The sequence below is a fragment of the Lates calcarifer genome, linkage group LG23 (genome assembly GCF_001640805.2).
Source record: "Lates calcarifer isolate ASB-BC8 linkage group LG23, TLL_Latcal_v3, whole genome shotgun sequence".
Taxonomy (NCBI): Eukaryota; Metazoa; Chordata; class Actinopteri; family Centropomidae; genus Lates; species Lates calcarifer.
The window spans coordinates 683,853-824,696 of NC_066855.1; the positions used below are offsets into that span (position 1 = coordinate 683,853).

Here is a 140,844-nt window from a genome sequence, read left to right on the forward strand (position 1 = left end):
AGGAGTTTAGGCAGACATGTCGCTGCTAAGACTCCTGAGTGTGTGTTTGTGTGTGTTTTCCTGCAGACGATCCTGGTCGGGGACAGTGGAGTGGGAAAGACGTCTCTGTTGGTGCAGTTCGACCAGGGCAAGTTCATCCCTGGCTCCTTCTCTGCCACAGTGGGCATCGGATTCACGGTGTGTGTCTTCTTTACACACATGTACACTTCATGTCCGAGTGATGTGTTTGTCACTTCAACAAAACATATTTTTCATTTATATCTCATGGTATTTAACCATGCAGTCAGTTTGTGGCACTCACAGAATTAAAAATCCTCTGAGAGGCAGTTTCTCTGTTACCCTGGACAACACACACCTCTGACTTCCACAAGCAGGAAACAGAAGGAGAGAGAAAGAGCCTGCACTTTGAGTCTGTATGTGTTAACAGAGGGGGAGAGTGTGACCCTGGTCTCTGCTGCACTTTTGAGGAAGTTCCTATTTGTTCTTTCTGAGTCTGTTCTACTTCCCTGGTCTGGGGGGAACAGGTTTGACTCACCCGTAGACTGCAGACTGGACTATTAAACCACCACACAACACAACACCCCCCTACAAGTCTGATGATATACTCAGGTTTTACTTTAGAAGTAAAATCACAGGTGGTTCATCTACACAGACTCATTCAGCAGCCAGTAAGTAAGTAAGTAACACTAGCTTAACCAGAAAGACCCTCGCACAGTCACAACAGACATAATTAAACATTAATACGTCCATAGAGGTTGAATAAAATGGTGACGCACAAATCTAATAAGCTACTAATAGCTTCCTCCATTAATGACTCACCAGCCTTTTGTTCCCTCAGTGCTGTTAGGAATGAATGTAGAGAGTACATATGCACCTTCACATAAGTTGGACTATATGAAAGATTTGCAAGGATTTAGCTGCAGGCTAATTCACTGAAATGAATTAATTTTGCTGCCATTTTAAAGGTTTACTGGGATCTGTTGGCAGAAATGGAATATAATATACACATGTATATTTTTATTAGGGAATAATCACCTAAATCTAATAACTGTGGTTTTGTTCAATTAGAATGAGCCATTTCTGTCTACATAGGGAGCGGGTCCTCTTTCATGGAGTCCGCCATGTTTCTACAGTAGCCCAGAACGGACAAACCAAACCAAACATGGCCTCTCTTGTTTTTACACTGATGCCACCAAAGTAAAGGAATTAGTACATGTCAGTTATTACCTAAAGTTTTACAGACTAATTAAATACAATATCGAAATGTAGCTTTATAAACAAACCTCTTCACTTGACTGACCGTAGAGACTCTGACATTTTTGGAAAGGGAGGAATGAGGGGCGGTCAGTGGCTGCAATCTGCACTCTCACCACTAGATGCCACTAAATCCTAAACACCGGTCCTTTAACTGCTGATGTGACTGGACCTTTAATCCACCAAATGAAGACTCTAAAGTGGCTCCAAGGAAAATAGTTGAGAGGACAAATTAAGTGGAAAAACAGTCTGCATGGAAAGATACCACTGAAAGTAACTGAGAGGATGTTTTTGTTTTATTTTTTAATCTGGCTATTCACACAATTTAACATCTGTCTCTGCTTCTCTCAGAACAAAGTGGTAACTGTGGATCGATGTAAAGGTCAAACTACAGGTCAGTAACTCAGCTGCAGTGAAAAAGCTTGATGTGCTTTCATTATAACAGCCTATTTTTAGAGCGCAGGCTGGTTTCCGTTTGGGCACCAGTGTTGCAACTGACAATTATAGTTAGCCAAGTGAAACCAGGCCAGATCACCAAGTATAGCTGTTGTTTTTTTCCTTTTCTGTTACAGATTTGGGACACAGCGGGACAGGAAAGGTTCAGGAGTGTGACACATGCATATTACAGAGATGCACATGGTGAGCCAAAATCACCGTCATCTACATGTCTGAGTCACAGAGTTGAAGCGTTATGTCCTAATGTTTATTCCTCATTTTTGTTGGTTTTGTTTCCAAAGCTTTGCTCCTCCTGTATGACATCACCAGCAAATCATCCTTTGACAACATTAGGGTAAGTCTGGGATGTGTCTACAGCCTGGAAAGAGATGGGTGGGTTAGGAAGGGGAAATGACCTTTAACAAAAACTAATAAAGCCACAGAGAGCTCATAGAGACTGATCTATTGTCAAGTGTGTGTATGTTGTCATAATTAACCTCCCCTCTGAGTTTCAGTCTTATGTAACCTCATGTTCTGACTGTGTATGTATGTGTCTGTCTGTTTGCTATTTCAGGCATGGCTAACAGAGATCCATGAGTATGCACAGAGCGATGTAGTCATCATGTTGCTGGGCAACAAGGTGAGAGGGAATACCTTGAGAGGCTCAGGAACTGAAGGGCAGAGAGTTAAGGAGATAGTAAATGAAGTGGTCTTTGGTGAAAATTGAAAAATGAAATTCATGACAGGAGATAAACAATAGATGTCGCTGCTGAATGAGGTTCAGAATATTAACTGAATATCCACAAAGAAAGCTACTGGATAATACAAATAAAGGAAGTAGAACTGATTAGCAGAGCAGCTGAGTGTTTTGATGTTTTTGATGAAAAAAAAAATCAGCTTCAAGGATACACAGAGTGAAACCATAACTCCTTTTACTCACTGCATATTTGGATACTGCTGATTCTGCAGTTGGAAAACGTTTCAGACCTTTTTTGGTAACAAGCAGTTTTGTTTTGAGAATCTTAGATCGAAAGAGAGAACACATTTTTAGGATTCTTGTTTTGGCACCAAGTTTTTCCGAGCACTTCTTACAGTACCACACATTAATAGGATTTGACTGTAAGTAATGTTGTGAATGTCTGTGTCAGGCTGACATGAGCAGTGACAGAGCGATCAGGAGAGATGAAGGAGAGAGGCTGGCCAGAGTGAGTATTTCATCCACTCCAGTTCAACTGTAACTGATGTGCAACATTAATCACAAACATTTTCTACATCAGACTCTGGAGGATTGTTCACTGTTGTTTTCTCTTCTTCATGTTTTCAGGAGTATTCAGTTCCCTTTATGGAGACAAGTGCCAAGACTGGAGTCAATGTAGAGCTGGCTTTCACTGCTGTGGCCAAGTATGAAACACATGATGATTTCTACATCTCCTGTATCTGTTTGTCCTCCACACGAAGCTGGCATCTAATTATTCTTTGAATTTGCATTTGTCCCTAAAATGACCTTAATGTTTCAATAATTAAATAGAATCACTCGGTGCCTGTAGAGCTGTTTTTTTATAACTAGTTTAAATCCTTTTTTTTCATATTAGTGATAATGTATCTTATATGTGTACTGAATAGGAATCCCTTTAAATATTATTCATTGTCTCCTGAAAATATTTATCATGATTCAATGAACTTCAGTCATAACACAGCACCAATGATCACATTGATTCCAATCATTCTTTAAATAAAACATCATATTCCATTGATTTATATGATTAATGTGATTAATATGAGGAATATTAGAAACCACAGACCTCCTCTCCTTCTCTAAACTCTGCTCTGCATGGCAGAACATATTTGTTGCTACAGATTTTTTTTCCTTGCCACAATGTAAAGATGGTATTAAATGAATGTTTTGGTCAGCAGCTCTTTGAAGCAGAAGCTTGCACAGCAGACTTTACAGACAGTGGAGCGAAACTGCCCCGCACCACATAATTTACTTTCAAATGCAAATAACACTGAAAACGTCAGCTGGCTGTGGTCAGACAGGAACCTTCATTTCATCAGAGGAGAGGTGGACAACACACACTGAGCTTCACCCAAACCCTAGCACACACATTACGCAAGTTATTTCTTGATATGTCCAGTAGATTCATTATGGTTTGTGTCGTTTTCTAAACTGTCTGATGTCTGGTTCTGTTCCTCAGAGAACTGAAGCACCGAGCCGTCCAGCACCCCAACGAACCCAAGTTCCAAATCCACGAATACATCGAAGCACAGAAGGAGAAGTCAGGCTGCTGCAGCTACTTTTAAATCCCATCTCCTGAGTCCTCCTCCCACCACTCTGGGTGAACAGACTGTCAGAGATGCACTGAGAGCTACAGAGTGGGAGGAGGATCTATTAACTCACTGCTGCTCCCAAAATATGATGCTGCCATTCATTCAAGACGAAGAGCCAAAAGTAGACCAGTGGAATCAGAGGAGGATAAACCGAGATACAAACTCATGAAGCCCACATGTTTCTGAGCTGAGGGCAGCTTCCTCAAATCCTATGAGAAAATAACCCGACAGTTGCTGTTTGCTTTCTTTATGAGAGTAAGATGAGAAGATCAATACCACTTGTGTGTGTGGGTAAAGAACAGAGCTTTTGTAAGGATGTGATTAGACCAGATTAGCATGTGGACTGAAGGTAGGAGGACACATCCAGCCTAGATACCACATCATCACTGTGCTGAAGAGAGAAAGAAAACTACAAACAGATGTAAATAGATAAATGATCATGTTCATAATAACAATGCTAACATGCATGCTAAGCAGATATAAAGGTTACCATGTTTACCATCTTAGTTTAGCGTGGTAGCATGCTAACATTTGCTGATTACCACTGAACACAAACTACAGCTGAAGCTGTTCAGGGTTCATCCTCTGGTGACCATGAATGTCTGAATCAATCCAAGTGGCATTCGAGACATTTCAGTAGAAAACAGAGATGTCTGTCTCATGATGGCGCCAGAGCAAAAATTAGTCAAATCACCCAAATCAGCAGGTTTCATTCTCTGGTGACCACGAATCTCTGCACAACTTTTCATGTCAATCAGTCCAGTGGTTGCCGAGATGTGTCAACCTGACAGAGATTGCCATCCATAGAGCCATGCTGCTAACGCTGCTAAAAATACGGCTAGAAACATTAGTCTGCTTCAGAGGTGACTCAGTGTCTTGAAATGCAAAAACAACAATGCATATTTTTTATGTGGTGGAACTATTTCTGTCTGTGTGCAGTCACTGCACCCAGCTGTTGTTTGCCAAGAAGTTCCAGCAAGAAATGACCTTGAAAATCAGAAATTGTCTTTCTTATATGTTTTGTTTAGAAGAAGATAAAAGATGTTGTTTAGCTGTATTATTTTCCTTCCTTCCTTCCTTCCTTCCTTCCTTCCTTAACTAGTTGCTTGTTAGCAGGCATACTGGCTCTTTATTAGTCCTTGTAATGTGCTTATTAACACTTTATGTTCTTTTTTTACACAACAAAACACAAAACTAGTTAGTTTTTAGTTAGTTATGATCATTTTAGAGAACACATTCTGAGTCAGAGAGACTTATTTGAACAGTATTAACACTGGTAGTTTTGTTATGTGAGAATAGACCGTATTTGTCAGGTGTTATTCAGGGAGAATTACTGTTGTTGTGTTACCTTATAAGGTCCATACTGAGCAGAGCTTATTGAGATCAGAATTCATGTACAATGACTTCCTTCCTTACCATCAATCAGCAGTAACTAGGAGGTTACTGAGGGAAAACTCTTAGTTAACGGCCTAGTAGCTGTAGAATATGATCATACAGAATAAGGGATTAATAAATTATTTATAATGACTAAAAAAGAGCGAAGTATGCATGTTAATAAGCAACTAGTTACTGGTGTATAGGTGTACCCTAATATAAAGTGTTACTAAAGATAATATCAATCTTCTCATCTAGTGCTCAGCAAGAAAGCAAACAGCCTTTTTCCCCAAAATGTCTTATGTTTTACAGCAAGGTGATTTTCATTTTCCTTAAAAAACTCAGTGAGCTTTTAATTTAGCAAAAACATCACTGCTGACAAACAATGAAACACATCATTTTGCCAAAGTGGAAAAAAAACTGTCGAGCACCCCCACACACACACCCACTCTGCTGAAGCAACCTGAGGCCAAACTGATACAAGTTTAGATCCTATTTGATAAAAAAAACAACATTGCTGCAACCTTGTGTATCATGCAATCTACCAACAGATCCAGACAAAGGCCATACACTGTGTCATGGATGCAATTCAAAGCCAAGTACATGGACAAAAGCCCCGTCTGTCTGTGACTGAGTCAGACCGGTGACGGCTGCTGCTGAAGACTCACTGAGAAAAGCTGATGTTCTCTGAGGAAGTCGACTGTATTTCTGCAGAGGGATGTGTCAGTGATGGAAAACAGTGTCTAGAGGAGGATTTACTGGATAAGAACAAACAGAATTTGAGCTATTTGACATTATCTGTGGCTGGATTTCTCATTTTGTCCGACATATTATCAAACACCTGTGAACATAGTGTATTTGTGAGCGAGTGAACAGATTTCTGACTATTGTTTTTGATATATTGGCTGCATTATTTTCCTCCTCAACATGTATATTTTGCTTTAATGGCCTGATTAATGAACTTCAGTTTAAAGCTCAGTTGCATGTTTGCTGGATTGCATGTACCGAGTCTGTGTGCAGAGCCTCCAGAACATATGAAACTCTATTTATATTTACATCAACATTAACATAGAAATTTGAACAACAAATTAGCATATCTAATCAAATTTTAACTCAATGCTCAGGGTTAAATTTTGTTTTGAAATGTAACAGTATATAACAAGTCCATATCAACATATTAAAGCTGCATTAATTGATTTGGCTCTTTCACCTTCTACATCTTTATTTGATCTATTGGAAACAGAAATATTGATTAATGCAGCTTTAAAGCACAAATGATGTCACAACGAAGGCTTCATGTTCAGGTTTCACTGTCACATGAGCAAGTTTATGAACTTCTGTTTGACAACAGTATGCAATGCTTTCATATTGATCCGTTATTGTATGCTCTGAGTCAGCTTGGACAGCTCAGGTCTAACAGTTTCTAATCGAATATGATTCAGACTGTGGCAATTAGACTTTGTATACACTCAACAGCTGTTTGTTATCAGATCTCTCTGCCAAAAGTTGTCTTTGATGTGTTGTATGCTGCATAAAGAATAAACTATTTTTAACTGAACAGACTTTATATTAAGAGCAGTTTCTGCAGCGCTCACACACCATGAAGCCTCAAATGACCACAAACCCACTGACAAACAACACATGTCTGATAAAACTACAGGCGTGTTGATGTAGATGAGAGGAAGTCCTGTTAACTTTAGGAGGATTCCCATGAAATTAAATGCCCCCCCAAACTTAAACTGATAAATATGTTGCACCAACATCACTGCAGTTTTGTCTAATTTTATCCTTTATACTTCATGAACTTACTGTTCTTTTTAGTGAAGCTATTATTATAAAAGCTACAGATACAGAGACACAACTTCCTATTTGAAGGTCTAGCTTTCAAAATAAAAGCATAAGTATGACGTTGTAGTATGCAGAGTCAAAATAATTCGTCCTCACTGTTGTCAACCTTTTTCCATCTGTTGCATCTCAGCGTTTTTATGGTGCAGTTCACCTCATTTTGTGGAGACCATGTAATAACGTGTGGTATCATTATTTGTTAGATACTGTTTGTGTTCCTATGTTGGGACGTTGTGTGAAGGTGTGACATTTCTTGTGCAACAAAAAAAGTTCAATAACTCACTGATCTAGAAAGACCTGACAGCACTGAACAGCTACACCAACACAGTAACTAAACAACAGAAGCTCCATTAATGGTGTCAGACTGTGACACTGGTGCTCTGATCAAACTCAACACTTCCTGTTCATCACGTCCAGGAGACGACTTTAGATCCAGACCTCAGAGAAGACCCCTGAGCTCACTGCTCATATTTTACATTTGGACGTTATAGTGGAATAATCACAGGAATAAACTGTGACATGTGGTTTAGTTACAGAAATTGAGAAAAGGAGGATGTGATGATTCTTCCCATTGCTCCATCACTGGCGAAATCAGACCAGCTGAGCGGTCTTGGCTTTTATTTTGAAAATCTGGTGACAGGTGTTGATCTTATTGTGTTAACTTGACGGTGGTACCTCCGCTGAGGACGGGACGGTGACGGATTGGATGTGAAATAGAAGATTGCAACATAGCAGTCGGTAAGGGAGGATCTGTGAACCAACCAGCAGGAGAGAAAAGTCAGCATTAAAGTTTACTGTGACTCAGTTCAGCGGAAGTGAGCTCTGGTACAGTGTTACTGCGGTGAACAGGTATCACTTTTTTACATGGTTCTTGTGTGACTCCTTAATTTGAAGTGGTTTGGACAGCGGGGATAAAAGTTTTTTCTTGTAAGAAGAGCAACAACATGTCAAGCCTCCGACCCAGACTGTGTGTGCTGGAGAAAGGACCCAACGGGTACGGGTTCCACCTGCACGGAGAGAAGGGCAAGACCGGGCAGTTCATCCGGCTCGTAGAGCCCGACACCCCCGCCTTCAGAGCCGGGCTTCTAGCCGGCGACCGACTGGTGTTCGTGAACGGGGAGACCGTGGAGGGCGAGAGCCACCAGCAAGTGGTGGCCAGGATACGGGCCACCGTCGGGGCTTTAGAGCTTATCGTGGTGGACGCCGAGACGACCGAGCTGCTGAAGAAACACAATCTGCAGTGCCGGAAAGAGTTCGTCACGGAGGGGATTCCCGTTCCCGGCGGCGAGGACAGCGACTCGGACCGCGGGGACACACAGAGCAACGGCACCCCGAGGGAGTCCAGCCCTGGCCCGCGCGAGAACGGGGATACTTCCTCGGAGAGGTCAGAGAGGCTGAGTGTCAGCTCCAGCACTAAGGTACACTCACTCTGCACGACTTACTACAATATAATAAAGAATTAATACCATACAATGTGCATGCTCTGAAGCCTGAGTTCACGCGCCTAATTTTCTCATGTTCCTAGTTTCTCTCAGAGCTTTTAGGCTTTGATAAATCCTTCTCTAAGCTGGACCTTGATAAACCTCAGGTCAAAAGGTCAGCTGTTCACCTCTTGCCATGTGAACAGGAGTTGTCTATGTCTGTACCTAAAATCCTCTACCATTGGGTGATAAATATGTATTATAACACTGTTTTTTCTGGCCTTTAGCTCAGCATGTGTTACAAATCACCTTCCCACTCAAGTCCAGTTACATTTACAGAAGGTTACATCACTTAAATTTACTTTATCCATGGTTGAGAATCAGTTTATTGACAAATCTTCAGACAGAACCTGGTCTGATCTGCAAAGGTTAGGTAGGGAATAGGTCCCCCACAGAGTAACACTTCCACTGCCAGTGAAAGGCTATAAGCTAAGACAGGGGGGGTGACACAGCACCGTGAAATGTTCCAGGCCTCTACTCATTCCTGCTGAACAGAGTCTTTGTCATATAAATGTCTGTCAGTCTTTCCGGTTCCCATCTTGAATTCCCCAACAAGTTTGGCCCGTTGGTTTGGATGCTTTGTCAAACTGATGCACGTCAACGAGACGTCTCTTTTTAGCCCTATACACTATCTGAGAGGATTATAGGAGATATAATGGAACTGATGTAACAGAACAAAAATAGTACTTTCATTGGTCATGATCAGTGTGTCTGGAAATGTACTGTTGGATGAAGGAGTGTCAACAGTTTGATCAGCTTGATTAGTAACAATTCCAATCGTCTGACTTCCTGTCTGGAACTGAGCCCATGCATCATATTAGAATATTAAAATTTGAAATACTTTCATAAACTTTTCTTGCTTTTGTTCTCTGTAATCCTGCCTCTTTGAAAGACAAAGCTTTTGTTGTTGGTTATGAAACAATTTTATAACATTATTCCTTGGAAAGGTTGTAACCATAGAAGGTTTTGCAGGCTGTATAACTGTTTTAGCCAGAGCAAAGTCTGGGATCTGATTTAAATGTTGTGTAATGGCAATGCAAAATAGTCTCATTGTGGAGGTGTTTAGCTGTGTGGAACTCTGAGAATTGGAAGTGTTTTCTGTTCAGGATTTAGAAAAATAATGGGATACTTGGTTAATTTTAGACTCGACCGTCTCAGAAGGATCAGCTACAAAACAACATGAAGGACCTGTTAGTGATTCTGTATCTTGCATAGATTACATTTTAAAAACCAAAATATCTGTTGGTAAGCGTCAGGGTTAGAACTAATCATTATATTTTTTATTGATTAATCAAACATGCAAGAGAAATCAGAACAGAACAGGTGAAAAATGCACATCACAAGTTCTTAGCCAAAGGTGACAAAGTTATCTGTAGCTTGTTTTATCGGACCAAGAGTCCAAAACTCAAAGGTGATCACTTCAAGGCTGAAACATGCTTCGTCAGGCTGCAGGTAACCGTACGTATATGGGCATCACATTCACATGACTCAACAGCCAGCCAGCCATAGTAGTTTCCCTACTAGCCCTGCAAGTATCTACTTTATTACCAACTATTCAACATGGAGATAAGGATGAACGTTAGTGTGGTTCAACAACAGTAACATTGGACTTCTCTTACTGCTCACCATGAATCAATAGCCAAGTTTGCATCCAAATTCAGTAAATGAATTTCCAGAAAATCGTCAAAAGAAAATGCAGATGGACGTATTTCCATCCAATAATGTTCCGTGAATGTTAGAGTCGCACACATCGAGATAAGACAAGGTGACGCAATTAGAAGAGCACAAATCAACCCTAAAGTGAAACGTTTGAGAAGCGTGATGGAAATATTCCATTTATGTTTGTTTCATGTATTCATTTTAGGAATCTTCTTATCAGACCCCCACTAAGTGAAAAGCTCAGGCTGGCTGTGTTGCTGCAAACCTCCTGCTTCCCTCCTCTCTGATGGGAGTCTTGACAGAGGCTGACTAATAGTCTGATACCAGCCTCCCAGTGGGAAACGCTTGAGTGGGCTGGCTAACGATGACGTGAAACTAACCCTGCTGAGAATAATCATGGTTTAACAATTGTTTCTTTCACGTCTTTGCCTTGGGTTAAGCTTGGCATTGCAGTTCAGGGCTCCGTCACCAAACTTTCTTCACACTAAATTAACCAGAATCCTCACGGTGATGGTTTTGGCAAAGAGCTGCATATCTAATTCTGCAGAGTTGCTTTATTCTTGGGAGATAAAAGCATGAGCTGAGTGAGCATGTCATCATATTATGGTAACATCCTGGCCTCCCGCGACTCGGTCCTCCACCACACCGAGAACTGTCAGCTGGTCACCATAGAGACTCCCAACAGCAGAAAGAGAGGAGGCTTTGTCCAGTGTTTGCATGAGGAGAAAGACTTCTGGGCCAGGGAGGAAAAGGAGAGAGGACTCTCACGCCTCAACAAGGAGGCCACACTGACCCTGAAATACCTACACCCTCACTTAGTCAAGAGGGCTGGAGTGAAGTGAGAATATGTATGAGTGGGCAAGAGGGTGGGCCCCTGTATTAAACAGCAATTTGTTCTGTTCTTGTAGATGTGAAAATGTCAAACAAATGATTGAATATCGGGATCCTAAGGGAACTGGTGTTCAAAGTGTGGAGGCAGGGTTTAATAATAATGAGATTCTTGACTGGAAATGAAAAGTTGGTGCCATTGCACTCCTGTAAAATAACTGCACTGCTACTTTTCTTGCAGTGGAAATGAAATTGCTGGTCAGCTTTTAATGGACAGTCCATCAGTTACTCATTTGGAGAAGACACTGACTTATCGTCTTAGAAGGACACTCTTCACCCTGGGTGATCCTGGCTTGAACTGAACTTAACACTTTGATCCCAACAGTCAGAGCGAAGGCCTTGAGGCAGCACTCATCTTTCCAAAGGGTCATTTCTTTAGTGTTTCACAACGTCTCTTATCACTCTGCTCATATAAGCCTGTGAAGGAACAATTCATCTGTGGCTTTATTGATTCCGGACCAGTGAATGCTGTAAATCAAGATTACTGTGACATTACTCAATAATGGAGAATGTTTCCATAGATATCAACATTTCAAAGAGAACCACTAAAATTTGTTGTGTTCTTAGTGGCACTAAACCTGAGAATGTTCTGTCAGATATTTCTAAGTTACCTCTAACTGTCTATGACATTTTTGTACTACAGCCAACACACAGTATATTAATACCAATATATTTGTGACAGGCAGTATCACACAATAAATCAACTCCTCAATTTATCTTATTTATTTATAATTAAAGTAACTATTAGTTACAGCCTTCAGATGATTTTCAGACTTAAATGTATTCCTTGGTGCAAACTGACATATGAAGGTAAAAAAGTTCAACATTTGCTGCTGCATGTGTGACTTTATCAGCCTTGAGGTGAGGACTCACACATTCAAATATCTATGACATACAGTAGACTGGGCTTACATTAAGATATTTACTCTCTATTGCTGAAGCTGCACCTGGTAAATGAACTCTTCTGCTGACTGGATGTTGGTGAGCATTGTTCAGACCTCTCAGCAGTGATCACATAATTACCATTATTACCACGTATGTGCTGAGAGGCTGTTAGATGTGTTTGTACGATGCAGGCAGAGTCAACTGCTTGGTCAAAATCTAAATCATTATGTTGTGTTTGTGTCTGAGGGTGAATGAAATGCTGTTTAAATTAACTGACACATTTCACACATCAGCTGACACCTGACTGGGCAGTGCTTCCTGTTAATCTCACCATCAGTGTGAGGCCAACCACATACTGAACTCTACAGTGAACTGTCCTCTAAAAATATGACCCTGTAGGTCCTGACTCATGTTTACGTTTTAATGTTAGACAGTGTGACTGAAACACAGGACTCTGACACAGTGAGACCGCCGTTCATTTCACTTCTGAAACTGACCATTGTGTTTTCTGACCATACCTGTTCCAGGATCTTTATCTGAACCTAACCAAGTTCTTTTGGTTCCTTATCCTAACCAAACCATGACCGTTCCGTAAGATTAACAGCGTATTTATTATCGTGGCCATGACAACAAAGGTCTGGTACACCTGTAGCTATTTCAGGCGACGCTCTGAACATATCAGAGGTTTGAGACAAACAACCTGCATGGTCGTACGGGCTGGTGGACATGTTGATTGCAGTTGATAAACCTAGCCTATTTATAGTCACGTTACAACCTTTACTTCAAGACCGTCGTACCAAACTACTTGTTTTTTAGTAGTAGATAGCACTGATTATTGTGTGCTCTGTCAGAAACTCAGCAGAAGGGTGTAATGATATTACTGGTTATCGAAAAAAATCAGAACGTTTTGTGACTGAGATCAAATCTTACTGACGTTGCCTGGGGGAGTAGTTTGTCATCAGATGGTTCTTTCTATGGGCTGCCGTCCAAAAAAAACACTTAAAGTCCTGTTGGTGCCATCTGACCAGGATCCTCACTGCCTCCCTGTTTTCTTAGTGACATACTCTTACAGAACAGCCTGTTGGTCATCTAAGCTTTCCTCCCAGGTCTTTATTATTAGCATTAAAGAACATGGGGACGTTCATTCATTTATGATTCATCTGGCGCTAATTGTGGACACGCTCCCATCACTCATCACTCCTGTGATCAGTTAAGCCGTCTACTGAAAGTCTGCAGATCCATCGAGATTTAATCAGGGTCTTTGGCATGACAGGGATTATAATTACATTTGGACCAAGTAATTAGCCGAGTGTCTTTGAAGTCTCTCCTACTCTCACACTGTGAATGAACTGATAGTATATTACATATGGGGCTGTGTCCTCGGGCTTTGGGCTCAGCCTGCTTCCTTCTCTAATCGGTCAGCAGCTGCTAAAGTGAGAATCCAGTGTGACCAAACAGATTGAGATGTTCAGATACAAAGAGACCAGAGGGACAGAGTGTGGGAATATAAAAATGTTTTAATATTTTCTGAAATATAGGCACTACAGATACTAATGCCTAATAAATTAAAAGCTTATCTGACTTATTTATGCTACTTGCTAATGTCAAGCTAACGATAGTATCAGCAGACATTTCAGCAGAATGTCTGTTAGGGTTTTTTTTTTTTTTTTGCCACAACATCCTTTGTGGCTGACTCTTGTAAATTTGTTTGGGTGGTTTTCCCTGTTGCCTATTCCTGCCACCTCCTGCTTGTACTTATTGTAAATGATCCTTGAAACGAGGCTCAGATGAGAGTGGTTAAAACATAAAGTATAAAAGCAGCATGAAGGCCGGACTCAGGGGTGTTAGAGAAGTAGGTTAAAGAGTAGTGTTTGATCTTAAACTCATTTCCGTTGCAGATTTTGTGTGCAGGGGCCAGCTCTACAACCACACACACATGCAGCAATGCAAACATGGGTGACACACACACACACACACACACACACAGCAGGTTCCTCTGTCTGCACACGAGCTGATAGCTGTTGGGGTGGAACCTGTGAAAAAACCACTTCCTGTCCTCATAGCTTGTTGCTATAGTGCTGAAGCTAGATTGTTTGTTTTTGTCTCAGCCAGTTAATGATAACCACGATGCTACACATAGTGGCAGGTCTGTGTAGTTTGTGTTTATTATGTAAGATAATAACTTCCCCAGGCAATAAACTTAAAGCTGAATCTTATCCTGTTGAGCACACAAAGGCAGTCTGTATGTGGCTGAATAGTTTGGACATCACACACTAAAATACAACTGTTTTCCTCACTGTAGGCATCATGTGTGGCAGAACTCAGACAAACCCGTTTGGGTGGTTCTACAGAATTATTCAGTCCATAGACATGCGGCAGTCATCCCATATTTGTAGAAGTTTTACAGCGTGTTTGGGGTGTAGTGATCGTGCCCAGAGATACTCATAGTTTTCACATCACACACGGTTTAGTGTTTCATCCTCAGTCCAAGGTCCTCTCAACAAGTCTGCCCTCATTATACCAGGCTGGAGCACAGGATCTGATGTTTAACTACACTGAGCTGTAAAACCATTAACCTTTGATATCCAACAAGCTTAGGGGATGTTTACAGTGGCTGCCTGCGGCCTCTGGTGCCGTCACACTAAAACTAGGGCTAATCCTGCAGTCACACTGTGGCTGTGCGTCGCATGTCGCACACCAGATGTTATTTCTTTGGTGGAGCCTGCAGCCAGGTCTTTGGTATCTGACAGAGCCCTGTGTTACACTTATTACAGCCCCCTGTGGCAGAGGTTCTAACTCTGTACAGTGACCTTAAAGATTTTCTTTTGACTGAGCAGAAACTGTGTAAAACAACTGCTGATAATTTCAAAGTGAAGAAATGAATGACATCCCTGGACAGTCAGAGCACGTCTCCATCAGAGCTGCTGAAATGTCTGTGAGTTACAGTCAGCATTTCTTAATAAGTGACAAGTCTGCTCTATATGACACTTCCTGTCAGCAGCTGCAAGCATTATTCAGGCACAGTAGGTGATGTGTATCTATGTATGTAGATAGATAGAGAGAATAGAGAAAGGGTTTTCACACTGTGAGGTGCAGAGGGACAGATGTATGTCAGGAGGTTAGCTACTGTAGTTTGGTCACTTATCAACACAGACTGCAGCTGCTGCAGCATCAACACTCAGCTCATAGAGGAAATAAACTTAAAGCAGAACCCAGCTGTAATTAATTTGCATCAAAAATCGTTGCTGGTCATTTACAAGCAGCTGCATCGCTACATGTGCTACACACCACTGGGTTGAGCACCAATGAGCATTGAAATACTGGCAGAAAAAGTAGTTTGTTGCAGTGGAACAACAGCATAAACTTTGCATACCACCAGTCAACATGGCGCACCAGGAAGAGTCAGCATGTGCAGCTGAATTCTGCTTCACTACAGTTTCATCAGGGGTCATCAGGGTGTCATATTATTACTGTGGTCCAGTCACAGTGTGTCACATGTTGTAGAAATATTCAGATTAAGTGTAGAAATATAGCAACAAACACTGTGTTGAACAGACTCTGCTGGACTTTCACCCAGTGGTGTCTCTGCACTGTTCTGCTGTGGCTCTGCTGATACTGTGGTTTTCCTGTGTGTACTGAAAATCACTAAGTATTCAAATGTCACTCATAAAGCCTGTTGAGCTGCTGTGGAAACAGCTTCATGACAAAGACTGAATACTCATTTTGTTTGTTAATACTTTTCCATGACTGTTGCAGAGTTTATTGCTCAGGTTTCAGCCTCAGTAAAAAGCTCCACAGTCTTTTCACATTGAGGCCAAATGCAGAGAGAACAGGGCACAGGCAGAGAGACACCTGCTGGCCACCTTATTAAAGAGTGTGGTGAATGATAATATTTCAGGTCTGACAGTGACTTTACTTGAGTTTCAAGGCAGAAACTGTCAACAGTTGTGGAATCTGATCAGAGGGAAACTTACCCTGGCATCCTTCTTGGATCCTGGCTTGTCTTCGTTCCTCCATTATCCCTCCTCCACCTCCCTGCTGGGTGCTGTCACTACGCCCAGGCCTCCGTCCTTTAGGCCTCTCTGAGCCCAGGTCGACAAAAACAACAGACTTTATCCTGTGGGGAGAGAGTGAGATCAGACCGGGGGACACATGTTAGCATGAAGCCAGAGATAGAGATTCACCTGAGCACGTCAGAGGGATGGAGTGATGCTGGTGCTGTGATAGAGGGAGATATGGAGATAGAAATCACGAGACATCTGTACTTGTGTTCTCGGGGTGTAGATGTGTGACAGACAGAGAGCTGATAGTCGGTCTCTGGTCACCTCCTGAGCCACGAGCTGATTCTCTGCTCCCCTGCTGCGCAGTAAAAGGATTATATGGTGCTTGTTCACCAACATGACAGCTTCAGATACCTGTCAGCAGCCAAGAAGTGCCGTTCTGAACCCTCGTTTTTATTTTGATTTCTGGAATTGAGGGCAGGACTGGCTGGATTGTAAACAGCTTGAAATCTCAGCGCCGGCTGAAGCAGCAGTGGCTGCTGTATACATTCATTTAAAATGTACTTTAGTGTGTTTGCCACGTTTGTGTGTATGAGTCACCAGTGTTCCCTCCACAGAGCTTGTGGTTTCTGAAAGGAAAGCGAGGGAAGGAACTTTTAATCCCTGACTTTATCCTTAAAGCTGCATTAATTGATATTTTTGGTCGCATGCGGCAGCGGATCAACTGTCAAACACGACACTGACATAATGTCACATCTGCACGTTCAGCAGACACAGCAACACTGGAAGTCATGTGGAGTCGTGTTTCTGGTCAGAGTGTGGAGTTTTAGGTGCAGATGAGCTTCAGTGTTAACCAGCTGCTAACTTTGTCCTGCTGCTGCTGCAGGAAATGAGGCTGTTTAGAGCAGTGAGGGCGAAGCAAAAACACTTAAAGTTGCGGTTGGACTGTTAAATGTCCTGTATGTGTGCCTCAGATATTTGTGGCGTGCAGCAGTCCAGTGCACTTTGCACCTCAGCTGTTATATCATCCTTATCATCTTCATTAACAGCCATTGGTTATGTGGGTTTTGTCATAAATGTGTGATTCCTAACCAAAGGTTCAACCAGACTATCACCTCCCAAGGTCACACTGCCTCACCCAGGAATGTTTCAGCAATCATCAACCACTCTGATTTCATATTAACCACCAGATCAATTCATAGTCCACTCTGTGAGTGAATGCTGAGGTTGCAGTGGCTGATCTTAAATTGTCACCTGGCAGAGAATCATTTACAGATAGCTGCTGATAGCTGAGGATGCAGCAGAGATAGCTGTGGTTTTATCAGGTGATGGAGGTACAGCAGGTGGGTGGAGGACATGGTTTATCAGAGCTTCAGGTGCTCGCTGTTCTGTTACTGACTCATGCACATGTTCACCATCAAAGGCTTTAGAGGCTGCTTATCATTTTCACCTGAAATTAATTCTAATAATTCTAATTAATAATCAGAAACTCTTCGCGTAAATAATGAGATGTTAAGCAGCTGAACCTGCTCGACTTCAGATGTCCTCAGTTAACGACAGTATTGTGAAAGAGACTAATTATCCTCCCTGCGTGGTTAAAGTGTGGTTGGCAGCTACGCCACTCGGAAAAATTTTGCAACCGAGGCGCTGGAAAATGACAACACCCTTATGGAGCTGAGCCATTTTGTAATAGGAGCCCATGCAACAATCATTTCCAGCAGTCCTGTAATACAGATGCAGGCTCATGACGCTAAATGAACACGCAGGTTCTTCACCCACACGTGGTGTTACAGACGTTTAAACAGGAATCAGCCACAGCAGGAGGCTCTGCACACAGCTGGGACAGAGTCAGCTACAGGACGTGTCCTATTATTACAGTTTTAGTAAGACTTGATATGGTCTGTCCAAATAATTACCACGTACACTGTATGTAAAGTGAATATGTCATTCTCTGGAATGGTGACAATAAAATAAACATAAGCAACAATAAAAAGCTCAGCAGAGACAGAGACAGTAAACCTGTTCACACCTGAAAATGAACGGTCATGCTGATCATTCTCTCCTGTGTGTGTGTGTGTGTGTGTGTGTGTGTGTGCAGGATGAGAGAGGCGGGCTGCGGCCTCGTCTCTACCACCTGAAGAAGGGAACCAGCGGCTACGGCTTCAACCTGCACAGCGAGAAGTCGAGACCGGGCCAGTTCATCCGAGCTGTGGACGAAGACTCTCCGGCTCAGAGAGCTGGACTCAGACCACAGGACAAGATCGTCCAGGTACACAACACACACTTTTTCTGCAGCGAGAGTTCTGCTTGATCCTGCGTCTGCCGAGTGTGTGTTATCGTGTTTGTCTGTGTATCAGCTGTAATCCTATTACACTGGTGGGCAAATGGAAAACTGAAATCCCAGGAAGTGTTAGATGGAGAGTGTATGTGACTGTTCTGTGCATATGTTTTGTGTGTGTGTGTGGATGTGTTATATGTCTGTGTGTGTGATTTGTGTGTGAGCACCTGTGTGTGTGTGTGACCACCAGGCTGTTTGGCCATGTTGAACATGGCAGGGTCAGAGTTAATCCACTTACTGCGTCTGTGGGCTGAATTACAGGCTGCTCAAACAGTCTGCAGGGCCTCACATGCAGGAGAGAAGAGGGGGGAGGAAGAATGATGGAAATGAGGTGATACCACAACTGTACCACACAGTGTTCCCACTAAGATGGCGGACACTGTGGAGACTTCAGAGGTGAACTGGGGAAAGAGAACGCTGAGAATGTGATGATATTTTTTGAAGAGGTCAGGGGTCACCTGAGAGAAACACAGCACAGTGTTTCTGTACCACCTGTTGACATTCACAGCCAGTGTGGGAGCTGGTGAGACGGAGAGATTCCTGACAGTATTCCCGACTCGGCTCGTCCTCCCACAGGAATTCCTCAGTTACTTATCTCCCTGGATGCTTGATTAGTTCCAACTCTGGGAGTATTGCTTCACACCACGCCCTGTAATAACAGTGTTACCACACACTTTCCACCATGGTACCATTACTCTTCTGCTGTCGCTGAGGCACAGCATTACATTTCATACTTTCACCTCTCTTATCTTTTAATATCAGAATTCATTTACTTTGCCCTAGGGTTGCAAAGAGGTGGAAAATTTTAGGTAAATTTCTTAAAACTTTCCAGAAACATTCCATTGGAAAGGTTAAACTGGGGAATTAAAGATTGAATTAGAAATTATGAGCAGACGTTTTAAATTTATATTTTTGACTTTGCTTTCTTTCTGAGTTGAACTTAACTTTCACTGAACAACGAAAAAACATGAATGTGGAATAAAATAACCAAATAAACATGATGTTAGCTAGCTTATATCTGATTTAGCAGCTAGCTGCTGTTTAGACACATGTTATTTTGTGCTTGTTAAACTTCAGTACCATTGATCAAATATATTTACCACAGTAATATCATCTCAGTTTAGTTGACTGGACGTCGTCTGTGGGCTCAGATGCAGCAGTAGAAATGATTTGGTTTTAACCAAGCTTTTTGCTGACACAGGTTCATTTTTTCCACTTCATTTAGTTCCCTGTTACAGGCTAACCTGCAGATTTGCAGATTTGCAGTTTATTCACGTTAATTCCCACAGAAAGTTTCCAGCGTTGAAACCTACTTTGCCCACTGTCCTCTGAGGGAATGATCAGTCAACTGGAATGTCTTAGATTGAAGGTAATAGAGTATAGTATGCTGACGTGGTCACTGGTGAGAAACCATCAGGTTGACCTGGCAGCCTTCACCTGCTCCACAGTCACTGCACTAAAGGGCAAAAAAGAAAGTTTCCTCTCAGGGATCAATAAAGTATCAGGTCAGACTGGAGCTGCTGGTTTCCTCACAGCTGCAGCTGTGAGCATTAATCCATGGAAACATTAAGGACAAACACGAGCCTGGTGTTTGACAGCAGTAAACAGGCTGTAACAGAGTCTCTGGTCTGAGCAGGTCCACACTCATGCTGGGTGTGTCCATCCTGATGTGGGTGTGATATAAATATTCCACCCACAGGGTTCAGCTGTGTCTGCTGGAGCAGCAACTGAGATGGACTGGCAGTCCAATCTGTTCAGTGTTATCTAAAGAAAGCGTCTGGACACTCCCTATAATACAGATATATCTAACATATGTCACATATGTCACAGTCAGAAAGGAAATATCATAAGACCACTGCTGAGCAGCTACAGAACATATGTCAACATATGATAAATGAGAGCTGGGTGATGTGGAAACAAATCGGTATATATCACAATGTAAATCAAATCACTGTTCCTGTTCCTGAAGATTTCATCAGGTGAATGTTTGTGTAGTAAGACATGGAGCTGGAGAAAGTGACGCTGTGGTCTGTTGTTGTTTTGGGACTGGTTGTTTTAGGGGGACCAGCAGAACCTGCTCAGGTGTTAACAGATGAGTGGTGTTACCTGTCTGTGCGGGAACATGCTACTTCTTCTTTAAACAGCCAAAATATCTTGGACTCCTCTTTTCAACGGTCGCCTCGTCTTTTGAGCCTCGGCCTGTGTCCGTCGCAGCGTCTTCTTCTTCGCTAACATTTCCTGTCGCCATTTTCTCTTTAATCCCGCTCCCGCTCCTGACGCGCTGTGTGCGTCAACCTAACATGACGTAACTCAGTTCCGGCCATGTGATTGGTTCGGATGTTGTCTGGATGGAACGAGTTATATCAACGTCGTATCGATCATCTTGTTTTTCTGTCGAGGGAGAGTTATTTTCCGATAATTATCTTATTTTATTATCATTTTTGTCACTCAGCCGTAACTGTGGAGTAATATTATTTATAGAAAATATTACACTGATGCTAAAAATCACTATAAGTACTATAAAGCCCCTAAAACAAACGAGCGTTAAACAGTTAAAGGAGAGATTGTGTTTTTGGATGGGTGACGTAGCAGGAGTTTAAAGATGGCGATAAGGACTCAACCAAGTATAAAACCATGGGGGAGTTCACCTGAGATGAAGAGGAAGAATTCCCCACTGAAACAAAAAAAGAGTCAGTTATGTAATTATTTCATATTTATCTGATCTTTATCTTTATTGTTGTTTACAAATATTACTCTGTAATTAATTGAGTATTAATTGAAAGACAGTTTATTGTCTTCTGTGGTTTAGTTTCTGCCAGAATCTCAGAAGAAACTTTGTTTTTATTTTTACTGTCCACATTCCGACTGATGTGTTTTCCTTCTTCCTCTGCTGTCGTCTCTCAGGTTAACGGTGTGTCAGTGATCGGGATGCTGCACTCAGAGGTGGTCGCAGCCATCAAGGCCGGAGGAGACCAGACCAGACTTCTGGTGGTCGACACCGAGACTGACGACTTCTTCAAGAGATGCAACGTCCTGCCCACTGAGGAACACATCACCGGTAACACACACAAACACACCACCGTCTGCAGACAGAATGACTGTGACTGATGAGAAATCTATTAACGATGATTGTATAATGAGGGTGATTTTATGTGTTCTTACCTGACTGTAGGACCTCTTCCTGAACCAGCATCGGAGAGAGCATCAGAGGGTGAAGAGGTGAGAACTTCACTTCACACACACACACACACACACTTCCTCACTGATAGCGGCCTGGAAAAGCCCAGCTGATCCTCTCTGGACATTCCTGGTAGCAGATTAGGATTTCTGGACAGTGTTGTGTGAAGCACACTGGCTGTCATCATGTGCTTCCTGTCAGGACCAGACTGTAAAACTCAGTCTGACTCATAATGTTTTAGATTCTCTATTTTCCTCTCTCTCTGTTTTTACTCTAGAATGTTGTATTTATTTGTTTAACACATCATTAAAAGTAAAAAATACAAAAGGTTAGATTCTGTACTGTGTCAGTGCACAGGCCTGAGAACTGGTGAGATGTTTCTTAAACAAAACCACACCATGAGCACGTCATCACAATTGATCACCACTGAAATCTGATATTACAGATGATGATAGTGAAATATTGAGCAGCTGGCAGCCTGGTATAGGTTCAAAAGCGACAGGAGACAGATAATAATGACTGAATGTTATCAGGTTAGAATTTACACCAATATTTCCCATAATGCAGCTCACTAGCTCCTTTTGTTTAGACCCTCGTTGCTTTGTAAACACCCACGTATACAGTTACACTTTCTGATCCGAGAGAGGCAGACTCCATGATCTCCATGTGTAAAAGCAGTGAAATGCTCCTTTAATTAGCGGCTGGTGTGAGCTCACTGTGTTGGTGAGACGTTCACAGGCACAGCAGAGGGTGAGTTTATCAAAAGTAAACACACTCCTGTAGGAAGAAACAGCAACACACACACACACACACACACAACACACACACACAACACACACACACACACACACACACTGACAACATGGGAAAAGTGGATTGGCCCCTCTGGTGACATTGTGGCTGACCCTTCACCATGGCAACAAGAGCTCAGCACTGTGTGTTTCCCCCCTCTCCCTCTCCCTCTCCTCTCTCTCTCTCTCTCTCTCTTCTGTGTCCTGGAGGATCATGGGATTGAAGTGGCTTTAACTCTCAAGGCGAGTTGGGGATTATGCTAATGAGATGACTAACGAGCGCTGTTCACATACTCACACAGATTCTACTCCACCGCAGCAGAAACAATCACTCATTCACCAGCAATTACATAACACAGCGCTCGGCATAAACATTCATGACGACCTCTGAACTTAAATGTGTGTGTGTGTGTGTGTGCTCTGTTTTAAGATGGGTCTGATTAACACACACATACAGCAGCGCAGTAACATCAGCAGCTGATTAAACTGAGCTGAACTGAGCTTTAAAAAACTTTAAAAACAGCCTGTTCTGCCTCCTCACAGAGAATCTTTCAGTCACATGTGAACTCCTGAAAACAGACAGGAAATATCAGCAAATAGCTTCTGAGGTCCGACCACTTAAATCAAACACTCCTGACCAAATAGAGTCGATATCAAGAGGTTTTGAAGCTGCATTTGTGAAAATATAAAGCCCATTAAAAAGACGAGTGTCTGAGTGAAAAAGCAGTTGTTGTGGTTAAAGTGTGTGCATGTGTTAAAAGCCTCTCCAGGCCTCTAGAAAACATCACCGCAGGGCTCTGGTGTTGTGAGTTTATTTTTAGCGGAGCAGCTGCTTATGAATTGGATGCCAGTTTTATTCATACATGAGGTGAATCACACAGAGACATGTTCTGTGGAGCTTCCAGCTGAAGAATGTGAACATGAGCGAGGACGTCTTTTTAATATTTCAACCAGTTTTCCATCCTGCAGACAGATTAGTGCTGACACTGAGCCTCAGCTTTAATAAGTGAGTGATCTGCGTTACTGACAGGAGGAGTCTGCTGCCCCCTGCTGGTCACCATCAGGCAGTAAACTGCACAGCCTCACTTCACACAAACTGATTTGCAGACAAACTAACAGTAAAAGTGTCCAGTGTCTGATCGAGTGGTCGCACACGTGAACAGTGTGTTTGGTGTGTGTTTGACAGGCGTCAGCAGAGATGAAGCCTCATGTGTCGGTGAGCTCGTCAGCCTCCAGCGCCTCCTCCAACGCCTCCCTGCCAGCAGCAGCTCCCAGCTCCCCTCCTGCAGAGGTACTGTCTGCAGCCACACCGCAACAACACGGAAGCACTGTTACTTTCTGTTTCCCTCAGCAAAACGTTCGGTTTCTGAACAGCAGACGTGGTGAAAGATGAGCATACTTCTGTGAATTTCTTCTAAGTAACCCTGGTTTCATGTAATGGAACATAATGTGAGATTTCAAGAGCAAAGCTGAGATTCTTTGAAATAAAAACACAATGTTACGTAATATTTCAAGAGAAGCTTTAAGAAATAATACAACTTTTTAAAAGCTAAAATATTCAGATTGTTTTCTCAGATTGTTTGTATGTAAGTAAATCTGAACATCAGACTCTTAAGTCTGACTCACACTAAAAGATTTTTAAAAATGTGAGAGAGCACACACACGACGACAGATAACGACAGATTTCACACCACACACTAACAGATTCACCAACAACCAGAGTCTGGACTCTCAAAACTCCAAAACTTGCGCAGTCAAATGCGACTTTAGAGTAAACAAACATGGCGGACGACGGCGTCACTTGTTTGTTGGGATTTTCTCCGATCGTCTTCAGAGCAGATCAGGGGAGGTAAACTCAGTCTGAACACACCTCACACCACAGGACAATCTGACCAGATCATCTTTACAACCATCAGATAATCAGGCATCTTTGATCGCGGGGGGTTTATTATTATCTTTATTGATTATTATTAAGTCCTCAGGCCCAGATTAATGCACAGTCTGTGTTTGTGTGTCCAGGTTGAGCAGGGAGCCGGCTCCAGCAGCTGACAGCCTGGGTCTGGGTCTGTCACTGGCTCAGGCCAGAGAACGAGCCCATAAGAAACGAGCCGCCAAGAAAGCTCCGCCCATGGACTGGAGCAAGAGGAACGAACTGTTCAGCAACTTGTAAACATCATCATCATCATCATCATCATCATCATCATCAGTTGTGTCTCGTCCAGACTCGTCTGTCCCGCCCTCCAGTGGAGGACCCACAGAGATAATCAGCCTCTGCTCTCCTCGTGTCTGGATTCGGTTTTTAACTTTATCACACTGCGAATGAAAGACACCGTGTTCATCTAGAATGTTTTAAACTCCCATGTTAAACAGTATTATTATGATTTTATTGTTTTAATTTAGGGTTTTGCCACTTATGAGATGTCAGTGTCACACACAGGAATGAATGTTAATATGTGAAGAGAGAGGAGGAATAGTAATGTACAGTTTCTCATATGAAAAGGACCACGTCAGGAATAATGGGACACAGGGAAAAATAAATTATTGACAGATTTTGAGCGAAAGATTTTAAAGCTACAGTTTAATGAATGTCACACGTCGGTGTCTGCAATCAGTGACTAGAATGAAAGAATATATATTTTCTTTACTCGGTATCTGTGAATGAGCTGCGCTGAGAAACTGCTGAGCCCTCACTGCCAAGAGAAGCATTCCTCGACAATCTGTTTTCCTGTCAGAGCAGTGTTAGAACAGCAACAGTATGTTAAAGTCGAACGACGGCTGAAGGGACCGTGTAGTTTTTTAGGATCATGAAAGCTCGGGTAGCCTTGGAAACAACCCTCCATGTTTCTGTCATCACAATGTTTGATTCAATAAAATTATTTTTTCATGTCGCTCTTAGATTTGTACATACATGAATAAATGATTTAAGAGAAAATTTATTTTGACTGACTCGAGAGAAGTGAAGCTCCTCAGTATGTTGAATTGATTCTGCTGAAATTTCTGGAATTTAAAGCTGCATCATCCACACCTGAGACAGGCAGGTGTGCTGGTGTTGATGCTCTGCTGTAGAATGTACTGATGAGCACTGACAAATATAACATCTGGATCAAACTGAACTGAGTCTGTTTTGTCGTACCTGAGACCTGTGACTTTGTTATTGTTTCCTGTGACAGCAGGCAGCTGTTAGCTGTGTGCACATCAACAATGCATGACTGATGAAAGACACACTCACCAGGAACAGTGAGCAGTGAGCGCACAATGACTGTCCTTGGCTCACAAACACACACTACAAACAGGAAGCTGCAGCCATGGATGTTTCTGCAGAAAACTGATCTCAGGACTCACACCACCCCCTCATCTCTCTGTGTATTAATATGGAGTCAGAAATCTTTGGGACAGATGCAAAGTTTCTACATTTTCACCTAAAGTTGCTTCACTCAGGTCAAATTCTGCAGAAAGTCAGTGACGCCAAAGACACAAGAAAAAACTTCGCTCACATTCGTCCATTTGACTGAATGTAATCACGCTGCATCTGAAACACTCTGCTTTCAGTGAACAAACACAACACGTCCTCAGTATAAATGCTCCTTTTAATGATTTCCAGGATGATACAGAACTCAGTGGAAATATTAATAGAAGTAACAGGCATCCATCAAAACTGAACAGAGGAACAAATAGTGCTAAAACTCAAAGGGTTTGATGGCAAAATGTAAAATGTTAAGAACGTGCCAACTCCCTGAATATTTTACAGTACACTTAAATCTTCTTTTAGACAAAGTTCAGGAGGAAATTTCTGAGTGCTGTTTAAAAAACACAGGGAGTGGAAAGGATTAATGGAGGGGAGGGTCAAAGGTTATGGCTTTTTTTACTGGCCTCACTGAGTGAGGATGGCTCACAAACAAGCATTCAACCACAGAGTTAGTGTACGGCGTTGAGTCTGTGACTTATAGTGGAGTCAGAGGAATTAACAATAAAAGCATCTTTTTGTGCAGTGAAGACTCTGTAAGGTGCATAAAGAAGAGAGGGATAGATAAATGAAAGTGAAACAGGATATCAGTTCAGTGATTCAACTATAATCCTGTGTCAGAGTCAGTTATATGCACATTGACCCTGAATTTTTCTCTGTAAAACAAATCTGCGTCCCTGTATGGAGTCTGAAGTGTGCCAAATATTTAAATAAAATATCACAAAATAAATAAATAAACAGATTATTACATTTGCCAAGTTAGTAATTCTGATGTCTCTATTCTGTCTCTGATGTTTTAATAATCAATTCCATCTTAAGACTCTACGGTTTCCTGCTTTAACATTACAGTTTCATTTACAGTTTCCATGGAGTCACTTTTAATTTAAAGATGATTCTTTTATTTTATAAAAACAACTTCTGGACCAACATGCAAGTTCACATTCCCTCAAGGAATATCTGCACTGCTGTGACTCTGAATCACACAAACCTTTGACTTGACAACACCAGATTAAGTTATGTTTTGGAGAATATTTAAACTTAAAAATATTGGAAAATATTTCCACACTATCTTTAATACAATAGATTCATTAGTAAATGTAAGAAAAAGTCACATTTCCTTTTTAAAATTGATGTTATTTTATATTTATTAAATTATTAAAGATGGTTTTTTAGTTCTCTAATGAGTAACTGTAATTTTAATTCATCAATTTAGTTTTTTAAATATATCAAAATAAAAACTGATTATTTTAGTGGCACACTGCAGACTCCATACTCCTGCATTGTCAAATCTACAGAACCACCGTCAGTGTTCAGTCACTTTTAAATGTTCTTTCTTTGCTTTGTAACAGCACAGTTACAGTAAATTCACTTCATAGCACCCTGAGGCCGCGACACCTTCCAAACTGTCGGTGGGAGAAGAGCCGAGCTCCACAGACTCTAAATAACTTCTTCAGTCCACAGCAGTCAGAGCTGATGAAGGTTAACAGTGCTTTAAAGAATGGATGTTTCCTAACGTGGTGCTGACAGAAACCTCTTAATGTGCCTGCTGAAGAGGAGGAAAGACTTTGGTACAAACACGGAAAATTAAATCTAATACATACGTATGGAATACGCTGCTTTTAATACAGTAAACAATATTTCCCCTTGTTATAGACAATAAGCAGCAATATACATATATAAAGTTTATATAACACAGTAATGCTAATACACTCTGGAGTGATTTAAACAGTGGATCAGTCAAGAGGAACTCCATTTGTTAAAAAACAAACATATAGAAGTATAAATATACTCAGTATAAAGATATCTGACTACACACATACACAGTGCCACCATGGACTACAGTATCTATACATTTACAGGTAATGTGAAGAAAATGGACCCTCATTCCCTTTAGTGATAAAGTATTGAACACACACACAAACATCTTTCAGCCGCTCTTTGTTTTAGCTCCAATAACATTCCCAGGTGTGTGTCCTAAGGCGAAGTGCTCGCGTTGAAAAACTGTGCTGTGGGAAAATCCTCAAATGTGCACTTGATGAGTCGGAGTCCTGCAGAGGTCCTGAGCTCCACAGACTCTGTTCTTACCAGCATCAGACAGTGAACTGCTCCTGCTCGCTGGTTTACATCTGTCCGTCGCTCCCTGGAGAAAAGCAGCGGGGAGGTCACTCCAACATGGCGTCCAGCTGGTCGGCCAGATCATCAAACATGTTGCTGATGTCGTCCAGAATGTTTCCTGCAGCCTTCACCGTGCTGCTGTCACTGAGGAGCAGACAGGACAACGTTACCTCAACCGTTCAGGAAGTAGAGACAACTTGTTCTAACAAGTACTAAAAAAACTGTCCTTACCCGTCCACACTGCTCCCCTGTGCCAGTTTGTTCTCCACCACTTTGAGAGCAGCCTCCAGTGACGTGCTGGTTTGCTCCAGCCTCTTCTGAGCCAGGACCTCCAGACCTGCCAACTCCGGCCTGGGCCGCTCCAGCTTTCCCCATCGGGCCCGGCAGTGCAGAGGTGGAGTATGAAGGGGGATGCACTGGAGAGGACGGAGCGGCGAATGTAACACTCTGGACCATGCTGACGTTCGGTCCTGAGAGGGATGAAACGCTGGTTTAGATTTTCAGTCAGAGAACTAGTTTAACGTCTTTGGAGAAGATTAAATCAGGATTACCTGGTGCTGATGCAGAGGCCGTGCTGAGCTGAGGGAGTCTGGATGCAGCAGCAGCTCTCTGTGGACTCTCAGGCTTGGACATCGGCGTCTGCGGGTGTCTGACAGCTTTAGGACTGGGTAGACATGTCTGCGTGTGGATGCTGCCGCCCAGCTTCGGTGAGACGGTGTGAATCTGTACGCTGGTTAGTTTAGGAATGGCTGTCTGCGCGCTGCCTTGTGCTGAGCAGACTGTTTTCTGTGGGGTCGTCGGTCTGCTGAGAGGACTGGAGGGTTTTGAGGACACCGGAGGCTTCGGGCCTTTTCCCATGGAGCCCACCCTCTGGAAAACATTTCTCTGAGCCTCGTCTTCGCTCTGTGTCCTGACATCAATGTGTGTGCTTCCGTTGTGGTTTGTGATTTGTGGGCGGTTGTCGTCTTTGCTGGGTGTAGACGGCTCCTCTGGGGTGGACGCATCTTTGTCTTTGGGTTTGTGTCGTCTTTTCACTGTGTCAGACTCTTTCAGGTTGAACTCTGGCAGCTCCAGGTTGTTTGGGGTCTGGACTGGATCCTCTGGAGGAGTCTTAACTTCAGCGTCGGCCCGGGTGACGACTGCAACCCTGGGCCGCTGTTTGATGGTGAGGTTACCCTCCTCTGCAAAGGGAAGATGGTCGCTGGAGCTGTGCTTTGGAGACGCAGCAGCACTCTTTGACGTTCTCTCACTTCTTCTTGCTTTCTCTCTCTCCTCAGATGTCCCGTCTGTACCTCCACCTCTCTGTCTCTCAGCGTCTCCTTCTGTCCTCTCACTTCCTGTCCTTCTTAAGCCACCAAGGCCCAAGGCGGGGACAGGTTTACTGTGCATTAGAATGATGTGAGAAGGAATTCCATGTGGAATCGGGGAGGACACCGGACTAAAGACAGGTGATTGAGGGATGTGAGTTGGTGGAATATCAATCCTCCTGGATGGACTGCTGCTGCTGCTGCTTCCCTCCAGTCTGGCTGCGATGCTCCTCACGCTGCCGGCGCTTTCCACCTCCACTCCTGCCTTCACCTCCGGCTCCGTCACTTTCCCGTTTCCCGGTTGCCGTGTCGGGCTGCCGCTTACCGAGCTCATCCTCTTAGGTGGCGGTGGGGGCGGGCCTTTGCGTCGGGAGCGCACAGCGAAGGAGTGGCTGCGGTTGATGTGGCGCTGGGCCCCTGTGGCGCTGGTGTGCCCACGTCCCGGCCTGCGCGACAAGGTGGCGTAGGAGGGCATCGCCGCGGAGGAAGCCGAGGTGCAGCGGGGAGCGAGGTCGTCGTCTTCGTCCGGCTCCCCGTCAGACAGGGCGTAGCGAGTCAGGCTTTGGGCGCGCTTCTTCTGCAGGCACCTCTGGGTGTCGTCAGCTGGGGCCTGGCCGGGCTGGGGTCCCAGCACGGGGACAGCTCCAGGCAGAGGCTTGGAGAGCACCCGAGGAGCCCCGTTGATGCCTCCTGTCTGAGCGTGGAGGTAGCTGAAGTTCTTCTGTGTGGGGGAGGGCTGTGGAGACGGAGAGGAAGGGGAGGAGGGTGGGTGGTGCTGAGGCTGATGGAGGCGGTTTGGGGACTGGAAGTGTTTGGCCTTGGGCGGGACAGCTGGGTAGGCGAAGCGAGGCATTTTGCTCGGGGTGAGCGGAGGAGTGAGGGGGGAGAAGGGGAGCTTGTTGGGGGTCACAGACCGACTCTGGTGCTCCCACATCTCCGTGGGTCTCTGCCTACTCCTGCCTCCAGGACTACCTCCTCCACTGCCCAGACTCTCCTCAGACCGGCTGGCACGTTCTGGCAGACGACGGTGTGGCCTGGTGCTCCTGAGAATATCCTGAATTTGAATGTCCAGAATTCCCAGAATTCCCTGAGCCACGTGACCTCATACTGATGCTCTCCTGACTGACTGACATGGCGGATATAGCTGCCGCAGAGGTCACGCCCCTGATACCAAACGCCTCTGTGGCTCCGCCTCCAGCCCTGCCCATCATGGCGCTCTGCAGCTCGGCGCTCAGCTCGCTGTCCTGGAAGGAGAGGAGGGCCCTGGGCGTGCGAGGGGAGGGGCAGCAGTTGTCAGACGGAGCGTCAGAGTGTGTGTGAGCGTGCGCGTTGTGTGTTGGCGTGTGTTCGATAGCCACCAGCTCCAGAGCGGCGGGAGGCTTCCGTCTGAGAGTCCCGCCTCCACTTCTGTCGGCATGGTTCCGAGCGCGCTGAAGGTCAGAGAGTCTTTTCACTGCTAACATTAGCTTCTTCTGATGACCTGAAACACAGAAAACAATCATTACAGGATAACGACACAGTGACTCACCTGATTCCTCAAGACTCAGGTAGTTTTTGCTATCGCTACATAGCCAGAGTTAGCATTAGCCGAGAGCTTCAGCCACTGTCGCATTTACAAGAGGTTCGAAAACGCCTTCTGGGCAGTGCTACTTTTTCATCGCAAAGAACATTCACAGTAAGTTCCAGAGAACTCTGGCCTAATCCCACACCTAGTTTGGTGATGCCGATCTCCTGCAGGTCCTCCCAGGTGATGTCTTTGACAATAGTGATGGAGTCATAGCCGTTGTCACACAATCTCTTCTGGTACTGAGGAAGTCCAATCACACTCAGCCACTCCCCGAGGTCCGACTGCAGGCAACAAAGACCAACAGAGACAGAAATCAGTAACCGATGGATTTACACTGAAAGTGTGTCCATGATGGCACAGGGTTCGACAAAGACGCTCTCTCACAGGAATGTAATCAGGCAGCCACTCAGGGATGCTGAGCTTGCCGATCTCCATTGAGATCTTCTTCCTGTGGCCAGGTTTGGTGACTCCGATGGCCGTCAGGTCCTGAAGAACAAAACCCATGGAGACAGTCAGTGAACGAGTAAAACAAAACAAAGGATCAACTCCTGAGAGGAAACTTTACTCTCTGTCTGCTTGGTCTTATTTTTAATGGTAATAACTGTTGATTCAAACGTATTTACAAGCTAGACATGCTAACACACACCTCAGGCGTCATCCTGCTGATGGTGGGTACATCATATCCTGCGTTGATGAAGTTGGATGTGTACTGCTCCAACTGGAACTCACACAACCACTGGTAGATGGCCTCAGCGTCCTGACAGCAGAGAGGAGGATTTATGAGGCTTCCCTCTTAAACACACACACACACACACACACCTACAGTGACTGAACTCACCTTGCCCTCCAGAAGCTGTTCAGGCCTAATGAAGCCTTTCTGAGGAGTGCCGTTGACCTGCCGCCGCGAACCACCTAGAAAACACACACGATCAATCGTACACGGCGACGGGCGCTTTGTTGTGAGTGAGTGCAGGGACACAGGGAAACAAGACGACACTGTTTGACAGAACAGAGACTAACAGTTACCAGTGGAAAACAAAGAGTCCGTTTTCCACTCTCTCCAGGTGAAGTTGTTGTTATCTACCTGTTCTGACAGCTCACTGAACACACTCATAATTCATCTCTCTTACAGTCGTGACACATCACCACAGATCTCTGAGGAATGCACCTCTCCTCCTCTTTTCCTTCTCTCTTGCCCGGGGCAAACGTTTTGATCACACCGTCCTCTCTTTAATTAGCACAGTTTACAGTAAGCTTTGTTTGTAAAGCCCCTCTGTGAACACACACAGATATCAGATTAGTGTTGTTTGTAGCATCTCAGCTCTTCATTTCTTACTTCCTCTGCTACTTTGTGCAAAAATATCAGCTCTGGTGTGTTTGGTCTGATCCCTCCGTTACACGCTGTGGTTATTGTTTGTTGTTTTAACAGTTCTGTAGCTCGTGCAGGTCAAACAGCGTCTAGTGAAGAGGAATTTGGCCTCAGGCTGAGAGACAAAACTTCATCAAGTGTTGTGTTGAGAGGTACTCTGCTCCTCAGAGAGCCCAACAGGAGGAGAAACAACAAACTGTGTACCCTTCAATGTCAAAATTATATAAGAATGGAATAAAATCATTAAGAGAACTTCAACAGGTCCTATTAAACATCCCCTGACAAAAACATCACTCGTCATCAGATCAGCACATGACTTCTTACCCTTCAGGAGTGAAAACAGAGGCAGAGCTCCTGATGTTTGGCACTTCATCCTGCCCTCTGCCTATCTCACACACACTGGTCTGGTCGACTGATCTGTTCTGTTTCTCCGTCTTTCTTCTTCATTTAACAGATATGTTTTGCTCCTTCTTCTTTTGTTCCTGTCTCCTCCCTCTGACCCCTCCCTCCCACTCCTCATTTCTCTTCTCCGTCACTTTAAGCCTCCTTCCTTTTCACCCTCAGGTCAACAGCGACCCTTGGCTCCACTGAGCAAAATGTCAATCCTTAATATCTGCAAAGCCCTGAAAATGTGCAGTTCTGCACCTGTCGATCAGCTCTGCCAGCGTTTCTTCAGAGAGGTGGTCGAGTGTTTTTACAGGCTGTGAGATTGAGAGAAACTGGTGGTTTTATTGGTTTCTGTGGTGAGGTAAGTCCGTTCTCTCTCCCTCCATCTCATTTCCTCTCAGACTGACGCCAGCAACAGAACAAACGCACCACTGCTACATTTGTCTTTAACTGAATTCCTCAGGTAAAGTGATGTTAAAGACTTGGCTTTGATGCCGTTTACCATGATGTACATTTTGGATGCCACTCCTTAAAATCATCTCAGTCTCAAGAACCAAAGTGGTTTGATTTAAGTTCTCCTTCTTTTCTTTACTGGAAATAAAAATGAAACCACTGTGAGAGTAAAATATCTCAGATTTCAAGAGCAGAAACTAAAAGAAGAAAGAAAACAGAGCAGGAGAAAATAATGAGTAATACTTTGAGAATAAAGGATGAGGATGACGTGAAGTGAGAGAAGAAATGAAACCGATAACATGATGTAGTGTGTTGGAGCAGCGAGCCGAGCACAGTAGAGACTGTTATCCAGAGAGGCTGCAGAGATCAAAACAGCTCAGGCTTTAAGACTCTGTGGAAAGAGCCAAAATAAACAGAACCACTGTCTCTGCATGAGAGAGATGTGTGCTGCTCTGACAGTTTTCATTTATGTAGCTCCAAATCCTAACAGAGCAGGTCTATACTGGGCTCACTTACAGAGAGACAACATTCACCAATGAGCGAACACCTGGCGACAGGTGGAGGCAGGAAGGTTAACCAGACATATATACACAATTTAAACCAGACAAAAAAACATCCTGAGAGTTATTATCCACAGAGGAAGAAGGTGGGTTATGTTCCACTCCCTGACGAACCTGAGGATCCATCGACCTGTTTGCTGCGGTCAGCTCCTGCACTGTGGAGATGGTCTCCGGATTCACCAGCAGAGGGCGCCGGCTGCACACAGAAAACATGGAGGGCAATGACATGAAGGTGCAATAAGGACAATATCCATCTGAGCAAGTCAGTTCTTCCAGTAATATAATCCTACATACAGTTATTGACAGTAAATGATCTAACCTTGCCAGTGTCAGTGTTGTGGCGATTCTGAGTCCCGTTCTGTTTGTGGCTGCTTTCAGAGCTCTGGCCGCTGCCGGCGCTGCGACTGCTGCCCACACTGCCGGCACTGCCAACACTGTTCCTGTCACCTGACAGAGGGAGAACGAGAAACAGAAAACAGAGAGGTAAAATGAGACCTGCAGAGAATCTGACAGCTGGGAAAAAGAGAAAGAGACTAAGATTATAGGGTGTATGTCGCACATATACAGTAAGTCTCTGGGCTGAGTGCACTGCAAAAAATAAAAAACTATTTTAACAAGTCAGTGTGCAACTAAGGCAGGGAGGCTATTAGCTTAGCTTAGCATAAAGACTGGCAGGAGCAAGCAGCTAGCCTGGCTCTCAACTCTAAAATCTAATGGTTGTGTATCATTTGTTCAACCTCTACAGCAACAGAAATATAAGCTGGAGTTACATGGTGTGACTTTTTCATGACACACAAAAGTTAATCCACACGAGCAAGAAACAACGAGCGCATGTAACATGCATGTAACTGCCCCTAAAGCCACTAACTGCCATTTTCACATTCTTGTTTGTGCACAGATTGAGTATGCAACACACTGTGTGTTAAGTGTGTTTAAGTCTCTTTGTTTAGTAAAAGAAATTGTTTTAATAGTGTTTTATATTTTTGCTGCACAGGGTGGAAGGAAGGCAAGCTGCAAAAAAAAAAAAAAACTGAGACAGTGGAGTCAGAGAAAAAGCTGTTCACTTACCATTATGTCCTGCTGTGAGAAAACAGTTATGGTTACTGGATTATTGGGGTGTGGGTGGAGAGGGGGTGGGGGTTTGTGATGGGGGGGGATTTGCAGGACGGCATCGTAAGGTCAAACCTTCGGGATATGAAAGGATAAAGACGGGAATAAGCTTCCTTAAAGAGGCCCAGTTAATCAGAGTGGTGGGGACTGGGAGCTGGTCTACAGGTTCACACAGGGTCAGGGGTTTGGGGCCACACACTCTTACCAGTGGGGGATCTCCTGAGGACCCAAATGTCCTGAGTGGGACTAGCAGGACTAGCTGGGGCTGAGAGCTGACTGCCTGGTGGAGCACCTAACAAACACACACACACTTTAGATCCACACACTGAAGAGCTGGGAGTGGATCTACCAAGCTCACCACAGGACTGGTCAGGAGACCGGGACTGAGCTGTTTGGACGGGAAATGTGAAACCTGGGAGGGCGTGATGTGACATGGGAAGAGGTGTGTGTGTGAGAGTGTGGTGTACCTGCGGGATCATAGCCAAGCGTGTATGAGTCGTCGGTCTGAGGGGCGGGGCCGTGGCTTGAGGGAGGAGCTCTGGATGCAAAGTGTTGTCGGTGGCAGGGCATGGAGGCTTGGCGGGAGAGAGTGCCCCCTAGGGTCAGGGAGACAGGTCCGGGTTGAGATGGACATGCATGAGTGAGGGAACGTTCATGTGTGCAGTCAGTCTGGATTGCATGCACAGGTATGAGAACATGCTGTGAGCCTGCAATGGAAACCAACCGTTCTGAAGTGTGAGCTTTATCATCTGTTCTTGTTCATTGAATACATGGAACAGATAAAAAGGCAAATTCACTGTGAATCCCCTGTGGTGTTACATAAGGAGCTGCTGAAAGGGAGAGAGGGCTTACTGCTCCTTTATCTGTTGTTGGTCCACGGCTGCTGACACCACTGACACTATCACAGAGCTCAGGCACACACACACACACACACACACACACATATACACTGCTGAGTTTGCCTCATAAGCAAAGAGCCTGTCACCGACTTTAAGTCAAACTCTCTTCCTCTTGTCTCTTCTCCCTCAAAGCGTGAGCACACACACACACAGCACATAATATCCCATCGTAGACTGTGAGGGCTTTAGCACTGAGCTGACACTCGGCAATCTGGCCATACTAATCCTATTAATGTGTGTGAGTCTGTGTGTGTGAGTGTGAGTGTGTAGCCTGGCTTGTTGAGGACCTAGAACTCAAGTGTCTCCTCATGTGTGTGCATCTATGCCTGTTGTTGTTGTTGTTGTTGTTGTTGTTGTTGGACTCCTTCTTGCGCTCGTCCTGCTGTTTGAATGTCAGTGGCTTTACAGCTGCAAAACAAGCAGAGGGCTCGTATTCCTTCCATTCACAGATTAAATCTGATGATTTACAAGCACGCTGAACCCTCCAGTGATCACACATGCCAACATGAAGGATCCTGCTTGTGTCCAAGTGGCGAGATATATTCTTAGCCCAGATATAACCATCGCCCCGGGTCAAGTTAGCCCTTTTAACACCACTCTGTCAGCTCAGCCCCCCAGTGAACCGAGTGTAATGTGTCTCTGAGTTGCTATAGTCAGCATATGATGTGATAGTTAACGTTTATTCCTCAAGCTCAGTCATTCTTTTGCATTGTGTGCAGCGTGAGCTGGAAGTATCTCAGCTTGTTCATGAGGGAGGGTAAAATGAAGGTGGACTGGTGCATCGTCATGAACCAGCGGATACAAGTGGTCAAAATGAGAGTGCTCAGTTAGATAAGGTAAGGAGCTCAGACATCTGGAGGAAGCTCAGAGTAGAGCTGCTGCTTCTTCACGTCAAACTGAGCCGGTCGAGGTGGTTCAGGCTCCTTCTCCTTGAGGATTTCCAGGCCTGTTAAACTGGTGGGAGACCTCAGGGAAGACCCAGAACACGACGGAGACACCGCACATCTTATCTAGCCTGGAACACACCGCTGGGGAGAGAGACGTCTGAACTACCTCGCCTGATCTACGACCACTCTGGATAAGCAGGATATCACTGTGTTATCACGTAAGCAGAATTTTAACGTCGAATCTGTTTGAGGCTGAGAAAATGTTAAATACCTCAAAAACTGCGTTACGTTTCACCACGGAGTGTCGTAACGTTTGTGCAGGTGTTGTGCGAGCTGCTTGTTTGCGTACCTGCTTTTCTGCTGAGGACCTCCACCACTGACGGGGGGAAGAAGCCCACTCGATCCGTGCCCCGCTGAGTATCGTGGATGTGACCCTTCCACCGGCCGTCTGAGTGCTGCTCCAGGACCTGACGCCAACAAAATCATCAACCCTGATTTCCTTTTAACTTTGTGGGGATAAAAAGACAGCTTTCCAAACATTGTCTCCTATCAGCTGTACATCAGCTCTCAAGTATGCATGTCATGTGTGTGACTCCTCCAGGCATGCTTTTAAGACCATAATGAGAGAGCCAATGAGCTGGAAATACACAGTCTATTCATTTTGAGTGTTAACAAAATGCCTGGAGAGGACAAAAAAAAACACCTCTGCCCTCTCACAAGATGCACAACAGCACAGGAGTTCATACAGGAGTCAGAGAAGTCAGAATCACTTCTATACAGATATCAAAATACACATCGGTAAGCACATAAACACACGCAAATGCACACAGATGAAATAGTACAAACACTGCGTGTGGGGGAATGAGCAAACAAGCTGGTAATGAGAGAGTGACAGCAACAAGTTTGTGCCTGTTTCTGAGCTGTGGTCTCCTACTCAGGGTACACCAAATTACCCTGCAACATCCCACACAAATCCTAACAACAACACTTCACTCACAAAAGTCTTCATCATATAATCTTTACACTGCCAACGAGCGAAGCCACTGATCTCACAGCAGCTGAGAAACATAACATAGAACACCTGTATAAGACCAGCGTTACAGTTCCTGTATTTTAACTAACATTAGCAAAAGGTGAACATGTGATCAATGACAATCCACACCGGCATCTTTTCCATATCTGTCACTTCCGTCTCATGAAAGAGATACGACTTTAGTTTCTACAAAAGTATCAGTTGACAATGACTCAGACAAAAACACAAACCACAAGCCTGTCAAGAAGTAACAGTGCAGTGTTTCCTCCTTTTAAGATGGTGATCAAAGAGTCACAAGCTCGTGGCCGACAGACACGACAGCTCACACGTTAGACCCTGATGAATTACAGCTCTCACAACCTGTGTGATGTGCAGAGGTGACTGGTGGGTGGAGGTGCTGCTCACCAATAACTCTGGTGTTTTCTTTTTAAGCCACAATGTGTAGAATTTGATCTTCACCAACCTCAGCTGTTGTAACAGAAAACTGTGGCAGACCGCACTGCGAGCTACTACACCCTGCTCCTTCACCCAGCGGAGGGAGGTGAGAGGAAAACTCACTTTTATAAGGAAGAAAACATAAAACTCAAAAAGACAAAGACAACAAGAACCTTAAGGATGAAATGTGACGTCTCAAAACTCAACGAGCAGAAACAGAGTGAACCTACAACTTATTGCAGTAGACAGATAATACACAGAGACGAGTACCATAATGAGGTCTCCTGCCCGGAGGTTAAGGGCGGTGGGGTCGTGGAGGTTCCAGTAATCCTTCACCGCCCTGACCTGGAGAGAACTTGATGCCTCTGCACAGAGACAGAAACATACCGAGTCATTATCCAAAGGCACAAACCTGTTTCCCAGTTTTCACTAAAAATCCAAATTTCATAAAAGCACCAATGAATTATTTTATCAGAAATGTTGCCTGAGCTCTACCAACCTCTGAGCAGCTGTTTGATTTCCCTGCTGGCTGTAGAAGTGGTGAACTGGTTGACAATGTCCAGAGCTGTCTGGTTGTAGGTGTTGCGTATGTTCACGTTGATGCCCGCCTAAAAACACACACACACACACACACACACGATGGGGTTAGTGTGGGTGAGGTGCACTTTTAAAACAAACCCTCCCTCCTTTATTAAAGAATAACACTGGGACTGTTGTGTGAAGTTTTCTATCTGCACTCCAATACAAAACTATCACGTCCTGTAAATCCTGAAATGTTATTTGTGTCATCTTTGCTTACATCAAGCAGCAGCCGCACTACTTCAGTCTTGCCGTAGAGGGCAGCTTCATGCAGAGACGTTCCCGCTTTGGTGGTTCTGTTGATGTCAATACCAGCTTTGAGCAGCAACCTAGGAAATCAAATCAGAAACACACATGTAGAGCCGCGGGCAGTGCTCAGAAACAGATTCATCCATTCAACTGTTACAGACATCTGCAACATCTCATTAAGCCATATACCCCCCACTTATCCACCCACACACATACACAAGCTAACAGATATCTCTCTGGGCCTGTCAGAGGTCCAGATGCAGGAATGCTGATGGCACTGTATCCAGAGAATGGTGCACGAGGAGGAGGAGGAGGAGGAGGAGGAGGAGGCTCGCTATGTGAAGGTTGAGTCAGGTTTTAAAGATGTAAACAACACTGAGACAGTGCTGTAGGATATTATCCAGCTTCATGTGCAGGGTGTTTTCTGAATGTTTACTGCGAGCACATTCTTGCCAGTGGATGCTACACTTCTGCATCCAGCACGTCTCCGACTGTCAAACATGTTAGAGACAAAATGCGAGACAGTCTGCAGTATCTAAAGTCAAATACAGGATATTCAGCAACAAGGAGCATGGAGGTAACTGTGCTTCACATCAGTAAATGATGGAGACAGACAGATCCTTCACAGGAAGAGTTAAAACTCAGAGGTAGTTTTCAGGTGTCGTGAAGTGAGACTGGACAGAGTATTGAAGAGGTCATGATCTGAGAATAACATTTATCTAAAAATTAGTTAGAACAACTTTATTTCATTATGTTGTGACTTTTTCAACATTATAAGACCCAACATCACAATTTACAAAAATTAAAAATATATGATTATTATAATTACAACTTCATCTGAAAAAAACAACGTGTGTTGGAGAGATGGGAGGAATATTAAACCATGATGCAGTGAACCTGTTGTAACCTGCACCTTCGTCTTTTACTCACCAGCAACAGTTTTAATCCTGTTGGTGTGAAACCATGAGAAGGCTGAATGTCTGAAAACTGTCATAAAGCTTAGACTCCTTCGTCTCTGTCCTGCAGATAAGCAGTTGGTTTCCTCTCACAGAAACTACACTGCATGTATACATCAAGTATAGACCATGCTAGGGAATTCACACACACAAAACTAACAACATCAACAACAACATGTTCCCTTCTGTGTGCACGTTTGCAGCTCCAGTTCCAACCAGACCTAGAAAACCTCACCAGCTACACAAAAAGTAGGTACTGCAAGACGCCTGCTGCATAAGTATGGCACTCTTTGAAGAGACATAAATCCCTCTGTGGGAGATCACAGGCAAATTCTGCTGAGTAAACTCTGAATAAACTTGTCTGCTAATGCAGTGAATATTTTTTTTCTTTTTTTGTGTTAGAGCCTCGACTTCTCTCCTGCACGTCTGCTATTCAACATTCCAGTTCAGGAGAAGAACCGAGGATGGAGAGGGTGTTGCAAAAGAGATCTGATGGTGCAGAGGATGGTAATCGTTAGCAGCATGTCTGAGAGGCAGGGTGGAGTTACTTGGCTGAGTACACACATATTTACTCAGATATACTGAGCCACTGCAGGTTGTCTGAAAAGTGTGAAGTCAGTGGGACTAACGACGAGTGTCACTGGGTTTGTTTCTGAAGCTAGCTGAGGTTTATCACCTGTATTACACACGGTATCCTCTGTAGTATCAGTGATAGTAGCAGTACTAACATATTTAGAGTAGTGTTGTAGTAGTAATAGCACTGACAGACACTCGTTAGCAACCGCCTTTTTTAAGACACGTAAAAGCTTCAAACATCAGGAGTGGGGGATTTACTGACCCATTTTATGTCGGAGAATCAAACCAGAAAATGTCTTGAGCTTGTGTTAAAACCACAGACCTCATTAGCAGCAGCAGAAGCTGCAGCAGATACAATAATAATGGTAGTAGCACTGATAGCCCCAGTAGGGGTAACAGTAGCACTAGCTGTAGTGGTAGTAACACCACCAGCAGTAGCAGAGGTGTAGGAGCAGCTGTGGTTAAAGTAGAGAGAAGGTGTCAGAAAGAACCAGCCGTCACATTTCAACCCTGCTCCTCGCTGCGTCCTTACTTGATGATGTCCTTGTGTCCATTCCTGGCTGCCAGGTGGAGCGGTGTGGTCGTCGGAGAGTCCAGGCCGTCGTGCCCTCCCTCGCCTTCCAGCAGCGCTGCCACCATGTTACTGCTCAGCAGCAGCTGAGCCACCTGAGGGAGAAATGAAACACACCAAAATGAAGATGAAGCGTTGGCTGCGAGAACAGAAGAGTGGCAGAATCAGGACAAGAATTACAGCATTAGAGACACAGAAATATATATATATATATGCAAAGGCACACTACTTGAGGTTGTGTGGTAGAAATACACAAACTAAAATATATATACTGTATATGGTGACTAATATGTAGGGTCAAGCTAGCACACAGAAGCTTATCCACTACTCAGCAGCTGTCTAAAGATACTATAGCCTCCAGTCACACACAAAGTCTGTGTCACAAAAACAGCCTGAAGCTTTCTATTCTTTCACAGCTAAACTGCAAACTCAGAGCAGATGAGAGAACATTTTAACAGGCGCTGGAAGTGTGTGTGTGTGTGTGTGTGTGTGTGTCTAATTCTGAAGTACGGGGCCAGTTATACATCTCACAGCCAGGCTTATCCACCGATGTGACAGACAAGCAGTAAAACACACTGCAATGTGCAATCCCTTTAACGTTACAGTGTGTGTCCAAGAAATGCCACTGAAGCCCATTTCCCTTTCACTCAAACAAGCCTAATCTATCTGGGTCACTTCATCAGAGCCATAGTTCATGTCTGACATAGGCCGTTCCATCAAGAAAGGACTAAATAAGAGTCTTTTCACATGCAAATAATTGGATTAGAAAAACTACATGAATGAAGCAAATCATTACACGGAGGTTTAGTCTCAGTTTCTCACTGAAAAGAGCAGAAAATCTCCGAGGACCAGAGCAGTGGTCCTTACAAACGTCAGACTGCTCTCTATATGTAGAAATACCTCAAACATATCTGAGGTAACTTAGAAACAGGTTTATTCTTTAAATATAAAATCTTCTGCAGAGTATAAATTTTGGTCACAGTGCTAAAAAACTGATTGACGATCAGTTTTAATTTGTTTATGATCAAAGAGCTGCTAAACTAATGAGATTCACAGCCTCAGCTGTTTTAATTAACAAGCTGCTAAGACGGTGAACTGTGTGTTAGCATGCTGCCATTAGCATTTAGCTAATTTAGAACCTCACTAGCACGGCTGCACACTTTTAACTCAAACATCGATATCGACCTTAAAAATCCTGTGTGTGTTCCTTTAGTGTCAATATCAAAACCAGGGTTTACAACAGAGGATAAAATGGAAGTGCAGACTGTAAATTATTTGGTCTATCTCTTTATTTTTAACATTTATTTCACTATTTCAGCTTCTTCTTTTATGAGAACCAGTCTATATGTGGGGAACAGGATCTGCATCAACACAGATACACAAACGTCGTCGTACCTTCAGCCTCCCAAACTCACAGGCCAGATCTAACGGCGTCTTCTTCGCCTTGTTCATCAGGCAGGGGTTCGACTGGTGCTGCAGCAACATCTCAGACTGAGAGTGAAAGGATAACGTAAGTGATATCACCTCATGTATTATGCACACGCCAATCATCCCGACACGTCCTCTGTGTGTGTGTTGATTTTTATTCTTTGAACAGAAGCAGAGGAACATGTGATAGCTCTGCTCCAGCCTGTGTTCAGGATTGTCAGCTTTGTGTTTGTTGGACTAAAGAGGTCACGGCCCGGTGCGCCTTACATGGCAGGTTGAGGTGTGTGTTCATGATATGTGTATCTGTCCATTAAGACATTCCAGGAGCCAAACGGATGAGGTTGAGGTAAAGGAATGTGTGTGTTCAGGGCCTGTAGACTCTGTACCTGTGGCATTAATGGTATTACTTGTATTGTTGGTGGACAATACAGGCTGAGACACAAAGGGAGTAGATTTCAGTGAAATGCGAGGACTGGTAATACCTTGAAACTTTGCCGTTGGCGGCTGAGGTGTGTGTGTGTGTACTCACCACGTCGTAATGTCCATACTGAGCAGAGAGATGTAACGGTATCTGTCCATCGTGGGACGGCGAGTTGACTGAAGCACCAGCTCTCAGCAACAATAAGACAGAGTCAGCTTTACCCTGCCACGCTGCGTAGTGGACGGGACGCATGCCTGGAGACAGGAACAAGAACCGAGAGCGAGGGATGAGACGAGACGACGAGAGAGAAGCAGCGAGGTGTCAGGACTCGTCTGCTTTACATTTAGCAGAGTTTTAGGCTACAATCACAGTCAGCCAATCAGAAGAGGGGCTCAGACGCCGACACAAGATGCTGTTCTTGCTAGAGCTGCAAAGAGAAGATGTCAAACCACAAATACATCTACTTTTACTTTAACTAACTAGTCACAGGAGCCTTTGAAAACAGTTGCATGATGTCTCCTGTGGCGAGATGAGATAAAATACATGACGTCATCAGGGTTATCAGGTTATCTCAGCTTCGGCTCAGGAGATTACATATTTTTAACAAAAGCCACTGTTACAAAGTTAAAGCATGGAGTTTGAAAGGCATCATTGTTCAACAAGTAGGCTAAGACACGCTGCATTATGGGAAATGTAGGATCCAGTGTTTTTGAGTCAGGAGATCTCTGCCTCTGCTGCTTCAGTTTCAACCTTTCTCTCGTTAGTCCGCCACAGAAGTGCTGCTTCACAATTCCTCCTTGGATCCAAGGCGATATGATGAAACTACCATCTTTCACAATGAGAAAAATAAACAAAGTCACCTGGACGGTTCACATTTCATTGTGCTGCTGATTAACGACAGATGAAACGTACAATGTCGTCTGCTGCAGTGAGTCTGATAAATCTCCAAACATCTCGTCTCGTGATCGAGTAGTTGCTCATGAAATCACAGCCTTTGCTGCAGAACTCAGCTCTCTCTCTCCCTGAGGGTTGATGTTGTATTTCATAAATGTTAGCTAAGGGGATTTTTATTTTAATAGTCTGCTGCTGCTGTAACAGGCTGACCCTCGAGTCTAAAATCTGACAAGTCGGCGGGAAGCGGTAAAATTTAAATTCAACCTGTAAAATGAAACTTCAGAATCTATAACGGACCTCACAGGCGTCGCTACACGCCGCTGGTCTCAGCAGCCGAGATGCCACTCCTGCACAAATTCTACTAAATCTGTTCCACTCGAGGTTTGAAGATATTTGTCGTTGCACTGCTGTCAAGGCATGGCAGACAAACTTCAAAGTGAATCACACTTATTCATATGGGTCAAACTTATTTGCAGCTCAGAGTGTCAGAAAGTTTCAGTCAGTTTAACCCCAGTTGACTTCCCCAGCCATGAACCGAGTTATGGGTTTGTCTGGTGACACGGGTTCAGCTGGGAAAGCTGTTCTGCCGTCACAATACCGTTGATGTCCTTGATATCCACGGTGGCCTGGGCCTCCAGCAGCAGAGACAGCAGCTCCGTGGTGCCCGTCAGAGCGGCGTGGTGCAGTGCGGAGAAGCTGTGAGCGAGACAGACAGACAGAGAGAGAGAGGAGATGAGTGGGGTTATAAATCATACTGATGAGTTTACAGCAGGTGAGCCCTCTTCAAAAGCCCAGACTGAGATGATGTGTGTGTGTGTGTGGGATAATTCAGACAAACTGTATCATATACAAACATGTTGTTTTGTCAGAAGCAGACATGCTGCAAACTAATACACATTTTTGATTTTGATTAATATGTGAGTAAAACTTTAAACAATTCTTTCATTGAGTGATGTTAGCTAGCCTATATTTAGCATACAGCATGATTTAGCAGCTAGCTAGCTGCTGCATAAACACATTTTGATTTATTTTGTGCTCGTTAAACTTTAATACCACAGATCAAATATGAGTAGGTCGAATGTAATGAGTGGGTCAAAGCTTCAGAGATGAAATGTGTGTGTGTCAGTTGCAGTATGTTCCACAGAGGGAGAAATTAAAAGCATAAATTCTTGGCGATGAGTTTTTTCTTTGCTTGGGGCGACACAGACACCGTCAGTGTTCCAGGAGCCTCTGAGGGAGCACATGAGCAGAGCTGGAACTCACTCCCCTCGTGTGAGGATAAAATAACAACTACAGCACAGAGGGCTTTCAGGTGTTTTCACACAGCCTCAGGCAGCCAGAGTGGACGTCCTGAGCTTCAGGGCAGTGACGGTGATAAACAGCTCGGCCACATTCAGAGAGAGAAACTTATTGTAGCCGTCTCAATAAAAGTCAGGGCATCTTCAAAGGGCACGCTGTGAAATTTTCACAGCCAAAGAAACATCCATCATATGTTAAGGTGAACTGTCATACCTCATGCTGTAACCTAAGGTACTGTGAAACAGCATGAGGACAATGAGTGTGTGCTGGGTTGTTTTTAAAGGAATACTTAATTATGCATACAGCTATTCTCTGAGAGTTAGATGAGAATATTGTTACCATTCTTATGGTTATACAGCTGTTATATGTGTTTAGTACAGAGCTGGAGTTGGAGCGAGATTAGCCTAGCGTAGCCTAAAGAATGGAAGCTTCTAACTTGACTAATTAACGTGTTCTATCTCCTTTGTTTAGGTGTAAAAACGTGTGTGTGGTGTTGGAGGTTTGTGACAGCAGGAAGCCCACAGACAGTCTGACTGAGGAGAACTGACTCTGATGCCAGGCGAGTTACAGATTCTGATATAAAATCTCCAGACAGTGAGGTGGCTTATCTTATCAGTCTCATTGTTTAAGCCTCGATGTTCCTCAGCCACACACACACACACACACACACCTTATCCCTCTATCTCCTCTTCCAGCAGACCGTACCTCGTCCATGAACGACCTGTTAGAGACACAGTCTGAATCTCTCAGGGATGGTACTGACTCAGTGACAACTGACTGTTTGCTCACCTTCCCTTCTCCTCCTCATTCCCTTTGTCTCATATATCACAGGTAACCCCCCCGTATGACTCACACACACACACATTTAATTTCAACACCCCTATTGTGTATCACCTCCCACATGCTGCATGTAGACACATGCACACACTGCACATACGCCCACACAAATACGCTAACAGCTAGCACAGGGGGCTTCTCTGCGTGTCTGATGGCCGACTTTGATAGATCTCGAAAAATAAATTTGATGGATAAGAAGAAGAGACTAAACACCTTGAATAAAGTGTCTTTGAAAGTAAAAAGAACATATCAGTCTCACATGGATTCATGGATTTCTAAATATCAGCAGGTGAGGATCTTTTTCACATCCACCTTTTATCATGATATGATGTAGGTTCCCATCAGTCCTTACTAACCCTTTCACATGGTTCTTGGAACTAAAATGACTCAGTTGAACAAAGGAAGTCTTTAAAATTTTATTGCTCGATAATGAATAATGATCTCGTGCTACGAGATCTTGCGATATTAAAATGTGACGATGTTTCCCGTCAGGTGAAAAGCTGTCTCGTCCAGCTGCAACTAGCATGTCCGACGAAAGTCGCGGTGCGTTCCAGCTGAACTTGGAAGTCGGGATTTCTGAGTTCCTAGTCTGAGGTTTCAACTGGAAGCCCCCCTTCAACTCAGAAAGTCGGAGAAATGCCACCAAGTTCAGTTAGAAGGTTGTCACACAGCGTCAGGTAGAAGTTAGAAACATCTCTTTGACTTTTAGTCAAATAAAAGAATCTTTCCAGTTACGTCACTGAAGTTTTCTTAGAGTTAAAATCTCGTCTGGTCTCGTTCTTTGAACCCAGTATCTTGTTTCTATCATTGTCACATATTAAAAGCAAATTCTTGCTTTCTGACTAAACAAACTGGACTGACTTTTACATTAGATAATAGCCCTATGTGTCAGTACATGTGTGCATATGTGTGTGATTGGCTTATGAGTCACACTGTGAAGACTGAAGACAGCCACAATCTTCATGTCAATCAAAGAACCTGTGACTCTTGCGCTGCATTCTTTTGACTCAGCTTATCTCTCCGGCTGACACACACCAGCACGTCCACACATACACTCGTCTTACCCGTCTGAATCTTGGTAGTTGATGTTGAGCCTCTTGGTGGAACCCAGCAACTCTGGAAAAAGAGATGGAGAGAGGAGAGGGGTTGAAAGACAGCCATTAGTATCAGTGACATATTTGTCTTTTCATCAGAGCCTCTCAGAAATCCCTCCATCCCTGCAGGACCCTGTGTGTTTTCACAGTATTTTTTTTTCCGTGCACTTCTCCCCGTCATCACTCCTTCCTTCAAACAACCTGACAGCCCTGACAGGACAGAAAGCTTTCCTCACCTCCTGCTGCCTCACCCTTCCTTCTCTCTGACACCTTCATGGCAGCCAAATGATTCATAAACAAATGATTCTGCCTCGCAGAAATGTACCATTCCACCTCATTTACACTGCTATCTTATCACGAGTCTTTGCAATTGAGAGTGACAACCGTAAAGCACGAGCGTGCCAGGACAAAACGTATACATCTTCCTTTTTCCACAGAAGCACTCGGTGCTAAAATGGCATAAGTCAGTTAGCAAGACTGAACAAGTTGTTTTACACTCACCTTGGAACCGACAGACTGCTACTTGTCCCATGTCTTACTCATTCATTCTGTACTCCAAAAGGAAACGTACTGCAGCCTACTCATCTGTTCTCGTTCACTAGTCCTGCTCTGCATGTGTTGCCACAATAACCACCATTTATTAAAATGTGGCCAAGAATAAAAGTGACTAATTTCTGTTCTGTTCTCCAGTTGCCTAAACTGGTTTAAAAACAGGTCCAGCGATTACATAATGGAAATATTTCTCTGAAGAACCTCAAGCGTCAGCGACAAAGCGGTCGACGGTTTGCAGCAGCATCAAGAAATCAAACTTTTATTGTGACAACACTAACTCCTCTACATGCATAATCCTCTTTTCTCTAAGTATCCACCTCCAATCAAATCTGGCCATCTTCCCAAGGCTCTACTCATCCCTGAAATCCTCCTTTAAAATCACATCAAACTTCCAGACCTCAAATATCATGCATCTATGTCCGTCTCATACATTCACACGTTCCAGCCCCTGAGGAGGACTGGAAACTCTCCTCACAGCTAAATATCCTTGGACATCCTACAGCAGAGATCCACTGTAAAAGCCCTACTGTCCACCAAGACCCACACAGGAGCCACACTGCCAAACTCTCTAAATACAGAGCCATTCATTACAGTCAATCTCCCTCACTGTTTTCTCCCACATAGGTGGAGAAAATCACAGAGATGTGTGTGTGTGTGTGTGTGTGTGTGGCTAAAAAGTGAACTGGGGACGTCTTGTCCAAGTGGGTAAGAAAGCTGTATTTTAGGACAGTAGCTTAGGTCAGCCTGTGTGTGGTGGGGGGGTCAGAGAGAGAATGAGGAGGGAGTTAGCAGTAGGCTACAATAGGAACAGTGAAGAGAATGATTTACAAGCAATGCTAAGCTAATGAGCTAACTGCTAGCAGGCTTGTTAGCTCAGGGAGCTTTGTTCTCCCTTTTCAATTACTTTTTATTGTATGAAATTACATACAACAGAGCAGTGCAGAGGAAACAGAGAGAAACTCCCAGCTGCCACTCAGATCTCATATATTAACTTATTATCCACAGGAATGATGACCACAACGTAATGTAATAAACTGGAATGATCTTCCAGTAGAAATGTGTGAATTTCTATGAATAAATCTCATGTGACATCATCATCTAAGGAATGCTAACACTAGACTCATGGTGAGTACGCTGTGTAGAAACTCTCTGAATAAATATTCCAAATAAAAAAAACAAGAAGTATAGAGGAATATAAAGCAATTTGTGAATTCATTGCATATAATTGGGTTCCCACTGGAGCCCTGATAAAATATTCAGTTCTTTCTGGTTTATTGATCTTATTTTTCAGCTCACAAAGGTTGTAGAGGGAAAAATATTCTGATGCATTTGGGTTTTTTGTATAAAAACATACGAAACCTTTAATAAAAGCACAGTTTGTTTTTTTTTACTGACCCTAGGTGGATAAAACTTTACAATATTCAAGGAACTTGATGCAAGATGTCAACAATTTCTCCTGGAGCTCAGTGGAAAAAGAGTGTGTTCTCACTTCCATGGTTTGGATATCAGTTCCCACTGGAGCCTCCCCTGTCAGAGATGCAGAAATTCACAGCTCTGCAGGAGGTTTCTGGAGGAAATTCTCCACCAAATAGCAACATTAATGTGCACAACCTGATTTAAATCAACAGCAGTCAAGTGAAGTTTACTAACAGAGCTGGTAGAGCTGTTGCTACTGAAGAATCAAATACATAAAAACGAGAGCCTGAAGGCACAAAAAGGCACATTGATGATGAGACAGATAGAGGGGCTGGGCGTTGGGCTGCGAGCCAAAACGGGGTCTAAACTGTCCCAGTGGTATGGAAAGAACAGGGCCTTTCAGGAGTTCTAGTTACAACATGAGCAGACATTCCTCACATAGCACACCCACCATGCTATCCTACTCGCTCGCTGTCTCTCTGACTATGTATCTACAAAACTGTCAACTACCTTTTCTCTGCTCTGCTTCCTCTTCCCTCCCTCCTTCCCTCTCTGCACAAAAGTAGCAGGGGGCTCCTTCTGACATCAGAATCCATTAAATTACCAGCATGCTGGCTCTAAGTGTGTGTCCCTTCACCCCTCACCCCCCAGGAGCTGGTGCAAACAGATGTGTAGTAAATCTCAAGCATTGTGTTTTCTTGCAGAGACAGGAAAATTACAGGGTTTGCTCCCTGCGGAAAGCTGACATCCCTGCAAACAAGAATTATTGAATGTGAAGAGTCGTCAGCGTGGAAGCCCTCTATTGTTTCTATGATTGCAACTAACAAAGCAAAGAAACCACGTGATGCTGTGTTTTGATAGCCTTATCAGATGCATAAGCAATGCTCTGAACTACTGTTGTTGTGCACCCCCTTTCTCATAACAGCTGAAGCGTCCTTGGACAGAAGAAAGGGATCTTGGTGCTTTGATGTGGAGAGCGTAGTTCACAGAGGAGCAAAGGAACGCTCAAAAGAGGACGGAAATAAAGAGAGGAGGAGGAGAAGTTAGGGAGAGAGAAAGAGGAATCTGAGGTTCAGGTGAGACGAGGGGGAATGTGTGTCAGGTGCACAAACAGAAAACATGCAAAGTACTTGCACACTCAGATGAGTGTGCAAACAGCGCTTCAGAGGAAGAAGAAAGAGCGGGGGAAAAAGCTGGAAGATAAAAAAGAAAAGCAGACAAAAAAAGATGCCTTGCTTGTGTTTGTCTCAGACACAGACTGCAGCTGGCAGAGACGTCTGTTGCTTTGGTTTTCACGGCTGCAAAACTCATTTTAAAATGTCTTTGATCGTGGTCCATGCCCAAAAAAACTGCACAGAAAAGGCATAAAAATAAGGAAAAAGAATCATAGAACCAAAACATTCAGGCTGCAAAACCAAAACAGTGTGCTCAAAGACGATAAACATGACATGAAGCTCAGAGGAACTGCAGGCTCTGGTTGGTTTTTATTGTTATATATACACTTTGTACATGACGCAGTAATTTCACCCACTGTTAAAAATGGATTAGTAAAAGATGGAATAAGTTAACATGGGATGGGACTTCTCTCCTGCAGCAACACTTTGTGACTCGGGCTGATATGATGAGTGTATTTTAACATGAAAGTCCGGTCTGGTGCATCCTCAGTGATGCTCGGTGCTTCTCATGTACTGACAGTAAATTAAGTCTTCGTTTGCTGAGAGCAGCGTTCAGACATTTGCCCTTTTCTTTTACTATCTGAGAATATCTGAGATGCTTTGTTTTACAGCATCTTGTCTTGGAAATACCAGCCAACCTAAAAAAGAAAGATGTTAGTGTCAAGACTGACTTTTGTACATCTGTGTTTTAAAAAAAAGAGAGACTGCTGTCCTGACAGAAAGATTTAACAGGGCTCAGATGCAAACTTTGTTCTTTGGCATTTTGTTTAAGTTTTCTCTCTATAACTGGAAAATATTCTTTGCAGTTAAACCACAGGGAATTCAAACCCACTTCCACCCACACCAGCTTCTCATTAACAAAAGCAGAGAAGGACACTTGATTCAGGAAGTTGTGGGTTGGGACAAACCCCCGCACCACAAAGAGCACAAGGTGGCCAGCTTCATACAAACAGCAAAGCCGCAGAAGCCTGAAGCGACCAGGCCAGACCAGACCAAAATACAGGGGAGTGAGGAAAGGGGGTAATTTAAGGTCATCATCTGTCTCTGCCGATAAATGGTTTGTGGTCAGGTAAGGACCTCATCAAGGGAAACACTTATCTAAGGAACACATCCATCTAACTGCACTGATTACTGAGAGGGTAAACACAGTGCCTCAAACCAAACCACCAAGGCAGAGCGGGGACTCGGCTTCACTCCAGCTGTCCCACAGAATTCCTAATAAGGCTCCAAAAACACGATTAGGAATGTACACGTTCCTGCATTCAACAATGTTGTTGTTTATCATAACCAGGACTACAGTGAGGATTTCAAGTCAAGGAAAACAGAAAGAAACTCAAGCTCATAACCCAAGACGGTGTCTGCAACCAATCCCTGTAAGAAGTGTGTATGAGTGTAAAACATCATCCACCTCTCCAGCTTCAAAAGTGACTCACTAAAGAGGTAACACAAGCAGCTGATAAACAGTTAGAATGTGTGAGATTATCAGGGCACTGAATGCTTTATTCTTGAAATGCATTGTAAAAATATGGCCCTGTTCTGTTTGAGCCCAACAAATATGTTGATGCTGAATAGATGCAACAGACTGAACCAGTTCTGAAGCATCATCCAAGCAACTGTCCACAGCTGCTACTCTGAGAAAGTAAAGCTCTTTCCAAACTTATTTTAATGGAACAAATGATTGGACTGCCACAGAATATAAAAAATGATGTCCTCAAAAAGTTGAATTTGGACACTGTCTGTCAGAAATGCTTAGGAGAGGCACCTCGGTGTCAGGTGTAATCAGCTGTAATCCTGCTAAGTCATGGGCTCACAGCCTGATATGAAAGGCATGTTAATGCAGCTGCCTGCACAGATAACAGAGCCCTGAACCAAGATCATCATCAGTCTTTAAAGAAGTGAGTGAACAGCAGTCAAATGGGGTTTCCTACCTGCAGCAGAGCACCTTTTGTTTTACCTCTGGTTGTACATAGACTGCGAATGGAAACATAACTGGTTGTGTTTACACGTGTGTGTTTACGACGAGTGTGTTCACGTAAACAGTGATAAAAAGGCAGCGTAGGCTGTTGGATGTTACGATCACAGTTTCCTTAAACTACAGAGGAAAGAAAGGACAGCATGAACACTGCACACCACACACCCGAGGGCATGCACATATACCAAATTTGCAAAGTGACACACTTAAGCTTCATCAATTCTTCATCAATTGCTTCATTGCTGCATCGTTTCCTATAAGAATAAACGCTGGAACTAGGTCTCGAGAAAAACCCTTAACATCAAAACAGCTCCGGGATGTTTCATCCAATAATTTTGCTCCATTGTTAAAAATGTAGAGAATAATCTCCCGTGGTGCCGCTGGCAACTAGGTCAGACACACTGAATATTCGCTGACAATGAGGCAGAGTGGAAAGGAAACAGATGATCTAGTGATGTGTTCTGTGTATTAATGTGTGCACGTGAACCAGTGCTGCGACTTCTGTATATTTCCTATTAAACGCCAGAAGCTCAGAAATGTAAACACACCTGCGGGTTTCATATTACATAACATGTCTCAACCCTGCACCTTAGGGACGAAACACTTTACATACCATTCAAATCATCTGTTTACTCTACTTACCCAACTCACTGCACAGCCCCTCCTTTATTTCCATGCAAGCTTTCTATTAGACACCAGACTCTGGGTTTGACTGGTTCACTACCTCGAAATATTGGCCTTGGAGGTAAAAAAACTGCACTGGTTATATTTAACATACACCTATAATATGACAGTATATGGGGATATGGGATTTTAATATAATTTATGGGGTAATTAACCAAACTAACTGACCATCTGTGAAATCAAGTTTTAATACTGGACTGGATTTGAATCAAAGCAGCTGAGCAGATCACTAATTCTGCCTCTGTACGTCACATTTCCATCCTGAGCAGCACATGAAAACACATTAGAATGAGTAGTGAAAGCAGGGAAAAAACTATGTTGGGCAACTATGCAAAGTTCTTTCAAAGAGGTTATAAACGTCCTGCAGACGACCTTGACAGCTATACAATCTGTGCAGCCAGAGAGGTGCTCACTAAAAATAGACATGAAGGGTGACTACATGTCTGTGCTGAAATGTTGAGATGATGGGAGCAATTTTCAGCCAGTAGCACACTAACAGAAGTTTGTGAACATCAAAGGCAGGACTGCAAGCTCATGATTATTTTCAGTAGCTTATATTTTCAATGAACTGTTTAATCTGTAAAATATCAGCAACAGAAGAAGGCCTGAGCCCGAGGTTAGCTCTTCAAAGTGTTTGACCCACAGAGCAAAACCTAATTTACAAATCAGCAAATCGTTAAATTTCAGAGGCTGAAACCATCAAATGTTTATCATTTTTGCTTGAGAATTATTTAAATGATTGATCTGCTCTAATCTAATCTAAACTAATTGTTTTAGCACTTTAGTATCAGTGTGTCACTCAGTCTGATAGCAGGCTAAAATTCTGTTTTCTGTTCAGTCTAATTAGACATTCCCTCCCCTTTTCTTTTTCTCTGCTGTGTGTCTAACAACAAGGCAGCTGAGAAATGAAGCAAACAAATCTCTGTTTCCTGAATCACAGCTATTACTGAAGAGGACGGGGGTGTAATGAGAGGAAATATGACACAGGTTCATGAAGAGTTCACCTGCCTGGAAAACTTTTGTGTATTTACTGAAAAGCTTACGCTGGCTCACCGGTGTCTGCTGTACAGTGTCTGCTGTGTGCAGCACTTTACAACATCACTTTCTTTTTCAATACCATTTTCCACACAAAGCACAGTCTTCTCCGGTTCACTCACGGCGGTGGTTTCTGTGCCGTGTGATTTGTTTTGTTCTGCACAATCTCAAAAATGAGGTCACACTAAACTCAGTCACTTGTCGTGTCTTTGCTGATCATCTAAAAATGCGACGTGTGTCGACCTCTGAAGACTTCTGTAATGTTCACAGCAGCTGAGCCTTGAGGTCTCTCCTGATTATTCTGCTAAGGTCAAAAAAAAAAAAACTAAACAAAACAAAACAATCAATTTCACACAGGCTACTCTTCTCAGTGACCCACTGCAGCTAGTTAGTGAACGGTCATGTGATTATTGGACGGAAGCCAAACACCAGCATGAGGTCACACACTCCTACATGGATGGAAAAGTCATTACATTTCTCATTTAGCCTAAGAGGCATGGATCAATATGCTTTTGTGCCATATGTACATACACATGTTACTTAAATGTTCCTTTAGGACAACAGCTTCTACCTCATGGACTGAGAGCGTAGGCTGCTGCTCCTTCATGTGTAAAATGGTGGAATGCCCCTTTAAATATGACCTGAATTACATCTGTAAGCGTGGAGGCACCCTGACTCAACTCCAGCCAGAAACACAAGCCCACTTCATCAGGGCCCACATTAACATCTGCGCTGTGAATTCATGCATTATTGTGATAATAACAAACAGTTGAGGAGATGCAGATGAGCAAAAAGAAAGCTGCTTTGGTCGGTGGAGAAGCAAAAACAAATCTGAATACATACTTGTTCATTACATGTCACACTGATCTGTTAGGCGAAGCATCATCCAAGACTCTGTCACACACACTTCTCACTGCAATGAACAGTGTCTTATTCTAAGGTACAGTAGATAGGAACAGTCACCACAACCAGTGATGTCTATTTGCATCCAATTCAGGGAAAGAGACGAGAAGAACAGGTGAATAAAACGAAGGTGAAGAAGAGTGAGATAACGTACAAGATCAAAGCCACAACAGCAGCCTCTCCTGCTGATTCTCATTACTGCTGGAAGATACTGACACAGCCCAATCCCCAGTCTGGAGCCTCACTCCTTATACACATACACAAGTTCATGTAAGAACACACACAAACGAAACCTCCCTGTCAGACAATTACATTATCCTTGTCTGCACAAGCACGAAAACAGTTCCACAAAGTCAGGGTACTCCGCCTACAGATATGTTTTGTTGTTGTTGGGGTTTTTTCTTTCTTATCACGGAGCCAAATCCAAACACATGAATACAGTTGCAGGGCATGTAGAGGCAGGGCAAACCTCAGTGACACCCTGCCTTACAGTGTGAACGCTACATTCATGCACCTGCCTGACTGACGGCTTGTTTTTTAGCAACACAGGGAAATAATGGAGCGACATGAAGATGTGCCAGACTTAACTATGCACAGCCTGGAGCAAGTAATAAAAGGCTACACTAAATAACACTGTCTACTGGAACCACACACACACACACACACACACACACACACACACAGCTTAATTCCTTTGGTAATTTCCTCAGCAATCCTAGACAGGCTACTCCATCTGTCAGATGAGGAAAGGGGTCAGGATTAATGTGTGTGTGACTGTGTGTGTGTGTGTGTGTGTGTGTGTGTGTGTGTGTGTGTGTGTGTGCACATCTGATACAGTGCGAGAGTAGCCGTTCACACTACTTGGCTGCTGCCCAACTGTCTGGCTAATAAAGTAGAAGGCTGATTAGCCCAGTTAGCTGGTTAGCTATTAGGCTAACTATATCACCCTGCTTCAAAACGCTACAAAAAAAGACGAGATAAAAGCTACAGAGCTGAAGGAGAGGCAGCTATGGATGTGTTTGGACATGTGCAGTATATATGCACACAGACAACATACACGTGCACACACATGCACAAGTATCTCTTCTTGGGTGCTCTTAAGACTCAGAGACTTCTAATCTGACACCAAGCCAGATGGGTTATCCCTAATTCACGGTACAAGAATGAAGGCAGGGAGGAGCTAAGATAAAGGATGGGGGGGGGCTTTAAAAAATAGTTCAACATTTTGACAGATATGCTTATTAGCTTTTTTCCCCAGGGTAAGACGAGAGGATCGATTTCAGCCACTTGTCTGTGCATTAAGTTGGAACCAGGTGATGGTCTAGCATGGCATTAAAACTGGAAGCAGGCAGAAACAGCTTGAAAAAGGCCAGAGTGGTCTTAGGTGGAGTTATATGCTTTGACAATTTGAAGACAAACACCATGAGCATAAGCTGCCAGTGTTGGTGTCGGTGTGTGAGCGAGTGAAATGGCCATATCTGATTCATGGCAGACTTGTTGGCAAACAGTAGCTTATTTACACAGTTAGAGTAGTGAACCAAAACAGTGAAGCTGTGAGCCAGACAGCTAAACAATGAGCTGGTGATGAAGGAGAGAAACAATAACTGAATCTTTAAGTTTTAAAGTTTTATCTGATGTTGAATGAGATCATCATCCAGCAGAGCTTTAAATGAGACTGTAGCAATATGGCTGCATAACAAAGACAATTCAAAAGTTATTATTGTAGAGTAGAAGTCATTAATGATTAATCACTGAGAATAAGCTGCCAGTGTGGGATGTGAATTTCTGCTTTTGAAGTGTGAACAGAATTCGTGAGCGAGTATCCAGCGGCAGTTTACAGTGGTGCTGAAGCTGATGTGAGAGCTCTTCGTCTTTAGAGGACAAACATGTGGTCTCATATCAAAATATGATCATAACAAATCTCAGCGGACTTCCTACGCACCTGACCGTAACTCCAATACTCGACTGATCGATTAGTTTATCAGCAGAAAAATGTGGCAGTGTTGGAGTTTTAAAGTGTTGCCAGATAAAACAAGAAATTTAAATACTAGTTGGATGGTCCACCACTTTGTTCCTAGAATGAAATATCTCAGCAGAGAGTGGACAGACGGCCGTGGAAAGGCTGTTCATGGTCTCCTGATGACTCTCTACAACCATCAGCCTACCCATGAGAGGCTGATAAAATGGTGTTGATGTGTGAACTAAAACCTGATTAATCTAAGAGTTTGTGATCCATTGTGCCTCACATGATTGATCACCATCATGAGCAGCAGTGATGGATTATGGTTGGGAGTTGGTTTGGAGAGGTTTGTGAGTCATCAATTTACTGTGTATGGATAAAATGTCTGACACAATAGATGTTCAAATATGATCTTTTGCCTTTGTATCGCGGCTGTTTGTCCATCTGTCCACAGAGAATACAAGGCCATGTGTTCACCCGTGACAGAAGAGAGAGGGTTGGGCCATGAGTCAAGATGAAAGAAAAGCATGTGTTGCAACAAAAGACGTTGTAATCACGAAGGCCTTTGAAGAACCTCGAGTCTCTAATGGTCCCCATTCAGGGAGGGGCAAACACCACCCACTTCAGTCAGCTCCCAGTAGCAGAGTACATGAGAGGGGGACACTTTAGGTGAGATGACTTTATGAGAAAAGCCGTCGCTCTAAATGCATCAGAATGTGAGAAGCTGGACGGAGGCTGCAGCCTTCTGTCCAACCACTGTATCTATAAACCTTTCCACCTGACTTGTCAGCTTGCAACAGCTAAGCAAAATAAGGGAGACTGTGTTAAGTCCACTTAAATTGACTGAACACCCGAGCCTGATGTCAGCAGATGGCTGATCGGAGAAGAAACCTCCCATCTCAGCTCCCTGTCCATCAGCCAGTCTCGGTGCCACTGCTAATCCCCTCAGGACACTACGAGTCTCCTCTGCCACCTCCCAGCCAGCTTTACAATCAGCTTCTTGAACCTCGCAGATTTACTGCTGCATTTAACGCCTGATGCTGGTTTTACTATGATATTTTTCTTACTGATAATGGATTGAAAAGACAAGGCAAATATGGGAGTCGGGGGATCAAAGTTTCATCCACTGAGGAACATGAATGTGTGGAAGAAATTTCACAACAATCCATCCAGTGGTTCTCAAGATATTTCAACAAAAACAACAAAAAACACATCCTTGTGTTGCTGCTAGAGGGAAAGTCAGGGGATTGCTAACGTCATCAGAACAATGTCTGGCAACAGTGAATATCTGAGAGTCATCAAGAAGGTGTTGATAGATTTTGCTGACAGAGTGAGAACTGACCTGGTGTTAGCACTAGAGGAAAAGTCAGGGGATCAACAAAAACTCTACGATGACGATGAATACTTTTTTGTTAAATGGTGAATTTAGAATCAAAACAACATGACATTTCAGGCTTTAGAGACTACTACCACTCCCACACCGCACTGGGATGAATCTTTTGATCAGAAACCTGAAATACTGGAACAAATAAACCAAAGGAAGGAACAGGAAGCAGCGTTTAACAACACATCAAACCAGGCGAATCCTGGCTGTTGGACCATTTCCTCAACTTTGAATAGATACTTAACGTTAAATCCATTTGCAACAAAGTTGTGCGAGGATCTGTTATGTAATCCTTCACCTAGTGTGTCAGTTTTCTATAACATAACGTTCCTGTGCAGCCGACAACATGAGCACACACAGTCAGTCAGATCAGATGATCAAACTCCCCCTCTAACAGCACTCTGTGTTTTTGACTTGTCCTCCACATGCTTGGTCTCTCCCTGACCCCAAGACCCACCACCACCACCACTCCCTCCAGCTGCAGAGTATAGTCCACGTGCCTCCCTCCTCCATCTGCACCCTGCCCCAGCCCCAGGCTTAGCCGACACCACCATGCCAGCTTAAAAAGCACCTGACCTCTCCAGAGGATTTACACTTATGGATAAGTTTTGTTTGTTGTAAGAGTGTCAATCAAACTTACTAACAGGTCAAGGTTTTATCGTGAGCAATCGAATTCTTTGTGTTCCACAGGAGACTTCACGTTTAAATCACTAGAGGATGTAAAGTGCATTTTACCTTCCAGGACATCGGTCTGACAGTTAGATTATCAAATATCTTGTATTTAAACCTGACATTTTGTTCCGAGTGTGGTGCCAGAGAGATGCTCGGTGGGTTTATCCTCTGTGGAGCATGACTGTGTTTCAGGTACATTTAATCATTTTGGATGTTTGTTGCACACAGCAACAGTTCTCAAAGAAATCATATAATAAACAGCTGAAAAGTAAAAAAGGAAAATGCTAAATTCAAACGTTAAGTTCATGAAACAATTCAAGTACATAAAAAGTGAGTAATAAAATTAATTTATCATTAACATTTTACAGCTCTATTTTGGGGGCAGCTGGTAGTCAAATCTTTCAAAGCAGGTCACTACCAACCAGTCAATCGTCTCTTATTGACGAGGCAGTTCTGTAAACGGGAGACAGTGGAGGTCATCTGCAGAGGCCTCACTGCCAGCTGCAGCATCTGCTGTGCTGCTGTCAGACACTGCAGGCTCTGACAAACGACTAACCCATTGACGACGCTGTGCGACAGTCCTCAAGGATCAGAGGTGCTGAAAGCAGCGTGTGCACATGTGTGTGAGTGAGTGTGACCAAGGGAAATTAAGAGAGAAATACACAGGAACACTACATTTCTGTCCATTTGTGCAACAAACTGACACTTTCTTAAATGCTCTTGGTTTGTAGGCGCATAAATGCAGAGTGTATACTACAACTTTCACTTAAACCTGAACTTGCACTTGCACCTATTTCAGCTTCTTTCAGTGTATTTAGACTGCCCCTTCACCTGCAGCGGTTTCACTATTAATTTAAATGTTATTGTTGATTTAAATATTTTAGCATTTATCTATTTATTTTTTATGAAGAAGTCATTTTTCATCCTCCATAATTCTCACTTGGAAGCTGCGCAGCACAGCCACGATGCTGAATTTGGCTACTACTGTGCAACTCTTCCAAAATAGATGAAGTGCCTTGCTCAAGGGCACCTTTATAAAACAGTAGAGGACGTTACTCGTTCACTGCTCCCAGCCACATTCTCCCAGCCGGTTTGGCTCATTCGTAGCTCCCTAACCAAAGTACACATACACAGCAGTACAAAAACAGACAATATCACTTTTAATATTCTCTGCCAAGCGGCGCTCGCTGTCTGTGTCAGTGTGTAGAGTGTGTAACAGGCTTTTTCCTGACAGCCACAGCTTTGTTCTCAGAGCTTGTCATTGAGCAGCCAGCCATACTGATGAAAGCCCAGAACAGATAACACCACAAAGAGAGGCTTCAACTTCACAGCCTGCTTGGCCTTAACTTTCCCCAGGCTTGGATAAGGGAGTACCCTGTCATTTTCAACAATGCTACTGTAAAGAGAGCTCGCTTGTCGCCTGACTTGAAATCTACACAGATAAGGAACTCTGAGAGAAGAAAGAAGCCCCTAAAACCCACACAGCAAGACGCACAAGCTGCAGGGGTCTGCATTTAGGAGATTAGCCCGTGTTGTGCCACAGTTTGAATCCACTTAGTTTCAAATTGTCCCTGACCTGACTGCCGGAGGGGGCTGCGTTTTGTGGTCGACAGCTGAACCTGATCCTGTGGTTATCGCACAGAAACTGCACTTGGTTAAGAAATAACAACAACAACATCGCCACCGGCAATAGCTCTGCTATCTAAGTTCTACTTCACAGTGGAAACAATCACACTCCCAGGCCCAGAGCGCAGAACAAAAACAACACTGCTTAGAAATAATACAAAACCAACAACCCACCCCCCCTCATCTGTTAGCTCCATACTTACTGGTTTTGCTGCACTTGACTTTGGAGAGAAGCTTGTGAGCCAGAAGAAGATCCCCACTCTTCACTGCCACCAGCAGATCCTGCTCCTTCCCCATGATTACAGACCTGACACAGACACGCAGTCGATGGTCAACCTTTTTTTTTTTTTGTCTTTTCAATGCTCCTTCAGGCGGACAGTTTCAGCAAACATTGGTCAGGAAGTTAACAGGTAGCTGCTGAATCCCAGCCATGACAGGACGGTGTGAACAGAGGGGCTTAGCAGCATCTAGAGAGAAGGAGCGTCAGGTAAACTGGTCCAGGAGGTCTCCTTCTTCATGCTGTTGGAGTTTGGGCCCATTATCTCTGATGACGGTGATCTTCGGATTTGGAGTTGTGGTGGTAAAACTAAGCTGAAGGTTTAGTTGCTTGCAGGCCTGAGTGTATGTTCATCAGTGTGTATCTGTTGACCTAGGAGGCAGCAGCAGCCCAACCTGCCATTACACTGCAGAGAGCGCTGGAGAAAGAGACAGAGAGAAATCAGTTTACATCTATGATTCAGTGAGAAGAGTAGCCTCTTTACTCTCCATAATAATAGGTATCAAACCTTAATATTTCTGTATTACTGACCAAAATCAAGTTGACCAAAAGTTTGTAGCACAGTGTCAATAACTGCCAAGAAACAGGCACTGAACTCTTCCTCAAATTTGTACTTTTCTTTCCTTATTCTTTGATGAGACCGTTTAATTTAAATCATAATTTGGCTGCTTGTGTTTGGACATTATTGTCTATATCTTTAAAAAAAGGACACAGATCATTTTGACTTGTGAGGCAGCATGCACAAGACCAGGACCCAGAGACTGATGCATGTGACTTTATCTTGACGTAATGTGTGTTTGTTTTCTCTGATCCAGGAAGCCTGGTCCCTCAGGAGCGTGCAGCTAATCTGTTACTCTTCCCGTGCAGGAATAAGGTCTCCATCCATTGATAACATCCCCCGAAATTCAAGGAAGCATCTTTTCAGTCAGGCCCTGTGTGGCACTCTGCCAGCTCATATCTTTGGAAAAGGTTGTTATTTTTCTCTCCAAGAAGGAAAGGGAGGCAGAGCTGCCCGCTGCTTCACAACCAATTTAGCTGAAATCCCAATCGCGTGGGACAACAAGTGAGGAAGCAGCACTAAAGGAACGTAAAAGAAGCAGGAGAAATGTTCTCAAACAGTGGTGAAACAGCCCCCTGGGTTTGTCTGTTTGTACCAGGGAGGCTGTTTCAGTGAGCCACACAGTCTCCAATTAGAACAGGAGGACACAGTGTGTAAAACACAGCCACAAAGCTGAGCTGAGAGCTGAGAGCTGTCTGTCTTCCCTCTGAGTGAGCAGTGACCATACAGTATTTGAACAGTTACACATCTTCCTATCCTCTGCATGGTGAAGAAAAACCTCTTTATGATTGCACTGCAACACAAGAACTCTCCAGGATGTAGGTACATGACCACCGAGCTCAGAGGATTCACCACGAGATGCAAACACCTGGTAAGACCTGAACCTGAAAGGGAGTTCAGGAACAAAAATCAAGCTTTATCAGAGGGAGAGAGGACAGTGTAGAGAAAAGCCACCACGTCAAACACAGTGGTGGTGAGATTTGGAGTTTTTAATCCAGTATTCGTGACTTTATTTCATATTGAATGACCTGAAGCACAGAGCTTGAAGCACAATAAAAGTCTAAGTGTCCAAATACTTAGAGTTTGGACTGAGGATAAACAATCCAGAAGTTCTGGGATTGAAAAAAGTCAGCTGAATTTGCAATTCTCAAAAGCATTATTATTCCCTTTGTCATCCCGACAGACATGACAAGCTCAGTAAAGTAAATATTCTTCTTCAGCAGCAGGTTCGTCTCGTCTTTGGTTGTGTTTGTGAGGCATAGCCCACGCTGCCTGGGTACACTTTGCAAGTCAAAAACATGAGTAGGCTATCTCGTCCACCAGCCTGTGTAGGGCTGATAGGACAGATAGTCCAGTTATTCCTCCGGACTGCTGCGTGACCATGCAGTGGTGTAGCCCAGCAGCAGATGCCAACGCATGTCTTTGCACTGACACATGATCTAAAACCAGCCAGGCACCTTGCCAGGCGGTAAACAACTGCACAGCCCTTCACTGACATGAGCCAGAATGTAAACAAGGAGTCCAACAAGAGCTCGTTAGCCTGAGTGTCAGTGGATGGAGCAGGAGTTAGATGGGGTTCGATGGAGAGACAGGACTAAGAAAGCTTAGAACAAATCCTTCAGTCAGGACTAGACTGTAAAAACATTACCATTAACAAATCCTTCTGTCTTAGATTATGTGTCAAAGTATTTACTATCATCAGGAGATGTTATATAAATGTTGAGTATGTTTTAAAGCATAAATTTCCTTTCTATTCCAAACCGAACCCCATTCTTCACTCTGTCAGTTTAATCCCATGTTGTTTGTCAGCAAATATACAGTCACTATAAAAAGATCTTTGAGTAATCATTACTGTTGCTATAAAAAAAAACTGCAATAACACCGTATTAACAGCTCGGGTTTTCTAATTAGCTCACTTATTACCCGAACTAACCGAGCAAGATGAAACAACTGCTCAAAGTTGAGGTTTATTTAAATGAGGAGCTGCCTGGTGAGTTTTTGACATGAATTTATCAGTTATCACATGTTCTGCTGTTTGTTCGTCAATATAAAAACAGAAATGACGGATTTTTTTGACAGTTTCTTTGAAGTATTGAGGATAACTGCGGAGACATGAGAGAAATTCAGCCGGTAAAACCCGGGAGAGCCGAGCTGCCTTCACGGACACATTCATTTAAAGCTCGGCCGCTGCCATATTCATCGTGTGATTCGTCTTAACGTGTCTCGTTTGCTAACTTGTCAGTCTCAGCTGTCAAGGTGTTCCGACGCTCGGTCACGTAAGTCCAAAAACACACGTCTCTCCATCTATAACGTGGCAGTTTCTGTACAACTCGTTCATAGTTTGCTTTTTAAAAAATAAATAAGTTTATAAAGAGGATGAAGCGCGCTCACCTGTTGTGGACGGTGCAGGGCAGGTGGTAACACACACATTTACCGGAGTTTAACTGCGGGAGGAGCGCCGGACAGCACGAGACCGAGGAGCCTGCGTCAAGCTGATTGCGTAAACACGTTCAACTTCCGCTTGTTACTTTCAAAATAAAGCTCGACTGATTAACGTTCCACAAAATATTAAAATATTGCTTCATTTTTTCCCCGTCTTTTTGGATGTTTGTTGTATTACTTGCCTCTCGGTGTTAACGAATTGTGTAAATACATAAAGTTTTAGCGTGAATATCTGAAACTATTGAGCATTAACCTCGTTGTAGCTTTGCCCGCCACTTACTTAATATTTTATTTTGAAGGCAACATTAAGTACTTTCTGCTAATATGGCGGCTCTTATCCTTAAATCTGACCAACTTTACAGAGACTTGTGGCTGATCTCTATTCCCGGATCCCACAGTCAGAATACAACTGAAGTTCAGAAACCAAGAGAAAAAGTCATTAATAAACAAATTCAGCCGATGTGAACATGTGGACTCTCTTTTTAGTCAAATGTTAAGGTTTTGTTGTATAACTGAAGAAACCTTTCTGGGTGGTATCAGTAAGAATGACATCCGTTAAATCCTGATGAATTATTGAGATCATTTCTTTCCAGCATTAAGGAAGATTAAACTGAGGCTTGTCTCCCAGGATGGGACCCCCTGGAGCCCCATCAGGACCCCCGGAGACCCTGACGAGGACTCCGGAGACAGCGTGGCTGTGTTGTGGCGACACCTGGTGGTTATAATATGGTACTGACACTAGTCGTCAGACAGTGTTTGCCTCTCTGTTCTTCTTTTACCATCCATCAAATATAAAATCAACTGCACATAGAGAAAAAAAATTAATAACGATAACGTCATTCTCGGGGGAGAGTTTTAAAACTTTTCATCTGCATTTGAATTTTTAGATTTTCTAATCTTCTTTTTTATAATCCAGGCTCAGAGGGATTTTGCTAATTCAGACTCTTTTAAAAAAAAAAAAAAAAACTTACTATACTACTTATAGTCTATAAATAGACCTCTTGCCCAATGTGTTGTCAAGCTATAAGACATACATGGAGAAGAAAAAAAGTATGGTAATGTGTTCATTTAATTCACTCGTCTCCATCTGTATGAATTAAGTCTTCGATGGCAAAATTATTTCAGTCAAAACCTCCTAATTCTTTGCCATCGTTTTGAGGCTTTTCATGTTTGTTTATTTAATGTGATGAGGCAGAAATGTACCAGCTCCAAAACTCTCCAGTCAGATAAGATTCAGAAAGCCTGAAGATGGTTCTAAGTTTTGGAGGTGAAAATTGTGAAGGACGACTTCACAAGACAGAAAGACTCAGTAGGGGTTTGGTTTTTTTTTTTTTTGTTTTTTTTGTATTTCATTATTTCAAAGTCCAGAATAGCTTCCTCTGGAGATTCCTCAGGAAAGTTAATATTTGGTTTCTTGGAGGAATTTCAAACAGCATATGTTCTATTATTCATAGATTTCTTTTAAAAACTCTTTCTGGTATGTCTTTGTTTGTGTTCCAGTTTTTCACCCAGTATTTCCCTCTGCAACAGCACAACATGAGCAGAGATCATTTTATTCACAAGGTCAGCAAAGAGTCCCAGTATATCCAGACATCGTGCAGTGCAGGGATGATAAGAAATATCAGTACATATGTTTTTATGAACTCAACAGCAAGTTTGCACCAACAGTCCCTGACCACAGGCTGTAAATAAATGACTTCCAACACAGTTTATAAAGACGAAACTCAGAATAAGGATAAAATACATCAAATATTAACACAATGGAAAAAAGCTAAGAACCTGAAGTTAAATCAACACCTCTCTGTGATCATATAAACTTAACCTTTTCATCATTTATTAATTTTTACAGGGCTTTTGCACATTTTTTTTTACAGGTGTTCATGTTATTTTGTCCATTCCCTGCAGGTGTACGTCTCTTACACACACACACACACACACACACACACATTACAGGTTTCAGTCTTAAACATTTGAGATTCAGTGATAATCTTTTAGTTGAACTATTTACCTTTACTTTATTCACTACAAAATAAACCAGAGTTCTTTGCTCAACTCTATAAATATCCAAATATCATTAATGTTAGAGTCCTGCTGAGTCTGTGTGTGACTCCACAGGGCGACGTGAAAACCACCAGGCAGCAGAGAACGTTTACCCCGCACACTACAGTGAGATCCAGGCCGGTGGTTGTAGCTGCTCCTTTGACCGCTAGGGGGCAGCGGTGCAGCAACCGGAAATGGACAAACACCAGAAGAAGAAAGACCGAGGCGGGACCGGAAGTCATTACAACAGTATTTTGAAACATGGCGGCGAACGATGTTTATACTGGTCGGATAAGATGGTCTGAGGATATGGAAGATTTACTTGTAGACTGGTGGCAGCAGTTTGAATGTTTGTACAACGTGTCGTCGGATACTTATCACAACAAAGCCGAGAAGGAGAGGTGCTGGGAGGAGATAGCGACGGCTCTGGATCTGCCCGGTGCGTGATGAGCGGACTGTACTTTACTGTGTGTTTGTGTGTGTGCTGGGAGAGAACACGGGAGAATAAATAATACATTATAGTTGTGACATGATGTCAGAGATCAGTTTCTGACAGCAGCGTTGTTTTCTTTGCTTGCAGTGGAGGAGGTGAAGGTGAGGGCGACCACTCTCAGGACTCAGTACTCCAGACTCCTGAAGCCGCTGCGCAGTGGGAGGAAGAGTAAAGCCATGACACCGAGGCAGAAGAGGATCCTGATGTCCCTGAGGTTCCTCAGAAAACACGTCGTCCCCCGCTCCACTGAAAGCGCCGTGAGTTATAGTAGTTCAACAAGAGATTTATTAGATTAACAAAGTGAGGAAAAGTTTACACTTTCTTCCAGACACTGATAGAAGACAGAAATCCTGGGTTTTTATATATCATGCAATGAACTATCACATCAAGAACACTTAAAAGCTGTGTGACAGATGCTCAGACATGTAACAGATCTGAGACCATACTCACAGAACAGATTAAAGATAACTGTAGCTTATAGTTTGGAAAAATGAAGTTGAAGAACTGAACGTGGTCAGTCTGTGAGCTTGTTAGGCAACCAGCAAAGACTCCAGGAAACCACTATGCCTGTCCAAGAAGTAGTCTGGCACATAACCTCTCTAAGATCTCCAACTTACCATTTTTACACCTAGGATTTTGTATGCATGGCTATGTTTCTCTGATTCCCCTTGTTTTCAGTGTTGGTGCTGAGTAAATGGTCTTCAGGCTGTAGCTTCATATTTACCAAACAAACATCTGGGGATAATCAATCATCTCATCTGAATCTCCACAAGAAAGCAGATAGGCACATTATGAGAATGTTAACTGAGTTTGTAGATGCTGAACAACACTAATCTGTGGTTTTGGAAAAAGGCTAACTTCCCACCTGTCTGATCACTATTATTATTTATTTTAATCTAATAAACCCACTATGAAACCTAACACACACATTATCTGTTTTACAGCTTGACCAGTCAGAGCAGAACAGTGATGACGGCGACCCAGAGAGCACAGCTCTCTCCCTGGACCTTGACTCTGGCAGGTCACACTCACCTGCTGAGAGTGCTGCTAATGCTCGGACCACCTGGACTGTGGAAAAAGAAGACAGGTTTTTAGAACTGTGGCAGCAACACGAATGTTTGTACAACTTGTCTGCTGACAAGTTTTACGACAAGATGGAGAGGGAAAAGAAATGGGCTGAAATCGCTGCCCTTTTGGAGCTTCCAGGTGAGAAGGTGTCTTGGAGTTATGCTTTAAAGACCCAGATGCAGGTGTTTGTACTGACAGTATGATTTCAGGTTTAATGAATGTTTTCTCTCCCTGTGGAGAAACTCAGTCTGTCTGTAAATGACTTGTACGACAGGTCTGGACCACTTACTGTCATACCACACATTCTTTTAAATCACTCGTACATGCCGCTTCAATCTGATCATATGACTTCTCGTATGAGGCCCATTGTATTTCCTCCTCTGTAGACTGTGAGGTAGTACACATTCATGCCAGTGTTTTCACACTTTAGAGGCGGCTGTAACACACCAAGATATGCCGCAATGAGCCAACAAAGACAGGGAATAAGATGACTGCTGTAAACATGGATGTAGACTGTGTTTTCAAGGTTTCAAAGTATTCATAAAATTAGCTTTCAAAATGTTTTATGTAGATAGAAATACATTCCACACATTTGTTAGACTTCAAGGATACACAGTGTGTTTAGGTGAGTAACACAAGAACGCCACACAGGGCACCTTTAAATCTATTGTTGGTGCAGATTACTGCAGCTGAAATGTGGAGGTGGATGTTTTGTGTCCTCATTTTTGTGGCTTGCAGTTGAGGATGTAAAGACGAGGGCCTGCACACTACGGACTCAGTATTCCAGACTGGTGAAACCACAGGGTTCTGGGAGGAAAAAAAAGCCCTTGACCCTGAGACAGAAGAGGATCCTGAGGTCCTGTGAATTCCTCAAAAAACACATCAGCCATCGCTCCACTGAAAGCAACGTGGGTGTTACCTTTAAAATAGCCTGTGATAAGTGGTTTACATTTGACCAAATCTGATGTCTAATGTATTCATAATCTGTGTTACAGCTCAAAGAGTCAATAAAAGATGAGCCGAGGACACAGGAGGACAGCAGTGACAGCGAGCCTGAGAATACAGCTCTGTCCCAGGACCTTGACGGTGGGGCGTCACCTTCACCCACTGAGAGCTCCTCCGTTTCACCTCCTCCTCCTCAGCTTGCCAGAAAACATTCCAAAAACCAAAACAGCAATGACATGGACACGCAGAAAATTGCTCTGCTGCAGCACATGATAGATGTTATTCAGGAGACAAGCAGGGAGCCACAGAGAGACTGTGAGGACTCGTTTGGTGTCACTGTCGCAATGGAACTGAAGAGGATACGAAACCCCACGCTGAGGAATAGAGTCAAAAGACAAATAATGACTATACTGTATGATGCTCTTGACTCTGAGCAGGCGACAGATCCAGTATTGTACCAGTCCTCGCACAGTTTCCCAAGGGACGATGCCCACTCCATAACTGTGGTCATACCTTAACATCTCACCTGTATGAGACAGAAGGACGTGAAATTAAGCAACATACATGTATGTTTAATCGTCTCGTTGTCTTAAAGTCCTAAATCATTTTGTTACGTTTTCCACTACCTTTTGTTTATATTGAAATATATACAGTAACAACACTGTGTGGCATTTACCTTCACAGCAGCTGACTGATATTTGAGCATCAGCACTGCAAGGAGGTGTAGAGTCAGCAGGTGTGGTGGTGCTGCTGTGATCAAACTGTGTATCTGTGTGGATATAAGTGTGGATAACACATCTAGCTTTCAGTTGGAGAGCTGCTGCTAACAGCTAGTGATAGCTAGCAGGTGTTGGATAGTGAGCTTTGCTGGTGCTGGTTGGTGGACATTTGAACTTTTGTTTCCCTCTAATCCCAGTCTTTATGCTAGGCTAAGATAAAACAGTCGATTTGTTGGGCCAGTTTCCACGAGGAAGAAGAATGCGTGGATTAAAACTCTCTTAATTTTTAATCTCTAATTTTGCTGCCTTTATTTTTGATACTTCTTAAAACTGCCCGTGATGACTCTGACTACTACTGAGCTTCTCTTTTCAAACACTAGTAATTAAGTGACAGTAATGCATTGGTGCCTCTTGAATGTGTTTAACATCCCATAAACATCAAACAATATTGATAAGACTAAATTGACAGCTTATTTTCAAAGTTCTTTTTTCACTCGTGATAGATTTGTGATACTTACCAAAGAAAACCGAAAAAACAGACAAATAAAATCAAAGTGCATAAAATTTAATGACATTTCTTTACATGAGCTTTCACAAGTTCCGGTCGACTGAAGGCTGTTTCACAGACAGAACATTTATAGGGTTTCTCTCCTGTATGGGTCATCTGGTGTCTCTTCAAAATCCCTGCGCTTTTGAAACATTTGGCACAAGTTGGACATTTATAGGGCTTTTCCCCCGTATGCATCCTCATATGTGCAGTGAGGTAATAAGACTGAACAAAGCCCTTGCCACATTGCTGACATGTGAAAGGCCTTTCTCCGGTGTGATAGCGAGTGTGTATTTTCAGCTCTGAAGCTGACCTGAAACTCTTGCTGCACTCACTGCATGAGTACGGCCTTTCCTCTGTGTGGGTCAGATCGTGTCTTGTCAGCGAGCTCACACTTCGGAACAGGTTACCACAGTGGGAGCATGGGTAGCGCACGCCTGTGTGGAGTTTTGCCACGTGGAGGTCCTAAGCTTCTTTTAAGAGCGTAAGCCTTTCCGCAGTGCTCGCAGCAGAAGCGTTTTTCCTCTGCGCTGCTGTGGCAACACAGCCTGTGGATTCTCAGGGCAGCGTTGGACTTGCAGCCTTTCCCGCAATCCCAGCAGAGGAATGGAGCCTCTTTAGTATGAGTCCGATCATGTAGCGTCAGAGCAGATGCGTAAACTGAATGCTTTCGGACACTTGGGACACTTGAAGGGAAGATTCCCTGTGTGGAACCTCTCGTGCCTGATCAGACCTCGGAGATCAGTATAAGTTCGTTCACACATAGAGCATGGAAAAGGTCCTCTGAAATCATGCACTTCAACGTAATGCTGGTTAAGGTCTATGAAGCCTTTGAAAATCTCACCACACTTGGTACAAGGACGAGGTTTGTGTCTCAGATTATGGGTTTCAAGTCTTGCTGTATCTGGGAATGACCTGTTGCATTCCACACAGTGCAGTGACGGTTCAGCAGGTTTGTCTTTATTTGTCTTTTTGGACTTGAAACCCTTGGAGTTCTTGCCCCTGTGACTGACCTGATGAGGTCTGTGGCTCTGCTCCTTTACATCCCCTGACTGGACTTTGGCACTGAATGTTTCGCTTGTGGCATTTTGTACTCCCTCACCAGAGGGAGACTCCTCTTCTTTCTGATTTACCAGACATTCCTTTTCAATCCTACCGTCTGTAGGTTGACTTCCAACTTGGCCACAAACTTCCCCCTGCTTTGGGTCTTGACTGTTTTTATCTGAGAGGTTCTGAGGCTTTGGCGCAGTGATTCGGCACACATTCAACTCATGTCTCTTCAGGTCAAACGGGAACTGAAATAGTTTCTTACACTGCAAACACTGGAAAGGTCGCTCCCCCGTATGAGTTCTCTGATGCCGTCTCATATCTGACGCACGACTGTAAGTCTTACCACATGTGGGACAAGTCTTGCTGGTTGACAGAACCTGTGGGCTCTTTTTGGTCAGCTCATTTTTGGATGCTGCTGAAATGTTTTTCATCTTTAGACTTTGGCACTGGTTGACTGCTCTTGGGGGTTCGATCACAACAGGTGCATACAGCACAGGTGATAGAATCACATTAGATATATCGTCATCAGTTACTGTGCTGGTATTGACCTCCTCGCTCTCTTCTTTTGTGCAACTGTTGGTCTCACTGGGGCTCAAGACTTTGTAAATACTGTGATCTGTGGTTCTGACTAATACCTGAACATGCTCGTCCTCTCTAACATCCATCACCGAGTCTCCAACAGAGGGCTTGTTCTCTGTGCTAACAGATTCCTCTGCAAGAATTTCAACATTATAACCAACACAAGTGTCTAAACCCATCTTATCCCCCTCCAAAGACTCAACACTGTATGAAATCTCATCGTCTAGTCTTTGATCCCTGTTGAATACAGACTGATTCTTCACACTGCTGGTTTCAGTCGCTCTCATTTTCGGTTCGTCACTCTCCGTCTTTGCATTTCCTACGTGTTTTCTCAACGTGACAGTCTCTCCTGTTAGTTCCTTATTGAATGCATCCATGTAATCACTTAAGACATTTGCATCTAATACTCTCTCCTCTTCTTCTGTTAGAGCTGTTGACATAGGTGGCAGACAGAGAGCTGAACAAATGTTGGCACCAACTGTTGGATTATCTGAAAAATTGAAACAGATGGTGACTGGTATATAATACTGTTGCAATGAATGCAAATTTCCATCCAGACTGTACTGCATTCTTACCATTCTCATTTAGTTGACTGAGACCTTTTTGATATTCCAGAAGACATTTAAGTTCCTGAGATGGACAGAAAGACTCCATACATTCTGACAGCACTGAAGGCACGTCGCTGATCATCCAGGCAACCTGCTCAAGAGAAAGGTACATCAACGAAACTCTTAAACATTCTGGGAAAAGGTTTACTTCTTCTCTTTCAGAGAGGGAGATGAGAAGCTCCAATGAATAACTCCCCCTAAAACAACAGTGTCATTTACCTGTTTAAGATCTGGTACACTAAGCAGCTTGTCAAGCTGCAGGAGGAGTATCTCCACGAGCATCTGTATATCGTCACAATACCTGGCTCCAAATCTCACTGGGAAAACATCCTGAAATTGAACAAGCGACATGAAGGACACTGTTCAACAGTTACCATCAGAAATGATCATGAAAACACAAATCCTGAAACACTGACCCGGAAGAAGTGCTGCCTCTCCTCGTGGTCTTCAATAAGGGTGTGAATAAGACCAGGGAGGTTTGATGCAGAAGATCCATCGTCTTTATCGCTTATCTGGGATGTGATATAACAGCTGTTAGCTCTAGTTTCCATGTAATGACTGTTACCATACAGAGGATGAAATACACAGGAATGTACCTCTGTGTTCCATAGTGAAGTGATTATATCCAGGTGTGGCTGAATGGTCGGTCTATCGTCTGCTCTGTGCGACACAGCTCCAGGATCAACTAAAACCAAGAAAAAATACAAGTTGTAAAGCTTCAGTCTTACATAAAATACTGAGTAAATGTTGCAAGGAGTAACTCAATGGCTCAATATTTAATATTCCTTCCTCATATAATACCTGGGCCCGAAGGCCAAGGCTCAGCAAACACCTCTGTCTGCGATTAAGCAGCTCTGGGACAGTTTCAGTGATGGCTGTAACGAAGTCATCCAGCAGCCCATAATCAGCCACAGCTCTCTGCTGCACAGTTTCCCAGACCGCTGCAGAGAGCAGCCGAAGAGGCGGGACCAGGAGGCGGAGACAGGACAGGGGCAGAGGAGGGTCTAGATAATGACAGAGCAGTGATCTGAGTTGTTTAACAATTAAAGATGCCGGTAATAGAGAAGATAATCATTTGTTGATACAGGAAAAATGAGCCATGACAAATAGACAAGCAGGAGAATAGACCAGCCGCTCTCTAATGTTATGCAAATACGATTTAAAAGGTTGATGTCCCATTTGTAGAGCATAATTTACTCAAGCATTTCGTCTGTTAAATTCGGCAGATATTATATTCCCATAGCACTTTATATTAATTAGATAGAAATTGCGTTATACTGCTCGTTGCAGCCCTCAGCAAAGTATTCGCAACTTTTTATTGTAACAAGTGATTTTCATCGCATGGTAACCAAGCCGAATTCCATAATCAAATCAGACAGACCTTGCGTATTATTTCAGGAGCCATATATCGACGTCTATAAGGAACTACGCCTTAATTTGATGAATTATGAACGGAGTTCGGTGTGTCAATCGGTTAATTGATGGACGCAGGGTAACGTAACCGTTTGACTGTCCAGTCTAAACAAAGCAAACAGCCGTATTCAACACACGTACTTAGCCTGAGGACACATATGGAGCAAAGATACTTTCGGGTGTTCAGTCTTTTGTTGAATATGTGACAGTACGGAGAGAAAACGACAAACATTACAAACGCAACGTAAATTCATCAGGATATTTTAGATGTTATGGAACGAGGCCACGGCGATTAAAAGCGAAACGAATTATTTCAGGCGGAACATGACTGGTACCTTTCTTCTCAGAGATATGATGCATATTTCGGCTTCACCACAGCCACGACTTCTTCTTTAAAACACTCAGAACAGAAATAAATGCTGAGTTTGCGGTTGGAATCGAACAGCGGGGAGGTATTTCTCTTGTTTCCCGGGGGACACATTTAGCGGTAACTCAGGAAGTGCGGAATATGCGGATCTGAGTTTCTGTTGATATAATGGGCAGATTCCACACAGGTGAAAGACTGTCTGGATCCTTGTAACAAATAATCAGACAATGGATTCAAGGGACTAAGATGGCGAGTAAATAGCGGCTGGTTTTCTTAAATCCACCGCACCCTCAGGTTTGTTTGTTTGTTGTCTTGGAACTGGAGACATGTCCCGGCGTGTCACTTTACAATTGGCTGCCATTACCTCCTTTATCATCTAATATTAACCACATCTCTCTGGCCAGTCTGTTCGCCTCCTCACGACTGCAGCCGCTGCCTGTCAGCCTTTTCTGCTCAGAGTTGTTGTCCATTATGTGTCATCTACAGCTGAGGACACTGATTTTTGTTGCCTGGGTGCTGGGCTACGTCGCCTTTCTGCTTTCCATCAGAAGGATGTGGACCGGGAAATACGTCCGTAGTCCGCTTGTCCGTTCACTGTTTGTGAACATGGTGAGCGAGAGCGAGGCTGCCGCGTCTGAGACACAAGAGGTATGAATGATTAAATATCAGGTAGATGAACTTTGCAGGGTCACACACTTTGTACCCGTTTTGAGAGACTAACTATATTTCATGCCTCTGTGAAGACTAGACTAAGATGTGTGTGTGTTTTTCCAATAACCAAGCTTTACAGATTAGACTTGTCAATATTTCCAATGGAAGTTGGTGTGAGAGTGTCCATACTGGTGCTTATCCTGGAATTATCTGTCTTTTCTGTATCACAGTTTCTTTTTACTTAATAAACTGATATTAATATGTTTGAAATAAGTTCATATTGATTATCAGATATCCACTGTGCTGATTTGCCTCACTGGGTAATATAATAAGCTGACATTTAATTATAACTATTTGTTGGCAGTCTGCAGGAAAGGTTTGATCGTCATTTAAACCATGAGAGTACTTAGTGTTTAGTAACTCCTGTCCAAGTCTCCCTTTAGAAAAGTTTCTACAATTCACTCTCTCTTTTAAATTTCAACTGTCATGTTTGTTTTTCCTTTTTCTCTCAGTGGTACCGGTGCTGTCCCGACCTGCTGGGAGAATCAGTGCGGCCCCTGTTTGTCCAGAGCCACCTGGACTCAGGTACCAAGGCTTTCCTCAAGCGGAGTGTGGAGAAGTCCGGCTGGTTGTTCACCCAGCTCTACCATTCTTTCGTATCAACAGTCCTCAGCCCTGTGGTCTCACGCACCTCCATCAATGGGTCAGTAGTGCAGACACATCTCTGCCCCTGGTTCATCAGGAGTGTTCCTTCATGTCATGTGTTTTCTGTCTCAGGTTTCTGGGCCGAGGCTCTATGTTCGTGTTTTCTGCGGAGCAGTTCCAGCGGCTGCTCCAGATCGGGCCGGAGTGGAGGGCAGAGAGACTCCTGGACCTCGGAGCCGGGGATGGAGGTGTCACAGAGGTGATGGGCAGCTCATTTCAAAGAGATCTATGCAACTGAAGTCTCATTACCAATGACGTGGCATCTTCAGAGGAGGAACTACAAGTGAGTAAGCTTCTCTGTTTGATTTTGTTTGGGTGGCTTGGTGCTCCAGGCACACATTCAAATCTGGATGGAATAAGTCCTGCAAAGTATTAGAGATTTAATTCATTAGAGAATAAAAACAGTGTTGAGTGTTCTCAGATTTTCTCAGAGATATGACTCAGAAAAGCAACGCTGTACTTTGTAAACACCTTTGTTTATGTGCTTTCTCGGTGTAGGATAAAGGACATTCCACAGCACTAATTCTATCAGCCCAACAACAGAGTGATATTGTACTCACGACTTTGCTGCTCTGAGTTTTGTCCCCATACTTAATGAACAGATGTATTACACTCCCAGCTCTACTGCTCTCAGCCTCCGTCTAACAGAGAGATGGTTTTCACTCACTAATTAAATCCAGGTGCTTCTACTTTGCTGTTAATTGTTGATTATATTCAGCATTTCCTGTAGGTATTTCAAATTAAAAGCTTACCTGGAACAGCAGGGATTATCTCCTCTGAGCTGTTGGAAGGCTTTTAATTTGAAACATCTGTGTAAGAAGAGTTGAGTTTCATTGACTAATTTAGCAGAGCAGCATTTCTTTTAAAAAGAGAAACTCAGAGCAGCAACTTTTTAACCCTAAAAGTTGGACTGAGCCCCGTCCTGAAAACATACACCTTCCTCTCTGTCTGTGTCGTGCTGTCATGCTCAGAGTGCTGGGTATAGACGAGTGGCAGCAGACTGGTTTCCACTATGACGTGATCAGCTGTCTGAACCTGCTGGATCGTTGCAACGATCCTCTACATCTCCTGCGGGACATCAAGAAGTCGCTGGTTCCCAACACAGGGAGACTCATCCTGGCTGCTGTTCTTCCCTTCCAGCCATACGTGGAAGTCGGTCAGTTGGGATTCAGTGCGTCACGCTTATAAATACTGATAGAATTCAGCCTGTTTCATCACTGTGTGTGTTTTTTTCTCACAGGAGGACAATGGCAACGTCCCAAAGAACACCTAAAAATAAAAGGAAAGACGTGGGAGGAGCAAGTAACCAACCTGTCCAATGAGGTTTTCCGGAGGGTGGGGTTTGAGGTGGAGGCCGTGACCCGGTTGCCATACCTCTGCGAGGGGGACATGTATAACGATTACTATGTTCTTGATGATGCAGTTTTTGTTCTTAAGGCCTCTGAAGAGTCTGCTCAGTGAATCCCACGCTGTGGGGCTGAAGCCCTGAACTGCAATTTTCATCAGCTTCATTCAGAAAACACAGTATTTCTGACTTGTTTAGAAACAGTGAGTCAGGTGTGAAGCTCAGGTACTGTAGCTCCCACATTTACCAGCCATCTTGTGTGACAGTGATACCTTTTGAGCAAAAAATAAGTGAATGGCAGTTTGCCTCTATTGAAATGCCATTGAAGATCACATCTTCTAAAACATATCATTATGTTATAGCTGTTTGTTCTATGAAGTCTGTTGTTTGTGAGAAGTGTTTACTGTCACTGTGTCATCATTCTCTAAGAATCATAGTTGAATCATGTTAAATTTGTACTTTGATTATTTCTGTGTCTAAAGCAAAGGACCAGTGTAAGCACACACTTGAAGAACAAATCTGAATCAGACTCCTTGTGTTTAAATATTACTTTTTTTTTACTTGCTATTAGTGAAAACAAAGGTGAAATGAGGCCTTCTTAAAGTGAGCCTGTGTGACTCATGTTAAATAACGGTTACTGTCGCCACAGGTGACATTAAACACAGTCAGTTGACCTATTGCTGATATGAAAAGTACTCATTAGACCAGCTTTTATGATGAAACAGTGTAATTGTAGCACAAGTAGAAAAAAAGCCATAAAGTCACAAAACTGACTCAGTAATGTCAGTTACACAGCAGCATCTAGCTAAAGTTTGCTAGCATTAGCTAACATTAGCCACCTGGTCATACCAGACTGATTAAGGCTGTAGCAGCAAAACCACTGAGTGTACTGAATTGACCATGGGTGTGTTTTATGCTTATGAACTTTTTATTTCTAAGAGAAAGACAGTGTTAATTCTTTCAAAAGTTACATGGTCTCGCTTTAAATCAGTGTTGTGCACACCAGACTACTCAAAATGTGCCACAATTAATGCACTATTTGTATTGAAAGACTGTCATATGGACTCCAGAATAAAAACTATCAATTATTTTCTGTATTTCTGTTTTTGGCTCATGTCACTGATTGAATGTGATGTGTCGTCACTTTCATCCACTTCACTTTTTCACAGGGAGAGAAAGTTTTTCTTAGACCTTTGACTTACTGATGTGATGTGGAGCTCAGCCCACCTGGAAACTGTCAAAACACAATGATGTGTACTGTGTGAGTTTTTGCTCACACAGTACACTTCGCTACACTTCTGTAATGAAAAAAATAACTTATATTTATTTTAGTTTAAGTTAAACTGCGTGGAATATTTTCCCCACATAGCTGAGTATTTACTAGTACTATTTACTGGTGCATTTCCTTGTACATGGCAGCCAACTGAGACCTGAAAAATGAAACTCGGATTTACTATTTTACCCACGGAGCTTGGAGGTTGCATTCGTATAGCATAAATTATGCAAATGAGGCAGCTCTCTCTTCTGATTGGCTGAGCGCACCAGCGTTTGCTCGTCTTGCATTGGATGCCGCTGTCTTGGCCACGTCCCCGAGCCACGTCGCGCTTTACTCGCCATTTTCCTCATCTTCTGAAGCCAGAATCGGTCTGTTCTGGTGTCACAGTGTCATTCAGCGCTGTCAGGTCTTCAACTAACTGCAGCCGGAGACGAACTGAAGCTCCCTACAGAGTCTTTTATCGGTTTGCTTCTGCTGGAGCTACCAACAAACATGAACATTTTCAGGCTAACCGGCGATCTGTCCCACCTAGCAGCCATCATCATCCTGCTGCTAAAAATATGGAAAACCAGGTCTTGTGCCGGTGAGTCGTCACATACCTTTACTAGCTGTTTGCATGACCCCGTGTCTTGCACTTTATATGTCCTGACATGTAAATGTACAGTTTAACCAGGCGGAAAGCGGCTGTATTGTGCACCTTCCTCTGTTGGAGCTTATTAGCCAGTTGTCGGCTAACGTTAGCTAGCTAGCTACTAACACCGGTGTGCCCTGTCATCAAAGATAGACAGTCTTTTCTAAAATTGTCACTGTTGCTGTTACAAACATGACCACATGCGGTTTGAAGCCTGAGAAATGCTCTCGTCTGGAGGAAGTAGTTGGAGTATCTGGCTAGCAACAGCTGGTTAGCTAGTTAGCCCCTGACAGTGCGGCGGGCCCCGCACCAGCGTTAGGGGCGAGGGGACCGGAGGGCCACCGCATTTATGATTTTACCTAAACACGCTGGGCCTCGTCATTTTCAGCTGTTGGTGTGGAGGGGGTGTGGGGGGGTGGGGGTTAGTTCCACGTTGTGCCCCCCTGTGATTCCTGCACGTTACGTTAGCCCATTGTGACCTCTCTGACGTGGCAGCAGAGCACTCATCAGTTGACAGTTGCTGAGACAGGGGTCGGTGGTTTTTGTATTTACCCAGCCACAGCTGTTCGTTACATGCTGTATTATCCTGATTACACTTTGCTGTGTTTTCATTTTGAGCTTTGCTGCGCTCTCGTGTTCGCTCAGTGGTCAAAGGTTAAGGCTGTATCACTGCAACAGTCAGTCACCTGGGTTATGTCATTAGCTCTGTTTGCCTGAGATTAAAACAGATACCTCTACATGAAAGCCAGTGGTGTTCAGGCTGCAGTGTGTGAACTGTTGTGTGTTTTGACTGTAGGTGTTAATTCTGGATGTTCCTCCTGTTAAAGCTCTAACACAGATGTATTATAACCAACAGGATTAATAATGTAGTGATTTCCTCCTCGTCTCAGTGGGTGTGACTGTGGAAAACATATTGTCACTTGCCAACACATCAGATAAACAGAGCAGGTGACGATGAAGAACAGTACTTCACTGAGCAGACGCTGACAGCTGCTTATTAGTGGGCTGCAGTGAAACTTTGGAACATCACATGCTCCTGAAGATAACTAAATGCCAGTGAAACAGACTGATAAGGAAACAGTTCAGCTTGCAATTTAAACTCTCCAGTTCCTGTATTTCTTAGTTTGTGTGAACTGTTGGTGGATGAACGAATAAATAAAACATATTCTTCCTCCTGCAAAGACACGTGTCTCTGGTTTACTGAGAGTAACTGTGAGGTATTGTATCAGGTTGTGATGTTGCTGTTCCATCACATACCAGATAAAATGTTGGCTTAACAAATGAAGGTTAGTCTCAGAAACATTAGCATATATTAAGCCTATTTCTGGGAAGTCAAAATGTTTCAGTGCCCTCTGCTGTCTCCTTACAGGTATCTCTGGAAAGAGTCAGGTCCTGTTTGCCTTGGTGTTCACCACTCGTTATCTGGACCTGCTCACCTCCTTCATCTCTCTCTACAACACCACCATGAAGGTGAAACACTCGTGGTTCCTATTTCTTATATCCTGTAGCATTTTTTCCCAACCGCTAAACACACAGTGCCACGGCGTAACTAGTGCACCAACCTGACACACCTGTATTTGCTAAAGGCTAAAGCTGTTCTGCAGCATGCAGCAGATTTTGTCGTGTGTGTGTTGTCGCTGCTGCTTGAATGTATTCATGTCAGACCTGTGGATGTTCACCTTTTTATGATTTGCTGTCCTTTTTTCTCTCAGGTCATCTACATTGGATGTGCATATGCCACTGTGTACCTGATCTACGTTAAGTTCAAGGCGACTTATGATGGGAACCATGACACGTTCAGGGTGGAGTTCCTGGTTGTCCCTGTTGGTGGCCTGGCTTTCCTGGTTAACCACGACTTCTCTCCCCTGGAGGTCAGAAACTCAGCACAAACACACTCTGACACCATTTTCCTACAGCAGAGATACACACGTTTCTAAAGGTGCATTTAACCTTCATTCATATGCGACAGCAGTCACAGGTTAACTCTTCTATAATCTTCACTCTGAACAGATCAAATATGAACAAACTACTTTAGTCAGTTAGCTACACATGAATTACATCTGGCAGGTTTAAATACTGAGGTAACTATTTGCAAACTAGTCTCTGGATGATAAATCATTTGAGTTTTGCAACCAGTTTATTCTGGTTTCCTCACAGGAAACACTTGCATCATAACGACAGTAAATTTGACCTTTCAGATCACTTGTATCACTCTGACCTGATGGCATGTTTTTGATGCATTTTTGTATAAATAAAAGAGCTATACGTGGTTAGAAAACCTAGGGTAACTTTCTTTAGTTTGCAGTCTGAGCAGGATTCCTGCACACAGCCACATTTGGAAAACACCACCAGGAAAACTATGCAAATACATATGAATTCAGTCGAGTCACTGGAGTCGTTTTAGTAACTACATGCCAGTGCTCTCTTGTCTCAAACACTCTTTGTTTTTCCCAGATCCTGTGGACGTTCTCCATCTACCTGGAGTCTGTGGCCATCCTGCCCCAGCTTTTCATGATCAGCAAGACGGGTGAGGCCGAGACCATCACCACCCACTACCTGTTCTTCCTGGGACTCTACAGAGCCCTCTACCTCATCAACTGGATATGGAGGTTCTACTTCGAGGGATTCTTTGACATGATCGCCATCGTCGCTGGAGTGGTGCAGACCATCCTCTACTGTGACTTCTTCTATTTGTATGTAACAAAAGGTGAGAACTGCAGCGTTTTTTTTAATTTTGTCAGTGAAGATATTGTGTTTTGCTCTGTTAGTTGGTTAGGGTTAAAGTAAATCTTCAGTAGAATCAACTTACATCAGTTTTTACTGTGAAGGATTGGAGACAGAAACCACTGACAAACAAATGTCCAGCTCAGGACCAGTGTTGAGTATCTCAGTATCCCAGCATGGTGGTCCCCAGCAGGGGGCGCCTGTTCAAAACTGAGGTGTCATGAGATGTTAAAGCAAAGCATTTCTGCAACACAAAATGATCAGATGTTTATAGGTTTTCATCAACACTTGACCTGTTCAGGGCTCTAAAAGACGAAACAGTCATACATACACTCATACACAGCCTGTGAGGAGGCTGGTTCCTAACGTAAAAACCACACACACCAAACACTGATATGAAGCAGTAAGGTTTATGGAGCTCTCAGGTGCAGCAGTCTGAATGTCTAAATGCTGTTCATCTGTCATGTGTTGTGTTAAACGTGAACCTGTCCCGTCTCATTTCAGTACTGAAAGGAAAGAAGCTGAGTCTGCCAGCCTAAGTGCCAAAGAGGAGTATTTTGGCAGACTCAAAGCGGGGGATCGGAGGGGAGGTGGAGTGTTAGTGGACACCTCTGACACCCCCCACCCCCACCCCTCCACCACCACTTCCTCCTCTTCCCCTCCCGCCAGAGTAAGATGCCTGAGACAGAGAGCGAGTGGGAGCTGCTGACTGCAACTTCCTCTGATCCAGAATCAGTGGAATCAGATCACCTGCAGAGGCTGGTCCATGGCCTTTGGATTTCTGTTTGACGCATCTTGCCTTAACTGTTTTTTATTACTCTGTATAAAGGAAGAAAAAAACAAGAAAAGTTTTCTACATAAAAACGCGTACTCTGAAGATTCGACACATTGGTGAATAAGAGGTGAAGATATAAAATGGCCTTTGATTTGGCATTGTATGATACTGAAGCGGACTTCTTGTGGTGGGATATTATTGACTCGAGCGTTTGTAATAGTATTTGCAATGGAAATAAATGTGCATTGTTTTTCCTGAGTCAAGGTGGGGAGGAATTTGTTGAATCCTCATAACTTTGGTGGGCAAGTCATCCATGTTTTGCTCTTCTGTTTTTGAGCAGTATGCATTCCCATGTGTAAAGACTATCTCCTCTAGTTTCCCAAGCCTTTGGTAGAATATAAATCTAAGGTATATGCCATAATTTAATGTTCTTGTTTTTTTTTTAAAGGAACCCAGACAATAACAGTAACCTGACACCAATGAACTCTCATCACTGTAAATGGCTTTTTTCATTTGTATACCCCCATTCATTACCCAACAAAGATACTTTATCACCTGTAATTACACATCATTGCCCAGCCCACGTATTTCAGGTGGTTCCTTTAAATATTTGAGATGAATAAATTCACTGGTAATGTGCTGTATGTGACGTATCACTACAGAGATTTCATATTTCTTTTAGGTGCAGATGTATTTATTTTTTATCCTCCTGGTTTCCAATAAACAGAGTCCGTAGAATTGTCCACCTGTTGTGCATAATTTTAACCTCGGGAATGAATCTGTCTGTTGGACACACAATCCTATGAACACTGTTACAGTTAGTCCTCAATAACTCTCAAGACACATCTGCTTCCATTTTAATGTTCATACAGATCATTCCAAGTTTCCTTTTTCATTTCTTACCAGAGCTTCTGCATGATGTTGCCACCACAAATAAAGACTTAATGGGAAATATTTGTCTGCTGTGATTAAAATGGGGTTTAAGAGTACTCAGCTGATTTAGCATTGCACTCCAAGTGTAGCCTCAGACTCAGCTGGCATCAGTTGAGGTGATCTTTAACAGTCCTTTGTGTTTACATTGTCGTGTACATTGTGTACATTGTGAGCCAGGAAATGCAGCTTAGCATGCACCATTATTAAAACACCTCTTAAAATTGGGAAGCAGGGTTGTGTTCTGCCTTACAGCAGAGATTGGTGATTTTATGTACATTTGTTTTTGTCTGATATATTTTCAATTAAAAACATGATTCAAAATATATTCAAATTTCTTGTATATGTAAAGAATCTTCAAAGATTCAATACTCTGTTAATGAATGCAACAAAATGTCACTGCTCGTTGTGATATTATTGTCTATTATTCTTTGTGGTTCGGGGCTTGTGTGTGTTGGTCAGGGATGCAGGGAACAAGAGTGAACACGACTTGTGCTGGGAACCATCGAACAGATCAGTCAACCCGGAACAAAAACACCGTCGGACAAGCCGTTAGTTTCAGTCCAGAATTGCAAGTGGATAGTTAGCCTCACATTTATCTGTTAAAGCTCAGCAAAACGAGTGCAGTGGATAAATAAACAGGATGGAGGATAATTCAAAAGGAAAGTGTGAGTAAACATTCACCAAGTTCTCTAACACTGACGGCCGCTAGCTAAACGGTAAGCTAACTGCTAGTGAAGCTAACTGCTAGAGAAGCTAACTGCTAGAACGAGCTAAAAGGAGGTAGAGTCAGCTGAAGCTGCCTAATGAATGACTTCTCATGAAATTACATAAATGTTTCGGTATGATTTAGTTACAGGGGTGTGTTCCATCGTTCATATACAAGTTTTTGTGAGGAATAACTTTTAATATTCGCGGTTGAGTAAAGTTGAGATCAACAGTAAATCGAAATAATCGTTGGTGCTCGTTTTGCGTTCAGGTTCCTGCCTTCCTCTCTCTGCTCTGCGCCTCCTGGTCTCACCCCTTCAGCTGGTCTCAGCAGCAGTCTGGCAGACCATCCAGCACAAAGTTGTGGCCGATTATGGGATGCTGGAGGAGTTTGTTTCCATGGTTACAGACATTGTCCCGGAGCTGCTCACCATCCGCCAGAGGGCCCAGCTCACCCTGGGCCTCAGAGCGCGGGTGAGGAGGAGCAGTAGTTATTAACCACTGTTAATCACTGTATAATAACTGGATGAAGCGTTTGATGCCAGTGTTATGAAAATCTGTTGTTTGTGGTTTTAGCTTATCCTGGAGTTATGTCAGTTTGAAGCCTCTGCTGACTCAGAGATTGTTCAGCCACACCTGGACAGGTTGCAGACCCTTACTGAGGCGTGGGCAATGGAGGTGAGTTCACATTGTCTGTATTATTTTTTAAGGTGCTGGTATACTGTAGGATGATCACTGTCTTGATTATATTCATGTCATGCTCTGCAGGCTGGTGCTACAAATGTGGAAGTACCAAACTCAAACTTTGTGGATCTTGTTAAGAACATGCTGAAAAATCCTGACCAGAGGGAAAACTTCTTTCAGGTCAGTATTATTGTAGAACTTCTTTAATACGTGAAGTGCAAAAAATGTATCAAAGATCTATTCACTAATAGTTTTCTCTTAACAGTCAACCATGTGTCAGTTTAGTAGCCAGACATTCTTTCATGCGTCTTTCAGAAAGTTTTCCCTGAAGAGTTTGGTCCCACATTTGATGAAGCACTTCACACCCTGATGTGGCTGCTTCTGTCCAGACTGGAAAAGTTTCTTCCTCTTCAAACTTTCCAACAGGTACATAACACATACATTGTTCCTATATCACTTTAAACCAATTTTGAATTTCTCTGTTCTGTAAAGTTGCCTTTTCATTTTCTTCAGGTTGCCTCTATGTTTGATGAGGTGTCCTCTGTTCTGGTGGACTGTCTGGAGTCTGCGTCTCGGTGTGAGGAGCTCAGAACTGTGCTGCAGTATCGAAAAGACCTCAGCCGACTGGATCACAATGGCAAGTTCTTATAGTTCCTAACTCATGTATTTCCTCACCTTTTTTTTTTTCCAAATGTCAGGTCTTAACATTCCACTTCCTGTAATAAAAGTTTGCTTTGGTTCCATTTGGGGTGTAATAACAATATCAAAGCATAATATGTTTATTAACAACATATTTCTCCCTTTTCAGACGGCTCCTTGGATTATACCTGCATTATTTCAGCTCTCAAACTTCCCACTACGAAAAGAACGGAGACACATAAAACACACACAGAGCATCAGACAAGTGAGGTCAGGACTGACTACATTGAAAATGTAAACCTCCCTCAGTGTCAAGCAGAGGATGCATCTCGCCTTCTAAAACAATGCTATGTTAAGCTAGAGAGACTTGAAACACCGCTGTTATCACAGTCTCGAGCTGTGAGACGAAACAGAGGCCTGAAGATGAAAAAGATTCTGCTGAGAGAGAAAAGAGGAGTTTGTAAAGAGGCCCTCTCTGCCTGTAAACCTGCCTCCAGGAAAACAAAACCACCCAGTAGGGCTCCACCAGACGTCTCTGACTGTGAGGATTTAGGCAGCTCATATATGGCTCCTATCAGTCACTGCAGTGATGATGACTCATGGTCTTTCTACTCTGATGAGGACTCTCGCCATAACACTGCTAGTGGCAGTGCCAGTATGGCTGATTCGTGGTCTCACTACTCAGATGATGCCTCTTCCTTGGTGACTGCTGTCAGTAGTCCCACTGGATTTGATTCATCATCTGGTTTGTCAGATGAGGACCTTCCCCTCATGGGTCCTAAAATTTTATCAGCTTCTAGCAGAAAGCTGGGCGTCTCTGATATCAAAGGTAGCACTCCCAAAAAAAAAGGTAAAGTTTACTGCTTTATCTGTAAGGAGCATGTAAGTACAGGCCTAAAGAGTCACATGAAAACCCACTTTCCCACTGGTGACTACGCCTGCCCTCGATGCGACAGCAGATTTAAACTCTTCTCATCTTTTAAGATGCACATGTGTAGAACCTGCTATGAGTACAGTAAGCAGCAGGTAGATCCGGAGAAGCCGGATGAAGCCAAGAATCTTTACAAATGTGACAAATGCCAGGAGGCGTTCAGGTACCAAGTTTCACTGGAAAGACACAAACTAACCCACAATGAACTGTACTGCAGTGTGTGTAGGAAAGTGTTGCGAGACACGGCGACGTTGGCCAGGCACAAGGCCTCACACACTCTGTTTCAGTGTACCCGGTGTGAGGAGACCTTCACTCTGTTCATGCCCTTACTCAGACACTGCGAAAACATCCATAACATCAGTCGACCGTTTAAATGCAACCACTGTCCGAAAACATTACCCAAGCTCCGCTTCTTAATCCTACATGAGTGGACTCATACAGGTCATCTGCCAGTTCCAGTGTGCTCAGTGTGGCTGTAGATTCAAGTCCGACGCAGATCTCATTTACCACGAAAGAGTCCACACAAAAGAGAAACCCTACCTGTGCGCAGAGTGTGGCAAGACTTTCTCCCAGAACTCCAATCTCCTGCGGCACCTGAATCTCATCCACAGCGAGTTTCGAGATGAGAAGAGGCACGCTTGCTCCCAGTGTGAGAAATCCTTTAAAGAGAAAGGATCCCTTAAAAAACACCAGAGGACCAAACACTTGAATGAGCTGTTCCGTCATCCGTGCCCGTACTGTGGAAAGATAGTCTCTGCAACTACACTCGCCAGACATAAACTCATGCATACGGGGGAGAGACCTTTCAAATGCACCGTGCCCGAATGTGACAAGCACTTCAGGTCGACTTCTGAGGTGAAGAAGCATGTCCTTATACAACATACAACAGAGAGACCATATAAATGTGACGTCTGTGGAAAGGGCTTTATAAAAATGTGTTTTCTCAACGCCCATGCTAAAATACACTCAGGAGAAAAGCCATTTGTTTGTCAAATCTGTGGAAAGGCTTTCCCCAAGCTCTACAGCATGCAGAGACACAAAAAGCTGGTACATTCATTTGTAACACATTAACCCTGCATGGTAGGAATTCTCTGTTAAACAGTGTGTGCCATGAGAGTCACTTTAAAACATTTTGAGACAAACCATTGATAGTATTTGCACTGGATGAGGCTAGCAGCTCAAGGCACCATTAGCCATTACTAGCATAGCACACCTGAATCACTGACCAACTGTCGGCAGTAGAGCTGCACTGAGGATAGTGTAGACGATGTGTGAAATAAAAAGATGGTATCTGTGGTTCTCCTTCTTTTATTTTGATCTTGTTTAAACTATTCATCATATGTCTGACAGTGTTATAGGAGTGCAATGCTAACGTGGTGGCATAATCTCAAATATTAGATCAGTCAGGTCTGCTTTTATTCACACTGAATATAATTTGTTATTAATGTGTTCTGTCACAGTTGTCAGCAGGAATCAAAAAAGGAAAAAATATGGTTCGATCTTCAGATGTGGCAGACTGTCTCGCTTTCACCTAAAAGTATTATTGAGAAGGCTGCATCAGCCTAATTACACATTGCATATAAAATATTACAGGCTGACATTTCATCTATGATTTAATTATTTGAAAATAGTTTCATTAACAACCATGTACCACATTCACACATAACATACAAACAGTTGCAAAGGGTTTTTTTGTAATATTATATTTTTTGAAACACAAAAGGTGCATCACGGGTAAACAGGTGTAGAGAGAAAACGGAGAGGGGAAAACGACGATGCGGAACTAATGAAGCTTCGCTGCCTGAAGTCGGATTGTTATTCCAGACGGACTGCAAGGCAACCGTTGACGCACAAAGATTGGTTGTGTTGTATCGGTCTCTTGGATTCAGTCACCTTAAAATTAATTTGTTTGACTTCGGTCGAGCGGCAGACATTATTCCCCCAGACTGTAATGTAACTCTGATAAGACGCAGGGATGGAAGGAGGTATTTCCGAGTTACCAGGTGAGTCTAAACGGTCACAGACCAATTTGTTTAGCTAGGCCGCAACACAGCCCGCGCGCGGGAATAGCATTGCTAACTTTGTCGATAAATGCTTGTTTTATGATAAATTACTACCCGTCGCATTTAAATCGAATTTGGGCTAACACGGATGTCCCCGGATTCACCCTACTACAGACAGGACAAGCTAGGTTAATTATCAGACGTCCATTTAGCTGCAGTTTGGGGATTCGTGCTAATGCTAAGTATCGGCTTTGCTGTCTTAGCTAATGCTGACGCTAGCTACAGGCAACCGAGTGTATGTTAGCTGTTCACGGGGTTTCTGTTGCTACATGGAAGAACTGCGGTAGTCCTTTAACAGTAGTTTAAACATATATTTGCGTGGTTTGTGTTTGGAATATATTAATAAATCAGTGTGTCACCTTCTCTGATATGTTAGCATTTTGACATGTAGCATAGGGTTCTATCTTTTTCACGGAAATGCAAGCAGATACACATCCGTCGCAACCAGAGCTTGACATATAAGAAAAACAAAATCCTTCATCTGTCATTGTAGGTTGGTCTTCAGATTATAGATTTATGATGCAAGCGCACTAACTATAGGTAAACAATACCATGGATTAAACTGAGATACTGGTTAACACTAATGACCAACTGAAATGCTAATGTTAGGCTCTGGTTTTACAGGTTTTACAGATAATGCTCATGTTTGACTGCCGTGTATGAAACCTATTCTGCTTCAGAACATTAAAAATAACTGCATTACAGAACAGTTGAAGTGTGAGCTGTAGAAATTGTCTGTCTCCTGTGTTTCTGCTTCGGGTGTTATTACATCTGAGTCACTGTGCTAACACCAACCACCAGGTTCTCAGAGAGAGACCTGTTGGCAATTTTTGATAATCTCAGAGGGACGTTTAAGCAGTGGCTTCACTCAAACAAACATGTCTGAGTATCTTTCCCTCTAGATATTTTTGGATTCTTTGCCCAGGTTTTGAGATACCCTTCTCTGACACTAGTATCCCAATAAAATGAAGAGATGTGTGGTGCTCATGCCACTATAAATTTAGATTTGGGAAAATTCACAGCGACATTTCTTTCCTAAAATAGTATGAGGGACCTTGCTGTTTTGTGTAAAATATTGTCATGTCATCTACAAAACATCTCCAGTCTCAATTGCTGGAGCAACCACCAATTGCTGTTGTTGTCGTTTAATTATTTCTATGTCATCCTGTCAAACATATCTGTAATATTTATTCCCGTTTGCAGGTCCCTCTTTTCCCCTCTCCACTCTGCGCCTCCTGGTCCCACCGATCCGGCTGGTCTCAGCAGCGATCTGGCAAACAGTGGAGCAGAAAATTGTGTCGGATTATGGGCTGCTTGAGGAGTTTGTATTTATGGTCACAGAGATTGTTCCACAGCTTCTCTCCACGAGGCAGCGGGCCGAGCTCATTCTGGGTCTAAGAGCAAGGGTAAGGAAGAGTTGCAGTTCTCTTCAGATATTGCTGTTTCATCGTGATAGATCGCTTTTAAATGTGGTCAAGTTTTGGAGGGTCATTGGACATTCTTCTTTGCATCCTGTACTTCTCACCTGTTGCAAAAATCCTATCAGTACCTCTGTACTGTCATCTTGTTATCCAGAGAACAAACACACACTGTTTTAGAGTGGTGAACAGGCCTTTACTATATAATCTTCTCCTGTAATATTAGTTGTTTTAAAACTTGTGCTGTCTTTGTTTTGCATTGCTCTGTTGGGAGTTTTTCTTGAGGAAAAACAATGCATCGAACTGTATAATCAAGCCATTTTCTGTCAGCACGACAGGTTGATTAATCAGAAATGTGTCTGACTGTTAGCAGTAAATAGCAGGCAGATGAGCATTTTTCTCCGAATCACTCGTTCATTATTGCTGCTGGCCTCTGATTACAGCTGATCCTGGAGTTGTGTCGCTCTGAAGAGACTGCTGACCTGCAGATTATTCAACCACATCTTGACCGAATGCAGAGCCTCAGATCTCTGTGGAATGTGGAGGTGCGTTTAAACCTGCATTCAACTACATGACATGTCTGGACTGTTTTTTTTGCGGTTAGGTTTTCACTGCTGTTTTACCAGTGCTGAATAATTGCTTTTAGTATAGTGTTTCTTTCTTATTTTGGTTACCTGTTATTAGTTTTTCTGATATAATTTAAAATTAAGTCACAGGAGACAAATCTGCCAGTCTAAACCATCTTTTTTTTTTTTTTCAGACTGAAAATGCAGAACAAGACGTATGTGACTCTCATTTCATGCGTCTTGTCCAAAATCTACTGAGAGATCCTGAAGAGAGAAGAAACTTTTTCCAGGTATTTTTTGTTTGTCTACTTCTGTGCATATAGATTTATAGTAAATATATATTTCATCTGTCAAAGGTGATTGCTGAAGTTTACATTTCACTAAGAATCATTTGTGTTATGATATGATCTTGTTTGAATATGTATGGTTTGTATGGACGGCTCAGAGATTAATGGATTTCTTTGTGTCCCAGGATGTTTTCCCAGGAGACTTTGGCCCCACATATGACAAAGCAATCCAGACTCTGATGTGGCTCTTTCTGTCCAGGACTTGAAAAACTTCTTCCCACCCAAACTCTCCAACAGGTAAACCTTGCTCTTGTTTTTGCTTTGACTTTCAAAGTCTATGTCTGTTACAACACAGGCTTTTGTTACAGTGTCATCTCAGAAAAATGTGAGATGTTTTATTGTGCAGTTTCAGGAATCACCCGACATTGAGGAAATGCAGTGCTGTTGCCTCACATTAATTTTCAGTTTCTCTTTGTCAGATTGCATCTTTGCTCAGCAACGCCTCATCTGTTCTAAGTGAATGCATGGAGACTTTTGCTCAACCACAGGAGCTAAAAACCTTACTGGACACTCAGAAAGACCTCAGTCAGTTAGACGACATCGGTGAGCTTCTTCAGGATTACAATGGTCTATTCACAGAATGTAAAAGATATGATTTTATTTAATTTTCAATTACACAGTAGGACTCAAATATTATAACGTGTCTTTTTCATCTGCAATGGCTTTACTTGTCATTTTAACAAATAGTATCTCATTACTAATCTGATTTCTTTTCAGAATCTTTCATTGTTGACAGCGGCATCTTGTCAGCTCTGTGTCTCCCTCCTGTGGAAAGAGTTGTGATCGTCAATGAACAAACAGAAACGGATGCAGAGAGCGGACTTGTCTATACGGTGTGCACAGAGATGGAGGTGGAATCTGAGAACAAAGAGGTGTACGTGGAGGGAACTGGGAACTCAGCGGAATGTGTGCAAACCCAGTGGTTTGGTCTCGGCGGTGAGGTGAAAGCAGAAATGGACGCTGTGGTGGTTGCTGATCCCGCCGAAGGCCCCGAGGCCAGCGAGAGTGAAATGGCCGACGAACACCACGACGACCAGTCTGGAACTCTGATGATTGGGGAGGACGGCCAGGTGACTGTGCTGGACGGCGTGGAGAAAAAACCAGGCAGACGTGGAAGGAAAAAGAAACGACCTGTAGATGAAGACTTTGAAGTGCAAAGCAGAACAAGGGGTCGACACGAGGAACCAGAATTCAGCGTCTGGAAAAGACCAGAGCGAAAGAACCGAGGACTCAAGATGAAAGGTTACCTGTCGCAGTGGAGAAAATCAGGAAAGACTCAGGGCAGTAATGCTGCAAACAGTAGCCCTAAAAAGTTTGCCAGATCCCAAGGTTCAACCAAAGGCAACGACTTGGACGAGAGAACATGCAAAGTGTGCGGGCAAGGTGGTGAGTCGCGCCAAGTTCTTAGAGCGGCACATGAACCGACACTCAGAGGAGCTCCCTTTTTCTTGTCCTGTGTGTAAGAGGTTTTATAAGAGCTTGCGTTACTTACAGCAACACAAATGTCAGAGTGTGGCAAAAGCAAAGACTGGCAGGAAGGCAGAGGAACAAGAGGCTCCAGCAGACGAAGGGTGAACAATCATCCAGTGGGATTCCCTGTGAGGCAACCAATGAAGAGCAGCCATCAGACAACATAGACCAGGACCCAGATTACTCCCCCTCTGGAGAGAGGAGGTCCTGCAAAGAATCAGGACAGAAAAGCCCAGAGGGAAACAAAAGTGTGATAGAAGGTCCGTTCTACTGTCCTCACTGCAGCGTCGAGTTCAAGTGCAAACAGACTTTTAGGTTCCATTTAAGAAACATTTGCTACAGCGAGCAACAGGTGGATCCCGAGAAGCCCGAGGATGTCAAACACTGCTTCAGGTGTGATGAATGTGACAAGGCATTTAAGTACAAATCAACACTGGACTCCCACAAACAAACTCACAACCCGCTCTACTGTGAGGTGTGTATGAAACTGGTACGTGACCCGGAGGCGTTGGCGATGCACAAAGAATCCCACACGCCATTTCAGTGTAACCAGTGTGAGGAGAACTTCCCTGTGTTCAAGGCCCTTCACAAGCACTACATCGACGTCCATAATCCCACCGAACCTTTTACCTGCACCCACTGTCAGACTACTTTTGCCAGTTTGAAACGTTTCATCAGACATGAGTGGAAACACACTGGTTACCAGCCGTTTCAGTGCCCTCACTGCAGTAAAAGATTCAGATCGTACTCCGACCTCGTGGAACACCAGAAAAAACACACCAAGGCGTACCCGTTTCTCTGCTGGGAGTGCGGCAAGAAATTCAGGCACGGCGTAACGCTGACGAGGCACGTGGAGCGCGTGCATCACGCCGGCGAGCCTGTCACCGAGAAACCCATTCCAACCTTCACCTGCGCTCAGTGCGGAAAGACCTTCACCTCCAGAAGATGCCTTCTGAAACACGACAATTTCCATCACAAAGGGCTGCGTTTCCCCTGCGAGCACTGTGGGAAGGGATTCTTTGGCAAGGACGCGTTGGTGAGGCACACTTTGATCCACACGGGCGAACGGCCTTTCAAGTGCGACGACTGCGAAAAGTCCTTCAGATCTGCTGCAGAGTTAAAGATACACAGGAGATACCACACTGGGGAAAGACCATTTAAATGCAACGTCTGTGAAAAAGGTTTTGTCCAGTCCTGCTTCCTGACCTTACACATGAGAACCCACACAGGAGAGAGACCGTATGTTTGTACAGTGTGTAATAAGGGCTTCTCAAGCTTGCATGGTCTAAAAAGACACAGGAGGCTTGTTCATGCGTAGATAATAACATGATACAAATTCCCAAGTGTTCTGTTTGATGTTCCCTAATTGAAGGAGGTCAGAGGTCAGCATCAGCTGAAAACCAGAACTTGAGGAACTGTTGAAGATTAATCTCTTGCTCAAAGACACTTCAGCTGTGTGGACTCTGACTGAGGTGGGGAATTAAAACAAGGTTTTCCAGTTGAAGTTTCCACATCATTATCTCTGCGGCTGTCACAGCCTGCATTGTTAGGAGCTGTGTAATTGTATAGTGCATTATAAAAATGTAACTTTGTATTTTTTACAGAAATATTTGCTGTAGTTCTACATAAGATTTGTATGTATAAATGAAATGAACCTTAATTCCTTTAGGAATTCATTTCTTTTTCTTGAATAAATTGACCATTTGATTCCAGGTGTCATTTGATTTACTCAGGAGAGAGGTCGTTCATGTTATTTTGAACATTTAAATGGTTTGTTTGTTGTTTTTTGGTACACAGAATATTGACCTGCATATAGTACAGGAGCATTTACAAGTAATAACTGATGAATAATTAATTATCTGGAATAGTGGAAGATGAGTATCTGCCTTGTAACCAGCAAACAACCAAAGTTTAATGTCTGGTTTTATTTGTCTTTACAGTGTACAGCCATTTTTCCTTAAGATATTTTAACACAGTAGAAAAAGCACAAGTTTAAATAAGAAAACATGAGTAGGCTCCATGCAGCTGGAGCCATTATTAATGTACAGAATATATTCTCCTTAAAACACTATCACAGAGTTTGACTCAGGAAGAGGAGGGATTACCCAGAACATGTCAGTCAAAACAGGAGAGGTACAGCTGTAATTAATTACACTGATGATGATGATGATCAGCTCAGGTGTTGTAAACGTGGTGTTGGCGCTGCTTTCTATGACAGGTAAAGGTAAGGGAGAACTCATTAACGTTAAGTATGATGAAGTATTATTCAGAGCGTGGTCAGCTTTATAATTTAAACCCTCGGCATTTTCGAAGCACGTTTTTTTGCTAATTTCATTCAACAATACTCGAGTTAAAACACACGGTTCTGAGCGTGAATGGATAACCGAATCAATAATGGGTAATACTGTAGCTCAGAAAACACTTGTATGAAAACAGTGCTTGCATGAATTAATGTTTTTATTTATTTATTTACAATGCATCTTATGTGCGAGTAAAGTAACTATACGCAACCCGAAAAAGACGATTCACCCCAGATGGGACTCGAACCCACAATCCCTGGCTTAGGAGGCCAGTGCCTTATCCATTAGGCCACTGGGGCTACGCACTTACTCAGAAAACATTTTCCTTCTTTATACCGTTACACACGGATATATTTTTATATGTATTTTATGCTGTTAAGCTAAACCCGCTACAGCTATCGTAAATTAAAATGACTGATGTTGTGTAACTTTAACCTCACTAACAACTTCCGGCTCCATCAGTACTTTTCACTCGTATGTTTTTGTCTTTAAAACCGTGGTCAGTCCAACTTCTCAGTCAGCTTATAACAGCGACAGTAAAACTAGCGTTACACTTACACACCGAGTCATATGTAGGTAGCATGACGAGAAACTGTGACTTACAGGTGATTAAAATCATCGATCGTCGGAGTCGTTGTTCTCTGATTAAAACCCTTCTTTGATCACTGCTCGTCTCGGGATCATGTGCTATGTTTACTTTTAGTTAAAACCATTAATGAGGATTATAATTAGATTATTTCGATGTTAAATATTTGCTCTAATACGTCAAAGAAGTCCACCGAAAACTCCCTTTGATCCTGGCTGGTGACAGCTCTCTCCAAGCAGGAACCAGCCTCCGTTGTTTTCCTTCTTTCTACCCCACAGACTCCAGAGGAATGGTAGCCGGTTAGCTCATCACACAACAGCTGTTGGATTAACTTGTTAACGCATTCAGTTGTTTTTTTAAATAATGAATTTACTACCGTCTAATCCTCATGGGAATGGGCTCCTTTATGCTGGATTTAACCAGGATCACGGTAGGAAACGGCACTGTCATGTTTTTTTTCTCCCAAATGGAAATTGGCAGCGTCGTGGGTGCTAAGCTAATGTTGCTAATCCGACGTCTTACTAAATAATAAAATAACCGCAACATTACGCAATAACAACAACTTTACATTTCCTAGGTTTTAAACTGTCTTATAACAATACTATTGTGTCGTTGTTACTCCAGAAACGTCAACTTAAAGTACCAAACATTAAGTTCATGTTAGCTTTAGCTAGCCCATTGGACCGCAGCTAGCCAGCTATAGTAGCTTTTTCATTTTCAGCGAACACACAAGTCAGCTAACAAGCTAATGTTAACACAGCATGACAAGTGCTGTTAAATTACACGCAAATGTGTGGTTAAATGTAAGTACTCAAATAATAACCATGTATATGTTGCTACAGATGCAGGCGAACTTAGCTCACAAGCTAACGTTGGCTAAATTTCCAGCGACCATCATACTAGCAGAGCCTTGGTTACCACGGCAGCTAACATTAGCTAAGCTACCAGCCAGCTCCGCTAAGTTTGACAGTTATTACCACGGTATACGGCTACTTTAATGTGCTTAATTTCCAAAATAAGACTAGTCATTTATAAGATTGTCAGGCTTCAGAAGTTCAGGTAATATTTCTTAGTCCTTAACGTTGCATTGTAAAATTCAGCCTTGTATAGCATTCTTCGCTCCCCACCCACACATTTACACAGGCCGTAAAGTTATTTTTTTTTCTTGACCAACTGTCTTACTGAACCATAATTTAATGACATTACTAATGCTGGTCAGCTGTGTCAGGAGTAAAAGTAATGTAACGTTATAACGTAAAGTGGCCGAAGACCTTACATGACCCCTTAAAGAGCCCTGACAGTCACCATCACCGTCCTCTGTCAAGAAACAGTCAAGTGCCAGTTTCATATAAATTCCACCAGAGGTTAATCATTTGTTTGCTCCGTGTCAGCTCTGTCATAGTTAAAGGCTGCTCTTTTATCAATGTACAGGCCCAGTTTTGGTCATTAATGTTAACTTTAATGTTAACTAACAGCGTCTCGAGATAACTTCTGTTGTGAATTGCGCTATATAAATAAAATCTGACTTGACTTGACTTTAGTTGTTGATTTAGTTGCTGATTGTTGCTCTCTTGTTTTACTTCTCAGGATGCTTCGCCTGTGGAATGGAAAATGGGTTTCGTGTGTACAACACAGATCCTCTCAAAGAGAAGGAGAAACAAGGTAACAAGCCCTATAGACATGATCAATTATACAGGTTAGAAAAGAATATTTCGCAGTGCGTTTGTAAGGTGTCCACCCTCAGGAGTGATACTTAACACAATATATTTCTTTCAAACTAAAACTTTTGACAGATCTAAATGTGATAGTCTGTTAAACTTGTCAGTCACACTTCTATAAATAATCTTTAATGAGAGAGCAAGTCTAAAATGGCAATTACCTGGATGGAATTTGAGCTCTATGACTGTTTGTGAAGTTGTATAACAGGTTTTGCCATTGATTAAAAAAACAAACAAATAAATCCTGACCCTGTGTTGCCTGAAGCAACTTAGATCTTACCTGGATGAGGTGTTGGAGAATACAAACTGCAGCGTGCACTGGGCATCTGCATAGGATCAGTTCAGTTTAGCTGCTACATTACTGTTCTACTCATATTCTTAATTAAAAGCAGCATAATTTAAGTTTGTTGTCAGGAGATCAGGACAGCCTGTTTTTACCAGATCATCATCTGTTGATACAAGAAGGGGTTGGTCTGTGTTTGTCGGTGCCTTGTATGTTTAATGGAATTTTATTTATTTACCCCAGAAGAGCCTACGAGCAGTGCTGTATTATTATGTCAACTCTGTTGAATTTCATTGGTCCATTTATTGGAACATGGGATTTTGAGGGATGGTGCACTTTTGTTTTAATGTAGGATTCAAATTTCAAATTTGCTGGGATAGAGCTGTATAGATAGTCTTGTATCATGTTGTCAGTGTCATGGTGAAAAAGCATGTTCTCTAAGCTTTTAATGATAAAGTTAGTTGTACTGGTTAGCCAGTGACTGAGGAAGCATGAGCAGTGCTCAGTGGGTGACAGCTAGTTTGAGGTCCCTGTACAAAGCTGATTCAGCTTATGGCTGCAGAAAAAGAATCAAACCGGCGATTCTGCTGCTCACAGGAACACTGTATTGCGACAGAAATGCAACTCCTTAAATATGGAAGGATATAAGAGGAAGCTAAAAATATGACTCAGCACATGACTTGCTCCAGAGTTACTTCTCCTGCTCGTCAGATTTAACCGCCGTGGGCTGGGGGTTAACCAAACACTCCCTCACAGAACCAGCGGAGGTCTTTCCTTTTTCTGTGCTGATCCACATGCACGTCTTTGATAGCAGTCTTTTCTGCGCAGTGAAATTCTTTCCTGCTGATGTTACCCTGGTCGCACAGAGGGAGGCCGCTCTCACTGTGTGGAATGCAGAGGATTTCTTGTCATTGTGCTCTGCTGTCTGTCTGTCTGTCTGTCTGTCTGTCTGTCTGTGTGGAGCTGAGCCATCAGAGATGAATAAGCAGCAGTGATTAGACACAGGGTGTAAATGTTATTTATTTTAATCACAAGCACAGTTTACAGTCAGGTGTGATGATAAGAGCTGTGTTCTTCACTTCCTGTTATTATTGATGCTACCAGCCAATGACTTTGACTTTCAGAGTTCCTGGAGGGCGGGGTCGGCCACGTGGAGATGCTGTTTAGGTGTAACTATCTAGCACTGGTGGGAGGAGGGAAGAAACCCAAATACCCAACTAACAAAGGTACGTTTAGCTGCTGAAGTTATAAGTTATTCACAGGAACTGACATTAAAGTGCTTGACAGAATATTAATCCTGCACTGATTCCAAAGATTTATGTCCCTGTCAATCATTTACACCTGAAACATGGGAGAATAAGGTTGAAGTTTAAAAAATCCACTGTTCTCCTTCAAATCTGTTTCCTGTAAGAAAATGTGTTTTTTGTGTCACGTGACAGAATTGTCAGAGATGTACACTTTAATCCTTGTTTGTGGAGTTTGAATCAATAATCAGATCAATAATCAGACCTATAGCAAACACTGTCTCTGCTGTGAGCTACAGTAGCTAGTAAGCTGTGTTAAAGAATGTGTTCATTTTAGCAAAAACGTAAATGGATCAGTCCAGGTCACAGTGATTGAATGAATGAGTTATTGTTTTATATGGCTGACAGTGCTGCTCATGATGCTGTTGCCTTAAATTTAACTTGATTAAAGGGTAAAATGGTGCTGTATTTTTGTTGGGTATTACACCTCACTGTGTATTCTACCTTTCTTGGCCCTGTAGTGATGATATGGGATGACCTGAAGAAGAAGACAGTCATTGAGATTGAGTTCTCAACAGAGGTCAAGGCAGTGAAGCTTCGACGTGACAGGTAAAAAATCAAAATCAAAAGATCCCAGTTAGAGGCTGAAATGGCTGGTTGGTTTGTCCAGGGGTTGTCTTAGTCATTTTGTTAGTGGAATTGATCTGTTGTGATGGTTGTGAAATGAGTGTTGTGTAATGCATTAGTGAGTTGATGGGAGGTTCCTCTACAGTCAGACATTCAGTGTTTTATGTCTTGAATTGATGTCTGGTTTTATCACTGGAGGTTTACTGTCTGTCAGATTTTAAAGTTTAAATTTGTCTCTGCTCTGTTCTCAGGATCGTGGTGGTCCTGGACTCAATGATCAAAGTGTTCACCTTTACTCCACAACCCCCATCAGCTGCATGTGTTTGAGACCTGCTACAACCCCAAAGGTCAGTGCTCTCTGTTCAGCCTCGCAGCCTGAAGATTGTCAGTGTAAAATGTGTGTATTCTAACCAGCCTTCCTCCCTGTCTCCTCAGGTCTGTGTGTGTTGTGTCCCAACAGTAACAACTCTCTGTTGGCCTTCCCTGGAACTCATTCAGGCCACGTGCAGATAGTGGATCTGGCCAACACAGAGAAGCCCCCTGTTGACATTCCTGCCCATGAGGGGGCGCTGTGCTGCATCGCTCTCAACCTGCAGGGCACCAGGATAGCTACTGCGTCAGAGAAAGTATGCAACAGTGAAGTGAAAAAATGAATGTTACATGTTTGGACACTTCTTGAGTTGTTGTTGCTGACATGTGAATAATCCGTGTTGTGTTTCCACAGGGAACTCTTATAAGAATTTTCGACACGTCTGCAGGTCAGCTGATCCAGGAGCTGAGACGAGGCTCTCAGGCAGCTAACATTTACTGGTGAGCACTGAGCAGTAAAGCTGCTTTCAGTTTGAATTCACACATTTAAAACAAATGGAAACAGTCCAGCAGTACATTTAGCTATTTCTTCTCTCAAAAGACAGAATCCCACTTTAAAGATAAGAGCTTCACCTTACAGCTGTTCTGCAGGTGTTTATAGTAAAGGTCAGCGGGGTCTTACATGTTTTATCTGGTGTCCCTGTGTTGACCTGAATGGATCATTGAGACATCAGCTGTTCTAATCATGTCCACCTTGTCCGTCCTGTTCAGCATTAATTTCAACCAGGATGCGTCCCTCATCTGTGTGTCCAGTGACCACGGCACAGTGCACATCTTTGCTGCAGAGGATCCCAAGAGGAACAAACAGTCCAGGTCTGTTTCTTCCATTCAAGTCCTGGTACCTGTCTGCCCAGTAACAATCAAAACCACTGAAGTGGAGGATTGAATACAGTCATGAAAACAGTTTGTGTTGATGCTAAAAAGTGAAGCTGACTTCCTGTTCTGACCCTGTGTCCCTCTCTCTGCAGCCTGGCATCAGCCAGCTTTCTCCCCAAATATTTCAGCTCTAAATGGAGCTTCTCCAAGTTCCAGGTCCCCTCAGGCTCACCCTGTGTGTGTGCTTTTGGAACAGAGCCCAATGCTGTCATAGGTGAGTTCAGTTTGGAGTGTGATGCTGTCTGGATACAGAAACTTAGCACTGACCTCACTCTGATCTGAAGAGCTTTAGATAATTGACCCAGTGGCCACAGCAGCTGCTCTGATGGCTTGTGTTTCTTACCAGTAAACTAACATTACCCATGACCCACATTGTTGAATGTGGTGCAGCATTGTTGCATCAGTACAGGAGCAGCAGACTCGTCTGGTTCTCAGTGTCTGGCCTGTGTTTGCTGACTTGTATTCCGCTCTGGTCTCTCCCTCTCTCTGAGCAGCCATTTGTGCTGACGGCAGCTACTACAAGTTCCTGTTCAACCAGAAAGGGGAGTGTTCCAGAGACGTCTACGCCCAGTTCCTGGAGATGACCGATGAAAAAATATGACCTTTGACCCTCCTGCAGACTTGTTATTACACAGCCTGTTTTCTGTTTTTTTCCCTTCTGTTTTTTATTTTGGAGGAGGCAGGACACGTCCCTTGTTGCACTTCTCTTTATCTTGATGGACTCTGTCAAAGAGCATCAGATGACGGGAGGACAAAGAACGAGTAGCACAGACTCTGGGAGGGAGGGGGGGAGGGGACGACCCCTCACAGCAAAGACAGACAGATGGAAGCACGGACAGGGATGCTGACTGTCTCTCAGACTCCTGAGGATTGTCTCCGGACAGACGGACAGGCGCCGACTTTACTCCCAAACCAAACACAAGAGAAAAGAGGGAAAGTTTTTTTTTTTTGTTTTTTTTTTTGAAAGGACACGCCGCTTTTTAAGACGTCTTCCGAGGAATTTACAAAGGATGGCTATTTTTAATCACCTAGATGATTCTGAGAGTTAGACGGATTGAAAATATTGAGCTTTTTGTCAACTAACACCACCTAATCCTAACTATAGGGAGTGCCTCTGAGACTGGAGAGAATCTGTATGTGTGAACATATTACTGTTGTCATATATACATATGTGTGTTTGTGTATATACCAATGTACCATATTAGGTGTTTGCAAAGCAGGATCAGGACGAGGTGACTGCCTCCACCTTTCAGGTTCACAGTAACATCGGGAACAGACTCTGATCCTGTGTTGTGAAACGTCACTAGTATTACTAGATTTTCTTATATCCACTGTATAAACACAATGCGCCAGACTGAACTTCTAACTACTTAGACCTGTACAGAATAGTAGCAAAAAGAAAAAAATATCAACACGTATTTTTGTTTCAGTCTTCCTTTTTTCATACGTTGTGCAATATATGTTCTCCCTGATTGTTTCTGTTAAAGCTGAGTGTTTGTTGTTTCCACTCAAACGAGAAAGCTTAAACAGTTCATCTTGTGTTGGGAGATGTGGCTCTTTCCTGCTGCTGTTTGTACGGATGAAACAAACGACACAAACACTGTATTTATTAGTGAGCTTTAGAGCTGTAAAGCTGATTTTTCCCCTTCTCCAGACGTAATGCTAAGCCAAGCTAACTGCTGCTAGCTTTAGCTTCATATTTACTCTACAGACAGGAGCAGCGTTTAGCTTCTCATCTGACTTTCAGCAAGAAAGACTCTCATTTCCCAAAATGGTGAACTGTTTTTTAAGAGTTTGTATCAGTTGATAGTTTTGTTGTTCCTAGCTGAACTGGAAAAGCCAAACACAGACGCGGTTTCCATGTTGAATCACAAAAACCTAATCGATTTAAGACGAGATTGTTGGTCATTTTCTACCCAACAGCTCGACTGTAAAACTGTTCAGAATATTTTGAATTTGGTTCAAGACTGCACTTCACGTTTAATGTTAATACATTAATATTTCATGTCGATTAAATCAGAAACCTGGAATAGATGATTGCTGGTTTGCTTCATGTACTTTTCGTTGGCCAGTGTGACTCCAGTCACATCAGTCTTTTTATTTAAATGTCAACACTCTTTACTGATGAGTGTAGTTTGTCTGGTGTCAGTGCATCTCTGCCTCTTCCTGCCCCTAACAGCTTTGATAAAACTGGCTGATGTAAATCAGGGAATCTGAAGTGCTTTGTTGAACCCTGTGGCCGTAAACAGGAGATCAGTTCAGTGTGGATCCATCACTACGGTTGTTAAAACTGTGTTAATGGAAAATTAATTTTGTTTTCATCCTTTTTTTTGTTGATTCTGTGCAAAAACATTTCTTTGTGTTGCTTTCTACATCAGATTGTACATCTGCAGGTGTCGCTGTGGAACACACACACACCGCACTGACCACAGTAGGGACGCTGCACAAACTGAAAAGCCAACTTGTTTCTGACACACTCAGAATGATTGTAAAAAAAATCAGCATTTAAATTTGTGAATAAAAATTTAACATCTGCTTTTACAGTTAAACTTTACAGGCTCGTTCAGGCCCTTTTATGTTCATGCCCCCCCCATAAACATCTTTGATCATGGCTGTTTCTTAACACCAGTTAGCATGAACACCACAGTGTTGGTTAAACAGCAGCTTCTCGCTGTGATTGGTCAGATAGTGAGGGCGAGGCAGGAGTCAGGGTTGCTGGTGGACGACTGATCAGTCCAGACTGCGACAGCTCAACAGCTGTGGTGGTGTATGGTGAACGGTGAACGGTGAACGTAGGTGTATTTCCACCTTTACAGTCTCGATCTCCATAAATGAACCTGACTCCTTACATTTCATTTTGGGTGAACTGGCACAGATAATGTTTCCTAACGACTGCCCTCACATCCGGCATTTTACTGGTCAATGAGAGTCGAGCTGGTTTTGTCCCATCAGAGAGGAAGCATGTCCACAGACTTCCTGGAACGGCCTGAACAAACTGTGGAATGCATGCTTAACAAAACTTTATAGCATGTTACCGCTCTGCTCCAGATGTTAACGCTTAATCAGCCTGATGATTCTCAGAGCACAGGCACAATCTCATGTTTCTTTTCTCTGACTAACAAAAGAAATAATCCCCCCCCCACACACACACACACACACAGATGTCGAGTTTGCATTTGCCCAGCAGAGAAGGCGTTTACTCAAAGAAATTCAAACTAAGAGGTTATGTGTTTTAAATAAATTTATAAAAAAAGCATTTACCCACTGAAGCAGAACAAACACCTATCACTTGTTTTTCCTCGTGTAACATAGAGTACAATCTGAATAGACTTTTTTAGTAGCCTGAACAGAATAAAATAATCAAGCAAAGAGACTGCCAACTTCAACACAAAGGTAACAAACAGCCAATGAAGACAGGGAAAAACTGAGAGCAAATAAAAATACAAAAGGAAAAAAAAAACGAAGAACTAAGAGGGATAAGTGCAGCACTGGTCAGAATCATATAGCGTAGATTCAGTCTAAATTTTCTTCAGTTCCATATTCAGTTAAATCTGCTCAAGTACATTGTCTCTAGATCCGTAACATGCAAGCTCGATGAAGCATATGGTCAAATACGCATGGGAATATACTTTTATCTCATAGGATATTTGTAAAATATGAAAAAATCTGTAGATTTACAGTGATAAAGAAATTTCATTTGCATGAATGAGCAGAAAAAAAGAACATCCACTCCATAGATAGTGTTTTCTTTAAAGGAAAAAAAGGAGACTACATTCATTTCACTGAACAAAGAGTCCACATACAAAAACAAAACAAAAAAAGGATTCCCAAAATATCATGTTGTGATGTTTAAATGTTCTTAAAGACCCCACTTATAGCTTTTAGTTATCTTAATTATTACTAGATAGTATCTGTGCCTTGGGAAACGAAGAAACACTCAAAAAAGATCCACAGATACACTTGTACAACGGAATACTGCATATCTACTCACGACTGGGTTAGGTAGGTCGACATGGAGGCTAGCTGCCGAAGATGGGAATGTCCACACGTACGTACACACACTTCCCTTTGTGGAGTACACTACTGGTGATTTCACTTGGTTGCTTTTTCTATCCGACACACAGTTAAACACTTGTCTGTAATGCTACCAGGATTCGGCTCCTTTCCGTCTTTGGGGAGAGTCGTGGACTCCTCATTTGTCCAATAAGTCAATTTTTCATCTGGAAATCTGGATTTTTGAATCGTTTTTTTTCTTCCTGGGCATCTTCCTGCCTTCTGGGTCTCAAACGTCAGGGTTTCACAGTCATCAGCAACTCTTCTTTACTTCCATTTTCAATTTGGTCTCTAGTTTTTGCATCGTATTTCGTGGTCTTAAATATATGGAAGAGGAAGAGTCGGGGGGTCGAGGAGGAGGAGGAGGTTTTGCACATTCTGTAGTCCTGTTTGTGTTTCCACGTCTCTTCTCTTTTTGGCACCTTGAAGTAGATGATAACCAGGTAGGATGGAGGGGCGAGAGTGTGGAGGGTGTGAGGCTCAATGCGTACGGGAGAGCAGGGGTCAGGATGCAGATCGGGGGGTTGGAGGGGGGCTACTTGTCGCCGACCTGTTCACTGACCCCTCCTTCTCCGGCTCTGTCCGTGGTGCCGTTGCCATTGTTGGTGGCGGCTGCTGCTTCACCCTCCTCTTCCTCCGTTTTCGCTCTCTTTGATTCAGGCTGGTCCTGCAGTTCTCCGTTCTGCCTCTTGGTGGGGAGGGATGCAGAGGCCGAGGCGTGGGTCGCCAGGAGATGGAGAGGGTTCGCAACAGCTGCAAGACAGACGACAGGAAAATGAGGTGTTATGGCTAAGTTGGCAGATGTAATTACTGTGCTCAACATCGTTCAGTTTGTTCCTCTCATAGAAGCAACCACTAACTCAGCACAAGACAGCCAGAGTCAGCTAGAGACTGGAGCCACAGCGGAATGAACAGCAGCAGGTGCTACAGAGTAACATCAGTACAGACTGTCACTGTAACTGTGTAGACGTCATATGACACATCGGCCACGTCTTTAGACAGAACTGAACTGATAACAGAGGATAAATCTACTGTGATAATAACTGACACAGTTTCGACTTTGGATCGGAGCCTTTTAAAGTCTCTTACAGCCTTGTTAATGTAACGATCTTTACCCTGTGGTTTATGACACTTCTAACTAACCTTGTGTTACTTTCTCTCTCACCGTGCTACATTCTCTTCACTGGCTCGACTATTAACTTTCAAAATAATAATCAGACACATGCTCCTGCAAATATCCACTTGAATGGAAACACCTTGAAGTGCTGCGTCAGTGTGTGTGTGTGTCACCTGTGTTAGCAGCAGTACTGATGGGGACCAGGTGAGTCCCGTTCTGTGTGATGGCCTTTATTGGGAGCTGGTGCTGGCCGAGCGGGGCTTGTTGCACGATGGTAACGGTTGTCAGGGGAGCAGCCTGAGAGCTCTGGATGATACGACTGACTCCACCTATAGACGAGGCTGTGATGGACGGCACCGGCTCCACTTTCACTGCACAGGGACAGAACCACAGTCACAGGCGTCAGATTAAACCACAACCGACGTCAACGACAGCGTGACGGCGCCGTGAATCCTGAAGCTCACCTTTGATCTCCTGGTGCTCTCCCCCTCCGTTCTCCTGAGGTTCTGGGCTCACTGTAGCAGCAGACTGTCCGCCAACAGTCGCCATGGTGACTGCTGGGATCTGGTGGACGACATGAACCGTCTGCATGACGGGGGCGGAGCTAACTGATGTGGTTACGATGGCTGGCGTCGCCATGGTGTAGGTCACAGGCTTCATGGTCGTTTGAGGCATCGGACGCTGCACGGCGATCAGTACTGGCTGGTTGCTGAGAGGGGAGCCTGTCGGGGGGGTAAAGGTTCCCGTCAGTGAGCACAGAGCGTCTGACATCTGTGACATGGTTCTGTGAAACAGACAAAAGCTTGTTTTACCAGGGGAGTTCTGAGCAAAGCGGGCCTCTTGGATGACGGCAAGCTTCGGTTGGACTGTCGCGGTTTGGGTGGGGGCTGGTGGAGGGGTTGGCTCTGGCTCCATGGGGACTGGGGACCCCTCTCTGGACAGGCTGTCTGGGGTCTGGACCCCACTGGAGTGGGCAGACAGTGCTCCTGTGTGGTTAGGAGAAGCTGGAGCGCTCCTGGAGAAGGAAAACAAACGGAAATGAGCCGGCACCAAAACTGACAACCTGTCTTTAAAGTAACTTAGATTAATGTAGATTCAAGTTTGTTACCTGGAGGAAAGAGGTCCCACCGGGGTCCTGAAGCAAGGCACTCCCCTGGGCCTGCGCTTCCTGAAGGCCTGCTCTATCAGCTTGCCCTCGGAGGCCGGGTCGATCCTCCAGAAGGAGCCTTTCCCCGGCTCCTCCTGAGACCGGGCCACTTTGATGAAGTACCGGTTCAGGGACAGGTTGTGGCGGATCGAGTTCTAAAACAGCGACAAATACAAGACGCACGTCAGCCTGCACACGTCTCTGAACTGAAGAGGGCTGTGTTATAGTGCTGGAATGTTCCCATGTTGTTGCACAGGCTCTTTTTGGTTTGCTGCACTGAGCTGCTTAATACAAACTCCAGGATGTTTTAGCAGAGACACCTGCTCACTGTTTCCAGTGTTCTCTGCTTCATGTCGTCTGTCTGTAGGAGAGGAAACGTCTGTTTATTTGTTCCAGTTCGATGCTACACAGTGGCTGTACACAGTGTGTGCTATACACTCATCACTGCAGTGCACTGTTTTCCAGTAATGACAGTAGCACAACAGACTATTTGCTCTGTTGGATGTGGACGTGTACTGTTTGTTTTCTGGGGTGCTGGAATCGTTTCTTGTGTCGTGTTGTGGGACGTTTTATCAACAGATTTAACACAGCGGACTGTTTTCAGTATATCTGCTGGGCAGTCTTCCAGTGCGAACACACTACATACTAATGACCTGATTAGACTTGCTGTGTGGTATGGATCTGGCACACAGCTCTGAGCACCGGCCAAGACGAGGCTTTATGATGAGCAGCCACTGAGGCACAGTTACTGATATTCTGATGATGCAGGTCCACTCGATGTTTGACTAATTAAAAAAAACATCTTCAAATCATCCCAAACCCAAAGGTATTCAACTGCTAACAACATGAAACGAAGAAATGCAGAAACACACCAACACAGGAGAAGCTGATCAGTGATAGTTTATACACTGACCTGCCAGCCCTTATCAGCTGTTCTGTAGTAGGGGTAGTTCTTGGTGATGTGGGTGTATATTCCATTCAGTGTTAGCTGTTTATCCGGGGCCATGGTGATAGCTTGGACTATTAGTTGTGCATATGAATACGGAGGTTTGGAGTCGTCCTGTGGAGGAGGAGGAAAAAAACATTCATGTGTTACTGGAGGAAATGAGATTTTTCATGTTGTTGATGAAATCATTATTTCTCCCTGTAGATTGTTCACAAACACACACACACACACATACACTCAGTTTAGTTCGACCGGGATCTGTGCTCCAAAGTCTATGTTGTTGTGAGTGTTATGCAATTTTTAGACTTCAGTCAGTAACCGGAGATGTTCACAGTGCTCGGATCCATCAACATTCCTCTGAACTCTGCTGCCGTTACCGTGCAGCTCACTGTTTGAGACGATATCCTTCAATGTAAGACGACCCACTAACAACATTCGTCCATATTCTCACCGACTGTCCTACTCTCACCTTTGGGCTGTCTTCACCTGAGGCCTCCTTGTCGTTTTCTGACTGGGAGTTGTCTCCTATAAGGTCAGAGGCCAGAACACGGCCTGTCCTGTAGCTGGAGAGTCCGGCCCCCCGTGGACTTGATGGACACGAGTTTGCTGCACTGTAAAATTCATAACAAAACGTGTGTAAAGGACTGCATCATAAACGTATGTTTGGACAGTAGAGGATGCCACCGCTCACCTGATGGTGCCAGTAGGTGAAGGCAGTGGGCTCATGAGGTGGGCAATGTTGTCGGGAATGTTTATGGTCAGTGGGGAGATTTGGGGTTGGACGGGCTTGACCGGTGATTCCGGCACGTTCCTTGGCTCCTTCTTATCACTGGACAGGGCTGTGAACGTGATCTTTATACTTGTGCTGGGGAACCGGAAACAACACCTGAGAATGACAGACAGAAACCATAAGTGTGTGTTTAGAGCTGATATGTCCATTTGAATTATTGTGCATTTGTCTCTGATAGCAGATACACTTGTCTACCTTTGAATAACAATAAAATAAGTGGGGAATGCAGTATTACTACAATGTTACTGTGCAGAGAAGCCTCCTGCCTGGCAACAAGCAGGCCAAGGTCTAACTGAGGCAGAGAGAGAGGAGCACTGAGATTCAGCCTCACACAGTTTAAATATGGACGACCACCATGACTATTATATAACAGATCATGGCTAACATGGCTCATTTATTATTAATGGGGTATATTTGGACCAGCTGCTGACACTAAAATGAATTACTACTATGGAGTGGACACAATATTAACATATCCTACCTACACGTTGGTTAAGTTTAAAAGTAAAATGTGAGTTACCAGAAAAAAAAAATCACTGTTCAATGTGATTTTTGAGAAAGAAGCCTGACAAACAAGCTGAGCAGTGTAAACATACCGACAGGGAACATGAGGCCAACTCGACATTGAGCCAGATCAAACTGACAACAGCACTAACCTTAACTTCACAGACGTCGTTATAATGGGAATATTCGGTTTTATCGTTTATATAACAACAATTCAATCACCAGTCTCCCTCTGAACAAATAAATTACACGGCAGCCTGAGTTGTAGCAGGTCAGAAACATCACCTGTGCAAGCACAAAGTCAACACTTAGTTACTGTTAGCCAGCATGTTAGGTGGGACAGCAGCAGCCCAAAATACAGCGAGTTCTCCGGTTCTGAGAGCACCTTCAACCAAACTCCATTACAAATAGGACATTTTTTACGTTTCCTGACCAGTTTTTCGCAAATAAAAACACCAGAGAACATAAATAAAGACGGGTTTGAATTGATAGGAGCCACTCTGCAATTCGGCATATCAAACACACCCTAATAATAATAAACAACTTAGCATTTATAGGTAAGAAGCTAGCTTCCACACAATGCACCGTGGTGAACAGTGAACTACTTCTTAGCTAAAGCATGACTGTCTGATGTGTCACTGACGTGTACTCGGCGGACTAAATGTATGCCGAATAAACCAAAATACACTAATGATTAATCAAGTGAATCGTGATTTTGTGTTTGTTAATCAGCGACAGCGTGATTACTGATTACACGATTAGCATATCTGGCAAAGAGATTTCATGTGACGTTATCTCCATACAAACGAGCGGCACGTATCAGGCTTGGTGTTGCTTGACACAACACGTGCAACACCGCTGCGGGATAACAAAACAATAACAACACATGAACCCATAAATCTGCGGATGGTTTTTCTTAAAGGTTCAGGCAAAGTGGTCCCATCATAGTCTTACATTCGTGGAAGCTGGAGAGGTGGAGCCCCTCTTCTCTGGAACACCCCATCAACAAACACCCCGTTTTTTCCCAGGCATCGGAGATAGAATTCCCCCGTGCCTGTGCCGTCCTCGCCCGCGGTGAATATTTCGAGGTGCCGCCGAGAGATGAAGCTGGAGTGTCCCATGCTGACATCCACCGAGCCCTGCGAGGAGTTCCGGCCGATGGTCACCGACCTTTTCTTCATCAGATACTCGAATTCTCGGCCCTCAAGCCGGGCTACCGCCGACCCCGACATCCCGCTTACCACCGCCATCTTCTGAGGTATCTGGTGGAGATTTGGACGTGTGTGTTAGGCGCAAACGTTAAAGCGGTTGCGGGGAGTTGAAGAAGGGGATATTTTTGGTTTTGTGAAAAAACGGGGGATCCAATTTTACACCGTGGAGAATTTGGCTAGGAACGTGCCAGACCGGGGACACAGCGGCTCCGACCCACCGCCGCGAAGAAGAGGAAAAAAAGAGGAGCGTCGGCCAATCAAAAGCGGCCAAACGGACGGAAGTACTGTGACAGACAACCGCCTCAGCCAATGGGAAACCAGTATGGGTAGGCAGATGTGTGGTGTTTACCAATGACAACAATAATAAAAATAGCTGTAGAAAATGGAGTTGGGTTGCACTGCAGGCTGACACGCAGATGATGGAGAGATGTAAAAAGCGGTGCAGTGATTTTAAGGAGGGGAATTTGATTAATTACAGGCCTTTTAAAATAAAATACATAAGTTTGACTTCTGATTGACACTTGCCTGTTTACACATGCAGCTGACATGGAGCAACATTAGCTTGTGTTTAGGGTTGTGTCCTCAGATTTACTTTCAGAACTGCTTGTTAAGGACATAAAGCTTTTCTTTTTCCATTATATTTGAGGCATTCTGTGTGTTTATCAGACAGTGACTGTAGAGAGATGGCAGGAAATGGAGATAGAGAGAGAGAGAGAGAGAGATGGGTAATGACATGCAGCAGAGATCCTTGTCAAACATGAACCAAGGAAGTTGTGGTTCGTCACCCTAAGACCTGACATGACCCTTGACACACACTTTGAAACCCTCCAGAATACAGTCATACGGGCAGGTGACAAATTAAAGAACAAATCCAAATAAATTAGAAACATAACATAGTCCAGAGTCTTCCACACAGGTGACTGAATAGTTTAATGAGTATTAAATGATGTGAATTGTATGTTATGGTCTTGACGGTCACTGTGAGATTTGGAGTGTGTGTTAAACACCTCTCTCCATCAGCATCATGGGAACATCTTTTAGGAGAATGATGTTCATCCCTTCAGTAGAGTTCCACTGAAGCTGTGGATCAGCACACCACAAAGACCACATGCAAATTCATCTCATGTACTCAAATTATTATAAATGACCCTGTTTATCAAATGAGCACAGTGCAATAGCTGAGGACAGCTGAGGCACTCAGAAAACTGTGTAGGCTCACTACAGGTGCAGAATTTACACTGATCATAAATATATCATAATGAATAGTTTAACAAATATTATAATGTATAAGCTTAAATAAAAAAACATGTATACATGCATTCTTTTCTATTTTTAACAAACAAAACTGGCATATATTCTACATGTAGGAGTTTTACATTAGGCAGTAATGACCCTGTTATAATGGTTACTAGGCTACTGCATGAATCCGGTTCCCCGCTCAGATCCATACCCGGGGTTTCCGTGCAGCGGGTTAGTTTACTAACTGTAGTACAGCGGCCACCACGCTGAGAGCGCAGTGTGTGTGTATGGAGGTCGTGTTAAATAATGGATTTTAAAATCACTCAGACTGCGCTGACATCGCCACAGAGGCAGACTCTGGTTTTCACGGAGTCCTGCCACCACACACCGCCACTGTTCCGCTGCCACCACGCGCTGCTTCATTTGGACTGCATCAGTACTCAGGAAAACGTGCTGCACTCTGAAAACCCATGCGCCATGGCGCACGTGTTCTCTGACGATGACGTAATTATGTCCGACAGAGCTACATTCAGGAGTAACGAGGTGTGCGCGGAGGTTATCAAGTGTGTTCGGTCACACACGTTTTTAGAAACTAAAGCTGTTTGTTACATTTGTTGTTGTTTTGGATGTGAACTGTGTCTGTGACTGAGTGTTACTGGAAAATGTGGCAACTTATGAGCTTTTTTCCAGATTCACACATATCAACCTCAAGTTATTATCAGTGTAATTTACAATATACGACTAAAATATATCACAGAATAACACACAGTATTATAAAATACTCTGTAAACTGCAGTTGATTAAGATTGTGACACAGTTAAAAGCTCCAGAGAAAGTTACTAAATGGACTTTGAGTTAAGATTATGTTGTACTAATGAGAATGAGTTGGCAAGAATGAACACACTATTTATATATAACTCATCTGGGTCAAATATAATTATAAGACTTAAAAAGATGAGCACTGCTGTGCTTGTAGATAGCTGTAGAAATTATTATTATTATGATTAGCAGTAGTAGTATTGGCAGTAGTAGTAGTAGTAGTGGTAGTAGTAGTAGTAGCAGTAGTAGTAGTAGTAGTAGTGGTGGTAGTAGTAGTAGTAATGGCAGTAGTGGTGGTGGTAGTAGCAGTAGTAGTAGTAGTAGTAGTAGTAGTAGTAGTGGTGGTAGTAGTAGCAGTAGTAGTAGTAGTAGTAGTAGTGGTGGTAGTAGTAGTAGTAATGGCAGTAGTGGTGGTGGTAGTAGCAGTAGTAGTAGTAGCAGTAGTAGTAGTAGTAGTAGTGGTGGTAGTAGTAGTAGTAATGGCAGTAGTAGTAGTAGTAGTGGTGGTAGTAGTAGCAGTAGTAGTAGTAGTAGTAGTAGTAGGTAGTAGTAGCAGTAGTAGTAGTAGTAGTGGTGGTAGTAGTAGCAGTAGTAGTAGTAGTAGTGGTGGTGGTAGTAGTAGTAGCAGTAGTAGTAGTAGTAGTAGTGGTGGTAGTAGTAGTAGTAATGGCAGTAGTGGTGGTGGTAGTAGCAGTAGTAGTAGTAGCAGTAGTAGTAGTAGTAGTAGTGGTGGTAGTAGTAGTAGTAATGGCAGTAGTAGTGGTGGTAGTAGCAGTAGTAGTAGTAGTAGTAGTAGTAGTAGCAGTAGTAGTAGTAGTAGTGGTGGTAGTAGTAGCAGTAGTAGTAGTAGTAGTGGTGGTGGTAGTAGTAGCAGTAGTAGTAGTAGTAGTAGTGGTGGTAGTAGTAGTAGTAATGGCAGTAGTGGTAGGGTTTTCTGAGTTGGCCTCCACTGCAGTGAAACATCAGTCCAGTGCTGCCACCTGCTGGTTTTTACTCATCATGCAGGAGTGTTTGTAGGGGTCTTAATGGTGTCTCCTCTTACTGAAAAACAACAGGTGCACTCATCTTAAAGTTCCATATCATGAGTGTATATAAACATTTAGATGTTGGTTTGTTTGATATTACCTGACAGTGAGTGTGTATATCATACAGTGAGGGGACTGACCCACAGTGTGGTTTTAGGAACCATTACTGTTGCACTGTTACAGTTGGGTTATAAGCCATAAAGAGTACAGCATACCTTACTGAGAGTCCAGTGGAAAGGGTGACGTATAAGAAAATGGTAAGAATTGTTTTTATTCTTGCTTAATATGGAGTAAAGTAGATGTAAATTAAAAAGGAAGGTACAAAAAAATGAGACCAGATTCTAATTTAACTCATTAATATTTCTCTCTTAAACATATCTTTTAATTTAATTAGTCAACTGCTGGTGCCAATTAATTTCAGACTGAGCTGCTATTCACTTTTTCTTTCCAGGGAGAAAAGTAGAGACAACAGCAGCTCTCCACTGAAACCAGACATCACCTCATTAACGCACGGAGAACTCCTCATCCATTCAGTGCAGGAGAAGCTGTAAGATAAATTAGATTCTTAAACGAGGAGTTCACTTACAGGAAACATAATTGAACGTTTTTTTTTCTGTAACCCTAAGTCCTTTTCAGTACAGTTAGAGGTACTTACACTTTATTTTATACTTCTACTAAACTGTATGTCAAAGGGCAACTGTGGAAGAAGTATTCAGAGTCTTTATTTAAGTATTTATAGTACCACAATGTAAAAGTACACAGTAACAAGGAGAAGTTCTGCACTGGAAATCTTAAAGTAGAACAACCAGGTTGTGTCACAGCCTCTGTGAGCCAGTCGTCTCACAGCTGTCAAACCTTAGACCTGCTCCTCTCTCTGCTGCTGTCAGCTGTCATGTCAGTATGAGAGTGGCACCACCCTCCTCCACCCTGTTCACCTCCAGTTTTCATCAGAACCAGCATCCACAGCCCCCCCCCCCATCCGATCTCATCACATCCATCCAGATCTTCAGCGTCGCTCTTCACCCCTTCACCACCACCAGTGTCTCACAGAGGCTCCTCATATTTCTCCATTTGTTTTAATTGTGCACACTAATCAGGTATAAAGTATAAAGTAGTGTATATATATATATATATATATATATATATATATATATATATATATATATATATATTTGTTTTTTTTACCATAAATTGTTTGTTTGTGCTGCTTCCAATACAGTCAGTTTATGTTAGAGCTTTTATCCAATCAGAGTTCAGCCCTGTGTTGCCATGGTAACAGAAATCTTGGGGCCTTCACAATCAACAGTGCAGCCCCCGGTAATTTAAAATGAACGGCAATGAAACTGTTGCCTCGCGGATCCTTTAACCAATCAGATTTCGAGTTGGCTGGCGCCATCTAGCAGGCCTTCGCTAACGTCAGTACTTTCATGTCATTTGATTGGATGATCAGAGAGCGTACTGCTCAGAGCTAGCTAAACGCCGCTACAGCTACTAGCGCAAGCTAAAACGTGTTAGCATAGATTTAATAGCTGTTTTTTTCAACCCACAACGGCGGAACGACGAGGAAGAGTTCAATGACTCTGTTGCAGAGGTTTATCTGTGCGTCTCAGTTCCGACAATAAGTCCGTGTCTATCGCTATGGAGGCTAACGCTGAGTTAGCTGAGTTAGTAAGCTTTAATTCACTTTAGGGCTGAGAGTGTCCACTGGACAGAGGCAGTTTTATTTATTTGTCTACAAATAATCAGCAGTTTCGGTGAGTAAAATGCATTTTACCTATATTTTATTGTTTATTGTAATTGTATTAGTTAATATTGATGCTTCTGCTGGAGATGATGTGTTTGGGGACTTATTGTGTTACTCGGGTTTTTATAGCATTGCTTAACATTTATTCTGGCTACATGACCTGTGTGTGATGCAGAGTTATACTGTGTGTCTGTGTATTGTTGATGGTTTCTAAAGCCCTGACATCATAATGACGGTATAAAGAGGAGGGTTAATTCAGGTAGGCCAAGGTGCGAAATGCGGGTTTCAAAGTTTCATCCAGAAAATGAAATATGATGCATTGTTACGGAGTTGACCACCAGTATAAATCAAATTAGCTTTATCCTGACACTAAAATGCTAAGTCACAGTGTAAAACTCTTTTTTTTTTACACTGTGACTGGAGCCATTCTTTAAATGAGATCTTTTGCTTTTGATGCTCTGAGAGCGTTTACTTCAGTAAATACAGGGTTTTTTTAAACAGTGATTTTTCTGCTTTTACTCAAGTAAAATACACACTTCTCCCACGCTGGGCTCTCCTCTGAAACAGTGTGAAGTGTTGGCAGAACTGACAACAACCAAACACTACATCAACAGGCCTCGCAGAACTTAATCCCCATTCCCTTTGTCATCACCGCACTGAGTCAAAGAGTGTCATGTTCAGTTGACCCAGGCCAGGCAGAGGTGTGTGTGTGTGTCCTGGCTGTGAATTGTACAGCAGGCTGGCAACAGGTAATGGAAAGACACATCAGGTGTGAGGTGGAATCTGAAGCCGTGGAGACAGACAGACAGACAGACGATGGGATTGTGACACCTTAGATTCACATGTCGACACATTCACAGTAATTCTCCTGGAGAAGTTTGAGCAACAGCGGCGCAGTTATGAATTAATAATGTACAGCTGACACATTTCTAAATACTCCCCTTACACAAAGGCTTAATGGTAGTGTAGGTTCTTTCCCGGAAAACACGGCAGCTTTTGAAAAGAGACGCTGAAGTGCAGAGTAAATATAGATTGTGTGAGGACAGTTATGAGGCAACTGACAGTGTAACCACATTTTAAAATCTGTTATTTTGCTAAATCAACATGTCACCTAATGACATGTATTACTAAATTCAGAGCAATTTAAAATGGAGCTTTTTCTAGAAAATTCATTTCTTTAGTTTTCTCCTTGCTGTTGAAGTTCTATTGTAGTGGCCAGCGTCTTTAAGCCTGAGGATTATTCTGGTGTTAAGATTAAATATCAGCCACACTGTAAATAGGGTGTGTCCACTGTAGTAACACAGAAACAAGTTGTGCCACATAACTGATGTAAAGATTGTACAAGAGCGGGTATTGTGACTAAATCTGTGCACAGAGCTTCCACCATTTCATGTTTTTATGTTGTTATAGTGTTTGATAGACGGGGAAAACGTTCTCCTTTTTCTCCCCACACAGACCCATTCTTGTAAAATGAGAGGACTCTCTGCTCCAGTCGCTAAGAAACCCAGTTTGACTGGTTTCTGTTGAATGGGTTGAGCGACCAATACTCAGATTTCACAACAGGAAAAACACCACAGAGACTTATCTGGAGCAGTGGCCGTAGAAGAAAATCAATAAGAAAGAAATGAAGTAGAGACATGATGAGCAGCATCATCAGGATGTAAATGGAGTGAAAATGTGTAAATGGGAGATTCTGGAGTCAGTAAAAAAAAAAAATCACGATTGACAAAGTAAACAAAGTGTATCTTACTGAACAAAAAAAATCCCTAACACTGAGTCACCATGATTAGACAGTCTGAGAGGGAGCGTGACCAGAGGAGGACAGAGACATGGACCTCATTAGGAATCTGACTGACCAACTACAAAGAGATGGAAACCAACTACAAAGACACAAAAATACAAGATACTCAAAACTCAAACAAAACACAACATGACTACAAACAAACACAAAGAAAGAAAAGAATACAGAAACACAAATGTTACAGCCATCTTGTTTGTAGTCCTTTGGGTGTCTTACGTTGAGCATTTATCAGTAGTGATTAATATCGATTGATTTTGTATTATTCATTATTAGGATATAGTGTTATAGTTGTTTATTTGTAATTCATTAACTGTACGTATAATAAATAAACGTGGCTGTTATTAACATTATTAGTCACATTTTAATCAATAAAACTGATGCAGTTCCTTATTGTAAAGAATCAGGGATTTAAAGCGAGTCCCTCTCTAAACCTGAAAGTCTGAGGTGTTCAGTGCACAAATGTCCTTTCAGATTAAAGTTCCATATTTGTCCTTTCATAGTAAAGTCCATATTTTTGGAGGGTGGTGAAGTAAACATACAAAACATCCACCAGTGAGATCAAGTAGAAGCTGAAACTTCCCCCCTAAAGAGAAAAGAGCAGAGCTTTATTCAAGGAAAATCCTTCACCCCACAACATGTCCTGACTGTAAAATGCTTTAAAAGTGAAGATCTGCACCTGTAGCTGTAGCTCTGGTCTCATCCTCCTCGGCCTTGTTGCCAGAAAATGGTTTTGTGCTGCAAGATTAGAACAAGTTGTGAATCTCATTTGGGGAGTAGCTCCTCCATCGGCACCTCCAGGTTTCCTAGATACCAGAAGATCCAGAACACCAGGCTGAGGAAGATAACGAGGGGCCCCGAGAAGACAAAGAAGTCCCAGAAGCTGAGGGGGGCGAAGACCCCGACGAAGAAGAGGATGAGGCCTGCTGCATCCAAGAGGACAGCGAGGAAGAAAAACAGCAGGCAGCGGCCGATATAGGCGGTGTAATCCATGACAGGAGCAGCTGACTGCAGTTGAAGTTTAGGCAATCATTCACCGCTTTACCAGTTTATCAGTATGACGTGAAAAATGTTAGAAGTGAAATAAATTCAGATGAAATGCTTCTTCCCCCGTCAGTGCCGCCCCTGAGTCTGAGAGACTGATGAGAAGGAAGAGTTTAAACACTCAGGTCACATTCCTTCCTGTATCTACATCTCTTTTTTTTCATGACACTGAGTGACGGAGGAGAAATATGTTTCCTTAATGATGACAAGAGATTCTGCAGCTCTATCGCTGGATGTGGCTTCATTTCATAAACATATTACATCCCAGCATCCACAGATCCACGCCTTATCTCAGGCCCACAGGTGGATTTGGAAAAGCTAGAAATACTGGCCGTGCATTTTGGACATTTATTTATTTATTTTTGCATGATTTGGAATAAGAAGACACCCAGGGTGATGTTTACAACCTTCAAAAACTAACATTAAAAATATGGTGATGAAAGAAAATCTACGTCGTGTGTACTGTATCAAAGTTACTGAACAACTAAGGGTGAAGTCAGACAAGGAAGAGGAGACAAAAATAAAAAAGTGTCTCTTGCGAAACTCAAAGCCTGGGCGTCACTGTGCTGTTATCTGGCATCAAACAGTATCAGTCGCCTGGATGCAGAAACGCCCTCAAACACTCCAACAATGACAGCATCCAGTTACATGTAAACTTTATTTCCAAGAAAAATAATTTACATCTGCTTCAAAAATCAGCACATAAAAATAGAAATTTGCTATGTACAAATTAAAGACAATTTCTTCCTCTGTGCACAGCCCTCCTGTTCACTGCGGGAGCAGGGCTTTTCCCTGATTAAGAAACTGTCTACTTAAAAAAAAAAAGTGACTTTAGTTCACAAGCTCAAAGTTTTCAGTGTGTTGGAGTTTTTAGAAAGCAGCAAGGGGAGAGTCCACACTTCAACAGCAGGAAAGCTGGATGTCACCTGTAAAGAAGAAGGAGAGAGGCTTTTATATATTTACACAGGCTGAAATCAAATAGACCACATAAAAATAACAATGGAAATCAATGTGAAGGTTAAAGTCTATCATAAATATGCTCTGTAAGACTGGAGAGCAGATGTAATTCCATTTAGGCTCCGTGTATCTGAGAGATGTTTGGGAGGATGAGAATAAGATAAATGTCTGCTGGAGTGAATCTGTTAATTAGTTTGGAAAATAAGACGTAAAATGATCTGGAAGATTTACCCTCTTCAAATTTTCACTGAAATGAATAACATACATTTTAACAAGTTGACTTCTCGCAGATAGGGCAGCCAGTGTTTTTCTCAATTACTCTATTAATCTTTGGGCTGCAAAATCTCCCAATACAAGGAAAAGTGCTCATCAAAGTTTCCTAGAGCCCAAAGTAATGTCTCCAAAACACATATTTCATTTACTATCACTGAGATGAAGAACAGCAGCTAATCCTCACAGTGTTGAAGCTGGAACAAAGACATGTTTAAAAAAATCACTTAAAGTCAATTATCACAACAAACGTTTCATCTCAACTGACTGATCAGCCCTCCTGCAAACATTACAGAGCACGAGAGCAAAGCTTACATTACCACAGGCACCACCTGTTTTAGTTCATGTAGGTGCAGCAGTGCAAAGTGCAAAAAGGCCGGGTGAAAGAGAATATAGTGTGGTGATTAATAAATACACCAAAGGCCTGAGCCAATCCGAGTGATGCACGACAGCAGCAGCAGCAGCAGCAGCAGCAGCATGGTCGTCTGATAACAAATAACTGAGAGAACAAACTGAACTCTCAGGAACTAGTTGACATTTAAAACACCTCAATTATTTCTTGATTATTATCTGAGTTACTTATTTCTGAGAGATAAGGAGACAGATATCAGTCTCATTATGTGTGTGGCTGCAGACATGGAGAGCCAAGCTCAGCACAAAGACAGCAGGAAGAACAGCCTCGCTCTATCCACAGTTCAGAAATAGACCCTCCAACACCTCTAAACCTCACTCATAAACACAGTGTCTGTCTGCTTTAAACTGTATTTACACATAAAACCTTCAACGCCTTCTGAAGTCACTAATGATCATTAGAGGTGTTGCACAGCTCTGCTCTCAGCTCTGAGCTTCACACTCAGATATGAGAGAGGGATCCATCTTCTTATCTTGTTCTCATAATGACAGTGAGTAAGCATATTTCCCAAAAAAAACGTCCTCCCTGAGGTTTGAGCTAACAGCAGCAATCCATTATTACCAGCTTACAGCTTTAACTTGACATTGCTCAACGTGAATACATGTGCAGATAAGACAAACATCACTTAAACCTGAAGCTAATCTCACGTTACCCAACGCTTCACTTAATGCATGTTAGGAAATTCTTGTTGGCTGTACACCTGAGCATTTTCCTGCTCCACTCCTCCCTGTCAGCTACTGTTACACCTGACTGATAAACATTTACCACTCAAAATGGATCGAGGCAGGTGGCTGCTACAATAGTAATGTTGTCTTTAGGTGGAGACCTGTGTTCATTGTAGGAATGTCCAGTGATAAAACCCATAACAGTATGTTCTCCTCTGTAAATACTGAGGCCCAATTTCCCTGAGCAGCTCCACCCTCCTACTTTTTTGAACCATTAGTGTCCCAGTTGCACACCACACACTCACTCTACACAGGGTTTGAGTGTGCAGAGAAATGACTGAATTAACGAGCACAGAAAATACTACTAAAATAAACTGCAGACTGTGGTGTGACAGTCTTCCCACTGTATAACCTCATACAGTGCTGCTGTTGTATCATAAACACTACAAAGATTACACTGAAAGATTAGTATAGAAAACATCCTGTAAACAGTATGTGGAGATATGTATTGGCTGTGAGGATTTACTCCTCGTTTTTAGCTCGTGAACTGAATATAGTTGGGTTTTGGAGTCTTAAATAATCAGCAGCTTAATCAATAATGAATATAACTCTTAGTTGTAGCCCTAATAAAGTTGAGGGTGTAATGATTCTGAAGCTGAGGCTGAAACTGCGATAGAAACTGTGTGTCCAGTGTGGAGTCCACCTCATGGCCTTAGTTTTGTTAGTTGTGTTGTGTCTGTGTCTCACAGTCAGCGCAGTGAAGTTACAGTAAAGACCTGGCTTCATTGTTCAGTATTCAGTGTTTCTTTCTTTCAGCCACACCACTTCACACAGTTCCATATCTCAAGATCATTAGCCAGGTTAGATAATATGGGACTCAGGCCGGGGCCCATTAAAGTTAACTATGTGGAACTAGTGGATGGAGGGAGCGGGCACGAAGCAGACTTATATATGATCCCTGTGTTTGGTGGCAGAGCGATGGGCCCAGCCATACCTTTACCTACCTACCACACTCCATTCCACTGGATCAATAAGCACTGCTGAGTTCCATTAAAATGCAATTGCGCCTTTTGGCCCAAAGGGTGTCTGGCTTGCCACCCGGTTACAAGCAAACTGACGGCTAAAATAATGCAGAACTGTGAAGGTGAGCAGAAACGGTCAGGCTCATTAATTAAAAGCTGCCACAGGCCACTGAAGATCTTTTCACAGCAGCCGGGGTAAAAAGGAAAATAATAAATTATTATTACAGATATTCATGAGCAGAGTGAGCCGGCAGGGTTCTGAGGGGGATCAGCGTTTGCGTGAGGGCGCCCCATTCCTCAAGACCGGCCTCTCTGTGGGTGTCATCTGATCTCTGACAATAATGTGAGAAATTTCATAATTATGACTGGAGTGAGAGCAGAGGGGGGAGGGGGGCTGCCATGCCAACACAGTGAGGATGCCAACAGTAATGATGAAAGAGTTACAGCTGTGGCAGTGAGCAGCTAATGACAAGCAAAACAGCAGCAGACTGACAGGAGGGGTGAGAGCAGGGCAACCTGCTGAATATTTATGACTTTCTGTTATGATTGTTTGTTGGTTCCACACTTTCAGAGCATCATGCATTTTTCAAAGGCTCGCTTTAACTTTCAGAGAATGTAACAGGTTATAGTGTCGAGAGATTAAGTAGGTTAAGGGAAATGGGTTTTCAATAAGCCTCCACAGCAGTGAGCCAGTTACAGTAACAGCCTGTAGACAGGGGGGATGTTGGGGTCAGGTGATGAGGAGGAGGCAGGTGTTGTTTTTAGGGTAAAATACGCACCGTCTCCTGTCAGAGAAGCCGCTCTGCTTTGTCCTCTGCTGCCTGCAGAGCCACGTCTGAGCTCCTCAGTATCCCCAGCTCCACGTTCTTCTCAGCTGGAGATGCTGGAGCCTCAGTCCCTCCATCAAACCCTCTGTTGTCGTGACCCGACACGGCTCGGCTGCTGCCGCCTTCCCAGGTGGTCCAAGACGGCACAGCAGCACGCACCGTCCCGTTCATCTCCTTCCCCATGTTCTTCTTCTCCTCCCCGGCTTCCAGCGGCTTCATGCGGTTTTTGGAGAGCCTCTCAGACAGCTTCCTGGCCCAGTGCGTGAAGCTGATGTCCAGAGAGCCTCTCCGGTCCTCCCCGTACAGCTGGACGTTCCCCGTGTACCACAGGACCCACCACACCAGGCTCAGGAAAATAATGATCGAGCCCGTGTAGATGAGGAAATCCCCATAGAAACGGCCGTCCAGGTTCAGGTTGCCGAAAATCCCGACCAGAAGCACGACCAGACCAGCTGCATCAAAAGCAACAGCGAGGAAGAATATGGGCGCGCAGTTCCCCACGCAGCGGTGGGCCATACCGGAGGAGAGCGGAGAGCCCGAGTAACGGCGCCGAGCGGTTTAACTCGTTCTTCAGGACGCACATTTCCCCACCTTACACCTGAGCGGTGTTCACCTGTGCACAATCCCCGCCCATAGTCCACGTCACTGTATCGAGTGGGCTCCCAGGGGCCTCATATCAACATGCTGCCTTCAAATGCATAGCGGAAATTTCACACTCTGGCGTTCTTGAGTCTCTCTTTGGGGAAGATGAACAACAAACAGCCGGTCAGCTCCGCGTGGTTGTAGGACGCTGTGGTCTGGCAGCTGGTCCTGGTTCTGACATTCATGTTACCCCCAAGGTAAATTCACTTTGGAACTTTACATCTGATACCTTCATTAGGTCATCACCGAAACTCTAAGTGCAGGTTTACAACTTTGTCTATTTTCCCTACAGTTAGTGTCAAGTAACTTGAAAGTAAAAGAGTAAAAATGCTGCTAAACTGTCTAAAAACCATTTAAATAAAGAATGTAGATCCCCTAACTTTGTGAATCCCCTCAGATTCCCACAAAAAATACACAGGTCATGACTTGAGTGTCCTCAGTTGTGTAGCTACAGCCCTGTGTGTAGCTGGAGTTAACTGGAATAAAAGAGGAAAGTTTCACCGATACTTTCTTTCCCAGGAACGACCTGTTCACACTCACAGTTACTCTCTGCTGGAGCTAAAGGAGCACTCCACTGAATTAGCATCACTGCTATAATGTTGTCAGACTCACAGAGGGTCAGACCTGATGCAGCAGAACCAGAAATATTGTTGGTTTTTATTCTTACTTGTCAAAACCTTGTGCGACACGACCTGACTGCTGATGGTTCAGTTGGATATTTGTGTGTGTGTGGCAGCTAATGTAACCTGGAACCTCCTGCTTTAATCAGAGATGACTTTGAGGAGGCTGAACTGGGATGAGAGTGAAGATATTTTTGTCAATTCAAAGGTTTGTTGCACCACAAATAGTGGAAGCACTGCAGTGAACTGGCCAGAAACCTAAACCAATGAAATGACTCACTATAATAACAACAAAAAATCACAAGTGCTGCAGCTCATTTCAGGATTATTTCTAAAGATGATTTCAAATGGGGTCATGCTAACCCAGTTTATCTCTTTCTCTTCTAACATCTCAACACTCAGGTGTATTGGTTGTAAATAAGGCATCAGACTCATTAACAAAAGCAATGTAGCTATTTTTGTTGCTTTATTGAAGAAAACTTGAGATTACTCTCCGGGGATATGACAGAGTGCACCAGGCACTTTATAATGAATTTATTAAAGTAAAAATATCAAAATGAAACAAGCGCAGTAGAAATTATTCAAGGAGAGTTTTCAATTTCCTCGTCTGACACGGCTCTGTAAGTATCTAGCTACTCAGATTATCAACTGTAATGATGGGAAAATGTGTCAAGACATGGAAATATTCATCTAATCTTTCACAGTGTCTCGAATGTCACACAAGTCAGAAGAACAGAAAAATGTCCTCTCCTCCTCCTCGGCTGTATTTTACTTCTTCTCTGTTCGACTGTGTGTGGTCATTTTGTGATTCTAATATTTTCAGCGGCACTTGAAGGCAGCGATATTCCACCCTTTTGGATGTCTGAATGGCACACAGAATTTTCCCAGCAGTCCAGACCAGTGACCCCCCCCACCTCACACACACACACACACACCTCCACCATTCATCTGGGTGGCTGGCGTATTGAAACTGCACCCTAGTCACAGTATGAGTGATTTCATGACTTATTAAGCTCTATGATTAACTGGAAGACGTGGCAGATTACATGGATTTCCTTCAGTGAAGTCCTTCATGGCTCAAAGTGATTTCTCTGCCATATGCAAGGCATCTGCTGCGGAAAATGACAAGAAAATAGGAATGAAATGGAGGATGATTATGGCGTCTTTCTCACAGCCAGCAGGGAGGGAGAGAGGATTTCTGGGATTATGAATACTGTAACAGCCCAAATCTAAAGCTAACATGCGGAATAGGTCTGCTGTGTGTTTAACTGAGTATAGTGAGAGTGAGTAACACTGATGAACAGCACATGCAGGGTACATCTGCTAATTCTGATAGGGCCAACACACTCTCTCATTAAACTGACTGCTAGAGGGCGCCAGTCATCTTTAGAACCGAGCTGAAGCTGCCTGCAGCACTGCACACGAAACACACTGCATTGCTTAACCAGCAGAACTGAAGTAAAGAATCTGAAGAAGAAAAAAACACCTTCACTTTGAGCCTTGTAAAACTGAACAAATGTAGTTTTAAATAATGTCAGTTTGATAAAAATGTCTGATCAGGTTCATCATCATAAAGGTTCAGCATCCATTATCCCACCACAGATAAGGCGTGTAGAGATGCATACACACAAACAGACATGGACCTGAACATGGAGCATCAAAAGACTGAATATTTTAAAATTATCAGCTGTGTTCTAGTTGAAAACAATAATCATCTACTGTAGATCCTTAATGCACACACAATCACTCTTAATACACCCCTACAGCCCAGCTCATGTGTTTACCTCAGACATATTCTTATCAAGCTGCCACACAACAGTCTGTTGAAGCTGTATTGCAGCCTATAGGATACGTGTCCCTGAATTTAGAGATCTGAGTCTACATCAGTGCACACTGCAGCAGTGCTGCATTCTCTGGTTCAATGGTAGCAGGTTATTTTCTGATAGACTTCATTCACACAGCTCCTGCCTTTAACTAATGTCGTTAGATGAGAGTATTTGTGTGTATGAAGCATTACGTTAGAGCTGCAAGAAATATTTTTGTGTTAATGACAGATCTAATTAGTGTGTGCAGTGTGAGCAGTTTTGCTGTGACAAAGCCACAAAAATGAACTCTCCGCTCTACTGAAGCTTTCAGCCTCTTTTAGCTAACTGTTTTTGTTTTCTGGACAACAAACTCTAATTAACCTCTTTTCCTTCTGCAGCAGGAAGCTGTTCAAAGCTGATAACTCCACTGTACACTGCCCAAAAAACAGCACAAAACAGCAGACAGACAAAGTTAAGCAACTAGCTGCCAACAAAACAAAAACATCTCGCTGCTACAGAGCCAGATACTGGACCAAAACAGAGTTTAACACAAGGAAATACTGGACTTAGATTTGCTTATGGATGCTCTGGTCTGCTGCATGTGTAACTGTCACGTTCAACAGAACAGCTGCTGCCTCCGTGTGGCCAAAAAAAAACAGTGCATCAAAGCTGTGTCCAACAATTTCTGCAACTTCCCAAAACCGACTTTGACTCCCACTTATCTCAAATTTGAGTATGAAAGCATGAGATCTGAGACACAGCAAAGCTTGATGAAGTGATGAGACTGAACCAGAAGTAAAACTAAATCAGTTACCTAACAGAAGGTAATGGTGATGAGTCATGTGATCATTCTCTGTGGATTTGCTCCTGTCACATTACACAGATCACACCTGATCAACTGTTAATACAAAGTACTGATCAGTGCAGCTTTAATAAGAATTTCTAACAAATCACGTCTAAGTTTTTAAACATTCTGTGCTCTCATATTCGCAGTTGATTGGAAGGTGTGGTTGAGGAAACAGGAAACAGCGGTGAAGAGGGGTTTTTAAACGACGTGTGAATGTGAGTTAGATCAGTACACATTAAAAATTAGCATGTTAAAGGGCAAACACACACAAAAAAACACGTTTAATTGTTCTGTGATATCCCAAACCCTGGGGTAGTCGAAAGACGTGAAAACAAGCCAAATAGAATTCTTCAAAAATTACACCTGAGAGACATTTGCACTTAAAACAGCCTGAGCTTGTTTTTCTCTACCTGTAAAAGCTCAGTGAAGAGGAGCTCACTCACCCTCCACCTGCTGCAGGGTCGTTACCGAGCAAACACAGTTCAGTTCGTTTGTCTTTACCATGCAAAGACTTTCAATAAGGAGAAGGGTGCTGATAAACTCTGGTTGATTATGGTACTGTTTCTTTACTGTTTCTGCTCTCAGGCATTTGGCACACACTCAACTCACATCACCCCTTCCCATATTTTCCTTTTATTATAACCACCCATCATGATCTGAGTGATGCTTTCTGTCGAGTAGCCTCAGTAAAATTGGATAATAATACAAATTGTTCCACAGGCAATACAGTATATTTGCTCTTAAAGGCAGAGTGGAAGTAGAGCTGCAGAGACAGTATGAACTGCAGAGACCCGGTCACCTTGGCAGGGTTGGATAACTTAGGAAATGCTTGCTTTACAAACCAAGACCCTCGAGACTGCATTATAATGTAGAATCAATCAGAAAAGACGTGTAGCACAGAAACACTTGATCTGTGCCAGGAAGAGGCACGATCGGAGAGTTAAACCTTCTCCTCTTCCCTTTGAACAACTTCTGGATGTGAAGGAGCTGGAACTGTATTAAATAATTGAGAGTTGGAAGGTAATTGAGGACATAGATCAATAATATCTAGGGGGTTGTTCTCATTACAGAGATACCCAGACATTTCCGAAAGTTATAGCACAATGATGATGAATCTGGAGAGAAAGGCAGAGAGAAAGAGAGAGGAAGGAGGAGAGAAAAGGGAGCAATGAGATCTAAAAATTTAACAAATGAGACCCATTTCCCATCCCTGTCTCTCTCATCAGAGCCTCATATCAAACCTTTGGATGTGGCAGGTGGTTTGGCCGCCTCACATTTCAAAATGTCAGATCTCTGTGCTTAGAAATGGGGATCTTTCCAGGGAGCCTGACGGCTTCCCGGGCCCTGATTTCCCAGAGGATTGGCAGTCTCGACACGCATGGGTGTCTGTGAGCATTTAAACAGTCAACTCCCCACCCCACCCACCCATCCAGCCTCCCAAACGGCACCCAGCTCCCTATTACAGTATTACAGCCTCTTCTATCCTCTCATCCACTGTCTCCTCCCTGTTTCTCCTCCTCCATCAAGCACGCTTCGTTTCTGCGTCTATCACCTGTGAAAAGGGACACACTAAACTTTTACGATTGTCGGATTAAACAGAGTCATTTCATTAAATGTTAACACTACCTTAGCCACAAGTGAGGGATGAGGAGTCGATGAAGCTGGAGTTTCAAATCAGAGACGGTATCTTTCCCCACCTGAGGTGGAAATTGGAGGGCTGCATTTAAACTGATAGAGTGTATTTGAAGGGAGCAGTTACTTTTCTACCTGTTTATCCCTGAGGGGCTCAGTATGGAGAAGCAGAGCTGCTATTCACGCTCGCTCTCACACATGCACAGCCGCCGACGCATGTTAACACATGTTGTGCTGCACGTGTGAGGACCTTTGATTTTAATTAGATTCATTCACTAGTTTCAAAGCCTCCTACCTCCAAACCAAGTTTAACTAAACTCACCCTGATCCTAGTTTGATTCTAAACCCGAGTCCTGAACTCTTGTTAAAGTGAGCTTTGGTCGTCCTCACTTTGAAGCTAAACTCAAATTGGCTCTCAAATGACAAAAGGACAAAAACATGGTGGGATTAGCCAGCTGTTCGGCCCTGAGGCAGTAAACTGTTGGGCCTATATTTACCCCCCTTCTTCCTGTCTTATTGTCTGTTTATAATGACACACTCCCATTAAGTACAAACTGTAGACCATACACAGCAACATCGCATTTCACCCTGGGAACCATTAAACAACCTGCCACAGGTCTGCTGTTTGTCAATGAATTAGGAACACACAGATATCATACATATACCATCATAATTAGCACAATTTACTCTTGTCAGTGACAGATAAACATTCAAAGATCTACAAATCACATAAAGAAGACATTCCTTATTTAAAAAATTCCATCATGTCCCAGCATCAGTTTTATTGTGGAAAAAAAAGTGAAAATTAAGCATTCTGTTAGATTCTTGTTTTCACGCTGCTGTAATCTCTGTTTTCTGCTTTCTACTAAAAGATCTGGCTCTTTGTAGGAGGAAGAACCAAAACAGTCAGTGTTGCAACTGATTAATGTACTACAGTACAAATCAACTGACACATTCAGAGACCAGGGGATCTGGAGGCCTGGGTGCCTGCAGTTAGTAATTCAGCCTCACCTAAACCCTAAACCATCTCTGTGAGGTCTAAGGTCATCTCCCATCAGCTGTTGTCCTCAGAAATCTGCCCTCCAAGGACAGTCCTGGCTGTTTATAGACGCCAGCCTTGGTGTCTCTTGTATCTACTCCAACACAGCCCTGGAAACTGACTGGGAAAGTGGTGACGCCAATGAAATCTCTCTCCCCCTCAACTCCCATCCTCCACTCTGAGTGGCTATTGTCTTCACCCCGGTCATATAAATCAGACGGTGTGTGAGAGCGGAGGAGGATTAAAAGAGGAAGAGGGAGGGAGGGATGGAGGAAGATGGAGTAGAGGAGAAAAAAAGAGAAACGGGTCTTATGGCCAAACTGTCCTCTTCAAGGTCGTCACGGTGATTGGGTTGGTGTGAGGAGGATGGAACTCAGGGAAATGAGAAAGCACAATGTCCAGTCTGCAGAGTGTGTCATTTGCTCCAAAACAAATTTTATATCTGGAGCTCCTCAGCCCCTCTGCTCCTCACGGCTCTTAAAGGAACATAACAGGAATTTCAACACGATCTCATGGTGAAATATACATGACCAAGTTTCATAGCGTTGCATAATTTGAGGTGGATCGTTCTACATTGAAGAGCTGCCAACCCATTTCTAAGAACATCATTACCAAGGCTCACTTTCAGTGAACAGAACAGTATATCAGGGAATTTTCCATGCCTGCCATGTGATGTATGTGATGTGTTTCCTCACCTCATCTTCCTGTGTTATGTCCATATGTGTTTTAGTGCACCGGGTGTTATCTGTTCTTCATGACAGCGAGCAGATAGCTTTAACTCCTACTATTGGCTCTATAAAGTATTTCCAATTAAGTCAGTTCGCAGTAAGGCCTGTGGATTAGCCAGAGTATCTTTGTTTCTTGAAAGAGATTTTGGTGTCATTTTTGAATGCTCTGAGTGCTACAAATAAAACTCCACTGACATGAACTGTCAGAAACATAAGAAATCTAAATCTATATCTTAAAACAGCACCTCCCCGCACAGAAAGAATAAAGAATTTATATTATTTCATTTTATCTACTATTGTGGTCTGCGGGGAGTTTTATTTTGAAAAATGACCGGAAACTCTGCCCATCACTTCCGTCTGTGCCTCCTGATACCGCTTGACACACACCTGTCTGTTGCGGCTATCATGCCCGGTAAATTAAGCTAGCTAGCTAACTAACTAAAATGAGTTAAAAAAAAAAATGTCTGTGGGGAGCTTCTTTGAAAAGGGGGAAGGGCCAATGATGAAACAACAGAAAGAAAAACAAAGCTGCATTTAGTGGGAAAAACCAGGAGTCCTACCTATACGATTCACACTCTGCATAACATGTGACAACAGGAAGCCTTCAAAACTGCTTCGACAAAGCACCCGACATTAAAGGACTGACCCCAAGTTCTTTGACGACAAAAACGTGAACAAGAAGGACAGGAGGAAGTCTTCAGGGCTAGCTGCACTGAGAACACCGTACCTCGTTGCTAACCGCGTTGCTAAGGCTAAGAAGCCTTTAACTGTTGGTGAAGAGCTGATGCTGCCTGCTGCTGCGTTATGGTGAGTTGTATTTATAATGCTGTTTACGGTGGTGTTAGAAACCTGGTAATGTTGTAACTTCCCAAAGGGCTAGTTGACAAACTCCTGTAGTTGGTGAGCTAAATGCTAACACACTAGCCGGCTGAAAACATGCCGGCTGACTTTGTTAAAGCAGTTCTCCTTTAGCTAGTCGGCTAATAATCTTAGTTGTACTTGGATTTTTTTAGGAAATGTTTATGTAGCACTGATTCCAGACTCACATTACTCTGTACATCATGCTTGTTTTGTGAAGCAGTTTTTAAGTATATGGTTCAACACAGGGAAAAGCTACTGCTTTATGTTGCAGTGTCTCAAGGCAAAATTCCTAAAAGTTTAGTTAAATGTGAAAAATGTGCCTTTCTTAAGGACCTCTCACTCTGTAAACATTTGATGATGTTAATGCCTTCAAAGCAGCATTGTATCATATGAAAATAATGTTTCTTGTGTAAGATTTTACTTTGTTCAACATGATTCTGGGATTCTGATACTTTTCTGTTTCATGCAGTCTGAGCCTGAAAGGAGGAGAGCGATGGAGACTGAGAGAGGGAGGGAGAGAAAAATGGACGCCAGTGGCAGGTTTGTGAGAAAGGAGATGGGGAGGAGATGAGATTCCTCCTTATCTTTCACGGCAGTTACAGTTTGCGGATTTTTATCTCGGCTGGCAGAGAGGCATGTGAGGTTCGCTTCATCTAGCCTTTAACTGATTATCTATTTGTCAACATTTCTCACCATTTCCCCTTTTCAAAGCCCCGGGGAGCTCTGGGAATATTGACTTCCACTCCTACAGAATGTAAAGTCGGATTCCAAATTGAGTGCAGAGGCTCTTCTCCTGCCAGGCCTGATTCTGTACCTTCAAGTGTACACCAGGGCTCTAAATCAGAGTATTCAAAGATCGACCCCACACACAACAATATTGTGTCAATTACTGGATATCTCATGTATAACCTGCAAGGAATGTTCTGTGATTGAGGAGAAACGCTGGCAGCAGTTGGCTGGAGGAGGCTAGAAGCTCAGGCTGCAGCACCCAGAGCTCCCTGTTGATTTTCCATTCATCGCTTATTAGTCAAAGTGTCATTCCTCTGTCCTCGCCGAGACCATGTTTCTGGCCGATTTGAAACAAACAATTGAACGGGCTGGAAGGCTTAATATGATTAAAACACGATCGGCTACGTCGGTGGCAGCAGCCAGTGTGCGTAATTGGATTACTAATGGGGAACACAAATGAATAGTGGTGGGGAGAACAGAGCTCTGGACAGACCTGGATGAAGTGTGATTTCCATTCTGATGCAGTGAGCATATTGTGGTGAGAAAATAAGCACTATAAATCATGTCACTGTCCCAGATGTAAGGAGTCATTAAATTTTTCAAATGAGTGAATTTCAGATAACCTCAGTGCATGTCCCTTTAGAAATGAGTTCCAGGACAATAAGGCCATGTCTCATTAATCTGATGAAATGAATTATTTTCCAGCAGAGATTGTCCATTGCTGTGCTCCAGTGTGAGTGTTTAAGGGTTAGTTCACCCAAATTACAAAAAGCATATTTTCTCACTCAACTCTTGTGGTATCAAAAGTTTTAGCTTTTAGATATCAATCCAGTGAAATGGAAGTGAAGTGAATGGAATATGGTTTGTAATGCTCACGGCATTAAAAAAAAACTATTTAAAAACTATTTAACACGCAAAGACACAAACTGCCCATAAGAAGGATTTGTTTTATGGCTTAAACAAGTACTTCATTATAAAAAAGAATCAGTCAGGTTTTGACCACTGATGGAGAGATGACTGTACACAGTCACCAAACTGGACCACCTACTGTACTCTACACAGCTGCTGATTTTGCCTTTGCTCACAGGTGGTTTTTGCAAAAAAGAGTATTATACTTATAATAAAAGAGGCAAAGCCTTTAAAGCTAGTTCAGGCAACTTGAGTCTGCTGTTACCTTCAAATGTCACACTTGTCTCTTTGCAGCATCCTGTACATCCACCCTTTTCATGCTTAAGCCATCAATGCTCTGCTCAGTCTTTTGCTACATGCCTGCTGCCACGCTGTGTTATCACTTGCTGTTACTACTACTGCTCCTCATACACAAATTCCACAGCCTTCACCTGTGGGTGCTGACTCTTAGTTTCCCTAGGGGTGACATTTTTATCATCACTCCTCTCTCCCATCTGTGCTGAGCTTGGTGTACTCTTGTGTGGAGTGACAAGGTTATAACCTGGATGCTAAACACTGATGCTGTACACAGTCTATGCTCACAGAATAATCCATTCCACATGAGTTGGCTGATTTACTTACCACTAAAACATATATATATATATATATATATAGTAAATGGACCTTGATTAAAGATAATATTTTCCAGTTCCACCACTTTCTATATTTTAAATACACTGCTGATAACCCACAGACATTTCTATAAATACTTTTCATTGGCGCTACTTGTCCCTGGGGAAAACTTTTGACATCACGGTCTGTGGATTATTCCGAGTAATGAGGGAGGGGGCACTGTTTCTGGAAAGACTTATTGCTCTTTAAACTTTTAATGGTAATTTTTCAATGCTGTGAGCACTGCAATCAAAATTCCATTCACGCCCATTGTATTGGGATGGCAGCAGAGATCTCAGAGACGGATAGAGCTCATACATCCAAATATTAAGACAGGGATTTGAAATTACAGATCTATAAAATACCCTCTTGAATTCCAAAGTGTAATATATTAGACCACTACCTTCCCTCCCAGATGGTGGCTCTCTTCTGTTTACTGTTCTCTGCAGGTCCTGGTTTTGTATAGGACAACACAAGCTATATTAGATGGTGGGTTATGTGTTTGGGGACTGGATAGATGCTATCCTCTCTTCAAATGTATTCTCATATCAACTGGGCTATTTCTGCTGTTGTCTCTGTTTTTTTTTTTTTTTGGCCAGAATGTGGAGATCTGTCTCCGGTCCCTCAGATTTGCCGTGCCCGCAGGCAGTAATAAACTACAGACATGTTTCTTCAGCTCAAACTCCACCTTCGCTGCCCCCTCTCTGCGACACAGGCCATATCATTATCCTCACAAGCAACAAAAATGCCTCTGCAATCTCGGTGTTGGAGGAATTTCTCCTGCCTTCTGTCAGCCGCCTCTATCAGGCATCTCGGCGGTGGAGACTTACACTGAATGCACAAAATGACAAAGAAAATCCTCACTTGTGATGAAAGTGCTGGTGTTTTTTTGTTCCCTGTGAGGAAGAAGAGAGGGTGGGAACATGTGAGGATTTACTGGGAGTCTGGCTGACGCTGTAAAGCTGGTTGAAAGTGTTTGTGTTGTGAAAGATCCTGTTGTCTAATAAGAAAATACAGCCTAACCTAAAGTATAGAGCTCCTCTGCTAACATGAGTAAAGTGACACAGAGAGTGAGCTCAGACTACAGTGAGGATACAAGTTTTCCTGGCTGCGATCCCAGAGAGCTATTGATCCTAGATGTTCTGTTCTATGAGTCTGTCTGCTGCTGGGTTTCTGCCGTGCTCGTGTGCATCTGTTTGTCTGGCTCAGGACCAGATAAGGAAGCAGAGAGCAGAGCTTGAGACAAGGTGGTGCAGATGACAGTGTGGTGTACAGTGAGCAGTCTGAAGGCGTTTCTGATTGCTCATCTGCACACAACAACACTAGATGGCGGTGTTTATTTCCAGTAGGGAGCTTAACTTGTCATGCACATTAATACTAAGAGCAAAAAAGTTGTTCTCTACAACTCAGATATTGATATTCCTATGCGATAGCATAGCACCCATACACCATTAACTGATAAATGCTCTTGTTTGAAATGCTGGTTTCCTTCTAGTGTTTAAGCAGAACATTTTTTTCATGTATTGATTTTTAAATTAGTCTGTATAGGGATAAGGTTGCCAGTTTTTTTTCAGTCTTTTCTCATACAGAGCACAATTCTCCGTTCCTTCATTCGCTCCCTGAGGACACCGTCCTCTGTGACGCTCTGAACGATGCAAACAGCAGAGCCTTTAGCGTCTTCTGCTGCCGTTACATGGACAGAGGAATGCAGGCAGAGCTCGTCGTGTCACGTTAAGCGAACCATCGATATGCTATTGCCTGGCAACAATGATTTGCCTGGCATAATGTGAAAATTGGATTGCAGGACTCTCTGTTCCTGCTATCACTAAGGTGTTACCGAGCGTGTTTGTCCTCTGCATCACCATGCTGCTTGGAACTATCAGAACAAATACAGACATAAGTAACGTGCATGTGTCTGTTTTCGTGCATGGGTTTGCTCATCGGCCAGAGAGAGAGAGACGGAGAGTCCTGCTCTCACCCGATAAGCACCGCAGCAGAACAAAATGCAATGCGTGGCCCTTTATTGACAGCCACTGGACCCCTTGTTTGTCAGTAGAAGGCATTGGACCAGTCTTGGATCACTTTCCATGTATCGATCAAAGCAAATGAAACGACTTGAGTGGAACACAGCGGCCAGACTTAATGTGATTCTGATATGTGTGTGTGTATGTGTGTGTGTGTATGACAGGCAGGTTGACGTGGTGCCTGGGGAGACCTCATTACACCAGACCTCTGCCCCTGTGTGAGACGGGGGGGGCTCGTAGCCGTGTCCTTGACGCTGCTGTCACGTCCACTGCACACACACACACACACACACACACACACACAAAGTTTGAGAGACTGTTCACATTTGAGAGATTGGAGAATAAACTCATCAATAGAGAACCAGTGTTATCTGTCATCCTGTCCACCTCTAAATGTTATCCTGGGCTTGAAAATTGGCACAGAGCAGCTTATGACAAAAAGGTAGATTTGTCTCCTTGCTATCTTCACCCTAAAGGTTTATTACAACTGTGGTCTTATTTGATAGTTTTGTCCATCATTTCTGTCGGTTATGTTAGCGGCGTACACACCAAGGGGAACACAGAGATGTTACTACAGAAGCACACAAGCAGTCAGATGGCTGGATTTTAAATTAGCCAAGAGTTTTCATGTTAATTAGATATTAGACACGATTATTCCTCAGGAAAAAATCTGCAGGATCCAGATTTTTATTGTGTGCGCTCACGTGTCGAGAGGACACCATTTCCCATGAGCCTTAGACCATCATAGGTTAAACATCACTTAAATGTCAGCTCAGACGTGTCTGTAATAACAGCAGGATGGAGAGGACTGAACAGAGTTTTTAGACAGCAGAGATCTCAGCTAATAAGTTTGTAAATTAACTTTTGAAAAGAGCACAGGTGAATTTAATGGATAAGGACAAAACCATGTCAGGATAGAGTAGATGCAAACACTGCTGCGCTGCTGTATCTTGATGGGAGCTGAAGTTTCATAAAGAAACCATCGTAAAGCTTTTAAAATCATGATTCTGTGAGTCCTGTGGTAAACGCCAGTGTGTCTAAAATATGGGGAGGAACACACTTTCTTTATACTGATGAGAGACAGGACATGACGTCAGAACTCAAAATGCAAAATTCATAACAGAAAGTCTACAGAGTCAGTCAACAAGTGGTTTAACAGGTGGAGCACTGAGTGAAGAATAATACTCTGACATTACAAGTAAATGTGATAAGGTTATATGGTCATATGCTCACATGAAAACAAACAAAATAATATTAAGAAAACAAGAAGAAATGAATTGAAGTGATGATCTTTTCTGGTCTGGTGCTAAATCCTGAGAAGGGATCATTTTAAAATCACAGGACAGCCTTACCATCACCAGGAGTCAGGGCTACGTTACAACAAAAACAAGACCCCAGTTGAAATAAACCGGTACAATCAATCTAACAATGTCAGAGATAACGACAGAGCGGGAAACACACTCCTAACACACATGCACCTGTGCACCAACACACACACACGCCCACAGGGAGGATGGTTATTATGAAGACAGTGATGTGGCCACCCATTTCACCTCTGCCACGTGTTATGGGCAGACTGACATGGGCGCGGCGTCTCATTCTGCAGCGTCTGACCTCACGTCAGCTCTGCCAAGGTGGGTGTCACCTCATTCAGAAACGAGGCGTTGCTTTCTGCAGAGGATCGCTGCCCCCTCTGCTCGACGACAGGGCCCGAGAGCTTACCGGAGGCAGGCAGAGGTATACGAGCGATAAATCTAAAGAGGCGGTGCAGAGAGGAGAAGAGAGGGAGGGAGAGGAGAGACGTGGTGAGTGTGGATGGGGGGAGATTGCAGGGAGTGTGGGAAGAAGGGGAAGATTTGATGCAGAGGAATGAAGGGTGTAGAGGTGAAGGAGCGCATCAACCCCCTCTGTTTTATCTCAGCACGACTACACCCTCGTTCAACCTTAGACAGCAGAAAATAGACCGAGTCATTTATCTGTGTATAAAACAGTGGAGACTAGATGAGCAAACCTGTAAACCCTGATCTGAGGTCAGTTTTCTCTCTGAATAGCTGAGTTCAGGGGTGGCAGATTGGAAAAGCTTGTCCTCAATCCACAGTCTGATATGGCGCCGCTACTTCAACAAACTATCATTGAGCCATTGTAGCTTCCGAATCATAAAAATGATGACTCTTGATGGAGATCAGGCTGTAAAGACGTTGTTTCAGAGAGAGGACAATTTACAAATACACCAGCAGCATTTTCAGCTGTCATCTTACCCTTATAGCTGATGGATGAAAATGTCGGATTTTCAGTATATGTGGGATAACATGAGGAAATCCTCCCTCATTACTTGAGACTTGGTGGTTTTCCTCAGACTGCTGCATGTAAATCTTAACATGCAAGAGGTGACAAACAGAAACTGATAAATATTTTATGAGCATACAAGGTGTCAAGTTGGCTTTTAGCTCCTCAGCTTTTTAAAGGCTGACTATTTTCAGCTTTTAAAAGGAAGACATTTTCAGTCTCATGAGAGGAAGTTGCATCTTTTTACCTTGTTTCCCCTTCATATCTTTCACTACAGGCTTTGCTAATCATGAATATGTTGTGTGGAGTTTACTAATGTCACATTCATGTCATGTGGAGGTTATCATAAAAAAGTAATTATACCTGGACTTAACTCTAAGTATTGCAGAAAAACAACATGGATATATCGACCCTGCACGGTATCTTAAAGATAATGTGCAGTATAATGTATAGTGCAAAACGAAACAACTGTAGCTTGTTCATAGTAGAAAAAAGTTTTGCTAGCAAATGTTTTGTTAGCTAGGTAGCCTCACTGTAACAGTTTCTCTAACCCTAAAACCAACTCCGACGTGCTCAGGAAATGATCAGATGGCTACGATTTAATCAAACATTAACTGTTGGATTTTTATGGGAGGCAGCCTGGTCTTATGAAATGTTTTTTAAACCCTAACCCTAACCAACAGGGCGTAAAATGACACTGAACACTGGTGTGAAGGTGTAGATTGTGTGCTGCAGAAGTTTCCAGTATGAACAATCAGATTTTTTTCTATGAGCTTTGGATACAAGCGATTCTGTTTTCAAAAATCTTATTTGTCTTGTTTTGTGTCAACAAGTTTAACCATGAATAGAAGCGCAACTCTCACTGATTGCATCTTTAGGAATAACTATAACAAAGACAGATGAAGAAAACAAGACAGATGCAATTGTGAACTGTTCCAGCTAAAGATGGAATAAGAATATGAGCTGCTTATGTTCAAGGTCTCCTAAATCTCTTTGTCTCCCACTCTCTCATCCTCTCTCATTATTTTCCATCCTTTCATAAGAAGCAATAAAGACAACAAATTGGGACTGTGTCAGCTATGTTCATGAGAAGTTAGCGAGGGAGAGTGAGTGCATGAGAGAGGGAGGAACACAAACCAATTACAGGCATTGATTTACTTCCAGGACTGCCTTATGGGCGGCTTAGCTTGCCGGTCAGGTTCCAGGTAATTCAGGGGATTGCATCCATCGCCATGTACTTCAGTTATCGCCGCAATCCCATCTCAGCCTCCGTGAAAGCACGTGGTGAGACAGGAATATTAATAAGCAGCCGTGGCGTTCAAAGTCCAGGCCTGTAGGATCTTACATGATCCACAGTGACACCTCTTCTACTCTGAGGGGCCACCATTTCATGTTTCATATTCTCCTGGTGTGTGTGGTGAGCTGAATACAGAGCTACCTCTTAGCATGTTTCTTTTATACCCCAGGTCTCAGATGTTTCCATATGAAACACTTTCAAATGTGCCACAACGCTTTTCCTCTCAATACACATTTGATTAATGTGGTACACGCTCTAATCATTCATGTGAAAGACTTTTTTCTTGCTGGACGTTTCTAATTGTCAGGAGCTGAAAAGACCTCATTCCCCTCTCTGTTTGATGGTTGAACACGCCCGTTAGGAAATCACTATTATGCAGTTGTTCGGTTTCAGAGGCTGAAGGACAAGATGTGAAGGACAAGAGACAAAAGAGAGGCTTCGACATCCATTATGACCCCCTCCACCCAAACTCAAACACATTCAAACGCCTTGTCTTCCCGCTCCAACATCCACTTTTTCACATTCAGTCTTCATCTTTCTAACTCGTCCTCTCACCTCTTGACTTTCTCCTCTTTTTCTGTCCACCACCCCCTCCTCTGACTCTTCAATCACAAGCGTTTGGCTGCCAGTGGGATCAAGCCACAGCGAGATGTATGAGCGTGGAGAAAAATGGATGGCTAATTCAATCAAGTCTATTATTCCTGAGGCAGCGCCGTGTTATCAGCAGCACTGCAAAGGCGTTTTGATGCATTGCCTTCATGCTCAGCCTTGCCGCCCCCCCTCCCCACTCCCACAGAAATCAAAGTTGTTGTGGTCTGGGGGGTGGGGGGTGGGCGGGTAAGAGCTTCACAGAGTCATCAGAGACCAGAGAGGGCTTGTTTCAGCGGAGCGACACAGCAGTGAGCCGTTTACCTTCAGCCACAAGGAAGCTGCTGTCACTGCAGTGAGAAGTCGAGTGTCAGGTGTCAACATCATGTGCAAACAGCGAGTGTATCATATCAGTCAGGAAAAACCCGTTCAGTACGCAGCATCAGACGGATGTTCCATCAATGATCACAGTCTTTTAATAACATTATTTGCTCATCTATGAGGACAACAGCATAAATAACTGAATGTCTGTATCTCTAACTGGCAGCTCCTCTCAGCTCTATGCAGCTTTTTAGCATCTTTCAGGTTGTAGTTTAGGTTTTGCCCAAAGCTGAACTGTTTTGGTTCTTATTGAACAAGTCTTTCAAACGAACAAATACAACAGCTGTCAGTCCTTGGTCCAAGAACAAAGCATCTAAGTGTTTTCTGGTTTGATGGCTCAACTGACTGGACAACAGCTGTTTCAAAAATGTTTTCTATTTGATCTAATAACACTGTGGTTACGTTTTTTTTCAGGGCTGGTGACGATCAAAACAAAGTGAATGTTAGACTTACATTCACCAGGTGGCAAGAAAGCTCAGCCTAAATTAACGTTAATGTTGCTTCTGTTTGCTAACACGTCAGCTGAATGCCACCAGTGTTGTGTTCATAGTTTATTGTGTTGCCACCAAGTGGCCAAAAGAATGAATTACAGCAGGGATCAGGTTAGCTGCCAGAAACATCTCACTGAAATCATATGATGTGAAATACTGAGTTAAATACTGTTGAAACCATGACAGCTTGTTTTTCACTGAAAAATACATGCATCATCTTGAACGTCTCCCACAAATTCAGCCTGACATATGTGGTATCTCTTGACGCTTTGTGATCCTAACTAGAATTTACGATTTTTTTCCACTGCTCAGGTGCATTGCTGCCAACTGAACCTCCTAATTCACCCCAGAGTCTCTTCTGCTCACAGTATTCTCCTAATGAAGAGAAATTTGTTTCTGCTGCGTTGCCTCATTCACTGTCTGAAAAATGCAGAGGTACAAAACTTTCATAATCAGTCTAAAGTTAAGTCCCTTCAGTTTGCAAAGGAATATATGGGTTTAGTCACCTGCTGTATGTCAGATGAAAGCAGAGTAGAAGGAGGAGAGAGTGGGAAATGCAGTTATGAGACGTAGAGGTGTGTGAGTGTAACGTGGTATCGAAGCAACAGTGGCCAACATCCAAGAATATCACAGGTCTGTCACTCTGACTCCATTTTCTCAGCATGTTGATGAAAAGTTTAGGACTGCAGAGCTTCATGTAAATGTTTCTCTCACTGAACGACTGCAGGTGTGAACTTATGTTAATGTGCTGTATTTAGAGCAGAGTGACACCAGTCTCTGACGTCCAGGGAACCACACGCCGTGAAAGCTCAGATCAGATTTAATATCCCCATCATAGTAAACACTGGACCACCCAAACTCTGATTAATGTTCAGTCCTTGTCCAATAAGTTATTTGTTTTGTGACCCACAGATTAGAAGCAGATTTCTTCAAACAGAAGCCTGGCTGAGGGCCGGGGAATTCATTCAGTTTGTGAAAGTGTGTCTGTTTATTTCTGTTTTTTTAAATCTCTCTCAGGTAAAGTGGACATGGTGATGATCAAGCTGAAGCTTTTAGAAATAATTTCAAATGCTTCAAGGATTCTGTCTGAAAACAACTCATCTTTGAGGGTCAACTCCAGTGTGTTGTATCGTCATTGACCACCCTCTAAACTAAAACAGTAACTTCAGTCTCATGGTGATTGCAGTTGACAGTACAGATGTGTCGGCCTGTGATTGTTTGAAATGTAGCTGAGGCCTTTAATTTTATTCAACATGTGAAGGCTCCTATAACCCGAGCACAAACTTTTGACCTTGAACTAAACACTGCACATTTCATCAGGCTCTGTAAAATTAACTGACTTCATCTCTAATTATAAATGTGCTGTATTTGATTCTGTCTCATAGACAACCCTGTTAGCCCAGAGGTTCTCTGTGCTCTCATGCATTTTAAAGACACATCAGCTACTTTATTTCCAAAAGCTCATTCTGATGCAGTCCAGGGCACGTCTGAGCCTTCTCAGGCTGACGATCTGGTAATCTGTTTTAATAACACTTGCCAGGCTGCTTTGGAAATTCCAGGCTCTTTTAAGCACAGATCCATCTCCAAAGTCAGGTCCTTAACCTGGATCAATGACGACACCCGCTGCAGAAAAAGGCAACGTAGGCAGGTTGAATGCAGGCAGGGAACACCAGGTTTCAGATTGACTAATTTGATGGAACTGATGGCGTCCTCAAATCTACAGATTAAAGATGCATTAAATGCCTTCTTTAATGACCTTATTGCCAACAATAAAAGCAACTGCTTTCTTTTAAAAACCATCAATCACCTTTCCACAGTAAAGCTCTTTTCTCACCTGTGGATAATAAAAAATCTACCCTTGTTTTTGGTAATAAAATAACTTCACTGAGCCGTGTTGTTTTTTCACATCTACCCTGAACAGTTTCACACGATTTAGTTAAATTAACTATGAGATTGTATCCCACTCCTCCCTTGATATTTTACCAAGTATTGAGCACCATTTGCACAGTGACCATTAAACAGATCCCAACGCCCACAACTCCCAGAGTCCCCCTCTCTGTCCGTGTAAAAACTAAGTTTACACCTGTCGAGGAGTCTGTCGAAAGGGGTCAGAGTGAGACCTCCTGTTTGTAAGTCCTGAACACAGGTGCGACTCCCAGGACAGACAGGTGAGATGGTGTTCCGGGTCTGCGGGGTTGTCCAGCGGGATGTATCCGGTCTGCAAGAACAGCAATGCCAAGGGCTGACAGGCTAATCGGACTCTGGGACGACCGGGACCTCTTCCTACGGTGTGTACCTGGTGAGTTCACTGCGCTGGTTTTTTTAAAACGAAAAACGCGCTATTCGTTCAGCCACATGCGTCCGTGGGTGCGTCCTTAAAGGAGCAAGTCGTCACAAAACCAAATGAGTGCTTTGACAGTTTTCAC

General features: G+C 43.2%; 11 protein-coding genes and 1 non-coding gene across 13 annotated transcripts in view; 7 read left to right on the forward strand and 5 right to left on the reverse strand.

Annotated features, from left to right (window-relative positions):
* LOC108885271 (ras-related protein Rab-37-like) overlaps positions 1-6,949 on the forward strand; it is an 11,689-nt gene extending 4,740 nt beyond the window's left edge. Inside the window, 9 exon segments of the mRNA XM_018679539.2 lie at positions 67-177; positions 1,606-1,626; positions 1,628-1,648; positions 1,827-1,893; positions 1,992-2,044; positions 2,264-2,329; positions 2,838-2,894; positions 3,014-3,090; positions 3,885-6,949. Coding sequence (XP_018535055.1) covers positions 67-177; positions 1,606-1,626; positions 1,628-1,648; positions 1,827-1,893; positions 1,992-2,044; positions 2,264-2,329; positions 2,838-2,894; positions 3,014-3,090; positions 3,885-3,990 — 579 coding nt within the window. The 3' untranslated portion in view covers positions 3,991-6,949.
* Positions 6,950-7,942: 993 nt separating this feature from the next.
* LOC108885270 (Na(+)/H(+) exchange regulatory cofactor NHE-RF1) lies at positions 7,943-25,570 on the forward strand. Its single transcript, XM_051066575.1, has 5 exons — positions 7,943-8,654; positions 18,249-18,419; positions 21,393-21,546; positions 21,661-21,707; positions 23,644-25,570. The coding sequence occupies exons 1-5, from the start codon at positions 8,181-8,183 to the stop codon at positions 23,848-23,850; spliced, it is 1,053 nt and encodes a 350-aa protein (XP_050922532.1). The 5' UTR covers positions 7,943-8,180; the 3' UTR covers positions 23,851-25,570.
* A 455-nt stretch (positions 25,571-26,025) lies between these two features.
* LOC108885269 (caskin-2-like) lies at positions 26,026-63,658 on the reverse strand. The gene is given in 24 exon segments (XM_018679535.2): positions 26,026-28,179; positions 28,267-28,376; positions 28,378-28,505; positions 28,587-30,351; positions 30,353-30,822; positions 31,052-31,190; positions 31,294-31,395; positions 31,556-31,666; positions 31,748-31,821; positions 33,793-33,874; positions 33,998-34,125; positions 34,994-35,080; positions 35,256-35,384; positions 36,924-37,041; positions 38,313-38,407; positions 38,542-38,650; positions 38,842-38,950; positions 40,935-41,068; positions 42,369-42,464; positions 42,931-43,076; positions 44,315-44,412; positions 46,917-46,968; positions 60,529-61,020; positions 63,553-63,658. Coding segments are annotated over 23 exon segments (4,473 nt in total). The 5' UTR covers positions 60,623-61,020; positions 63,553-63,658; the 3' UTR covers positions 26,026-28,082.
* Positions 63,659-65,869: 2,211 nt separating this feature from the next.
* wu:fb74b10 (uncharacterized) lies at positions 65,870-69,158 on the forward strand. Its single transcript, XM_018679544.1, has 5 exons — positions 65,870-66,082; positions 66,224-66,393; positions 67,081-67,342; positions 67,943-68,112; positions 68,200-69,158. Exons 1-5 carry the CDS (start codon positions 65,905-65,907, stop codon positions 68,665-68,667), a joined length of 1,248 nt encoding a protein of 415 aa, XP_018535060.1. The 5' UTR covers positions 65,870-65,904; the 3' UTR covers positions 68,668-69,158.
* Positions 69,159-69,417: 259 nt separating this feature from the next.
* On the reverse strand, positions 69,418-73,540 carry LOC108885273 (zinc finger protein ZFP2). Of its 2 annotated transcripts, XM_018679543.2 has the most exons (7): positions 73,401-73,540; positions 72,485-72,656; positions 72,249-72,337; positions 72,069-72,164; positions 71,872-71,982; positions 71,620-71,743; positions 69,418-71,534 (listed from the first exon to the last, which is right to left on the reverse strand). In XM_018679543.2, the coding sequence occupies exons 2-7, from the start codon at positions 72,552-72,554 to the stop codon at positions 70,048-70,050; spliced, it is 1,977 nt and encodes a 658-aa protein (XP_018535059.1). In that variant the 5' UTR covers positions 72,555-72,656; positions 73,401-73,540; the 3' UTR covers positions 69,418-70,047. The 2 variants fall into 2 exon arrangements, with proteins under 2 accessions (XP_018535059.1, XP_050922233.1); XM_051066276.1 differs by lacking the exon at positions 73,401-73,540 and having other exon boundaries at positions 72,454-72,625.
* A 19-nt stretch (positions 73,541-73,559) lies between these two features.
* On the forward strand, positions 73,560-77,230 carry mettl9 (methyltransferase like 9). The gene is given in 7 exon segments (XM_018679548.2): positions 73,560-73,726; positions 73,919-74,080; positions 74,596-74,786; positions 74,861-74,993; positions 74,995-75,071; positions 75,760-75,944; positions 76,029-77,230. Coding segments are annotated over 6 exon segments (903 nt in total). The 5' UTR covers positions 73,560-73,726; positions 73,919-73,984; the 3' UTR covers positions 76,250-77,230.
* Positions 77,231-77,720: 490 nt separating this feature from the next.
* On the forward strand, positions 77,721-82,491 carry kdelr2b (KDEL endoplasmic reticulum protein retention receptor 2b). Its single transcript, XM_018679553.2, has 5 exons — positions 77,721-77,992; positions 79,410-79,510; positions 79,753-79,911; positions 80,495-80,747; positions 81,269-82,491. The coding sequence occupies exons 1-5, from the start codon at positions 77,902-77,904 to the stop codon at positions 81,301-81,303; spliced, it is 639 nt and encodes a 212-aa protein (XP_018535069.1). The 5' UTR covers positions 77,721-77,901; the 3' UTR covers positions 81,304-82,491.
* Positions 82,492-82,917: 426 nt separating this feature from the next.
* Positions 82,918-93,002, forward strand: LOC108885277 (zinc finger protein 354B). The gene is given in 14 exon segments (XM_051066357.1): positions 82,918-83,137; positions 83,449-83,651; positions 83,754-83,855; positions 83,946-84,041; positions 84,177-84,287; positions 84,375-84,498; positions 84,670-85,883; positions 85,885-87,434; positions 88,698-88,900; positions 89,356-89,457; positions 89,673-89,768; positions 89,951-90,062; positions 90,245-90,368; positions 90,543-93,002. Coding segments are annotated over 8 exon segments (2,493 nt in total). The 5' UTR covers positions 82,918-83,112; the 3' UTR covers positions 86,503-87,434; positions 88,698-88,900; positions 89,356-89,457; positions 89,673-89,768; positions 89,951-90,062; positions 90,245-90,368; positions 90,543-93,002.
* Positions 93,003-93,821: 819 nt separating this feature from the next.
* Positions 93,822-93,894, reverse strand: trnar-ccu (transfer RNA arginine (anticodon CCU)). Its single transcript has one exon. It is a non-coding gene; the product is annotated as a tRNA-Arg (tRNA).
* Positions 93,895-94,112: 218 nt separating this feature from the next.
* wdr45b (WD repeat domain 45B) lies at positions 94,113-101,852 on the forward strand. Its single transcript, XM_018679556.2, is given in 11 exon segments — positions 94,113-94,611; positions 95,769-95,843; positions 97,307-97,408; positions 97,948-98,035; positions 98,305-98,350; positions 98,352-98,400; positions 98,489-98,679; positions 98,778-98,863; positions 99,134-99,235; positions 99,391-99,512; positions 99,793-101,852. Coding segments are annotated over 11 exon segments (1,035 nt in total). The 5' UTR covers positions 94,113-94,544; the 3' UTR covers positions 99,900-101,852.
* A 669-nt stretch (positions 101,853-102,521) lies between these two features.
* Positions 102,522-109,311, reverse strand: foxk2a (forkhead box K2a). Its single transcript, XM_018679555.2, has 9 exons — positions 108,810-109,311; positions 107,253-107,447; positions 107,031-107,172; positions 106,529-106,675; positions 105,577-105,770; positions 105,281-105,483; positions 104,933-105,190; positions 104,642-104,839; positions 102,522-104,104 (listed from the first exon to the last, which is right to left on the reverse strand). The coding sequence occupies exons 1-9, from the start codon at positions 109,103-109,105 to the stop codon at positions 103,887-103,889; spliced, it is 1,851 nt and encodes a 616-aa protein (XP_018535071.1). The 5' UTR covers positions 109,106-109,311; the 3' UTR covers positions 102,522-103,886.
* A 4,009-nt stretch (positions 109,312-113,320) lies between these two features.
* Positions 113,321-121,658, reverse strand: LOC108885281 (transmembrane protein 238). The gene is made up of 3 exons (XM_051066358.1): positions 120,841-121,658; positions 116,371-117,661; positions 113,321-116,277 (listed from the first exon to the last, which is right to left on the reverse strand). Exon 1 carries the CDS (start codon positions 121,402-121,404, stop codon positions 120,850-120,852), a length of 555 nt encoding a protein of 184 aa, XP_050922315.1. The 5' UTR covers positions 121,405-121,658; the 3' UTR covers positions 113,321-116,277; positions 116,371-117,661; positions 120,841-120,849.
* Between the last annotated feature and the right edge of the window lie 19,186 nt (positions 121,659-140,844).

What these genes read in the sequence shown, in the direction of transcription:
- kdelr2b (XM_018679553.2), top strand. Translation starts at nt 77,902, where the DNA reads ATGAACATTTTCAGGCTAACCGGCGATCTGTCCCACCTAGCAGCCATC. An exon ending in GAAAACCAGGTCTTGTGCCG is followed by an intron (nt 77,993 to 79,409) that starts GTGAGTCGTCAC and finishes GTCTCCTTACAG; the next exon opens with GTATCTCTGGAAAGAGTCAG. An exon ending in ACGACTTCTCTCCCCTGGAG is followed by an intron (nt 79,912 to 80,494) that starts GTCAGAAACTCA and finishes TGTTTTTCCCAG; the next exon opens with ATCCTGTGGACGTTCTCCAT.
- LOC108885270 (XM_051066575.1), top strand. Translation starts at nt 8,181, where the DNA reads ATGTCAAGCCTCCGACCCAGACTGTGTGTGCTGGAGAAAGGACCCAAC. An exon ending in GTGTCAGCTCCAGCACTAAG is followed by an intron (nt 8,655 to 18,248) that starts GTACACTCACTC and finishes GTGTGTGTGCAG; the next exon opens with GATGAGAGAGGCGGGCTGCG. An exon ending in CACAGGACAAGATCGTCCAG is followed by an intron (nt 18,420 to 21,392) that starts GTACACAACACA and finishes GTCGTCTCTCAG; the next exon opens with GTTAACGGTGTGTCAGTGAT.
- LOC108885281 (XM_051066358.1), bottom strand. Translation starts at nt 121,404, where the DNA reads ATGGCCCACCGCTGCGTGGGGAACTGCGCGCCCATATTCTTCCTCGCT.
- foxk2a (XM_018679555.2), bottom strand. Translation starts at nt 109,105, where the DNA reads ATGGCGGTGGTAAGCGGGATGTCGGGGTCGGCGGTAGCCCGGCTTGAG. An exon ending in CCTCTCCAGCTTCCACGAAT is followed by an intron (nt 107,448 to 108,809) that starts GTAAGACTATGA and finishes TGTCATTCTCAG; the next exon opens with GTGTTGTTTCCGGTTCCCCA. An exon ending in CAGTACTGCTGCTAACACAG is followed by an intron (nt 104,105 to 104,641) that starts GTGACACACACA and finishes TCTGTCTTGCAG; the next exon opens with CTGTTGCGAACCCTCTCCAT.
- LOC108885273 (XM_018679543.2), bottom strand. Translation starts at nt 72,554, where the DNA reads ATGGGCTGCTGGATGACTTCGTTACAGCCATCACTGAAACTGTCCCAG. An exon ending in CTGCTTAATCGCAGACAGAG is followed by an intron (nt 72,338 to 72,484) that starts GTGTTTGCTGAG and finishes TCTTGGTTTTAG; the next exon opens with TTGATCCTGGAGCTGTGTCG. An exon ending in AGAGGCAGCACTTCTTCCGG is followed by an intron (nt 71,983 to 72,068) that starts GTCAGTGTTTCA and finishes GTTCAATTTCAG; the next exon opens with GATGTTTTCCCAGTGAGATT.
- wu:fb74b10 (XM_018679544.1), top strand. Translation starts at nt 65,905, where the DNA reads ATGGCGGCGAACGATGTTTATACTGGTCGGATAAGATGGTCTGAGGAT. An exon ending in TGCCCTTTTGGAGCTTCCAG is followed by an intron (nt 67,343 to 67,942) that starts GTGAGAAGGTGT and finishes TGTGGCTTGCAG; the next exon opens with TTGAGGATGTAAAGACGAGG. An exon ending in ATCGCTCCACTGAAAGCAAC is followed by an intron (nt 68,113 to 68,199) that starts GTGGGTGTTACC and finishes TCTGTGTTACAG; the next exon opens with CTCAAAGAGTCAATAAAAGA.